This window comes from Chrysemys picta, chromosome 4 (assembly GCF_011386835.1).
Source record: "Chrysemys picta bellii isolate R12L10 chromosome 4, ASM1138683v2, whole genome shotgun sequence".
Taxonomy (NCBI): domain Eukaryota; kingdom Metazoa; phylum Chordata; order Testudines; family Emydidae; genus Chrysemys; species Chrysemys picta.
The window spans coordinates 123944308-124088486 of NC_088794.1; the positions used below are offsets into that span (position 1 = coordinate 123944308).

Sequence of the window (144179 nt, forward strand, 5' to 3'; positions counted from 1 at the left end):
TGCGATAGAAACAGTGACATAGTAGTTCTGAAAAGGTTTTTCCCATTTACCCACTACATGGTTGGCAGCTTAATCTCCAGCAGTCAGTTCCAGTTCATTAAAGCTCCAGTTTGCCATTATGTCTTCCAGGCACAGTTCATCACACAGATGTGGAGCTACGTATTTTAAATCCAAAGCAATGTGGGACATTTATGGTACTGAAAAGAAAGCACTGCATGCTCTAGCTCAATGGTCTCCAAACTTTTTTGATCGCGCACCCCATCAGTAAAAAAATTTTGAGCACGAATCCCTGCCGCGCTGAAGTAAAAAAAAAAACAAAAAACCTCCAACTCCCACCCGAACTGCTGAAGCAAAAAAAAAGCGCCACTCGGACTCCCGCCCAAACTGCCGGGGGGGTGGAGGGGAGGCTTCTGCCGCACACCCCCAAGGATCCTCTTGCGCACCCCACTTTGGAGACCACTGCTCTAGCTCACAAGCACTTTTCTCAGTGAAAGGGCCTATTTGAAGAGGAAAGTACAGTCGTGTTGTGGGACTAAAATTAACTTGACAGTATATCCAATTCCATGGAAGGAAGGTGAAAATTTGGCTCAGGATGAATTTCATACAGTAGGCTGGATTCTCAGCTGGTGTAAATCAGTGTTGCTAATAGAGCTACACCAATTCACACCAGCTGAGAATCTGATCCTGTATCTTCAGGCTTATACCCAATAGAGAGGGGTGGATTTTAAACTGGACTACTGCAATGAATCTTACTAAATTAACTAAATGACCAGTCACAGAATCAGATATCATTTCCCTTCAGTCTTTTCCCCTAAGCAGTCCTCCTCAAACTTCCTCCTGCTCCCTACAGCTCTTGAACTTCTTGCAGTTATCTATCCAGGCTCCTGATTTTCAATGGCTCATAATTTGGGCAGGTTACCAAGACCAGGTTACCCCACCTCCAAGTTCCTCCCCGATAGGGCTGGGGTCAGTACCTGCATGAGGGGTCCAGCCTGCTGCTCCCATTCTTCAGACTGGGAGGTGGGACAAAGGTTTCCTCACCCTGCTCCTGGTTTTTCCAGCTGGGGTCTCCGTCCTGTCAGACTTACTATTACCACTGCTCCCTGTCTGCTGATGGGCTGAGGGAAGATGAGGAATCTGGCTTAATACTCCATTGCTGCTACTCCAGTTCTTCAGCAAGCCTAGGGCATCCTCTGGTACTACAAGGGGAGGAGCAGGGCCTGGCTTACTGATACAGATCAAGACAATGAGGTATGAGAACAATGGGTTCTGCATGGCGAAGGAGCAGGGGCCAATACAAGGGTGATGCCAAACTTTCCTTTTATATGCCTGAGGAGTGACTTGTCTTACAGAGGTCCCTCAAAGGAATTGGTAAACATTGGGCTTGTGCGCTCTCTTGCATGGATAAAGATGGATAAAGATGGAGCTGAAAGATTTAAAAATAAAAAATGGATAAAGATGAGCTGAAAGATTTAAAAATAAAAAATCTGCTTAAAAAAAAAAAAACCTTAGTAATGTCAGGAATATACAGTCCAATTCTCCTGTTTTTGCTGCAGAACTTGTTGGGTGTCTCAGAGATGCTCTAACCCCTTACTCAAAGGGTCAGGGATATGGAAAAAGGACACTTCCAGAAACTGAGTAGACATGTAATATTTCTGTGACCCATACCTTTTCTCCTCCGGCTAGGCTGACACTGATCCCAGGCAAAATCATGGAAAGATTGATACGGGGTGTAATCGGTAACAAATTAAAGGATGGTAGTGTAGTTGATGACAATTAGCATGGTTTTATGGAAAAATAAGTCGTGTGACACAAAGCTGATTTTTCTTGATGAAATTACAAGGCTGAATAATAAAAAGTAATTCTGAACATGGTATGCTTAAGACTTCTGTAAGGTAGTTGACTTAGAACTGCACAACATTCTGATTAAAAAATTAACAATATAAAGAATAGCAATGGAATACCAATGGAACGTAATCCATAAAATGGATTACATATGGACAAATCTCAAAAAGTAAATTGTAAATGGGAAACCATCATCCAAGAGGCTATTTCAAGTGGGATTCTGCAGGAATCTGTTCTTGGCCCAATGCCATCCAATATCTTTATCAGTAATCTCAAAGGAAATATAAAACCATTGCTACTAAAGACAACACTAAAATTGGTGAAATGGTAACGAAGGACAGGGGAGTTTTACAAAGCAATCTGGATCACATAATAAGATGGGCTCACTTGAACATGTGTTTTAATACAGCCAAACTACAAGGGACACAGAACGTAGGTCACACTTACAGAATGGGGAACTGTATCGTGGAAAGCAGTGACTCTGAAATAGATTTAGGGTCATGGTGCCTAACCAACTGAACATGAACTACCAGGTTGAAGCTGGGTTAAGAGGGCTAACTCAGATATATAAGCAGGGGAAATATCATGTATGAATAAGGAATGGCATTACATCTGCATATAGCATCGTACAGAAAGTTCATGGAATTGGGGGCCAGCCAGCCACTACTGCTGCTCTTATTCTTCAGGTGCGGAGAAAAGGGTCTGGGGAAATGGGCCTGCACCCACCACCCTCAACCTGCTTACACTTCTCTGAGGGTGGAGTGGAGTCAATGACTTGCTCTTATGCATGAGAAATGAGACCCATGAAACCACACTAACGTTCTAGCTCTGGTGCTGGGAGAGGAGGGGGCACGGTAAAGTGAGCTAGGAGGAGAGAAAATGGACAAGCGTGAGCAAGAGGATCAATGTAGGGAGAGAGGTGAAGAATAATATAGAGCAGGAGCTCCATGGACTTCCCCATCCCATGGGAGAAAAAGCAAAGCAATGTAGCAAAGCAAAAACAGACCTCCAAGGGTGGGCAGAGCCTAGGCATGCCAGATCCTCTTCTACACCCCTACCATTGGCCACATCTCAAAGGGGAACAGAGAATGAGTGATTCAATTTTTGACCCATCAAAAAAACAAAGAAGTTAAGTCTGACCTCTTTTTCTTCACCTACCACCCAGTAACAAGCTGCTAGCTCTAATTTGAGTGTTCCTGCCATCTCTCAGACTCACATGAAACTGGGGTTTTAGAAGTAATGGGTTTTTTAAAAAGAAAAATATCATTGAATCCATTAATTTTGAAACAAAAAGGTGGCCATACTTACACTTAATCAGAGTGATAATATGAGACTAAATTTACTATGTAAAGCAATTTTAGATCTTCAGTAAAAGCTGCTATAGAAGTATTATAAAATTTAAGAACATGGTCAAACATCTGCAAATGCCCTACTATATTCAAAATAAGTACACAAGATGGATAAATGAATTACAATGCATATTAAAATGGACTTAACAGCCTGTGCTGCAATGCTAACAGATCTCATCAGCTGACCAGGGTTGGGCTGGACAGGAGCCCTCCGTGGTATATCTTATTGCTGCAGAGATAAGTATAAGTGATTGAGTAGCTCGCATTCTTCCTTCAGAGTCAATACAAAACCAATACCCCATATGATATTGAAGGGCTCTACTGTTGGAGGTAGTTTCTTTCACAGATGAAAACTCAGATCCTCATCACTTCCAGTCTTAACAACAAGGATGCCAAATCCAGTGTCTTGTTCATATTTTAGCACTTTCTATATAACTAAATTCCCTATTTATTTTCACCTGAACATAGTAACACTACACATTTGTTTATGGTGGGAAGTGGAAAAAACATGCAATGTACTGTTAAACAGTTGACATATTCCATCTTATATCAGTGGCGAGTAGTCTGTAAAGTATAGAGTTGCTATAAACAGTTTAATATCCTGAGTATTCACCTTAGGAAGGAGCACCTCAAAACAGAATTACCATTTATTTCTCTCATGACAATTACCCAGTGTATGTTGGGAGTACAGGGAAGTTAATTATAATAGCTTGCATATTTAAAACAAAACCTTGCTGCTAGAAAAGATCTAGATATTAAAAATAAAGATGAATACATTTTCCTCACCAAAATTAACATTTAAAAAATAAAAAATCCAAGTTCCACTAGATTAAAATATTTAAGTATGTTTTAATAAATATTTACATTAGAATTGTCATATCATTACACATGCAAAGACAAAACTGATACCTTGTCAAACAAGTTTTGGCATTTAACAGTTTATCAATTGAGCTAACTGTTTGGATATTTTTTCAAGAGTTTTACTTGTCTTCTTGTTTTGTACAGAGAGCAAGATACTGGAACATATGTGGATATTTATAAATTTGTCTTGCTTGGTGTGCATGTATATAGCCTGTTGACAGCAGCAGATTGTAAAGGGTACATTTGGCAGATGTTTACTTCCTGTGCTGCCTAGCAAATTGTAGTAGGCATGTCTTGACATTCCACTGAATTCAAGGGAATGGCTGTATTAAACTGTAGCATACGAGTTGTAGGTGGGGTCCAATAGCCAATTAATTATCGTTAAGTATCATTTTGTGGATTTTGCTGTACTTTCCAGAAAAACAGATGTATTTACATGTGTAAAGCAGCCCACTACAAGATGAGGAACAAATTCTAGGATATTTACAGCTAGTACTGTGGCATAGTAATAGTAAAGTTTTTAACAAATTATTCTTAGTAAGAAAAACATGTGCATAATCCATTGAAGTCCCAGTCAAAGATAATAGTTGAAGACAAACTTTTGGACATCAACATTCCCTTTTTCGCTTGTTTTTTCTTTTTCTTTTTTGTTGATGTTGTTGTTCTTTCACCATCTTCTTTTAATCTTCCAGTAGCAATTCCAGTTCTTCTATAGGTACCCTTACTCTCAATTCTTTTTCAGTCATTAGATCTAGGGTCTCTTGCAGTTGATCTGGAAAATACTCTATTGCATCCATATACAGCACCTACGAATACAATTTAAAAATAAACATTTACTCAGCCATCTTTCTGTTCAAGAAAGAGGGACTAGACAGAAAGGAGTACATACAACTAGCAGATGCAACCAGCATTTCAGCATACATAGAGGAAAGAATCAAGATAGGGTGGCAATCCTGTAGTCAGGGGTATGGACTATAAATGACTAGGTCTCTCCTGTTTCTAAAACTATATTTCTTTTATTCAGCAACCAAATCTGAAATGTGCTGAAGTTCTTGAAGCTCCTTTTAATTTCAATGGGAGTCATAGGTGCTCGCCAATTTATTTATTTTCTGCTATTCTCTGAATTCCTTCTAATTTGTCTTTTACATATTTCTGCTACTGAAGTGCTCAGAATTAAACACGGAACTCAAAACACCATCTCTCCAGGGTCACAGGGAGGGGGATCATCTCCATGCTTTATACAATATGATTCCTCAACTTATGAAACTGAAAACTCCACTGGCCACTTTATTTATTTATTGTTTGCCCTGCAAATTCACCTCTCATTTGTAGTCAATCTTTAGTATCTTTTGACAGTAAGAGTTCCCTCAGTTTTCATTCTTTTTCCACATATGTATCATGGCTAATTACATCCTAAACTTTTCAAATTTATTTCTAAATATAAAAATCTTCATTCCTTGATGACCAACTTAAATTAAAACAAAACAAAACACTTACCTTTGCCCAGGGACAGTTCTGAAGGGCTTTATAAAACAGTCCTTTGCTCCTTTCTTTATTTCCTAGAGAAAACTGTGAGGGGGGAAAAAATCCATATTTCAAATAAATTGTGACTGCTGAAGTGATATTTTATGTCTTCTTAGAAGCAGAGAAACTACCACGCAAAAGTTCAGACAGAGTTTCCCTGGTGAGGAGTCCTTTACAAACAGATTGTATAATAGACATATATGTAATATGGTATATTATATTAATGGACTATGATATGAGCAATGCCTTTATGAGTTGTGAGTTATGAAGGGCCAACTCCTAAGTGGCGGAGTGAAACAGAAACATCAAAGAATGACAGAAAGAACCTGTTTGACTTCATTTGCAGGACAGCACTACTCTAATACCGCAGTCAAATGTTAGCATTAAGCAACTCCTAGCATGGAAGACCAGGGCTCCAAGGCAAGTACATTAGCAACTGAGCTATACTATCTTTTCCTGCTAATCTCTAAATACTCTGTCATCTTAACTTTTCTCTTTCCTTAAAAAAATAGAATATCTAATTGTTCCATTTCCAGAGTTTCCTCAATTCTAAATTTGCTAAGAAGTGCCCTCCATTTGTCCATACAATGTTAGTATACTGCAATTTGTACGCAAGTAATAATATTTACATGCACAACAATATTTGCATTTTATAAAGGGGTTACATGGGCAAATTCTATCACCTGCCTACAAAAGCGATAAGCCCACAAAAAATGTGTGTAGGAATGATAGTGCACATAGTTTCTCTCACACAGCAGGAGAAAGGGTTGAGGTCTTCTTGAAAATGTAGACCCTTTTGTTTGCAAAAATTAACTTTGCATCTGTGATAAATTTGGCAGGTCTAGCTATACAATTTATAAATTCTGTGTGAGATTATGAGCTCTCTATCTTTAGCAGACTACAAACTCCATTTTGAATATCTGGGGGTAGATGTTTCCTCTGTTGTACTTTTGCCTCCATAATGGACAAAAATCCCACGGGGGAGTGATACAGGGCTGACAATAAAGGTTCATTAACTCGGGATGATCCTCTATTCAAATATAAATGTAACTGACAACAGATTGACAAACCACTTCTGGGTGGGCGCCTGAAGAGGGCACCTGGCGACAAAGTCACCCGATAAGGATTTGAGGTGACCTGACAGAGACTAGACAGTGATTAAAAGGACAGGAGTTGAGTGATTTGAGATCTTTAGCCACTTTCACCAAGTATCCACACCTACTGTAAGCGCCAACAAAAAACCTTGCTGGAACTATTAAGAGCGAATTGGCCCAGTTTTATAGCACATTATCTTTACTGAAGAATCTTATCTGCTATTTACAAGAGCCATTTATAAAGCTTTCATCACGTCAATTCCAAGAGGTTATGTCATGTCTACATTCTCTATCTAGATAAGGAGCATGGAGAACTCCTCAATCAGTATGAAGAAAGTCGTGATCCAGACATCACCACACATGTTGAGACAGCTTGAATATTTCTAGAAGAGAGGAGAGCAGGTTAACATAGAACTAAACACCCTGAGATCCAGCCAAAGCCAGGGCATTAATCAGAAAACTTGGTGCTGCTCAGCAACCTCCAGCATAGTGCCAACACCCACTCTCTCCAAACAACATTGCTACCCACCTGATAAATGTTGCAAAGGCAGATAAGGACAAAAAGTTTGAAGGAGAGATGAAGAAATAATGACGGCACTAGAAACAGCATATACCTAAAACTGAAGACTTCAGCCTTTTGCCACAGATGAAACAGAAAGGGCGATCAGAACACTGAAAACACATGAAGCTACGGGCTTGGTAATATCTCAGCTGAATTCCTGAAGAACCTGGGAAAAACTAGCAAACACTGAGTAACCATTTTGCTATCAAGAAGAGACAACTAGAATTAGATGCAAGAGTCATCTAGAAGAATAAAAAGCTTAAGATCTTGCACAGGACCAAAGGTAATAAACAGTCTTGCCAAAACCTGAGAAAGGCAATTGAGTTGCAGCATATTACCACAACCCGATCTCTTTGTTAAGATTTGTGTACAAATTACCTGAAAGGCTTATCATTCAGAGAATTGCTCCCACCCCTTATCCTGAGTATAGATCAAGCAGGTTTCAGACCAAACCACAGTACCTGTGGTCAAGTGCTGGCACTCACTGCCTACATCAATGACTTCCAGACCAGGCAGAAGACAGGTGCAGTATTCCTAGACCTTGCTGCTGCATATAACACGATCTGCCATATAGTCTTAAGGTGCAAAATGTTATTGGCCCTACCATGACGGGCTGTCAGAGGTGTGGAACTGCTGCTGAGAGACCACCAAAACAATGGTATACCTCAGGCTCAGTTCTAGCATTGACACTTTTCAGCCTCTTCACAAATGACCTTCCCTACACCACAGCCAGGCCTTTTATCTACGCAGACAACATCTGTCTGGCAGTGCAGGACCAGGATTTCAGTCACCTAGACAAAGTCTTCCATGCAGATATGAGAAAATTGGCCCACTACTGTAAAAAAATGGAGACTCAAAGTAAGTGTCAAAGACCGTTTCCAGCTGTTTGCATCTAAACCATACATAAGGCCAACGAACAGCTCAACATCTTCCTGAATGGACTCAGACTGGACAACGACTTAATGTCTGTGTATCTAGATGTCACACTGGGCCACACCTGGACATGCAAGGAACACCTTACCAAGACCTCACTGCAAATAAAGACAAGAAACATCCTGATCAGCCAGTTATCTGGTTCAAACAAGGGAGACAATGCGAAATCACTAAAAAGTTCTGGGCTTTCCTTGTGCTATTCTGTAGAAGAATATTGCTACCCAATGTGGCTTAGCCCCTCTCACATAGGACTAGTGGATATGCAGCTGAATTAAACTATGTATGTAACTGGTACCATGAGACCAACCAACCTGGCCTGGCTGCCGGTCCTGCCCCTTCTGACATCAGTTGACAAGTCACCTTACAGAATCTGGGTCCATCACTGTTTACAGAGTGATCCACCAATCTACCATTTTAGCTCAAGGCACCCAATTTGGACAATTCCTTTTAAGGAACCTCGATGTCACCTGCAAGCAGCATACTAGGTGGCAAGAACAAGCTTCCAACATAGCTAGTGCCACACCATCTGTGGACAAAGCTTAATTGCTTCAGATTGAGTGATAAGATATACTTCTAGTGACTATAAGTAGGGCCTTCATGACTCCCCCCATTGGCACTGTGGCCAAGAAGATGTAGATCATATACTTGCAGGCTGCATCCATCAGCAAGGGCTGCCTGGTTTCCTCATGGACTTGCACAATGCCTTTCCCTCAGTTATTAAATGGTTAAGTTGCGTACACTGGAACGTCTATGTAAATGCAATTTCAACAATCACCACCAGCACAAGATATGAAAAGTTCCTGCAGGAACCTGAGTAGGAAGGGGAAGCCCTGCCTATCTGAACACAGATGGGTCCCCAAGAACTCCCAAAGGAAGGATGAACTAAAGTGAGCATTATTTTCAGGTTGTTTGTTGTTTTCTAGATGATCTGTACTTTGTGTATATCTTGTGCTTTAGTAAAGAATGCTTTAGAATTCTGTGCATTTAACAGTTACATCTACCACGAGCCCCTCTGGAAGTAGTAAACCAGAAGGCTCACACTTCTGAGTGGCGTTCTGGGAAAGGGTAGGTTCAAACTACAAGGGGAGATTGATAGCTAAGCACCGGTTCCAATGATGGGGCAGTGGGCTGTGTGATCTCAGTGGGGATGACAGAAGATCTGCACCCTGAGAGCATGCTCAGAGGCTGTAAGACTGTCCCTGTTCACTATGCCTGGGCTCTGTTTTAAGCCTCCGGAGTCTGAACAAACAGGATCTAGCAGCTGAATCCCCTCACAGCAGTCTGATGAGTGGCCAAGAGGGGGCTGCTCATCAGAACCTCTGACGGCACCTAGGTAAAGGAAGGTAAATCCTCTTCCTAGAAATACCAGCTTGGATATCTGATGGGGAAAGTACAGAACACACCAGCAGCACAGAGCTTTAAAACAGTTTTGAGTGCATTAGTTGGCTGGTCTCATTATTTGGTCATCATTTATATGTAAAGATTTTAATAGTTTCTTACAAAGGGATAGTTTGAATTGACCAGGTTTGAAAATAACTTTATGTAAAGGAAACTCTGTGGCAAATCTAGATCTAAACAATGCCTTCCTACACCAACAATTTACAAAGTTCCTTGGGGTCTTCAAGGAGCAAGAGATTTTTCAACTGTAAGTGATTTAACATTTTCACTTGGTTTCAATACATTAATGATTCTATTAAGATCAACAGGTTTCATGGTGAAGTGTAGGATTTCTATTTCACATAGATGAAATATTATTTGTAGATACCGATTGGGTTCTTTTGGGTCACTAAACCTTTTATACTGCACGGTGAGATTTACAAATGCTAGATAGCAACACACTTCATTTAGTTGTCACAACTGAGCACTAAAATTTACAGCTGCTGTTGTTCTGCAAACAGCTCTCAAAATATCATTCTGCCTCTAATTCTTTCTTAAAGAATAAATGGGATTTTAGGGGAAGGGGAATACTGATTCAAAATCCAACTGAATTACTGATTCTGTTAAAGATGGAGAAAGACCTTGTCGAAAATACTTAAGACTGAATGAACTAAACAAATCTCAAGATCTGATAAGATCTACAGGACTTTCTGGTGACACTGGACAGACATAACATTTACTTTTAAGTGGTAATATCTGCAGAGCTGAACATTACTAAATAATTGGTTTTACCCCTCAAGAAGCTTTTTGGTGCCATCAATGTTAGGTGAAGAATTATTATTGCGTCTTATTCTCATCTGACACCAATAACTCTTCCACAAGTGAAAGTGTAAGGATCACATTTTATCATAGGTAGCATTTTTATCATTCAGACACACATGGTACAAATGTCAAACCAATTTTTGTTTAGCGTTGGGGATGTGACACTGGCAGACCAGGTGCCAGCTCATGCCAAAGCCCAGGGCCTCATTGAGCACTGACAAATGTTTAGCTGGAAACCAGTCCAGCTTACCCATGGGTTAAGTTCAGAATAAAAAAGCCCCCCTTTATCTTCCTTTTCTGAAAAGCTTGATCCAAAAAGCTGGGGAATGGAACATTTAGAGCAGCGGTTCTCAAACTTTAGCAACTGTGGACCCTCATTTTGATTTTAAATTTTTCACGGACCCCCAAGCTCCCTGCTCAGCCCCAGGCCCTGCCCCCAATCCATCCTTTCCCCCAAGGCCCAATCCCTGCCCCACCTCTTCCCGTCCCTGTTCCACCCCGCCCCTCTTCCTGCCACCTCCCATGAGCGCGCCCCATCTCCGCTCCTCCCGCTCCCTCCCAGCATCTCCTGCACACCGCTGAACAGCTGTTCTCTGGCGTGCAGGAGGCACTGGGAGGGAGGGGGAGGAATTGACCAGCGTGGCCGGTGGCCCTGGACATGACTCGCAGACCCCTTGGAATACCCTCGTGGAACCCAGTTTGAGATACCCTGATTTAGAGAAATGATACAAGAGGGGCTCAGAGATCAGATCACTTTCAAAATAGAAAACGGGATGAAACTTTTTATAAAGAAGTGCCCAGCCCACAATGGCCACCTCAGCAGACATTTCCATTTTGACTTTACCAACAAAAACAAAATCTAATGGAGACATAACCATAATTATCGCATATAGCTAGTAAAGCAGCTACAGCTTAATCTTCAAGACCTTAAAGATCCTTATCCGCTGTGCTATCTAAAATAAACAGAGTTGACTTCTATAATTTTCCTATTTGTTCTTCCCCTTTCCTTAACTTCTGTCCACCTATCTTTAAACTGCAAGCTCCATAACAGGGACAGTCCATTCCTGAATGTCTGAAAAATGCCTACCACATTGTGGCCACTGCCATAAGCAAACAGTAATACTACTTAGTATCTCTTACTTGCTAAAACTATGTTGCAAGGACATTACAACTCTTCACTAAACCAACACAATTTAAATCAGCAGTTCTCAACTGGGGGGCTGCAAACAGATCTCAGGGGGTCTGCCAAGACCCACTGCCCCACAGGGGCCAGAGTCCCGAGCCCCGCTGCCTGGAGCTGAAGCCCGGAGCCCCACTTTCCCACTGCCTGGGGCTGAAGTTGAAAAACACCAAAGCTGCAGAAAACAACTGTTTTTCTGCATATAAAAGCCTGAGCAACTGAGTTTTGCAGGGGTCTGGGCAATTGCCCTGCTTGCTACAGGCCCCAGCTTTTACATGCAGAAAAACAGTTGTGACACAGGTGGGCAGTGGAGTTTTTATAGCATGTTGGGGTGAGCTTCAGTAAGAAAAAGGTTGAGAATCCCTGCATTTCCTCAAATATTCCCTTCTGTAGGAACTGATATGACTAACATGTGCACCAAACTTCAAAATGATAAATGTAAGCATCTTTCAACCCACCCATACCATATAGTGCCCACTGTTAACCAGAAATTCCAAATATGGTAAATATAATAAAATTAACCCCAAACACTGTTCTAATCTCACCAGAAAGTTCAAATACATTCTCCACAGCAATGGACAATGGGCACCATTTTCACTCTGAATTGCGTGTTCAAATAAAGCTTTTATCCGATTTGTTAACCCAGTTTCAGGAATTGTTGAATGTATTTCTCCAACATCTACTCTGAAACAGAAAAGCAAACAATATATACATGAGGTAAACAACTGTGTCCTTATACAAGAAGGCGAGAGTAATTTCACTGCTTCCATTCCACAGAAAATTGCACAAATGTATTAGGAACTTCATGCTGCTTTCTCTGTTAACATTTAGCGCTCTCAGATTAAACTGAATTGGAATATATGCTGGTCCAACTGGCATTTTAATATATAAATCAACAACAAAAAAACAATGAGGTATTTATTTTTCTTTGTGGAAAGGACGTCTGGCATATCAAAGTAATTATCACTCTAAACTCAGAGTTGAGAAAAATTATCATTTTTTCTAGGTTATAATATCCTAATTCAATGTAACCTGAGGGCACCTATGGATTCTAGTTTTTACCCAGCATGACATATTACTATTCTTCAGACATTTTAGCCTATATGTTAGAAGTAAATAAAACAAAGCTTTTAGCAACATCAACAATTGTAACACTTAAAAAAAAATCAACATATGCTCTCAAGATTATGCAACATATTTAAATTGTCTAATGTGTTCTGCACATTCTGTTCTGCATTCAGAAACATACTGAAGTATGAATAACAATAGTTTAAATAACTAATAAAAATAGTGTAATTAACACAGAATGCTGAAAACAGCACAAAAACATCAATGATCGGAGATTAAATATTTTTGACACCATTTAAGAATATTGTAGTCAGGCTCAATCACTTGTAGGTGCAAGTTTCCATAACGAATCACAAAGGAGTCTGGGGGGGGGGTGAATTAAAAGGCCAAAACAAAAACTTAAATTAAGAATAAGTTTGCATTCAACTAACTAGGCTGGGGGGTGCATTTAGCACATAAACAAACTATAACTAGCCTATAAAAAAAAAAGTTAATGACCTTCAATTTTGCTAGCTCCTTCTCTGTTCTCTAGAAATTTCTCAAAATACATCTTTAGCAAACCTAAAAGAGCAAATAGAGTTTGTAGAGGCTAAAAAGAATCTTTAAAAAGAGCAGAGATTTTATTTATTGAATTCCTCTTATTCCTCATTAGTTGGGGCATTCAACATATTTTATGCATAATTAATCATTTGTATCTTTGTCCTGTAATAGGAATTTATACAAATGGATAATACAATCTGCACAAAGGTGTCTGGGTTAAAGATGACTTCATTCAGGAAAGAATGAAATACTGCAGGGAAAGTAATCTGACCAAAGGCAAACACCAACAGCACAGAGCTGCAATCATCCATTTTTTAAAAGCTTGTAATATTTTGATCTCTTCTCCATTACAGCACCAGGTCTCCTTGATCTCTCTCTGCGCTGCAGTGATACAAATTAAATCACTTAATGCGTTCAGATGCTGTAAAATGAGCATTGTGGGCTTTTCATTTATTAAAACAGTCCAGCTAGCATACTAGGCAATTTTTTGCTCACTATCAAAGACCTGAGAATTGCCCCGTCCTCTTTTAATGTCTGAAGGAAGAAGGCATGGGCTATTCTCAAATTTCCACCAATGAGCAAAGATTAATCTGATATTTATGATAATTAGTCATCTGCTGATTTAAAGAGACTTCTCGTTACAATAGTCAACATACAGTATCCAGACTGCAACCAACAGCAAGTTCTAAATTGCAACATGCTGTCTTCCTTTACATTTTATCACAAACTATTACAATTTATGACTTCATTATACTGACAGCTCAAGAACAAGACTGTCACTTGTGTGGTTTGAGAAATGTTTGAGGGCAGTGTGATCCAGCAGAAAGAATATGGGACAAGAGTCAGGAGATTTACATTTTATTCATGATTCTGCCACTGATTCACTGAGAGATCTTGAACAAATACCCTCTCCACTTTTACAGATGAGGAAACTGAGGTTTGAAGATAATGACAGTACCCACTCTCCTTAGTAAAGTGATTTGATAGCTACAGATGAAGAGTGAAGTGGACAGTATTACTGTCTGGAGTTCTATTACCTCTGAACATTCTCGACAAGCTTCTTTCTCATCTCCTCTGCTTGGATTGCAAACAGCCACGGCTCTAGGGACTTAGTAGACCTTGTGACACTATCAAAAAATCTTCGTGCTTTGCTAGCATTGTGAGACTTGCTTTGGATCTGGATATATGACCTCCAAAGAGACTGGTTGCTAGGATACAGCTTCAAAGCCTCCGTTAGTGCCTCTCGCAGTGGATTTAAAGGGTAAATGCTAACTTTCATATGGTACCTGAGTAAATTTGTGTGCATGAGTGTGACAGCTTCAAGAGCAGTGGGGAAATTATGAATGCCAAGATTTTCTCCAATGCTTTCAAACTTTTGTGAAGTAGAACCTTTAAGCTTTTCAGAAATACGTCTACATATTAATACAGCAGCATCAATCCCAACAGTCAAATACTGGAAAAGTGCATAACAACCAACTAAACTAACCAGTTGGCTAGAACTGCTGGCCTGATCCCAGTTAGAGACTGGACTTTCATTTAAATAATCTTGCAACGCATGCTCATATGCCTTCCGAGCTTTCAAGATATTCACAGATAGCACTTGCCCAGTATAAGGTACATATGGCCCACTTTCAGCCAGTTTGGTCAATATATGTAAAGCACGTGACATAACAGTTTCCTCCAAACTCTCTAGTAGCTCCACTTCCAGTGAAGCATAAAGCAGGCTTAGATTACAGAGTTGGATATTTCTCATTCCTTCAGTGCCTGCCAAGCAAAGAGCTGTATCAAACACTTTTCTAGCATCTTCAGTGTTGCCAAGTAACCATTCCAAGTAAGCATACAGTTTCCAGAGGGAAAGGTTGTTTCGGTTTTCAGATGCCTTAAGGAGATTCTTGGCTAGTTTTTTGCTTTTCTTTCCCTGTGACTTCAGTTTCTTCTTGTTTTTTGCTTGGAGACACTGAACAACCTGCATGTAAAATTGACAGAATAAAATTCGGAGGGGGGGAAAAAAAAAAAAAAACCCAACCCACAGTTGTATTTGGGTTCATTGTTCTATTTCTGTATTCTTCAGCATCACTAGCCCATTAAAGATTACTGCGTCAACAGCATTCCCCATAGGCACAACCACTGGGAGGACGAGAGGAAAAAAATACCCTCACCACCTTAGCTTCGCTCTCATGCCAAAAAAATTAATCTGTTTCCCTCCCCGTGCTGGGCCACCAGCCAGCTCATGTCATATGTCACTTATACTGCAGGGAGTGGTTGTATGGAACAGAGAATCAGCAAAGAGAAACTGAGGCCTTCTCCACACCAGGATTTTTAGCCACCAGTGCAGCTACACTGCTGCAAGCCTCTATCGTAGACTCAGAGTGAGAGTGTAAATCCATTACTTACCAATGTGCTTTACTATGGTTTGAAACTGCGATAAGATATACCAATGCATCCTACCTACAACGAGGGATCTGCAGTAGTACCTTCACTGGTGAAGCTACACCAGAGGCTAAAAACCCCTTTGTAGGCCTAAAAAAGACTGAATCCTTTGCCAAGTGTCAGATCTGTTTACTGCAGGTGAATACCACTCCCTATCAAGCTGCCTTCACATGCATTCCACCCATATTAGTATTTCATGACAGGCAATTTGGGAAGACTTTGTAAAGTGCTGAAAATGTTATTACCATTTAAAGCAAAGAAACTCTTTCCTCTGTCCCAGTATTTGTCAACCTCTCAAAAATATACCCAATTTATATAAAGCAACAAAGAGTCCTGTGGCACCTTAAAGACTAACAGATGTATTGGAGCATAATTTTCGTGGGTGAATGCCCACTTCAATTATATACAGGTTCATCATTCTTATTGATACATTTTTTATTCTTATAATAAATTTAAAGGGGATTGTAAAAAAAAAAAAAATTATTTTTTTTTACTTTGAATAAGGGGTCACCAACCTGAAATGGTTGAGAAAACACTACTCTATACAGTCAGACACAATCATGGCTAGTAGAATTAAAACTGAATTACATGATCAGATTCTACTTTCCAAATGATACTATACTATTTTTTCAACAATGTAATGTGAGTAGCGAGTTTCCTCGTTAAGTACTCAGGTACCATATCATTCAGGCACCCAGCTAAGTATTATACAAAATGCCTTGGTAGATTAGATTTCATAGGAGCTCTTGCCTCACTAACTATGCATCTTGTATAACCATCGCTTATGGACTCTCTCTAGCATACACAAAGTATTACACAGTAATAGACAATGTAATGTATCTAAGAATGTAGAAAAATTATACTGTTTTTCAAAGAATAACATGTTATTGTGTAATTATAGACTATTGTGATATATATGCATAAGTGAACAGAGTTAAAGCTGAGTACACCACCTTAACTATAGCTTTTCCTGACGTTTGAGTGCTCAACCTCCACTTTATCTTAATGTTGCTTATTTTAATGGTATAAAAAATGTACACAATAAAACTATAAGCCACACTGAGAGACAGTGCACAAATACTTAATTACCTTTGAGATTTCATATTGTAGCCAACAGACAGAAAGGTGTGACTTTTCCTTTCCTGAAAACAACGGCAATATTAAATGAAAGACATTCTGTATGAACTCCTCTCCTTCCTTACAGTGTCCCATGCGCTGTCTCCCTCTGGTCATTGTGTCCATATGGCCAATACTATTGACTCCAGAAAGCAGTGAGTCAAAAGAAGTCAGTGGCTTTTCAGACTGCCCAGTGTCAAAAATATTGTTCTCATCCATAGCGATATAGAGATTTGAAGGAAAGAGACTACACCCACATGGGACTCCCACAAATTGCAGAAATGAGTATAGCAGCTGAAACTGAAGATCTGGACTAGAAAGTCTGATTAAAGATGGCCCAAGATCATCAAACAATACCTAGAAAAAGGAATAAAATAGTTAATTTAATTAAAATTCAACCAAATAAGTCTATAATTTATCAAGCAGCTTTCTGAGTTAAATATTTTCAAAAATGAATATGAAATGGTGATGGAACTTGATTCGAATTAAGAAAAACAAGGCAAATTAGACGAGTAATAGCCCCCTTCCAGAGAAGGCTGTGGGCCCAATCTGCAGATAATAGACTTCTATAGTTCTGGATTACTAAAAGGATTGCAGGATCTCCAATGACCTCTTCAAGAAACTTATATACAGAGGTCCAAAAGGAATAATTTAAAAATTATTCCTTATATTGTTTTACTTGTCTTTACCTTGATGCTAATGTCTGATCACTTATTCTAACTATATTTTCTTTGTCTAAAAATCTAACTTTCCTCTCTCTATTTGCATGGGTTTCAGTTTTACTTATTTCTTCTGGTTCTATAATAAAATTATAATTGATTATATGTATCCCAGTAGTGCATAGAGCCCAAGACCCCATTGTGTTAGTCATTGAACAAACAGACTGTCACTGCCCCAAAGAGCTTGCAATCTAAGTGTAAGAATATAGTATCTTATATAAAATAACTAACTACTCCGGGTGATTATTTACTTTTTGTTAGTTTGTTTTTTCCCCCATGTTCTCAAGTCAGATGCTTATTTTATAAGTGGTCAGCTTTCAGGCAGCAAAATGGTCTTTCAGTTTGCTCATTTAATAAGGAAGTCTTTTTTTCTAAATGCAGGTTTTATTAACCACTGTACAGTGCATCTCAGAACGTTTATAAAGATTAAATCTCACAAGACTTCCATTTTACAGATGAGCAAAAAAAAATCAAGGAACAGAGAGGTCAAATGACTTGTCCAAAGTCAGACAAAAGAGCCCACAGGACAGATATGCAAATACAACACAGAACCAGTCCGACACTTGAACTTTACTGAAACATAAGTGATTGAGTTACTGTCTATGTGTCTGTTCCTCTGTAGAAATGCAATGGCAAGCAATGAGGTGGGATGTATGTGGAAGTGGGAGTGGGATGTGGGAGGGGAGAAACAGAGAGCACAAACAGCTTGAGCTCCTTCCCTCACCTGGTACAACTCCAAAGGCAGCCACAAGGCTCCATGCAGCTCTCTTTGAGAACAGGGGCTGACTAGCAATGATAGCAGCTCTACGCTCCTCAACATATGCACATGACCAAGGGGACTGCGGACATGGAGTGTCACTAGTACCAGGAGGCAAGTACCGAGGGAGGTGAGTGCTACACCCTTTAAAGAAAAATGTATGGTATTATGATTGCTACTCCTTCCAGGCAAAGAGCCTCCCAGCCACTATTGCTTAGTGCTTTGTTTCTGCATACCTGCACACCAAGGAGCAGAAGAATGGTATTAACAAGGCAATAGCCAAGTTCACTGTCTATTTAGAACCCTTTGGGCAACAGTAAAATTGCCAAAATCACATCAGTTTCATGCTGCTTGAAAAAGCAATGCATGACAGAGGCAGGTACTCAGCTATTCACAAGGAATGAGAACACAACTGGAAGAATGGTAAAGAGGCTGTGGGAGAGGCAGAGTAACGGACACCCTCCCCATTTCTTACAGCAATTAGGGAGGTCTGGAAAGGAGAGGAGAGACAGAAAGATTACTTACCTGTACAGTAAATGGAGTTCTTCAAGGTGTTTCATCCCTATGGGTGCTACATGTGAGGATTTGCATGTGCCTATGCACTCTTGATCAGAGATTTGTGTCATCAGTCCATGGGTCCACGCTTGCACCCTACACATTCTCATGCTCTTATATAAGGGTACAAGAAGGGGTGGACCCACCACCACTCCAGTTCCTTTTCAACCATAAAGTCCAAAGCAGAGGGGAAGGAGAGTGGGTAGTGGAGCACCCATACTTCCTATCTTTCCTATGTAGTGGGATAGTAATGGCAGTTTTTCAAAGAGACAACTTTCTCTAACTGTTTTTCCTTTAGACTTGCTTCCCAAGGGAACTTACCTACCAACCCCCTGAATTTGCTAAAGTCTGCCTTCTTGAAATACATGGTCTTTATTAAGTATCAGAGGGGTAGCTGTGTTAGTCTGAATCTGTAAACTGGGACTCTCTTTTTGCCCCAGCACCCCCACGAACATGATACAGTTATGCAGTGATCTGGAAGCCTACTTTCGCCGCCTCCGACTCAAAGAATACTTTCAGGATAACACTGAACAGCGCACTGATACACAGATACCCTCCCACCAACAACACAGAAGAAGAACTCCACGTGGACTCCTCCTGAGGGTCGAAATGACAGTCTGGACCTATACATAGAATGCTTCCGCCAATGTGCACAGGCAGAAATTGTGGAAAGACAACATCGCTTGCCTCATAACCTAAGTCGTGCAGAACGCAATGCCATCCACAGCCTCAGAAACCACCCTGACATTATCATCAAAGAGGCTGATAAAGGAGGTGCTGTTGTCATCATGGACAGATCTGACTACCAGAAGGAGGCTGCCAGACAACTCTCCAATACCAAATTCTACAGGCCACTTTCCTCAGATCCCACTGAGGAATACACTAAGAAACTGCACCATCTACTCAGGACACTCCCTACACTAACACAGGAACATGGTCTTTATTGTGCTGTCTTCCCTCCTACCATTCCTTAGAATCATGAACTGTATCATTTCATGATCACTTTCATCCACGCTGCCTTCCACTTCCAAATTCTCAACCAGCTCTTCCCTAGATTTGATTTTGACAAATAGAAGAGCCTCTCCCCTAGTGGCTTTCTCCACCTTCCAGAATAAAAAATGGTCTCCAATACTGTCAAGATTCCTTCCCCACTCTGAAGTTTAGAGTACAGATATGGGGACCTGCATGTGAACCTCCAAACTGAATTACCAGCTTAGATCTAGTTTTGCTGCCACCACTCCCAAGTACTAACTCCCTTCCCTGGGTTGCCTTGAGAGACTTCTCCACCAATTTCCTGGTGAACACCGATCCAAACCCTTGGATCTTAAAACAAGGAGAAATTAACCATTCCCCCTCCTTTCCCCCACCAATTCCTAGTGAGTCCAGATCCAATCCCCCTGGATCTTAAAACAAGGAAAAATCAATCAGGTTCTTAAAAAGAAGGCTTTTAATTAAAGAAAGAAAGGTAAAAAATCATCTTTGTAAAATCAGGAAGGAAAATAACTTTACAGGGTAATTAGATTTAAAGAGCCCAGAGGAACCCCCTCTAACCTTAGGTTCAAAGTTACAGCAAACAGAGGTAAACCCTCTAGCAAAAAGAGGTAAACCCTCTAGCAAAAAGGAACATTTACAAGTTGAGAAAACAAAGATAAACCTAACACGCCTTGCCTGGCTGTTACTTACAAGTTTGAAATATGAGAGACTTGTTCAGAAAGATTTGGAGAGCATGGATTAATGTCCAGTCCCTCTTAGTTCCTAGAGTGAACAACCCCAAAACAAAGAGCACAAACAAAAGACTTCCCCCCACCAAGATTTGAAAGTATCTTGTCCCCTTATTGGTCCTTTGGGTCAGGTGTCAGACAGGTTACCTGAGCTTCTTAACCCTTTACAGGTAAAAGGATTTTGGTGTCTCTGGCCAGGAGGGATTTTATAGTATTGTACACAAGAGGGTTGTTACCCTTCCCTTTATAGTTATGACAAATACATTCCAAGAACTTGTTGGAAATCTGTGCTTTGCTGTGTTATTTTCCCAACAGATGTTTGGCTAGCTGAAGTCCCCCATCACCACCAAGTCCTGTGCTTTGGATGATTTTTTTTTTTTTTAAATAAACTAAGCCTCATTCACCTTCTCTTCCTGGTTAAGTGGTCTGTAGTAGATCCCTACCATGACATGACACTTGTTTTTACTCCTTTTATCTTTACCCAGAAACTTTCAACAAGTCTGTCTCCTATTTTCATCTCAATCTCAGTCCAAGTGCATACATTTTTGATATCAAAAGCAACACCTCCTCCTTGTTTTCCCTGTCTGTCCTTCCTGAGTAAGCTGTACCTTTCTATACCAATATTCCCACCAAGTCTCTGTGATACCAACTATGTCATAGTTGCGTTTATTAACTAGCTTTTCCAGTTCTTCCTGCTTATTCCCCATACTTCTCACATTAGTATATAGACATCTAAGATACTGATCTGATTTTCCCCCTATGTTCTCTCTTGTCTCTCCTTTATCCCTGCTATAATGGTCCATGTTCCCCCCAGTTTCCGACCCTTCTCCCAAGTCTCCAGAGGATCCACAGGTGCCAGTGTTCTTGGTGAGACCTCAAGGTGCACTTCAAGGGAGGAAGGGTGGAAAGAGAAGGTGGTGGAATTCTGGACAAACACATCTGAGTCCAGAAAGTGTCCTTACCCATGTCCAGTGGATGAGCAACAGGTGTCAGTACTTTGAGTCAAGGAAGGACAGGCAACCGCATCAGTAATGACAGCCGAGCCTTCATAGAAGGGTGCGGTGGTATAGTACCAGATGGTAATGTCAATACGCGCGGGAAAATCCTCTCAGTAGCCCTCAGCAGAGGTGATTTGGGTTCTTCCAGGATTCGAAGGTCTTCATGAAAGAGGATCCTGGATGGTACCAGAGAATCTGGGTACTGTGTTTCGGGAGTCATCATATCGAGAGATACCTGGAATGGGAGCGAAGTACGGTCCATGTGCTCTCTCTCATGACCTGAGCACACTGACACCAAGACTCAGGACTCAGTCATCATCCTGAGTCTTCGACGAATCCTTTTGTTTAGAAGCCTCCCATTCTGGTACCAACACTGGTACTGCACAAGGCTTCTCAGTACGCATTATGAAACTGTACTGGGATTTCAGTACCAGAGGAGGGAAAAGCCTTAATGGTACCTATACTGGGACATGAAGTCTCCTTGTTCCCTAGTTAGAGGGTGACTTTCTCCCTTATCTTGGTATCTTTCTCAGGGAAATGGGGTCTCTTCTTTTCAGATGTTCTTGAAGACTCTGAAGGCTCCCCTCCCAGGTCTTTGGTTATCGAGCAGAGGCTTGGGCAGCCACTGGAGCATTCTGAGCAGTTGAGGCAGTTGAACAATAGGAGGGACTCAGACCCTGCAAGTCTCAGGGAATATTCTATAAGAAGTTGTTTCAATCAATTCGCCTTCAGCTTTCTGGATATGCTGCTGATCAGATGCTACACTTGGAGGGGACATGCGCCTCTTCAAGGCAGCTGGAATGCCCCTTGCTGACAGGGAAGGGCCTGTGGCAGGTCTGGCAAGGTTTGAAGCCCAGGATCTTTGGCATAATCTATGAAGAAAGGCCATGGAAGGAGAGGAGCTGAGTGGAACAGGCAAAAGAATACTGAGAGACAAAGACACCCCCCACGCTCCCAAAAAAGCACAAAGCTGTGCTAAATTAAAACAAGAAAATGATGAAATAAAGAAAAAAAAGAGGTCAGCAAACTGGGTCAGCAGGCTAGCAGACACAATGACGCTCCGTCTCAAGCCACAGGTGGTTGAGAAGGAACTGCAGTGGCAGAGCATCCGCCCCTTCCTATATACTCTCATATCAGAGCAAGAGGATATGTAGGGAGCAGGCATGGAACCACAGACACTGCTGACAAAAATCTCCTGACATGAAGAAACAATAGTGAGGATAATTTGAAGAAATTCCTTTTCCCTTAGAGCAGCTACAGCAGTAGAAGTTTAAAATTTGTACGACACCTACTAGCGAGAGGTTACTATAAAGGTGGAAGCCTTCAAGCAGGGGTAGAAGTCTCAGCACCTTCTTCCTTTCAAGCACGTGAAATGACAAGGGTACTGGGCTCATAAGCAGAGTATGGCCTCTAGATCTTGCTGAGAAGCGCGTCCCCCCCTCCCATCCTTGTCTTTTGCAACTTCCTTGGTTAGGAAGTTTTCAGAACCCACAGCAGGGGCACCTTAACTATTTCACCCCAGGCGGTGTCAGGAATAGATCAACAGGAACACAGCAATTCCATCTGATAAGATTAATGAAAGTAAGCGTGCGCTATCTAAAACTGCAGTTTATTAGATTTAAGCACACACAGACATAAGCAATAGGTTTAGCACATCCCAGATATTTACTTATTATCTGGAATAGTATTGAGTAATTAACAGCAGGTTTGCAGTTGCCAGTTGCTCACCCAATGGGGAGAAAAGGTGTCCGGAAAAAAGTCTCTCAAGATGGCTTCAGAGGACTGCTCCAAAGTACACTCTATTATCTAGACTTTTTATAACTAACTTCTATAAAACACATATGTCATGATGACCCCTATTAGATCATTACTTTTCCTAACTTTCAACAAACTTTCTAATATCAGAGGTGTCCAGACTCAAGGTCTTCCTTCCACCAAGGTTTTCAGTCTCAGTTGTTTATTTTCCTCTCCCCTCCTCGCATTCGGATTAGCAAAACTGCCAGTAGTTTTGACCTTGCTTCTGAAAGCCAGTCTACAAACTAACCCTTAACTATGTGGTGTTCTATTTCATTAATTCATGGTGGCTGAATGAACATAATATGGTTGCAATTAGCTTGATCACATTCTGGGGTACACACAACCCTCAAATCCAGGGCAACACCTTGACTATAGAGATTATGGTTTGAGGTCTGGTAAGTTTTTCAAGCCTTGACTTATAAAACTGTAGGGACAGTTCAAGCATGGTCGTGATTTTATGAACAAGAACTTGTCTGCAAAAGGATTGGACTGGGAACACCACCACACTTCTGAAATGCCACCACAGAGCTATCACTCACCACTGACATAGGTTGGATATAAACCAATGACCTACAGGTCAAAGGCTCCCACTACCAATCCCTAGGGCAGAGTTTTTCAAACTGTAGGGCACAATAAAAAAAAAATCCAGCCAAACCTTGCAGTAGCTAGGACCCAGAGACAGTCTGAGGAGAGAAGGAGCAGCACATTCCACCCCCACCCCTAACCCACAGCAGCTCCTCCCTTCTCGATGCCTGCACTATGCTCAGCTCCAGGGGAGGTGAAGCAGTATGTCCGATAGGCTTTGGTGCCAACAAGATAGCTCCAGCTTTGTGAAGTAGCATAGTTCTGGAGCTAAACAATAAAAGGGAGAAGCATCACCTCAACCCCCATGCCGTTTCCTAGTTCCACTAGTCTTCCACTTCCTTCCGGGAACTTCCCTCCCCGCAACATAATATCTGATCTCCATGAGCCCCATCAGCCTACCCTCACCAACCAGTACCTCCTCACTCCCTGGAACAATCTTACCTCAAGCCCATCAGTCGGTTTTGGGAGGGACTTCATGGCTCCCAGCAAGAAACCACTGGTGAATTTTCAGTCCCACCCAAGTAAAAAAAAAAAATTTTTCAGAACCACTGCCCTAGAGATATCCAAGACCTTCCAAAATTATTTGTTGTTTAAAACAATTATGCATGGAGTCCTTGACAGATTAACTTAAATGTAAAGAAATCACACACACGGACACACTCTTATATATCACAATGACCTGTCTCTCTGGGTCTTCACAATCTTCTTCAGTCTGCTTTTTAGTTTTGTCAGGTCGCCAAGGCAGCCAATGCCTTGTTTCACGGGAACATTCAATGTCCAGCCAAATTTGCCATTTAGGTAGAGTTTTATCCTTTATTTCTTGATCTTCATCTACATCTTCCTCATCCTCATCTACAAAATAAACAAACAAAAAACCCAGACACTAAAATTTTAAGTCACCCATCCAAAAACTTACTTCATATGTACAGAAAGTGTTTTAAAAATGAAAAGCACTAGCTGTATGCAAAGTATTACTATGGAATTAAACATTACAAATTAAAATTGGTATCATTGTTTTAAACTAACTGATATTTTCAATGACTGTTTAATTTTACATGCATTAGATCTTGCCAATGCAATTAAATACTTCTCAGATTAAAAATATTCACTGAACCTAAAATCCAAGTATTAGAATCAGACTAGTTTTATAACGTACAGCAGGATTTTAGATGGTTAAAAGCTTTTTTTTTTTTTTAACCTGTGATTTCAATTCCGTTTGGAAAAATGTGTAACCTAACACTAGGATTGCAGGGGAGATTTTTCAAAACCATGGGGTTAGCTGCAGTTTTTAGAGGAAAATTGCCATTCCTCCAGCCCACCCTCACAAAACTACTGTAGCACCAACTCTAAGCTCTTGTTCCTGTCATCTAGCATTGACTGAAACTCAACTCTCTCCCCCACACTTCAGATAAAACAGGTAATGATGAGACCTTCAGTCCCTGTACTCTCTCCTTGAACCTATACTCTCCACTTCAACCAGCTCTTTCATGAGAAACAGCAGCACTCCCTTAAGCCTTGGCTACACTTGAGAGTTACAGCGCACTAAAGTAGGGTTACCATACGTCCGGATTTTCCCGGACATGTCCAGCTTTTTGGGCTCCAAATCCCTGTCCGGGGGGAAATCCCCAAAAGCCGGACATGTCCGGGAAAATCGGGACATGCGGGGCCGGCCGTGCCAGGGGCTGGGGGCGCCAAGCGCCGGCCATGCCGGGGGTGCCGAGCGGGCTGGGGGTGCTCGGCCGGGGGCCGGGCCCGGGGCCAGCACCCCAGGGCCCGAGCCGACCCAGGCTGGAGACGCGGGGGGGGCCAGACTGGGCCGTGCCTCCTCCCCCCACACCCCCCTTACCTGCTTCAGGCTTCCCGCGAATCAAATGTTCGCGGGAAGCAGGGGAGGGGACGGAGACTTTGGGGAAGGGGCGGAATTGGGGCGGGGGCATGGGCGGGGCCCCATGGAGTGTCCTCCTTTTGGAGGCTCAAAATATGGTAACCCTAACTAAAGCCGCCTACAGCGCTGTAACTCACTCCCCATCCACACTGGCAAGGCACTTACAGCGCTGTATCTCCGTGGCTACAGCGCTGCAGGTACTCCATCTCCCCGAGAGGATTAACAGCTGGTGTGGAGTGGCTGAGACGCTGGTGCTCCAGTGTAAACGGGGAGTAACCTTATTACGCAGTGATTGACCTCCGGAAACTCCCCATAATAGTTTTAAGTGAAGGTTCCTCTCCTTGTTTTGTTGTGATGCCTCTCTTTGTTTTGTTGTGAACTCCCGTGGCTCCGGGAGCTGCTTATCGAAAAAACAAACACAGCTACTGTTTGCTGTGAATGAGTAGAGGCAGGCAGGGGGGCTCCCTTTGGAACGCCCACAGCTAACGTTTGCTTGAAGAGAGAGGCGGCGTGGGGGGGAGGGGGGGGAGGTCCGTTTCCGCGAGCGGCTGCTTATCTGGTCTGTGAGGAAACAAAATGAACAGTTGCTGTTTGCTTTCAGTGAGTGAGAGGGGGTGGAGGAGGAAGGGGGTTCGGAACTTGCAAGGCAGGGTGCTGACACAGTGTCGGCACTCCAAAAATCCACTCTCCCCCCCCCCCCCCCACGCTCCCTGTCACACTCCACCCCACCCCCTCCTTTTGAAAAGCACATAGCAGCCACTTGAACGCTGCAAATGCTGCAAATGTGGCCACGACAGTGCGCTGGCAGCTGGCAGTGTGGACAGACTGCAGCGCTTTCCCTACTCAGCTGTACGAAGTCAGGTTTAACTCACAGCGCTGTACAGCTGCAAGCGTAGCCAAGGCCTTAGTCTTCTAAGTCACCATTGTTTCATACCTCGGACAACAGCAAGGTGAAAGGTCTCCAGCAGGCACTGCTGAACAAAGGGGGTGGGGTCGTCCCAGGGCAAAATGATCCAATCTATCTGCCCCACATGAAGAGGGAGGCAAGGCTCTACTATACTGCTGTGTGAGAGATGTTTGACTGTGGAGACAATGCCTCCTTCCAGAAGTAGCATCACAGACAATAACCCCTAGTGAGGCAAGGGGAAGCCAACAGAATCGTAACATTTAAGCTGGAAAGTACTACCAGGATCAGTGCTACTACGATTCTGCTCCAGAAGAAAATTTCGCTCACATATATTCAAAGGGGCTCATAAGGATAGTATCTTTAACCCATGCAGATACAGGTGGGTGTCAGCTGAATATTCACATCCCTCTCCCTTGAACGATGGGCTGGAAAAATGGGGGAGGGGCCGTTTTCAAGGAAAGATGGACAATCATGGAATCCATTTTTCCATGAGCAACATAACAAAAACACATGAGACAAGTGCTTTGGGATTTAAAATCCCTACAGCACTTAACTAAATGAAGGAGGAAGGACACCAAAGCCCTGAGGTAAGTGGGGAAGTGGGATACCGGGAAGAAGCATGAGCAGGAGAGCACAACAGGGGAGGGCTCCTGCCTCATACTGAGAAAGCAGGACTATCAGCGAGTTATCTTAAGTGCCTATACACAAATGCAAGAAGCCTGGAAAACAAGCAGGGAGAACTGGAAGTCCTGGCACAGTCAAGGAAATTATGATGAGATTGGAATAACAGAGACTTGGTGGGATAACTCACATGACTGGAGTACTGTCATGGATGGATATAAACTGTTCAGGAAGGACAGGCAGGACAGAAAGGGGGGAGTTGCATTGTATGTAAGAGAGCAGTATGACTGATTCAGAGCTCCAGTATGAAACTGCAAAAAAACCTCCGAGTCTCTGGATTAAGTTTAGAAGTGCGAGCATCAAGGCTGATGTCGTGGTGGGAGTCTGCTATAGACCACCAGACCAGGGGGCTGAGGTGGACGAGGCTTTCTTCCGGCAACTAACAGAAGTTACTAGATCTGGGAGAGCAATACAGTGGTGCACAGACAATGCAGGAAGTTTTTCTAAAGCGTAGGGGACAGGGAGGATGAAGTGTTTTCCTACAGGTTTTTGTATATTGCCATTCCTGATATCTGACTTGTGTCCATTTATCCTCTTGCGTAGTGACTGTCCAGTTTGGCCAATGTACATAGAGAGGCATTGCTGGCACATGATGGCATATATAACATTGGTGGACGTGCAGGTGAATGAGCCGATGATGTTGTAGCTGATCTGGTTAGGTTCTGTGATGGTGTTGCTGGTGTAGATATGTGGGCAGAGTTGGCATCGAGGTTTGTTGCATGGGTTGGTTCTTGAGTTAGAGTTGTTATGGTGCGGTGCGTGATTGCTGGTGAGAATATGCTTAAGGTTGGGGGGGTTGTCTGTGGGCGAGGACTGGCCTGCCTCCCAAGGTCTGTGAAAGTAAGGGATCATTGTCCAGGATGGGTTGTAGATCACTGATGATGCGTTGGAGAGGTTTAAGCTGAGGACTGTAGGTGATGGCCAGTAGAGTTCTGTTGGTTTCTTTTTTGGGCCTGTCTTGTAGCAGGACAAGATGACAACGGCACGTCCACCAATGTTATATATGCCATCATGTGCCAGCAATGCCCCTCTGCTATGTACAGTGGCCAAACTGGACAGTCACTATGCAAGAGGATAAATGGACACAAGTCAGATATCAGGAATGACAATATACAAAAACCTGTAGGAGAACACTTCAACCTCCCTGGCCACACACTAGCAGATGTAAAGGTAGACATCTTACAGCAAAAAAACTTCAGGACCAGACTCCAAAGAGAAACTGCTGAGCTTCAGTTCATTTGCAAATTTGACACCATCAGATCAGGACTAAACAAAGACTGTGAATGGCTATCCAACTACAGAAGCAATTTCTCCTCCCTTGGTGTTCACACCTCAACTGCTAGCAGAGCACCTCACCCTCCCTGACTGAACTAACCTCGTTATCTCCATACTGATTTATACCTGCCTCTGGAAATTTCCATTACTTGCATCTGAAGAAGTGAGGTTCTTACCCACGAAAGCTTATGCTCCCAATACTTCTGTTAGTCATGAGGGGGAAAGGAGTCCAGGAGAGCGGGCTCTATTTTAAAGAATCCTTATTGAGGTTGCAGGAACAAACCATCCCGATGTGTAGAAAGAATAGTAAATATGGCAGGTGACCAGCTTGGCTAAACAGTGAAATACTTGCTGATCTTAAACACAGAAAAGAAGTTTACAAGAAGTGGAAGACTGGACAAATGACCAGGGAGGAGTACAAAAATATTGCTCAGGCATGCAGGAGTGAAATCAGGAAGGCCAAATCACACTTGGAGTTGCAGCTAGCAAGGGATGTTAAGAGTAACAAGAAGGGTTTCTTCAGGTATGTTAGCAACAAGAAGAAAGTCAAGGAAAGTGTGGGCCCCTTACTGAATGAGGGAGGCAACCCAGTGAGAGGATGTGGAAAAAGCTATGTACTCATTGCTTTTTTTGCCTCTGTCTTCACGAACAAGGTCAGCTCCCAGACTACTGCACTGGGCAGCACAGCATGGGGAGGAGGTGACCAGCCCTCTGTGGAGAAAGAGGTGGTTCAGGACTATTTAGAAAAGCTGGACATGCACAAGTCCATGGGGCCTGCATCCAAGGGTGCTAAAGGAGTTGGCGGATGTGATTGCAGAGCCATTGGCCATAATCTTTGAAAAATCATGGCGATCGGGGGAGGTCCCAGATGACTGGAAAAAGGCTAATGTAGTGCCCATCTTTAAAAAAGGGAAGGAGGAGTATCCGGGGAACTACAGGCCAGTCAGCCTCACCTCAGTCCCTGGAAAAATCATGGAGCAGGTCCTCAAGGAATCAATTCTGAAGCACTTATAGGAGAGGAAAGTGATCAGGAACAGTCAGCATGGATTCACCAAGGGCAAGTCATGCCTGACTAACCTAATTGCCTTCTATGACGAAATAACTGGCTCTGTGGACGAGGGGAAAGCAGTGGATGTGATATTCCTTGACTTTAGCAAAGCTTTTGATACGGTCTCCTACAGTATTCTTGCCAGCAAGTTAAAGAAGTATGGGCTGGATGAATGGACTTTAAGGTAGACAGAAAGCCGGCTAGATCATCGGGCTCAACGGGTAGTGATCACGGCTCCATGTCTAGTTGGCAGCCGGTATCCTGTGGAGTGCCCCAAGGGGTCGATCCTGGGGCTGGTTTTGCTCAATACCATCATTAATGATCTGGAGGATGGCGTGGACTGCATCCTCAGCAAGTTTGTAGATAACACTAAACTGGGAGGAGTGGTAGATATGCTGGAGGGTAGGGATAGGATACAAAGGGACCCAGACAAATTAGAGGACTGGGTCAAAAGAAATCTGATGAGGTTCAACAAGAACAAGTGCATAGTCCTGCACTTAGGACGGAAGAATCCCATGCACTGCTACAGCCTAGGGACCGAATGGCTAGGCAGCAGTTCCGCAGAAAAGGACCTACAGGTTACAGTGGACAAGAAACTGGATCTGAGTCAACAGCGTACCCTTGTTGCCAAGAAAGCTAACGGCATTTTGGGCTGTATAAATTGGGGCATTGCCAGCAGATCGAGGGACGTGATCATTCCCCTTTATTCGACATTGGCGAGGCCTCATCTGGAGTACTGTATCCAGTTTTGGGCCCCACACTACAAGAAGGACGTGGAAAAATTGGAGAGAGTCCAGCGGAGGGCAACAAAAATGTTTAGGGGGCTGGAGCACACGACTTACGAGGAGAGGCTGAGGGAACTGGGATTGTTTCTTCTGCAGAAGAGAAGACTGAGGGGGGATTTGATAGCTGCTTTCAACTACCTGAAAGGGGGTTCCAAAGAGGATATATCTAGACTGTTCTCAGTGGTACCAGAAGACAAAACAAGGAGTAATGGTCTCAAGTTGCAGTGGGGGAGGTTTAGGTTGGATATTAGGAAAAACTTTTTCACTAGGAGGATGGTGAAGTACTAGAATGGGTTACCTAAGGAGGTGGTGGAATCTCCTTCCTTAGAGGTTTTTAAGGTCAGGCTTGACAAAGCCCTGGCTGGGATGATTTAGCTGGGGATTGGTCCTGCTTTGAGCAGGGGTTGGACTAGATGACCTCCTGAGGTCCCTTCCAACCCTGATATTTTATGATTCTATGAAATGGAGGTGGCAGCTACTACAGCAATGAATCATCACAGCCCAAGACAAGGAGATGGTTTCTAATTCAAGGCAGGAGGGACATTGCACGTCTGACTTCCTTGCCTCTGGGCTAGGCCTGCCATATCAAATAAACATATAAAAATGGTCAAGAAATAGTGGGATTTACAACATAGTTAAAATGAACACCAAAGAACCATTTTTCAAATATCAAACACTACCAGGCACCAAATCCACATGCTCAAATTCTAAGGATAAACCTTGCCACTGTCTTCATATCTGAATGAGACCCCTATACCCGATACTGACTGGGATGGGCAATGCAGGTTATGTTACACATATTTAAGGATATGATTTAGTCACAGAGGTTAGGGAAGTCATGGATTCTGTGATTTTACTGGACCTCAATGGCTTTGCTTCAGCTGGCAGCAGCGGGGATGGAGCTGGGTCTGTGCACCCCCGACGGGCAACTCCGGCTGGAGCCGGGGACGTACAACCCTGACCCACAGCTTTGCTAGAACTGAGGCGGTGCTCCACCCTCACAACTGCAGCAGAAGCTGGGGTTGTGCACCCCCCAGACCCGTGGCTTCAGCCAGAGTCAGGGCTTCACACGCGCCTCGCAGCTACAACAGGAGCCTTGGCTGTGCCCCCACCCACGCAGCTGCGGCTGGGGCTGTGCGCCCCACAGCTTCCCATCAGCGCGGGAGCCAGGGCTGTGTACCGCTGACCCTCAGTCCCAGCTCTGTCGGGGCTGGGGCTGGAGCTGTTTCTGTATGCTTCTGCCCCATGGCTTCGGCCTGGGCTCCAGCTGTCATTCCTTCCCCTTCCCATTGCAGCCCTCGCCCCACCCCATTATTTTTAGTAAGAGTCTTGCACAGGTCACAGCTCCTGTGAATTTTTGTTTATTGCCTGCAACCTGTCTGACTTTTACTAAAAAAAACTGACAAAATCTTAACCTTACACATAATATAAGACTGAAGAGCAAATTGTTGGAGTTCATATGTGCACCAAAGTAGACTTAATTTGAGTGCAGTAACTGGTAAGGCTCTCCAACTTATAGGTAGATCATGGAAAGTGTATTAGGATGCAGGAATGACATGGAGGTTGGAAATGGAATATAAACTGGAGTTTCTAGTTTTAGGTTGTTCTAATTTAAAATAAATCTCTATTTTTTTTAAAGGGCAATATATTTTCAACTTTACCTCTATCTTAGTGAAGCTTTTTGTCTGGGAATAGCCTGTAACATGCAAAGGCACATGAAGAAAACTACAGTATATTTCCCTCAGCCCATGTAGCTTAATTAATTTTTGACATATAGATCGTTATGGTAACTCTCAGTGATCTCAGGCTAGGAGTAAAACCAGAAGCCTTTATGAGTTAATAAATAGGAGAAAGCAAAGAAAAAGCTTGTCAAAAACAAATGTATGAAAGGGTACAGTTTTACCAGGTTTATTGATGATAATCCAGCCTCCCTTTTCTTGCTGATGCATCCATGATTTCCAGCCTTTTGCTCCTTTTTCTCCAAACCGAGGCTCTCCACTATCCCAAAACGGTTCAAAGAACTCCACCTATTGTTGTGGCAAGAAACATACTACATATCATTTTCAACATTGTAGCCACATTTAAAAATGACTTAGCAGTCCCATCCTGTCAAGCTATCACTAATAAAAAAAGGAATAACTAAATTAGCACACAGTAGAAAGAAAGTAACACAGACATATAGGTAAGTTTTAAAAAAAGTTTTAAAGAAATACTTTTTACATGGATGAGCAGGCTCGCTGCTGCATACAACATGGGCAATGAGGCTCCTAGAAATCACGTCAATAGTGGAAGCAGGACAGTAGCTACTCATCATCCACCTCTGGCCATACAAGCACCTGTGAGACGTTTGTGTGGGGATAACTACTCTAGAAATAAATACTAAATGGGTCACTGAGCTATTTCAGTACATTGTTGAATGGGATGCTGAAAACTGATCAGAAATAGTGCATCTAATTTCATATAATTCTGCATCACAACTCAACGTTCTTATTGTGGTACCAAATCAATAAGTACAAAAATAGTTATGGGCACCAGAACACCATGTAGCTATACTTAAAGCAGAAATATATAAAAATATACATATTTATACATTATAAATAAATATATAAAAATATAAATAGCAGATCACAAGCCTGATTATGTTCTACAATATATGACGTGGTAAGATGAAGAAGAAATTGAACAAGGTATTAGAATTGACAGTCAGACCTTAATGTACACTAGGAAAAATTTTACAAGAAATTCCCACCATTGCTAACAGACTACTGTAAAGATGCAAATCCAAGTACAGATGAGCCGTTGGTGTTTTAATAAACCATGTCAGCTGACAGGATTAAAGGACAGTGCTTAAAACATGAGTGGCAGTCTGCCTAAACCAGGGCTCCTAAGGTGCTAACACCATATGAGCTAAATTGGTGTTAGCAAAGGTGGGAACTTAAAAAAAAAAAAAAAAAGATGCCCGGTACCAACACAACTTTAGAAATGAGGCAGAGTCTATCCTTTCCCAGATTTTTGTCTGACAGCAGGATGTGAATATACAGTGTTCTATGCAAGTTGTTAGTTTGTTTTGTTTTAGGTCTTCATTGTGTATTTTTGTATTATATACAGAGATGTGTAACTGCCTGCATTTTATAAATTTAAAATAATTAAGTTTATGATTTCACAACTCAATAGATGTTGCTTTTCTTTACTACATGGCACAGAAAGCCATAAATGATTTAGGTAATAGAGATGGAGGAAACTCTGGAGTGAAATTTCATCACCCAAACCAAATAGCTTTTCAATGTGAAAATTGCAAAAGAGCAATAAAATTTTTCACCTGGGAAAACTGCCTCTTGCTGAGGTTTTTTTTTAAATTAATTATTAATTAATTAATTAATTATTAAAATAGAACCAAAAGTGATTTCTTTTTTGTGAACCTCCCAAAAACATGATTTCCTTTCGGTGGCAGTGAATCTATTTCTATACAGCTCCTAACAGTGCATATACTAACTTTGTGAGAGAGTGCTTCTTCTTAAAATAGATATACAATTTGTAATAGTTTGTGCACGTTCTTGATACAACCTGCCAATACATTTGTTAAACAAGAAAAAGTGAGCAGAGATGAGAAAGTTTTACTGTGACAGGGTGGACTAGGTCCAGAGGCCCCCTGCTGGAGGCCTTGCAGCCCGCTACACCCTGCCCCAGAAAAGGGCAGTAGAGAGGTCCTCCAAGCAGCCTAGAGTGGCTGTGTGGGAAGCAGCCAATGAGGACCCAGTAGGCTAGTCTAAGAGGAGCTGCAGGGCCAGAGTGAGATCAGTTCCTTGGTGGAGCTGGTGGAGTGTGGATAGTGTGCCTGGCTGGCTGAGGGAGCTACAGGACCCAGACAGAGCAGTGCTGGCAGAGGCCACGGGGAACACAAGGAGTTCTGGGCTGCTAGCACTCAACCAGGACAAGGCCCTGAGGTAAATGTGAAGAATGTGCTGGAGCCACAGGGAAGTGGCCCAGGGAACTGTAGCTGGCAGATGGTTGCTATCTTTAGGGTCCCTGGGCTGGGACGCGGAGTTGAGGGCAGGCCCGGGTGCCCTTTACCAGCCACTGGGAAAGTGGTCTGGACTTTGATACATCCCAGAAAGGGAACAGAACTCTCTTAGTGGGCCAGCTAAGAGCTGGGGCCAGAAAGGCCTAGAGAGGCAAGACTCTCCAGGAAGGGAGCCCTGGGGGATGTGGCCCCACATCAGGGCCAGGACTGCTTGAAGAGCAGGGACAATTCAAAGGAGCCCAGAAGGGGATGAGACACATTTCAAACCAGGATGCTGCAATAGGACCTAGGGCTGCAGATAAAGGGACCTTACAGAGGGCGCTGCAATAAGCCCCCATTGGACTTGTATCCCTGAAGGGGTTTGATTTTTATCTCACATACAGACTGTGACTTGGCCGGAGGGCTGAGTCACCAAAGACCCACCATAAACTGAGAGTGTGTGTCCAGGCACATGCACTGAGACAGGGGGCACTTGCAAGAGGTGAGTGCACCCCATTACGTTTATGGCCAGATTCTAATATCAATGTAAAGTCACACCTGGGACTCTTTCAAAGATTCTGCCGCTGCACAGATATAGGAGCTCAATCATAGATTTTTGTTTTAAGTTATGTGGCAATACGTGCTGAATATCCAATTAGAATCTAGCCTTTAGTGAAAAAGGCAACAAGGGAATGGTAGGCACAAGAACAGCAAAAAATACGTATCCTTGTGACATTTCCTTTTTAAGCCTCTGTTTCATTGCCATACTTGAAGAAAAATTCAGTCACTACCAATATATTTTAAATTTAGCCCTATAAAAATTCCAACTATAAGGAATAAATCAGTCCTAATGTGCATAAAAAGAACATCTTTGCCCTAAGTTTTATTTGATTTTTGTGCTTATCTTTTTCCTCATCCTCCACTTAACATATATGCACATTTGTATCCCTTGAGATCTTTACCTCTGTCAAAAATCATTACTTACCCTACAGTAACTGTGGTTCTTAGAGATGATGTAGTCAATGTAGATCTCACTGTAGGTGTATGTGTGCCTCATGTGCATGAGACTAGAAATTTCAGTAGCCATGTCCATCGTGGCTGCACATGTACCCTATGCTTCCTCATGCTCCCATATGAGGCCATGAAGGGTGAGATGGCAACAACTCACTCTAAGTTCCCTCAGAAGTTGAAGCCCATGGTAGCTGGGGACTCCAAAAAGCAGGGATGCAGAGTGGGTTGTAGGACCCACACTAATAACATCATCTCAAAGCAGCACAGATTTACTGCAGGATAAGTAACCATTCTCCTCCTCCTTCTTCAAGCAAATGGCAGTGTGGCCCAAACTGTAAATAACTGACAAGCAGCACCCTCCGTGGATGGCGAGAGCGTGGACTAGTGGCTGAATCAAACTGTGACTGGAGTACTGCTCTCCCATGTCAAGGGCACAGTGATTCATGAAAATTAGTGGGTTACTCCAGGTTGTAGTCTCACAAATCTCAGAATGTTTCTGAAGCAGGTGATAGATATAGTCTGGGCTCTGGTTTAGTGTGCCTTAATGTTCAAAGGGGAACCCTCACCAGCCAGCTGATAGCAAGTGAAAAATGCATTACACAATGCACTTGTGATGAGATGGCTTGGCCTTTGGATGAGCCACAAATAGCCACAAAGAGGCAGGAAGACAGCTAAAATGGCTTGATCCTATTAAAGTACTACAGTAAAACTCTGGATACATCCAAGGTATACAGTTTCTTCTCTCCTGGCATCGGGAGCAGCTTTAGGGAAAAAATTGGTAATTTACTGGTTCAGGTTTGAAGTCTGAGAAAATCTTAGGGATGAACTTGAGGTTTGGTCTCACCACCACCTTGTCTTTAATAAAGGAAGTGTAAGGTGATCCATCCATAAGAGTTCAGAGCTCTCTGAGCTCAGGTGATGGCCACCAGAAGGAAAGGGTCTTGATGGTAAGTTGTGGAACATTTTGACAGTAGTACAAAAGGGGGCTCCATGAGCTTAACGAGGATGACACTGAAGTCCCACAAGGGTTTCAGGTCTCTAACTGGAGGATAAGTGTGAAGGAAATTCTTGAGAAACTTCAATATCATTTGGTGTGACAAGATTGAGTGTGACTGTAGTGGTGTGCAACATGCAGATATTGCTGGTACGTGGACCCACCTGTTCCAGGAGTAGTATATAATCTAAGATCTTTGGTACTGGTGCCTTTACTGGGCCCAAATTTTTTGGCTGCCCATATACAAAATCTTTTCCACTTTTAGGATAATTTTTCCATTTTCTGGTGGAGGACTTCCTACTTTGTATAAGAGTTTGTTTAACCTGAAGGGAACAATCTCTGTCAGTAGTGCTCAACCAACCAACATCCAAGCTGTCAGGTGAAACATCTGCAAGTCTGGGTACAAGATCTGACGCTGGTTCTGAGATATGATGTTTGCATGAATGGGAGATCACATGAAACATTTACAGCAGGTCCAATAGCCAAAACCCTCTTGTCCAGCAAGAGGCTATCAGAATAACCTTAGCCTTTTCCCTCCCGATCTTGGACACTACCCTGAGTATCAAGAGAAATCAGTAGGAAGACAGAATGAAGTCTTCAAGACCACTGAAGAAGAAAGGCTTCAGGCAACAAACCTGAGCTTACACCTCCTCTGGAGTAGAATTTCTAGCATCTGATTATGTCCCTCTGTGGCAAACAAGACTATTTCAGGGTCCCCCCATTCGTGAAATATGGTGTCTATGATAGACTTCTGTAGTCATCACTCGTGGTTGGCATAGAGCGCATGCATTACCCCAGTGGACATTGAACAATTTGAGTGGCAATCTAGTCTACATGAGGCACATGCACACACTTCCAGTGAGTTCCACCCTGACATATACTTGAAATTAAAATACACCAAACCCACATTCAGAAATTAGATTTACTAGTAACAATCAGGAGGTGTAACACAGTGATGTGGGAAGAAAACAGAGATTACTTATTAGTAAATGTAGGTCTTGGAAAACTATCTTTGCATATCCATATTCTTGAGAAAAAGCAAAGCTATACCCATGGAGAAATGCACAAGCGCCCTTTCATTGCACCAAACATTTGATGCCTGAGATTATATAAGGAGGTGCAGTCCCCGACCCCTTCCTTTCCTTCACCTGAACATCAGCTTTCAAAGACATACAGAGAATTCCAATGGGAAGGCGAGAAGGGAATGTAAATATTCAGATGTAACACTCAAAGAACTATAAAAACTAGAAAGTAAACTCTTTTCCTTCTTTCAGGTTGCCTCTACATAGTCTTGGGAAATTAACAAGCTGTGCAATACATAAATCAAAAGAGTAGTATTTTGTGAATGGAACACCACATAGCTGCTCTATAGAGCTCAAGTAAAGAAACATTTGAGACAAACCATGGATTTAGTTTTTGCTCTGGTGGAATGAGCTCTATGGCCTAGATGAACTTGCAAAAATGATTTTATCCATTTGGATAGATACAGAGGAAGTGACATTCCTCTTACAACGGTCTTCATAAATCAAAAAACTCTAGAGGATGTCACACTGATTATTTTCCTGCACTATGATAAGTTCAACTGTAATATAGTTTCTAGGAACTCTCAGAACAGTTTGTAATCTTTGGTGGAAATAAAGCAGAAGAGTCAATATGGTCATTTGTGCCATGGATGCTAACACAGCAATCTGTATATCTGATGAAGATTCTTCTACCTTCACACCACCGCCTCCTGACACAGCAAGATCATCACTGATACTTACCACAGAAGTCGTAAAGGATGGAGAGAGCTAATTTTATAGGCTAGGACTGTGTTAATTTAAGAGAAAGAGAAAGAAGGGTCGTGGAGCACCCAAAATCCATTAGAAGTGGGTGGAAAATGACTCCAAGAGGTGGTTTTACGCTCCCTGTGACCCCAACTGTCAGACTCGGCGATCGTGTCATGCACGTTTTCAGGCATTTCCGAATTCCTTGAGCGTCATAAGTTTCACCGGCATAAATAGTAGTGTGCACACCACTATGTTGGCAGGACAGCTGCTCCTGCTGACACAGCTACCACCACTTGTGGAAGTGGTTTTATTATATAGACAGGAGAGCTCTCTCCTGTTGGCATAGAGCAGCTACACAAGCGATCTTACAGTGGCACAGATGCAGTGGTATAGCTGTGCCGCCGTAAGCTTGCTAGTGTAGACATGGCCTTAAAAGGCTGCAGTGGTGCTACTACACAAATGCAGATGCACCGCTATAGTGCTTCAGTGAAGATGCTACCTACGCCGACAGGAGGGCTTCTCCCATCAGCGAAGGTACTCCGCCTGCCTGAGAGGCAGTATCTATGTTGACGGGAGAAGCCCTCCCATGGACATAGCGCTGTCTCCACTGGCAGTTAGGCCTATATAACTGTCACTCAAAGGTGTGGATTCTATGGCCTGAGGACATTCCTCCTCCTGAATGTCAAAGGCCTGCTGCAAACAATGGAAATGTGAGAGCATCTCAAAGAAAAGCTTTCAAGAATCTTTTAGAATGGAAATTGTTAAGTAATCTAAATAATAGGGTCACTACCCGCTCTCCCTAGAATAATAAAAGTACATAATAATATTTACACTACACAATCCTATTTACACGAAAGATAGAAAAGAGATAAGGAAAGTGTTCACTATAAGTTGGGCAAACCAGACATTGGGCACTCAGTTAAAGTTCTTCCACTTGCGATTGGGCAAAAGGAAGAGATGAGGTGACGGGAGGGGGCTGCACCTTCTTTATATAACCCGCAGTACCAATATTCATTGCCATAAGAGTGCACATTCCCTGTTGGGTATGCGTTTCAGAAGGTTCCAGAAGCTCACAGCACTATGGCTGCCTTTCCCAACCAGGGGAGAATGCACGGACCACCCTGAAGAAGTGCCAAATAGTGAATCAATTTTTAATTTTAACTAACATCTTTAAATCAACTAATATTTTTCTGTCAGTGCGAAGTTCCAACGTAAACAGATCATGCAATGAGACAGAGTGAAAAACAGTTCTAAATAGACAATGCTACCTGTCCTCTTGTTGGCAGATCTTTTACGCTGTCAGGTTTAAAGAAGGTGAAATCAACCAGGGCTTGGAACAAAGACACAGCTTTCTCAGAATGGCCCGCCTGTCTAAGAAAATGGCACTGCTGAAGAAAGACAGCTGGAAAGCAAAGGGGACAAAATCATAATACTTTAAAGTAATACTTAGTTCCCAAATATTGGATTGCAACACAAAGATAAAGAGACACATCTCCTCCACTACCCAGTGCTGTGGAGACTCATTATGTTGGAACAATAAAACGACCTTCCAAAAAATAATTAAAATTGTTACTGGCATGCCCAAGATTTATGTCAAGGCCTAAGTTCCCTGTAAGCTGCGCGGCTGCACAGCAGCCTATTTAGCACTGCGCAAGCGCGCAGGGAACCTGCCCAGGGACCTGCCGCAGCCGGGGGAGGGGCACCCCTTCCCCGCCCCCAACCTACCATGGCCGGGGCGGCCCCAGCTATGCAGCAGCCCGGATCTGCCCCCTGGCCCTGTCAGGGGGCACCCCTCTCCGAACCCAGCCCCGGCCTGGACCTGTCACGACCGGGGTGTTCCTCCCTGAACCTAGCCCTGGCCGGACCTGCAGAGGCTGGGAGAGTGGCGCCTACGGCCCCCAGCCCCAGAGCTGCCGCGGCAGGGAGAGGCGCCTCTCCCCCTCATCCCAGGTGCTGCTGCGGGGAAAGCACGCTGTGGGGAGTCCTCACCAATTTAGTCCAGGTGGATGTGGTCCACTCCCAATAACTGATGAGGAGGTGTCAATATCAAGAGAGGGAAAATTGCTTTTGTAGTGAGCCAGCCACTCCCAGTCCCTATTCAAACCCAAACTGATGGTGTTAAGTTTGCAAATGAATTGTAGCTCTGCAGTTTCTCTTTGAAGTCTGTTTCTGAAGTTTTTTTTGTTGAAGAATGGCTACTTTTAAATGTGTTACTGAACGTCCAGGGAGACTGAAATGTTCTCCTACTGGCTTTTATATGTTACCATTCCTGATGTCTGATTTGTGTCCATTTATCCTCTTAAGTAGAGACTGTCAGGTTTGGCCAATGTACATGGCAGAGGGGCATTGACACTTCCTCATCAATTATTGGGAGTGGACCATATCCACCCTGACTAAATGGGCCTTCAACATTGGTTCTCCACTTGTAAGGTAACTCCCTTCTCTTCATGTGCCAATTATATATTTATGCCTATATCTGTAATTTTCACTCCATGCATCTGAAGAAATAGTTTTTACCCAGGAAAGCTCATGCCCAAATAAATCTGTTAGTCTTTAAGGTGCCACCAGACTCCTCATTGTTTTGGTTTATTTTCATGCAGATAGCAATACATTCAATTAAACACTAGATGGCAGAATTCACCAGTTTTTTTAATCCGTTCATGTATCCGTACTTTTCAAAGGCTGAAGATAGGAGACTGGCATACATCTGTACTACCCACTATTTTCAGAACAGGAATATGCCACCTGTAAAAAACCTGGTGCATTTATCATGACTGACAATTTGGTAATTTTCCTAATAAGTAAAGGGACACAGTCAGGTCAAATTTAACCCAAGATTTAGGTTTGGTTAAAAGAAGCATTCACAAAACCTGAAACTCTCAGAAATGTTTCCATTAGTATTATTTTAATTATGACTTCAAAACCACTCTCCTAAAGTGTTTGCAACCCAACTATAACAGCATCATGCTAATGCATGGGAACCAGAAAATGAAAATGTCCAGAAACAAAAGTGAAATTGAGTCTATTTTCATTTCAACCAGAGAGATAAAAATAAACAAAGAAAAAGTTTGTTTCTTCGGGGAAAAAAAAACTGATCATTGTCCATTTAACACAAGGTATTTGCAAACTTTTTTCCCCAAAGGAAGTGGCAAACATGGAGAATAATTTAAAGGTGTTTGGTAAGAAAAAGAATTTACAGATTAAGAAATGAGGATCAATAAGGATATACATACTCAGAGAAACATCCCTTACTGTGATGGCTGTAGGATGTGGTTAAAATGTCAGAAATTGGAGATGTAAGAAGCTATCATGTGGTCCAACATCTATCTGCCAATGCAGGATTTGTTCCTATAGTATATTTCCCAGTGCTGTGTCCAGCCCAGTTTAAATGAACAAGCAATGTAGAAGCACTCTAAACCAATTGGTAATCCAGCACTTTAAGTCTTTAAATCAAGACTGGATATTTTTCTAGAAGCTATACTATAGCTCAACCAGAAGTGAGGGGCTAGATGCAGAAATTATTAGGTGAGAATCTGTGGCCTGTTATGCTGGTCAGACAAGAGGATCATAAATGGTCTCTTCGGGCCTTAAAAGTCCATGAATCAAAAAGAAAAATGGTGTTGGTTGTGATACAAAAGGATCCATATTTTATCTACATGCTGTTTCTCAAGTGTTTATGAATTTGTCACCACAATAAACCTGTGAGGTAGGGAAGTATTACAACCTCAATTTTACAGATGGGGAAGCTGAAAGAATGAGAGTTACATGACTTGGGATACAGCCACAAAGGAAACCTGTGTCAGAGCTGGGAACTGAACCCAACTCTCCTGCCACCAGTCTCTCAGCCACATGACCACCCTTCCTCCCAGTATACATTATTTTATTCATATATTGTCAGTGTTTTGAATTCAAATTCTCTAGAGGGGATTCTCAGGACAAAAAAAATACAGACTTCCCATTATCCTTTCCCCAATCATTAAGAGTAGGGCTATCAACCGATTACAAAAATTATTTGCAATTAATCGTGCTGTTAAACAATAGAATACTATTTATTTAAATATTTTGGGGTGTTATCTACATTGTCTACAATGTCAAACTTTAGAGCCTACAAGTTCAATCAGCCCTACTTCTTATTCAGCCAATCACTCAAACAGGTTTGTTTACATTTGCAGAAGATAATGCTGCCTGCTTCTTGTTTACAATGTCACCTGAAAGTGAGAACAGGCATTCGCATGGCACTGTTGAAGCCGGCACCACAAGATATTTACATGCCAGATGCGCTAAAGATTATGATCTTTGGTGTTTCAACCACCATTCCAGAGAACATGCATCCATGCTGATGATGGATTCTGCTCAATAACGATCCAAAGCAGTGCAGACCGACATGTTCATTTTCATAATCTGAATCAAATGTCACCTGCAGACGGTTGATTTTCTTTTTTGGTGGTTAGGGTTCTGTAGTTTCCAGATCGGAGTGTTGCTCTTTTAAGACTTCTGAAAGCATGCTCCACACCTCATCCCTCTCTAATTTTGAAAGGCACTTCAGATTCTTAAATCTTGGGTCGAGTGCTGTAGCTGTCTTTAGAAATTTCACATTGGTATCTTCTCTGCATATTGTCCAATTTGCAGTGAAAGTGTTCTTAAAACGAACAACATGTGCTGGGTCATCATCCAAGACTGCTAGAATATGAAATATATGGCAGAAGGAGGGTAAAACAGAGCAGGAGACATACAATACTCTCCTAAGGATTCAGTCACAAATTTAATTAACGCATTTTTTTTAAACAAACGTCATCAGCATGGAAGCATGTCCTCTGGAACAATGACCAAAGCATGAAGAGGCATATGAATCTTTAGCACATCTGGCACGTAAATATCTTGCGACGCCAGCTATAACAGTGTCATGTGAATGCCTGTTCTCACTTTCAGGTGACATTGTAAACAAGAAGCGAGCAGCATTACCTCCCGTAAATGTAAACAAACTTGTTTCTCTTAGCCATTGTCTGAACAAGAAGTAGGACTGAGTGGACTTGTAGGCTCTAAAGTTTTGCATTGTTTTGTTTTTGAGTGCAGTTATGTAACAAAAAAAAAATCTACATTTGTAAGTTACACTTTCATGATAAAGAGATTGCACGACAGTACCTGTATGAGGTGAATTGAAAAATACTATTTCTTTTGTTTTTCATTTTTACAGTGCAAATATTTGTAATAAAAATATAAAGTGAGCACTGTACACTTTGTATTCTGTGATGTAACTGAAATTGATATATTTGAAAATGTAGAAAAACATCCAAAAATATTAAATTTAAATTGCTATTCTATTGTTTAGCAGTGCGATTAATCGTGATTAATTTTTTAATCACGATTAATTTTTGAGTTAATCGTGTGAGTGAACTGTGATTGACAGCCCTAATTAAGAGTACTTCAAAAGTTTCATCTGTAACAAATGATATAACTGCTATTTGCTGCGTAAACCAAAGGAATTTATTTTGTGAAGGTAAACAACACATTTATTTGATGTTGGCTACGAATCCCTTGCCTTGAAATTTGTACTTTAAACTCTTCAGAGCATTACTGGATGTGATATTACAAGCTCTCTTGGGGAAGGGAAGCATCTGTTGTATCCATATTGGGCTTGAATATTTACTTTTACTATCACCTAAAGAGGCAAGATGCCAGACATTTTCAGCAGGCTCTTTGCAAAACAAAAAATTAGCACAATACAGAGGAGAATCTCTTCCTAAAATATATTCAGCCGGTGTGAAAATCTTAATGGCCATAAAATGAGATATAAAAAGATAATCTTCTTACCTAACATAGCTTCCTCTGTGCCAGGCAGTACAGGATGTGACACCATGCTGCCATCCTGTACAGCTGCCAAAGTGCTCAAACATTTTCCATATAAACTATGGACTTTTGAAACTGAAAAGGTGCTGAACTGACTTTGACAAAATAAGAGATATTTCTGCCACAAGACTGGATTATTGGGATGCAAAAAAACCAGTTTCTGCCATTCTTTGATCAAAGTTGATGGTTCCCAGAATTCTGTACAAAGCTTCAGCTTGGCAAGTTTCAGATCAACATCATTTGGGTTGCTTTCAATAGCTCTCTCTAAAATGGCCAGTTTCTTTTCTAGGATTAGCTTGAATGATTTTCTCCTTATTTCCTGCTCTCCCTCTTTGATGGCATAAGGGCTGGGTCCTCTCATTATTTCATCCTTAAAAGAAAAGGAAATCAACTCAAAGTTATAAATACAGAAGTGTCTCAGGCTTTGTAGAAGCACTAAGGAGAAGGTTGACATAAGTGTCAGCGAATGACTGCATCTCTTTCTATTACTGCAAGCTTTTTTTTTAAAAAAACATAAATCATACAAAAATATTTCATGTACAATAGCATAAACACACATATATAATTTAACTCAGAAACAAGATGTTAAGCAGAAAATTATTACTCAGATACAAATAAAATAAATATATCACAAAGCATTGCAACGAGAAGTACAAGAATGTGTACCTGAAAAGAAACAAATTCCATCCAAGTGTGAACATCTCTTGGATTTTCTCTGACCGTCCTATTATATTCTTCCACTTTTGCAATTAGAACAGAGTTAACATTCTCACTGGTCTCTTGGGATGCCTGCTGCTTTAAAGTCTCATGCTCTGAGGGACCTTTTCCTTGCAACCAGAGTGTGGTCAATGGATCATAAATCCCAAGAGGATTCACATACGTTGTTGTAGGAGGAGCATCACTATCCAGTTGTGAAAGCGGTATAAAAGTGCTTAGACCAGATGAAGTAGTTTGGCTTTTACTGTAAACAGGAATTCCATCTGTGCTCAATAACTGCACACTATTCTTCTTGAAGTAGCGTTCAGGTCGCTTGTGGGACTGTTTCTTTTCTACCATGGAACTTTCCCAAGTTATACATTGTTTCTTTAGGTCAATACCAAGGCATGAGTCACCTTTCCGCTTGTATCTTAAAGAAAAAATACAATGCATTTTTTTAAAATGTGACCATTAAAATATACATTAGTCAAATATGTATTTTTATCTTCTATAAGACAGAAGTTCACTTTTCAGTATTTCCTAATTGAATTAGACATTTGTACAGAGCTTTAAAAAGGTACAAAGTGCTTATTATTATTTTTTTCCTCTTATTCCAGTTCAACTTTTCTTTCCCGTCAGAACTTCTACTATATGCGTTAGAACTGAAGCAAGCATTAAACTGCCACTTAATTAATACTTCCTAAGCAAGATCTGTAGTACTCCATGAAAGATCAACTTTTCTCTTCCTTCTCGTAGCATGAACCACTCTTCTCATGTGGACAAACTGGGGGCCAATCAAGATATCGCTACATATTTAAGACTCCTAATATAAATTGGATTATTTTTATATAGGAAAAACAGAGTATAAGTAGCCTAGTCCTGTGCTAGTTCTCTGCATCTCTAGGTCTCTGTTCCTTTTTGTATTATTAACAATTTCACAAAAAGGAATAGACCAAATCTACATGGACAAGACCACAGGAATCAGAGCTACATGAAAACATGACAAATACGTATAGAAATTTAAATACAAAGTATACAAAATACATGCAAGGGAAAGGGTATACAAATGTGCTGAGCTTTAAATATTTTTGGCAGCAGAATTGTGTAACAAAATATATACATATTGCTCTAGCTCAGCATACAAAGTACCAGCGCTAGATTTATAACATCATGAAGGAGTGTTTCTAGGGTGCCATACATTGGACTAGGAGTCAGGCATTGAGTTTTATTTCTGCCACTGACTTGCTGTGTGACCTTTTCTGTACCTCAGTTTCCCCACAGACTTTGTGACTTTCAGAATTTGTCTCATGAACCTTAGCTGGAGCTCCACAAAGAGAAGGAACTATAAGAAAAGAAGAGAGATGTCCCAAGTTCTCTCTCCCTTCATCTCTACTCACAGCACTGACAACACCTGAAGAACAAAGGAAGAAGCATTGGACTGGGGGAAAGATCCTGACTGAAAGAGTTTCAGCCAGTAAGACTGTGGTGAGAGACCTTTGCTTTGAATTCACTTAGCTTGTTAAGTTAGGCTTTAGTTGAGTTTTACTTTTATTTTCTTGTAACCAATTCTGACTTTTATGCCTCATTACTTGTAGTCACTTCAAATCTATCTTTCTGTAGTTAACAAACCTGTTTTACCTGTTTTATCTAAATCAATGTGTTTGGCCTGAAGTGTCTGGGAAACACCATTTGAGATAACTGGATTTGTGCATATCATTTTCTAATAAAATGAGGGACTTTATATGAGCTTGTATTGTGCAGGAGAGAGCTGGGCAGTACAAGATGTACATTTCTGGGAGAAAGGGAATTTGCTGGTGTTGCTCTGCAGTGTAATTCAAGAGTGGCTGCCTATAGCACTCATTGTATAACTGGGAGTAAGTTACATGCTGTAGGCTATCTGTGAGCGGACCCGGAGTGGTAGCTCTCATAGCGAAGCAGTGTAAAAGGCGCCCCGGACTGGAGAATTCAAAGGATGCAGCTGTTCATCAATCCAGCTTGTACCCTGCTTAATGTCACATACCCCCATTTAAAACCTTGTGAATTTTTGAAATGCCTTTTCCTGATTGTGCATTTTGGTGAACACAGAGCACAAGGAGGTGAGGGAGGAGGAAGAGGAGAATTGGGAATATGAGTCCGGGGGGGAGGGAGGCTGCTATGCTGTGAACCAGGACCTGTTTGAGACTCCACCACAGTACAGTCAGTCCCAGCAGTCAACCATGGGCAAGCCTGATGCAGGGGAAGGAATCTTGGGTAACTGTCTACATTTGTCAGTACAGTAAAGACGCCCCCAACTTCTCAGGACACAGCTATTGACTTTTCATTAATTTACTTGTACCAGAAGAGGTACAACAAAGATAGAAATATTACCAACTTTTCATTCTCCCTCTAGAGTTAGGCAGGGGGCCATGCAAAGCAGTTTGTTTATGTACACAGGGATGTCCCTTGAATCCTCCTGAGAGATCTCAATGAAATTTTCATGGAGATGCACTGCAATCCTCTCCTGAAGGTTTCTAGGGATGGCAGCCTTATTTCTTCCTCCACAGTAGGACACTTTCCCATGCCAGTCAGTAATAACTTTGGCAGGCACCATTGCAGTAAAAAGGCTAGCAGCATATGGGCCTGAACAACTTTGGGACACCAGCACAGCTATATTCTCTGCGCCTTTATTACCTTCAGGAGTGAGATTCCAGCTAAAATCACCACTGCCTGTGGAAAATGGTGCCAGTATTCAATGTCATTGCCCCATACTCCCACAGAGTTTCATGCAATCAAGCAATTCCCTCCTCATTTCCCTCATCACAGCAGACCATACTCACCATGGTTGGTGCTGTGAGTGGCACTCTGCACAATCACTGCAAAGCAGAAGTGTCAATAACCAAGTCTTGTTTAAAACTTTAGGGGAGCAAGGGAAGGGAATTCTGAATCTTAACTTCTGATTTCCTTTGTGACTATACTGTCTATGGCTCCTCTGTGTTTTATCTGTAGTTGCGCTATAGCAGCTTTGAAGAGTTTCCCCTCCACACATACAGAACACCTGAGCCAGATAAAGAGGAGAAAAAAAGATGACTCAGGATGGACATATTCTGTGAGATCCTGCAAGCCAGTGCTGCATCAGTCTGTGAACAGATGTCTTGGAGGATGAATATCACAGACTATGTGGAGATGGAAAGAACGGATAAGAAAAAGGCCCAGGGGGCCTACCAGGAAAAGAAGGAGATGCACCAGGACATAACGGGGCGTCTCCAAAAGCAAACACAGATGCTGCAGATTCTTGTGGACCTATAGGTTCAACAATCACAGACTCGCCTCCCTTTGCAGTCCATGGTGTACTGCAGCATAATGCCTTTATACACCCTCTATCCTAACATTCCACGTGGCATCAAGAGCCGCATCCCTACCCCTACCAGTCCAGACAAGGGGACAGTAAAAAGACAACCACAGCTTCACATACATCAACCGTGGCTCTCGCAGGTCATAAGAACGGCCATATTGAGTCTGATAGTGGCCAATGCCAGGTGCTTCAGAGGGAATGAACAGAATAGGTAATCATCAAGTGATCCATCCCATCACCCATTCCCTGGCAAACAGAGGCTGGGGACATTACTGAGCATGGTTTTATGTTTTATAAATAAATATTTTTAGTGTCAAACTTTTAATATAATCTCACCACTAACATGTCTTGAGACATTTTAAGATCAAAACAAAACAGCCCATTATACCTTGCTATGTCTCCTCGATACAGTGACTTGTATTCCCAGTTTGCAGGGTCTGGATTCTTGTCTGTTCTGAAGGTTTCTGCTGTCAAAGCCTGAATATCCTCAAGCCAAACAAAGCGACTGGTGGCACCATTTGATGTTATGTCTTCTAGACTGAAGAAGGGGAGGAAGAAGCATTTTCTGAACATCTGAGTTAAACATTAAACATTTACAAAACCAGGAAATTTAACATTTCTAGATCCCATAATAAATTATACACATTCAAAAGGCCATGATACATGTACCATTTAACAAATAAGTCACACGCTGGTGAAAGAGATGGGAAAACGGAAGTGGAAATTTACCACTGGAGCCACCAATACAGTGAACTTTCAAAAGAAAATCATTCACTGCATTTCCAAAATGGACTTCCAAGAGCATGGAAAGTGCTTAACAGGATTTAATAAATGGGTTTCTTACTAAGTCTAAAGCCTGCAAGAAAAAATATTGCTATTTACTGTAACTTCCTCTATAAGAAAAAGTAAATAAAAAAGGGAACAATCTGTTAGTATATTGTGCTGATTTTCTGTAACAATACCAATGCAATTCAGTAAAATGTAAAGATTTTATGAATTAGTTACATAAGTGATTTTTTTTTTTTTAAAGATGCAGCTAAGTTACCTCTCTAAGAACTGCAAGATATGGTGAATTCTGATTTCACATTTGTATTACAGAAAAAAGGAGCTTCAGCGCTCTGAAAAGGTTTCCAACATTCACCTATGACAAGGCGCTCAAGAGGGTTTCAGATGGAAATGCGAACAGGAATAATTCTGTGCGTAAGTCCCATTTTAACATCAGTGAGAGTTTTAAACATAAAATTTAACACAGACTTTATATTTAAAGAGTGTTTTAAGTTTTCTCAGGAAAAAAACTATATAAACAATCCATATGCACAGTACAGGTACGTACAAGAATATCAATCCTTTTGTTTGGGCACCTGAATTACATTTAAGAGATCAAAGACCAATGAGAGTGGTCAGTGCAAAATGGAAGGCCCACTTTTTGAGCCTGGGCACCCAATGCGCCCATGCAAGCTCTTTTTCCTATTTAAATCATCATATTGGTCACTTTAAAACATTTTTCTTGTTACATACAGACTAGTTACTGGTTATTTTAGTGTCTCAAAGCAGCAGCAAGACAACAGGTGAGATAATATAGTGACTCTCAACCTTTCCAGACTACTGTACCCCTTTCAGGAGTCTGATTTGTCTTGCATACCACAAGATTCACCTCACTTAAACTACTTGCTTACAAAATTAGACATAAAATACAAAAGTGTCACAGCACACTATTACTGGAAAATTGCTTACTTTCTCATTTTTACCATATAATTCTAAATAAATCAACTGGAATATAAATAATATATTTATATTTCAGTGTACAATATACAGAGCAGTATAAACAAATCATTGTCTGTATGAAAATTTAGTTTGTACTGACTTTGCTAATGCTTTTTATGTAGCCTGTTGTAAAACTAGGCAAACATCCAGATGAGTGAATGTACTCCCTGGAAGACCTCTGCGTACCCCCAGGAGTATGTGTACCCCTGGTTGAGAACCACTGATATAACAGAACATCATTCATTCAAATCTTGATTCACATATACAAAAAATAAAGTGTATGAAGCATCCTGCATACTAGTGAATGGCTAAAGGCCAGAAATAAAACTAAAAATACTAAATTAATACAAACATCAATATACATCTTATACTGAATGCCCACTGTTGAGAGGGGAAATTATGAATGCATAGTATAATGAAACACTTCCCCTTAGGGAAAAAAAAATTTTGCTTCATTATTCAACAACTTCAATTTTCTGCAGTATCTAAGAACATCGTTTAATACAATTCCTCTCAAAGCACAATAGGTTACTCAAGGATTAATATAAGGAAACAAAGATTTACAATAATTCACAGGGAGCATTAAGATTAAAAAAGCATCACATTTTCATTGCTCTGCTATTCTGTTCAGCTCTGGAGAAAAATACTTCATAAAATATTCGTCATAAATTTTCAGGTGCAACAATGAATTAAAAAAAATGTTTTAGTGTTTCTTGTGCTGTTCTAAGATAGTTACAATGGAAGTTTAAACTTAGAGAATAAGAGTTAGAACTGACCCACTGGTGAGTATTCTCATCTAACCAGTTCAAGCAACACATACTAGAATAGGATTACATTTATATCCAAGCATATTAGTAAAATGCACATACTTCAACGTTGCTGCTTCTCTTTCATGGTTTGTGTCACTTCCTCTAGGTTTATCCTTCATACACTCACTGTCCGAGTCTGACTCACTGTTACTTGATTCCTCTCTGGTTTTCTTCTTTCTTTTCTTGTGGTGGTGATGCTTTTTCTTTTTCCCTTTCCTTTTCTTAGTTGATTTTTTTAGATCTTCATTGGTATCACTTCCTCCTGAGAGCTCTGATCTTGAAGGACTCCTAAGAAACAAATAATTCCTTACATAGTTAGAACAATTTTAAAGAAATCTCATCAGTGAGAAAGTTCACAACCAGTTTTCTCCTCATCCCCCAAATTATAGGAAAGGATAGCTCTTAGACAGTGAATTGCGTCAATGGTTGCCACAACCATTTAAAATTACTGAATTTTTTTTTTTAAATTACTACTTGAGACAGATCTTACAAAGTTGTACTTGCCCATGGTAAGTACACTTTGATAAGTGAATAAATATCAGTAGTCCTTTCTATTATCAGCCCCAGAGTAAAAGCAAATGAGTTGCTTTTGTACCTGGACTGTTAAATTTTCAAGACAATTTTGCAAGGCCACTTTCACGTTAAATCAAGTTAAAATGATTGGAGGGGCCTTTAAGGGGGGAGGGGGAGGAGATGGCTAGTGCTCTTTTTTGCTTTTTATTGATGCATAAGAAATACCTGAAAGATGTGTTGTAATGTAAAATATATATTATATGCTTTTTAGATTAGAAATACATTTCTTGCTGATCTTGGAAGAATCTATGATCACTAGAAAATTAGTAAAATTTTACAGTACAAGCAACTGAAAGCTGAGTAATTAAGAGTATAAAGAAAGCAATTGAGAGGATACTCACTGTTAATTTCAGTACTTAATGAACAGTTGGAAGAAGGGATGTCTTTGTTAAGAAATCAGAACCCTCTCAGCTAAGATACAAGCTGACAAACATCTGATACTTTCAAGACATCTTTCAGTAAAAAGCAAAAGAGACCAGACTTGACCTTGATATTTCGAAGATCAAAAACCATCAGAAAAAGCACTCTTTCAGGGGCAAAAAAAGAAGCTTGGTAAACTGCACTCAACCAAACAGCATTAATTTTAACATGACTAAATATAAATATATACACATCTAGAAACGAAGAATGTAGGCGATATTTATAGAATGGGAGTCTATTCTGGGAAGCAGTGACTCTGAAAAAGACTTAGGGGTCGAGCTTCCAGTGTGATGCTATGGTCAAAAGAGCTAATGCGATTCTAGGATGCATAAGCAGGGGACTCTTGAGTAGGGGTAGAGAAGTTATTTTACCTCAATATTTGGCACTGTTGTGACTACTGCTAGAATACTGTGTCCAGTTCTGTGCCCACAATTCAATGATGTTGATAAATTGGAGAGGGTTCAGAGAAGAGCCATGAGAAGAATTAAAGGCTTAGAAAATATGCCTTATAGTGATAAACTATATAGATTGAGCTCTTTGAGTCTAACAAAAAGAAGATTAAGGGGTGACTTGATTACAATTTCTAAGTATCTACATGGGGAACAAATATTTAATAATGGGCTCTTCAATCTAGTAGAGAAAGGTAAAACATGATCCAATGGCTGGAAGTTGAAGCTAGACAAATTCAGATGAGAAATAAGGTGAGAGTAACTAACCAGGACCAATATGTCCCTAGCCTTTGTTTCCCAGAAGCTGGGAATGGGCGACAGGGGATGAATTCGTAGATGATTACCTGTTCTGTTCATTCCCTCTGAAGCACCTGGCATTGGCCACTGTCAGAAGACGGGATTGGGCTAGATGGACCTTTGGTCTAACCCAATATGGCCAATCTTACTTTCTAGGGATCATGATGGATTCTCCATCACGGACAATTTTTTAAAATTAGATTGGATGTTTTTTCTAAAAGATACACTCTAGGAATCATTTTGGGGAAGTTCTATGGCCTGTGTTATACAGGAGGTCAAACTAGATCATCATAATGGTCCCTTCTGGCCATGGAATCTACAAAAAGCACTTGGCACCCTTCTTCATAAAGATGCCAAAAAAAAAAAAAAAAAAGGTCACAAACCCAGCCTTTTAAAAGTTATTTACAGATTACCTTTCAGGAAAACAAATAGGTGTTAAAAAAATCCAGGAAGGGGCTACTGCCAATCCTTGGGGGAAATCCCTAGAAATATACCAGAAGTTAAGTAGTCAAATTTATAAAATAATTCCTCTGTATATTTTCTCTCGATAGTTTAATTCAAATTATATTTTTATTTAAAATATTGGCTGTTTACATAATGTCATCTGCAAGGTAATTTTCAGAATTCCTTTTGCTTTATCACATTATAAGCCTGTAAAGACTTGAAGAAAAATGACAAATACACAAAGTTTTGGCAAGTTTAGCTGTAGAAGTTATATTGCAATAACCCAAGTCAAACATAAGTTGGTGAATAGAGATGGATTCAACTTTGATTTTTGTAATGAACACATTTTCTGTCAGTACAAAGAGCAGCCAACGCATCAAACAGAGGACTTTGTCCAAAATTAAACATCACCGAAGTTCGGAACTTTCCTGCTTCAACTTGACTCAGACTTTAAGGTAAGAAAGGACCATCATGATCATCTAGTCTGACCTCCTGCACATTGCCGGCCACAGAACCTCACCCACCCACTCCATTAACTACTGCAGAATGCATCCAAGACTTAAATCAATATGTCTAGTATTGCACCCTCTTGGGCAAAGTGTTTAAAATACAACCCTGTATTCTATAGAACTGGATCCATTTTTTTTTTAAATCGAAATGCGCTTTAATCAGCCATTTAAGTGATCTATAAAAATGAATTGCAACTCCACAACTTTACATGGGACAGTATTTCATTAATTCACATCTCTGCACAGTTTATAACTGACAATCTTCTATATTCAACTATGGTAGGGAAAGTGACTATTTGAACTGGTTTTCATAAAGAAGGGGGGGAAAAAACACAAGGATGGTACCTAAGCCTTAGCATTCCTTCTAGGATTACTTAGAATATTTAAAAGCTAATGAAAAATCATGATTAAGGCTGTGAGTTTGTCATGGAGGTCACGGATTCTATGGCTTTCCGTGACTTCTGCAGTGGCCGGGGCGGCTGACCCGGGGGCCACCTGAGCAGCTCAGGCAGCCCCTGGGCCAGCCACCCCAGCTACTGCTGGGGCAGTCTCGAGCCGCTGTGCACCCCTCCCGCAGCAGCAGGAGTTTGGGTGTGGAAGGGGACTGGGCAATGGGGCGCAGGAGGGGGTGAGGGCTCTGGGCAGCGCTTACCTTGGGGGGCTCCCCGGAAGCGGCGACATACCTCAGCTCCTAGGCAGAAGCACAGCCTGGGGGCTCTGCGCACAGCCTCCGCCTGCAGACACTGCCCCCACAGCTCCCATTGGCCGGGAGTCGCGGCCAATGGGAGCTGTGGAGCCAGAGCTCAGGGCAGAGGCAGCGTGCAGAGCTGCCTGGCTGTGCCTCCGCCTAGGAGCTCAGGGAGTGGGATGTCACCGCTTCCGGGAAGGCGCGGAGCCAGATAGGGAGCCTGCCAGCCCCACCAACCCTCACCTCCCAGCACCTGCGGCACCCCCCGGCCACCACCATTACCCCGAGCACCCCCAGCACCCTCTGGCCGCCACCCCAAGATTTAGTATGTAGTACAAGTCATGAACAGGTCACAGGCTGTGAATTTTGCTCATGATCTGTCCATGACTTTTACTAAAAATACCAGTGACTAAAACATAGCCTTAATCATGATCATTCAGCTCCCTCCTATCACCAAAATTAGCAGTGATTTGAATGCATCAGTGAGAAAAAGCTAAAGGAAAAGTAATTTTAAAAGGCTAATTTCTCATTACTTTAAATCAGGGGCGGGCACACTTTTTGGCCTGAGGGCCACATCAGGTTTCCAAAATTGAATGGCGGGCCAGTTAGGGGAGGCTGTGCCTCCCCAAGCAGCCAGACGTGGCCCGACCCACGACCCCTATCCAACCCCCCCTGCTTCTCGCCCCGACAGTCCCCCTGGGACTCCCTACACCATCCAACACACACACACCCATTCCCTGTCCCCTAACAATCCCTCAGGACACCTGTCCCATCCACCACCCCCTGCCCCCATCCGCTCCCAGACCTCCTGCCCCTGACTGCCCCCCGCCACCCCATCCAAACCCCCTCTCCTTCCTGACTGCCCCCGACCACCACCCCAAACTCCCCTGCCCTCTTACCGGGCTGCCTGAAGCACCAGTGGCTGGCGACACTATAGCCGCGCCGCCCAGAGCACCATGCTGCCCGGCCGCCCAGAGCATTGCGCTGCCGGCACAGCGCGCTGAGGCTGCGGGGAAGAGGGAGCAGCAGGGGAGGGGCCGGGGCGAGCCTCCTGGGCCAGGAGCTATGGGGCCGGGCAGGAAGGTCCCGGGGGCTGCATGTGGCCCGCAGGCTATAGTTTGCACACCCCTGCTTTAAATGAAGGGAAATGCAATAATTATTCATAGTTTTACAAATGACACCATTCTGGCTTTCTAACCAGTGAACTGAGCGACAAGGTGGGTGAGGTAATATCTTTCACTGTAACAACTTCTGTTGGTGATATAAACAGTAAACCGTGAAACGAAAAGCTACACTGTAAGCTCCTGAGTTTGGTCACACTTACAACAAAACAGAAGTAGGACATTAGAAAAAGGCTATTTAAAAAGTTGCAAAGAACCTGCTACCTTATAAGTTGTGATCTCTCAGGAGTAAGATCTGCAGCCTTTGCAGTGCGCTGGTGCAGATTCAGTGCATCTTCTGTGCAGAAGCTTGGATTGCTAAGCCAGTCCAATTCTGCAGGTAGAGAAAAATGTGAGATCTACAAAAATTTGCCTGCTGTGCTCTTTAAAGTTGCAGATTTATCTAGTCAGCAGACAACCTAATTAATTCACAGCAAACATCACTAAAGTCATTTATAAGAGGCAAGGACAGTTGAAAGCAATCCATGAAATTTTCACTTAGCAGAGCACTGAGTTTTAGCACATTGTAAAACATTTTTAGGACCTGGAATCCTCCCATGACATCAATCTAAATTTTAAGTAAAATGCTACAAAACAATATTTAAAAGTGTAAACTGAAAAGCAAAGAGTTTCACGTACTCTAGAACTCCCTATATGGTGAATGTCAAAACCAGAGTGACTGTGAGTTTTAATGCCCCAAACAACAGACATGTAGTTACTAAAATAAAATAAAAAAATACCAGAGGACTTCAAAAGGAATGTATTGCTCTCAATGTGAACAATGTTTATTATAATGCATAAATACCTGTATTATTCAGATAGAGCTTTCCCGAGACAATATTTCAATACAAAATTCTCAACCACCATTCCTATACAGAAATTACCTGTTTATGCTCTCTGTATGTGTGTATATATATCTCCTCAATATATGTTCCATTCTATATGCATCCGAAGAAGTGGGCTGTAGTCCACGAAAGCTTATGCTCTAATAAATTTGTTAGTCTCTAAGGTGCCACAAGTACTCCTGTTCTTCTTTTTGCGGATACAGACTAACACGGCTGCTACTCTGAAACCTGTCAGTAAGATTGTGCTACACGTAAATAAATAAATAACACTTCGTATTTATTTCCTTCAAGTATATCAAAGCACTTCATGTATACTAACTAATTATGCCTCATAATACTATCTGTGTGAAAAGTAATTTAAACTCATTTTACAGATATGGACACTCAGCAAGTTTAAGTTATACAAGTTCACATAGCAGAGCCAGAATTAGAACCCCAAATCCTAGACTCACCCTCCTCTAACCACTAACATACCATTACCCCTTTATCAAATGAAAGCAAAGACACTCACATTTAATTCTGATATACTAATATGAATTTTAAGTGATTACTTCTCCAAAATTTTGCTTATGTCACATTTCCTGGATGGTGGTAGGATATGGAAGTGGGTTCACTTCCCAGGCATTTTACTGCTGGAGATCTCTCCATGAATACCATCTCTTTGTGTTTAAAAATTCATCTGTTCAGGCTACTTAATCATTGCCATAATTTTTACTTGTGCCATCAAAATTATCTCCACAACAACAGAATGGTAAAAGAGAGTGGATATTGACTTCTTTTGGAGAATAAAGAGAAGGAATGAACTATTCAGAAACAAAGACCTATTTTCATAAACATTCAGAATAGTAAAAGAGATGAGGAAGAATACAAAAAATATTTATTCCAGCGTTTCAGAATCATGAAAAATAGCTAGTGGAGGCATAAAATCTGTTGCCATGATGTTTGTGGTGGTGGTGGTAGTAACGGAAAAAAAAAAAAAAAAACCTTCCGATTCCTTCCCTCCTCCACTCTCTCCTCCTTCAAAATGCAATTATTCCAGGAGTACTTCCTTACAATTCCACATCAAAACCTTCTCTTCTGTCTCACTTCCCTGAACGGTTATCCTGTACCTTGTCCATCTTAGGGCCTTACATGAACAAGGTTCACTCATTCAAGTAAAACTTGCCAGAAGCGAATAAGGTTTGATTGTAAGTGAAGGTTTCCTTGTTGGCCTGAATCTGCAAGCCTACCATACACAGTTCCTCAGAAGCCCTCAATGTGTGGGACTCAAGGTGGATAAAACTCAATGATTTAAAAAGAAAAAAAAAATCTGATTTTGATAACAATAATTCTTTCTTTAGGATAAACTTGTTTAAAATGAAATTTGATTTTATTACAAAATGTGTTAAAGCCTAAATTTATTATAATCTATTCAAACATTTTAATAAAAAACAGATATGCCGAATCCATGAGCCTTTATCAAAAACTGAGTTAAAAGATACTTTTCTATGTAAAGAAAAAATTAGGAGGAAAACATCTAACTTTTGAGATCAAGCTTTACGAATATGGCACAACAGGTCAGCCTAAGTAATTTAGTAAACTGTCTCATTTTCAACAGCCTTAGGCAAGATTAGGAACTTAAATTCCAGTCACTTTCACACAGGCATATTTGAAAATTTTCCCATGGTGACCTGAAATAATCAGCCTAATTTACTGACTACAGTTAATCCCTCTGTTAATAAATCATTTAGTTATAAATGTGAAACAAGTTTTAGATACATAAACTTCTCTTATTAAAACATTTAAAGATATTTTGTTTAATAATTCATTTTATATGCTGTTGGGTGTGTGTAATTAAATTCCAGTTACAATCCTAACACTTTGACACAAATCATGAGTAAGATTAAGATTTTGTCAGGGTTATTTTTAGTAAAAGTCATGGACAAGTTGCAGGCAATAAACAAAAATTCACAGAAGCCCATGACCTGTCTGTGACTTTTACTAAAAATAATGGAGGGAGGGGCTGACCAAAGCCCAAGTCCTGCGGGGGAGGGGAGGGGGGAGAAGAGAGCCTAAGCCCCACTGCAGGAGGGGGAGGAGCTCCGGATCCCCCCACAGCGGCTTGGAGCTCTGGGTCCCCCCCACCACCCGAGGCTGAAGCAGAAAGCAACAGGGAGGTCTCGGAAAGCCACGAAATCCATGACTTCCATGACCTCTGTGACAATCTTATCCTTAATCATAAGAAAAATGTGAATTATCTAGTCCATAAGCAATACATCATTCACCATTTTCCAACATACTAAAAATGTACAATCAACAAGAACCTGATATACTAAGTTATTTGTAGTAGAAAGAGAGAGCCATGAAGCATGGGTCTGGTGTAAGGCCTGAGGCCTGAACCAAAAATCAGCAAGAGTTATGCTATGAGCAACAGTCAGGCCATATCAAAAGCAGATGCTTGCCTGCAAATCAGTGACCAGTACTCAAACTCGGCACCAGTATTGCTAGCATTACTAAAAAAACACTGAATATGTAAATACATTCCAGCAGGCCAGCACAAGAACATCCTAACCTAGTACATGATAAAATGGTTTGACAAAAGTGATGAATAGAGATATTTTGTCTGAAACATCAGGCGGAAAGTACAAGGAGAGGTAACAAACATGTCATGCAACGCATAAGGTGATATGCAAGTTGTTTATCCCAGATTGTTTGTCTCAGTCTATAAATGTTGGGATAACTTGCTTTAACCCTTCGGCTGGCCTACGGGACAGTGGAAAGTCCCACCACTGACTGAGGTGGTTCATTGTCACGGGCATACACATCTCGGTATCCTCATATAGTCTAGCTATTACCGTGCTTCGTCGACAATAAACCTGGCTGGGCACCTTCGTACCTTAATGATGTTGTGGTCATTGGGTAGTTTGATTAAGGTCTGCTGTGCCAACTATCTGCGCAGAGCTGGGACAGCACACAACGAACACACACACACACACACACACACACACACACACACACACAGTCAAACATCTGACAACATTGGTGACCCCGACTGTTGATCTGGTAAGTAAGTGAGCTGTCCTCTGTAAGAATCGTAATCTAACATGGCAGAAAACTACATGCTAAACCCTTAGCCCCTCCCTAAAAAGCCCCACAAAGTTTGATAAGTTATGGACACACTGGGTTGCCAGCAAAGGAGGTCCATGTGAATTTAAAAAATATGGTGGGGAAAAAAACATGTAATGGAATCTGTAAGGCTAGTGCAGAGACTACAGTATAGCCTTAAAAAATAAAAGTAAAATATTGCAAACTATGGCCATGGCTGTTAAATGGTTAAGACAACATGCCACAAGATTGGCGGGACAAGTAACAGAAACAAAGAAAGAATTAAAAAAAGCAGGAGAAGCCACAGAGTCCTGGAATTCTCCCACTCTCCTAACAGGGTGGCAAACAGTCAAGAGATAGAAAGCACAGGAACAGAATATAACATTGGAAACAGCTGTAAAAAACCTACAAAAAAAAGAGATGTGCCGTCCCTTGCTATAAATATTTGTGGTCAACAGCAGGCTTCAGGTAGCTACCCTGTGCCTGAAGAATGGGAACAGAAATGGGAAAAGGTGGCCCTAGCAAAATTAAAGAATAAAATAGGGGCCACTGCACTGCAACCAGCATCGTATGATAAAAGCCAAGTTCCGGTAAAACTTAAACCAAGACCTAAACTGGTGCCTATCAGAATCAGAAGTAAGTGGCCAGGAGGGAGAAGTAGCAAACAATACTGTCACAGGATTGGTAAATCAGATGAAGGAAAAAATGGAACAGTTCACAGAGCACATTAGGAGATAAACTTGATCGTAGGGGAGCAGGATGGATTTGATTGAAATCAAATTGATTTAAATCATGATTTAAATCACTAGCCAGGAAGACTTGATTTAATCATGGATTTCTACATAAAAGTGCACTCTTGTTGGTTGTTATAACCAGGGCCGGCGCTTCCACTAGGTGACCCTAGGCGGTTGCCTAGGGCGGCAGAATTTGGGGGGCGGCATTTTGCCATCCCTGGTGGCAGAGGTCCTTCCGCTCCGTGTCTTCGGGGCGCTTCGGTGGCAGGTCCTTCACTCGCTCCGGGACCCGCCGCCGAAGCACCCCAAAGACACAGAGCAGAAGGATCCCCGCCTCCGAATGCTCTGAGGAGGAGCGCTGCCACCTAGGGCAGCAAAAACCGTTGCGCCGCTCCTGGTTATAACCTTAATACGTATTCTTCACTACTCAGAGATAGATGTAGGTTTCATTTTTAGAAGGTACACACTATACCAGGGGTAGGGAACCTTTCAGAAGTGGTGTGCCGAGTCTCCATTTATTCACTTTAATTTAAGGTTTCACGTGCCGGTAATACATTTTAACATTTTTTAGAAGGTCTCTCTCTATAAGTCTATATTATATAACTAAACTATTGTTGTATGTAAAGTAAACAAGGTTTTCAAAATGTTTAAACAGCTTCATTTAAAATTAAATTAAAATGCTGATCTTACAGCGCCAGCCTGCTCAGCCCGCTTCCAGCCTGGGGTTCTGTTCACCTAGGCCGGCAGCGGGCTGCATGGGGCCTACGGCTGGGATGCCGGCTGGCAAGGGGCCAGCAGCCAAGACCCAAGACCTGGGGGGGGGGGTTCAGGGGTCAGGGCAGAGGGCTGGGGGGGTGTGGGGGTGCAGGGCAGACAGCTGGGAGTGTGGGGGGGAGTTCAGGGGTCAGGGCAGAGGGCTGGGGTGCTTGGCTCGTGGAGGTGCTCCCAGCCCCCTGCCCTGAGCAGCTCATGGCAGGGGGCTGGAAGGGATATGCCCAGTTCCACCCCCTTCCCCAAAGCCCCGTCCCTATCTCTTCTCTGCCTCCTCTACAGAGCAGCGAGCACACTACCACTCGTCCCCCTCCCCCTCGCAAGGGCCATCAGCTGATCAGCAGAGGGAAGGAGAGGAGGAGGGGCAGGGAAGCACCACGCTGAGGGAAGAAGCGGGGGAGGGGGGAAGCTTGGCTGCCGCAGGACCAAGCTTCTGCCTCCTACCCCCGCAGGGGAGAGCGGTGGGCGGGGTGGCTGAGTGGGGCTGGGGGCCAAGACCGCGGCAGGCAGCAGCGTGCCACTCAAAATCGGCTTGTGTGCCGTGTTTGGCACGCGTGCCATAGGTTGCCGATCCCTGCACTATACATTTTTAAAGTGATTTACTTTGAAAACTTTTCAGGTTAGTTTTACAGCTTTATCAGAAAATGAATGACTGTTTGGTTATTTCGTTTACCAAAGGTAACTGAAGCAGATATTTATGAAGTCATTGGGAGGTGAACTATCATTAATATTTGGAGGATTTTCTTGCCATGCTGCATTATAGGGGCGGCCAACCTGAGCCTGAGAAAAAGCCAAAATTCACAAATGTACATTGCCAAAGAGCCACAGTACTATGCCAGCAGACCCCATCAGCTCCCCCCACTCCAACCCGTAGCGCCTCCCGCCCGCCGGCAGCCCCGGCAATCAGTGACTCCCCCACCCTCCCCACACCTCCCGCCTGCTGCGATCAGCTGTTTCACGGTGCACAGGAAGCTCTGGTGGGCGGTGGGGGGGGGAAGAGTGAGGGCATAGCTGGCTCGGGGGAAGGGGTGGAGTGGGGGTAGGGCCTGGGGCAGCACAGGGGATTGAGCACTGAGCACCCCTCAGCACATTGGAAAGTTAGCATCTGTAGCTCCAGCCCCAGAGTCAGCACCTGTGCAAGGAGCCGCATATTAAACTATGAAAAGCCGCATCCAGCTCCGGAGACACAGGTTGGCCACACTTGCTGTATTAGGAGGAGAACGTCACCAGACAGACATTTAAATTGTTTTATTTAACTAAAACAACAATGTTATGTATTCTGGATTTTTTTCTTCAACAGCAAACATATAATATTTTAACAAAACAAGCATATGAATTTTTGAATTTAGTTAAACATTCAAGTTTCATAAAATCAGGCTGTTTTTAACTAAAATAATCACATGAAATTTAATTCAGTTATCTTCACCTTCATTTTCCTGTTTGTTCATAATCTGGAAAAGAAAAACAAGCTTTCCTGCTTTCTCAGGTCCCAAATGATTTCTCAATTTGGAATGAATTAGTCCAAAGGAAGAAAATAGTCTTTCTAAACCAGCAGAAGAAGCAACTGCTGTTCAAAGTGAGATTATCACTTCAACAGTTTCTGAATCCAAGTACTGAAGTGACTTCCACCAGTTCACCAGTGTGACTTTCTTTAAAACATCATCAGCAAACATATATTTCTTGAATGGTTCTTATTCCCAAACTTGGTCTCTTTTACAGCCCGCTGCCATTATAGGTTTTCCCTTCTAGTGAGAGAATGGTATGGTAGGTCTCAAATCAATGAAGGCTACACTCAGAAAGACTTCAAGACTTCTGGAATATGCTGCTCAAACAGTTTCACTTTTATTTCTACTGCCTGTCCCTCCCTTCTCACATTTATCTCCAGACTTCTTCTCCTTATCCAGATCTATTCCGCCCTCAACAATTTTCTATTCATTGAACTTTTTGAAACTTTGCACTTTTAGAGAGAGGTAAGGGATTGACTTTGTGTACACAAATTTGCTGGGGGACAATAGAGATGAGGTCTGTTATTTCTCACCTCTATATATTATTTATTTATTTTAAAAAATTTTGCTGTTAACAAGCATGTTCTCTCTGGAGACACAAATTCAACAGTTTGAGAACGAAAAACTAATCATCTCTGATGGTATCTTCTAGACTGAGAACTGAGTCCCATTGGGTAGATAGAAAAATTAACCTAAATAATCTATACAGAAGCCTCTGGTACTCCATAAGATTGGGTCCCTAATCCATGACCTATTGGAACTCATTTCATAGAATCATAGAACATCAGAGTTGGAAGGGACCTCAAGAGGTCATCTAGTCCAACCACCTGCTCAAAGCAGGACTAATCCCCAACTAAATCATCCCAGCCAGGGCTTCATCAAGCCTGACCTTAAAAACCTCTAAGGAAGAATTTTCCACCACCTCCCTATGTAACCCATTCCGATGCTTCACCACCCTCCTAGTGAAAAAGTTTTTTTCTAATATCCAACCTAAACCTCCCCCACTGCAACTTGAGACCATTACTCCTTGTTCTGTCATATGTTACCACTGAGAACAGTCTAGATCCATCCTCTTTGGAACCCCTTTTCAGGTAGTTGAAAGCGGCTATCAAATCCCCCCTCAGTCTTCTCTTCTGCAGAAGAAACAATCCCAGTTCCCTCAGCCTCTCCTCGTAAGTCGTGTGCTCCAGCCCCCTAATCATTTTTGTTGCCCTCCGCTGGACTCTTTCCAATTTTGACACATCCTTCTTGTAGTGTGGGGCCCCAAACTGGACACAGTACTCCAGATGAGGCCTCACCAATGTCAAATAGAAAGGAATGAGCACGACCCTCGATCTGCTGGCAATACCCCTACTTATACAGCCCAAAATGCCATTAGCCTTCTTGGCAACAAGGGCACACTGTCAACTCATATGCAGCCTCTTACCCACTGTAACCCCTAGGTCCTTTTCTGCAGAACTGCTGCCTAGCCATTCGGTCCCTAGTCTGTAGCAGTCCATGGGATTCTTCCGTCCCGAGTGCAGGACTCTGCACTTGTCCTTGTTGAACCTCATCAGATTTCTGTTGACCCAATCCTCTAATTTGTCTAGGTCCCTCTGTATCCGATCCCTACCCTCCAGCGTATCTACCATTCCTCCCAGTTTAGTGTCATCTGCAAACTTGCTGAGGGTGCAGTCCACACCATCCTCTAGATCATTAATTTACACAACTTTTCTTAAACATTACATGAATATATTGTCTCATACTATAGAATTAGAATTTATAATCCCTATTCCATGATGAGATATCTTTGAGCTATAATGTATCTTAATTAAAATGATCTTTAGACAGGTTTTTCCCTCAAAAAGTATTTTATCCAAAAAAATCCGATTTAACTCAAAAAAATTTGATTTAAATAAAAAAATCGGATTTTTTTATTTTTTAAAAATCATTTATTTATATCCACCCTGTAGGAGAGCGAATAAAAAAGAATTTCAAAATGAAAAACCGAGATTAAGCGGGTTAACACTTAGATTTGATGCATTAACACACGGGGCTGCCCAAAAAACAGTGAATTGCAGCAAAAAGGGCACTCCTGCAATCCATTTGGCATGCAAACAAAAACAACAGACATTGGAGGAACAAATTAAGGTTTTGCCAGAGCAAGTAATGACCCCCGCTCTCCTCAGAGCTAGGATAAAAACCAGGGGTGCAGGTTCTCAACTGCTTTAACCTACGGAACCACACTCCCCGCTCAAATCTAAAAATATAAACCTTCTTTCTCAAATATTTTTACATATTGGTTAAGTTTTCCTTTATATCCTTTCTCAGTTTGCTAAACTCGCTGCTGCTGTCTGTACCTTAATATATCTTGATAGAGTTAATCTCTCTTGGCTCATGTCTCCCTACTTTCCTAGGTTGCTCCCAACCTTTTCCTCCGCCTCTCCACATTATTACTTTCTCTCTTTATTTTAAAATTAAAGTTTTTAAAGAAACCTGCAAAAGATAAAGCAGCTGAAACCAGAACAAAACGAAGAGAAAACAAGGTAAAAACCTTACTTTAAATTAATCTAGTAAATTAATTATTTTAACCCTTCAGGAATCCAACAGCTGGAATTACTCCTACCTTTCTTGAAGATACGGTTGCAAAGCAACAGAGAAGCAGATTCTGTTTCTAATCCTAACCACTGACTAATATTTGAAACATGGGCATTCCTTATTTCCAAATAGAGTTCTAAAATAAATAATAAATAATAATAATAATAATTAATGGAGATATCCCATCTCCTAGAACTGGAAGGGACCTTGAAAGGTCATCGAGTCCAGCCCCCTGCCTTCACTAGCAGGACCAAGTACTGATTTTTGCCCCAGATCCCCAAGTGGCCCCCTCAAGGATTGAACTCACAACCCTGGGTTTAGCAGGCCAATGCTCAAACCACTGAGCTATCCCTCCCCCCTAAGTTAATATAAAGTAATGAAAAATGCCTTAAGTTACTAAATTAACAACAGAAATTTGGCAAATAATATGAATTATCAATTTTTATTAAAAGTTTTAAATAAAAAGGTTATAACTTGCTTATTTAAATGTTTAACCCTTTTATCTGCTTGGTTTTGTTTTAAATGAATTGTTTTAATAACTAAATTCTTAATGCCTTATTAATGCCTTAATGCCTTAAATAGAATTCCGGCGCCATTTATTTTTAATTGTAAGGTTGTCCTGTATGTCATGCATGTTGTCCTGTGTTGTATGTTGTGTGTCATGTGACTACTTTTTAAATTATTTTTATTTTGCTGCAACAAGTCAAGTTTATAACCTTTTTTTGAAAAATATAAGTGGTACTACACTATTTTAATATTATGATTGGGGTATAACCATTATAATAATATTACCATTTTTTCCAAAGTTCAAAAAGGCCTCAGTTATAAATATATGTCTCAACAAATAATGCAATTGCAAACAAAAAGAATTCTCTTTTATTAACCACAGTTTTGTTTTGTTTTTAGTTTTTATTCAAAGAAAAAATGTAAGGGGAAACCTCAACATTAAGATTAAGGTAATATTAACAAAATGTTAATTTCTTGTTTGGGTTTTTATAAACTTGTTTGCACTTTTAAATACAGTTATAAGAATGTCATAGCAAAAATGTTTTAAAATAACAATTTGTGCATAAAGCTAACCAAACAATTACAACAGGTTTCCACCTTTGGCTCCCAAACACAATAAAGCAGGGGTGGGTAAATCCGGCCCTCAAGCTCTGGCTGGGGAGCAGGATCTGGGGCTTCCCCCCTCCAGCCAGAGAGTAGGGTCGGGGGGGGGGGGGCACTCCACGCGACTCCCGGAAGCAGCGTCATGTCCCTCCTCTGGCACTCCAGCCGGGGCGTAGGGTCGGGGCTTCTCCACACAGCTCCCAGAAGCAGCAGCATGTCCCCCCTCCGGCTCCCACGTGAAGGGGCAGCCAGAGGGCTCCGCTCTGCACGCTGCCCCTGCCCCAGGCGCCGCCCCCGCAGCTCCCATTTGCCGGGAACCGCAGCCAATCGGAGCTGCAGGGGCGGTGACTGCAGACAGGGCAGAGCCGCCTGGTCGCACCTCCGCGTAGGAGCTAGAGAAGGGACATGCTGCTGCACCCAGAGCCTGCACCTGAGCTCACCCTGCCCTCCAAACCTCTCAATCCCAGCGCGGCGCACCCGCCTGCACCCCAAACCACTCATCCTCAGCCCCACTACAGAGCCCACACCCTCGTCCAGAACCCTCAACCCCCCACCCCTTGCCCCAGCCCTGATCTCCCTCCCACCCTCCGAACCCCTCGGTCCCAGCCCAGAGCACCCTCCTACACGCCAAACTCCTATCTCCAGCCCCACCCCAGAGCCCGCACCCCCAGCCAGAGCCCTCACCCCCCCTGCACCCAACCCCGAACCCCCTCCTGCACCCTGAACTCCTCATTTCTGGCCGCACCCCGGAGCCCACACTCCGGAGCCCACACCCCAACCAGAGCCCTCACCCCCTCCCACACCCCAACCCCAATTTTGTGAGCATTCATGGCCCGCCATACAATTTCTATTCCCAGGTGTGGCCCTCGGGCCAAAAAGTTTGCCCTCCCCTGCAATAAAGTATCATAAAAATTTAATACCCTCAAAGTGTTTGCATGAACTTGCATTTAAAATGTATTTTAGTTTAATTGTTATACACTTTTCTTTTATGTTATGTAGTGGTTGTTAAAGTTTGTGATTCTAAATAGTTAAAAGTGGAATTGGTATCACAAGCAAATTAACTCTAAAAAGCTTGGTAAAAATTATGTTACTAACCCTTTTGTAAAACGGAATGCTCAGCAGGGAAATTGTGAGCATCTATTTTAGCAGTTAAGTATTAAATTTAGTATAAAATATTAGTAATGCACCTCAAGTGAAAAATGAATGTCTATATAACAACTGCAGAAGTATAGCTTGTGTTATAAAAGACTTGGTATCTATTACATTGTAAACACACTAAGTTAATAAGAATTAAGAAGTGGAAGATTGGACAAATGACCAGGGAGGAGTATAAAAATATTGCTCAGGCATGCACGAGTGAAATCAGGAAGGCCAAATCACACTTGGAGTTGCAGTTAGCAAGAGATGTTAAGAGTAACAAGAAGGGTTTCTTCAGGTATGTTAGCAACAAGAAGAAAGTCAAGGAAAGTGTGGGCCCCTTACTGAATGAGGGAGGCAACCTAGTGACCGAGGATGTGGAAAAAGCTAGTGTACTCAATGATTCACGAACAAGGTCAGCTCACAGATTGCTGCACTGGCCAGTACAGCATGGGGAGAAGGTGACCAGCCCTCTGTGGAGAAAGAAGTGGTTCGGGACTATTTAGAAAAACTGGACGTGCACAAGTCCATGGGACCGGATGCGCTGCATCCGAGGGTGCTAAAGGAGTTGGCGGGTGAGATTGCAGAGCCATTAGCCATTATTTTTGAAAACTCATGGCGATCGGGGGGAGGTCCTAGATGACTGGAAAAAGGCTAATGTAGTGCCCATCTTTAAAAAAGGGAAGGAGGAGGATCCGGGGAACTACAGGCCAGTCAGCCTCACCTCAGTCCCTGGAAAAATCATGGAGCAGGTCCTCAAGGAATCAATTATGAAACATTTAGAGGAGAGGAAAGTGATCAGGAACAGTCAGCATGGATTCACGAAGGGGAAGTCGTGCCTGACTAACCTAATTGCCTTCTATGATGAGATAACTGGCTCTGTGGATGAGGGGAAAGCAGTGGATGTGTTATTCCTTGACTTTAGCAAAGCTTTTGATACGGTCTCCCACAGTATTCTTGCCGCCAAGTTAAAGAAGTATGGGCTGGATGAATGGACTGTAAGGTGGATAGAAAGCTGGCTAGATCGTCGGGCTCAACGGGTAGTGATCAATGGCTCCATGTCTAGTTGGCAGCGGTTTCAAGTGGAGTGCCCCAACGGTCGGTCCTGGGGCCGGTTTTGTTTAATATCTTTATTAATGATCTGGAAGATGGTGTGGACTGCACTCTCAGCAAGTTTGCAGATGACACTAAACTAGGAGGCGTGGTAGATACACTAGAGGGTAGGGATCGGATACAGAGGGACCTAGACAAATTAGAGGATTAGGCCAAAAAAAAAACTGATGAGGTTCAACAAGGACAAGTGCAGAGTCCTGCACTTAGGACGAAGAATCCCATGCACTGCTACAGACTAGGGACCGAATGGCTAGGTAGCAGTTCTGCAGAAAAGGACCTAGGGGTCACAGTGGACGAGAAGCTGGATATGAGTCAACAGTGTGCTCTTGTTGCCAAGAAGGCTAACAGCATTTTGGGCTGTATAAGTAGGGGTATTGCCAGCAGATCGAGGAACGTGATCGTTCCCCTTTATTCGACATTGGTGAGGCCTCATCTGGAATACTGTGTCCAGTTTTGGGCCCCACACTACAAGAAGGATGTGGAAAAATTGGAAAGAGTCCAACGGAGGGCAACAAAAATGATTAGGGGTCTGGAGCACATGATTATGAGGAGAGGCTGAGGGAACTGGGATTGTTTAGTCTCCAGAAGAGAAGAATGAGGGGGGATTTGATAGCAGCCTTCAACTACCTGAAGGGGGGTTCCAAAGAGGATGGAGCTCGGCTGTTCTCAGTGGTGGCAGATGACAGAACAAGGAGCAATGGTCTCAAGTTGCAGTGGGGGAGGTCCAGGTTGGATATTAGGAAAAACTATTTCACTAGGAGGGTGGTGAAACACTGGAATGCGTTACCTAGGGAGGTGGTGGAGTTTCCTTCCTTGGAGGTTTTTAAGGCCCGGCTTGACAAAGCCCTGGCTGGGATGATTTAGTTGGGAATTGGTCCTGCTTTGAGCAGGGTGTTGGACTAGATGATCTCTTGAGGTCCCTTCCAACCCTGATATTCTATGATTCTATGATTAAATTTGGGTTACTGAAAACAAGAAGAAATGTAAAACAAACAAAAAACTTGTATTATGTTAACTAACTAGCTGTTTAAGGTTGCATCCCACAGACCAAAGACACCAGAAGATATCACACCACAAAAACACCAGAAGATATCAGTATACAGTGAAGGAAGCACCAAGAAAAGAAAAATGAAGTGCTTTATAAATAAGAGACTGGTCAACTACACCTCAGTCTACCATATATGAACAATCACGTTGGCAATCAGCTAGAAACCACTAGCTAGATAGACCAGGTTAAACTGTCATTTAATTTGAATTTGGCTATTGTGTAAAAGCAACTGTATTATTGCTGTATTACTGCTGTACATTTACAATGTGCATAACTTTGCAAAGCTGTTTAACCAACACACTGGTAAAAATTAACAAATGAATGGCAGCAAACAACATGAAGGCAAGGAAAAAACAAATTGATAAAATAATCATTAAGTTATATAGAAACTATAAATTGTGTAAACAAATTCCCAGTTAGTACCAGTCATAATCTGGGTCCTAACTGAGGCAAATGTTATTCAAAACAATCTTGTTCACTGTCTTGAGTACCAATACTAAATCCTGACACAGCAATATTGGATAAATTGGTTACTGTCCATTGAGTAGGTTATCTGGAAGACAGCAGCTATAAGAAACAACTGGACCTATGTCAGCTACTGGTAAATCACATAGGAATGCAACCAATGGAACAGAGAAGCTAGCCGCTCCTGTTTCCTGCCCAGCGAAGCTTATCCTAGAGGGTGACAACCAGCAGTAAGGGTAACCTATAACATGGATGGACAGTACTGTAGCTAATTACAAGAAATTATGTATAATGGCCTCATTTGTAATGCCACTACTCCAAATTTCTGTTTTACTTTTTATATACATAGCACTGTGGGACACACTGTAATAATAACTATCCCAGTATTTCAAATCACTCAGCCTACTACTACTGAGGATATAGGTGGTAATTGTAACTGCCCGAATAGGAATGTGTTGCTATCTGCAGTACCAAAGTAAAAGGATCAGACTACACCACCAGGTTGGAAAAGGATTGTTATGCTTGGTTATGAGGTGGTGTCATATGTACACACACATATATATACACATACACACACCCTATAGGCCCATATACACTACAAATACAAATACCATATCCATATTATCCATAAAAGTTAATTATTTGGGAGTGCCCCCAAAGCTCAATCATAACACTACACTATATAATTGCTTAAATAAATGCACATAGTTATAGCATACCCTCCTAGGCAGCAAAAAATACACCAAACCTAGCGTAAAGGATCTATTTAGTTAAAATCAACGTTTTAATGGTTATATCAACCAATAAGAAAGAATCTCTCTTTGTATTTCAGTTTTTTCTAAATCGAAAGTTGATTTAAGTCAACCTACTCTGGTGGGACTTATGTTTGAAAATTTCCATGTAAGTGACCTTTAAAGATATTTGACTCAGCCATCAACAATGTTATTCAAGCCAGGTAGGAAACAAGGAATTTCACAGGCTAAAGTATTGTCTTACACAGTCCCTGTAACTGAAGTACTTCAGAACTGATATATAGGAAGAACTAATTCTAAAGCGAATGCTTCTTAGGGCATGTCTACGCTGTGATAATAGACACGCAGTGCGGCCACAGCTGGCCCTGGTCAACTGACTCAGACTCACAGGGCTCGAACTGCAGAGCTACAAAACTACAGTCTACATGTTTAGGCTCTGGCTGCAGTCCCTATGTTTTCCAGGAAATATCAAGAGTGGTGGATTCTGGCCTAGTCCTGCAGTCTTTCTACATTCAAGATCCATGGAACTTCAACTTACACTCATCACAATTGCATAATGAGGGCCTAAAGTAGTAATTAAGTCAATGCCACACAGTGTGTTGGAAAAAAAGACAGCCTTATTTCCTAATTTTTATCACTGAAATACATATTCATAAATAGGAATTGCTCTTATCAACTTCTGCCATAACATCAATGTTCTTTCCGGGTGCTTTTTTTTCTGGGCAAGTGTGGGGAGGGAGATAGGAACTACCCTACCAAAAACTACCCAGACAAAAAGTTGTTTGATCCCTTGGTCATACTCTGATCTAATTTATACTTGTGTAATCCAGAATAACTGCACTGACTTCAATGGTATTATTCTGGATTTACAGAATTTTAATTAGATCAGCATTTGGTCCTTTGTGTATATGACATTTTTATTATTTATTTGTTTACACAACACAGCAGAATTTGTAAAGTGCCTATTTTAGCTTGTGCAATATCACCCAGATGAACATAATGAAAGATAAAACTGACTGACTGGCAAAGATTCAAGTTGTGCAGATATGTGGCATAACAGCACAGGACTGGAAATAAGTCAGTTAGCCCTCCTTAAAATCATTACACCTATCTCAGAAGATATATTGAACACATTTATATTTTTGGCCATATGCCTAACAATATACTTGAGAACTGCAGGTATTCTGTATAACCACACAGCTTCCCTTATTAATAAATTATTGCTTACCTACATAATAAAATATGTAATAACTCACTATTGAGTAATTATTTATTTTGGCTGAAATACTTTTCATAAGTTTGTATAAAAAGTAATTACTGCACAGTAAATACTTTTACATTTCATGTTTGATTTTAATTTTAAATATTGACAATAATACTTTGTACTTAGTAGAAAGTGTTCTCACCATTTGCATTATATAAAGAACTAGCTTCATTTTACAGATGGCATAGTGAAGCTAAGTGATTTGTCCAAAGTCACAGAGACTGTTGGTACAATGTTCTGAACCCAGGAGTTCCAATTCCCAATCTGTTAGATAACAGTGCCTCAGAAATTCTTCCTAAACAAATAAGGCATCTTGCACCACTTAAGTGAAGGAAATCTGTGTCACTGACTAGAATAGGCACAGAATCAGGCCCTTAAACAATTAACGTGGATAGGTGCTAAGTTTTAATTGACAATAAAACCATTTGAGATATAAAATGGTAAAAGTACCCCAATAAGGGGGAAAATATTTTTGCATTACCAATCTTATTATTAGAACATAAGAACGGCTATACAGGATCAGACCAAAGGTCCATCTAGCCCAGTATCCTGTCTTCCAACAGTGGCCAATGCCAAGTGCCCCAGAGGAAATGAACACAACAGGTAATCATCAAGTGATCCATCCCCTATCACCCATTCCCAGCTTCTGGCAAACAGAGGCTACAGACACCATCCCTCTATTCTGTTATATGGGGCCTAATTTTTAGGAACCACTGCTCTTTGTGACTTTACTGGGAGTTGTAGGTGCGCTGTACCACTGAAAATCTGAGTCTTAAAACCGTAAAACAAAGGCAATTTGACATTGAGAAATGATTTATATAAACGCATTAATTCCTTGACTATGTCCATAGCCCAATCTTGCCTGCGTAGACAAGCCTGAATTGTGTTTTAAACTTGTAGAATCATGGTAGAAACTCCAACTCCACCCCCAGTACAATCAATGTACTTGCATAGATTCCCCCTAAATGATTTATACCAGCCAGATGTTAAAAATGCTCTTGCTACTCTGTACAAAATGGCAAACCATGCCAACCTAATACTTTGGGGAGAATTAAACAACTATTCCATTACATAACATGTACCTAGTTAAAGCCTACTTGTAAATAATCTCCAGTGAAATACTAAGCTGGGAAGAAATATTTGAATTGCTTTTAATTCCTCATATCTCATCATCATTTACCTAAAATTGTACAGTTTTCAAGGAAGAAACTTCACTTTAATACAACTTTTAAAAACACCTGGCATATTGTTGGTCTATATAATTTGTGTTAAAATTTAATTTTTCCTATTATTTTCCATGGTCATAGGCATAACACCAGAATGATAATGCATGGGACTCTTTCTGCCCTTCCCACCTGAAAAAAAACTCACAGTACCTGACAGCAGAGTCAGTGTCAAGAATCTCAAAACAAGCTTTTTTGCTTTGCAAACTTCTAAAAGTCTGGTTCTAGCACAAATTGTGGGACCTAGTGATACTTTTCATTTTTAAAGCACCTTTCACTGGAGGATCTTAAGGCACATAATAAAATACAGGCCCAATCTTATAAGTACTACAGACTACCATCAAGGGGCTGCTCACATTAGTAAGTACTATGTTTAGTAGTAGCCTTCTGCAGAATTGAGTCCTAATTAAACTTCATAACATCCCTTCACTTCACTCACCGCTAAATTGCAGTGATGTCTAGAGTACAAAATGGCAGAGCAAAAGTTTCAGACAAGAAGTCAAACTATAAAAATCCAAATAAAACGGAGGGGAAAGCATAGGTAGGCAGAATGCAATTACCCAAAATGAAATCTGGCCAGGGCATCAGAGTTAATACCCCAGCTCTTACAAAAAAAAATGCACAGAAATCTTAAATGATCACCAAAGAGCACCTCAGTTTTATGTATCATCTAAAAAAAAAAAATGACACATTCAGCAACACAATGACCCCTACTCCCAGGTAGGACACCAAGGAAAGAGTGTCATCTTTCATCAACACCACATTCTACAGTACCTAGTTCTCAGCCAAGTATTCATTTTATTCTATTTAATTTGTGAAATTTGATGGGATCACAGTTTATGGTAGTATAACAGTTATTTTTGTTTAATATTTAATTTTTATAACTTTACTAAAATATGCTTAATCTGTTAATTAGTGGAAGTTGATCATTTATAGAAGATATTTCCACAAATTCTGGAAAAGTAATTATGTGTTAGTTTGCTAATCACTTTCTATCACTACCTCTCCAATCTCAGGCACAAAAAGTGAACTAGCACTGAGCCTCTGAGGTTGAAATATATCTAAAATATTTGTACTCAGTTTCAGAATTAGGAGGTTAAAAACCAGAACAAAATACAGCAGAAAGTGCAATGTAATTGAATGATCCCCTCTTAAAGTGTCAATATTCCTAAAATGAATGATTTCTTTAAAAAATTACTTGTGGACAAAATGTGGTCTAGAAATAGTGCTAAAAACCAGAACCCAAAACTGAACTTCAGTCTCAAGCTCTTGTTCTATATGCCTTCAAGTCTATAAGATGAAAGATTGTTGTGGGGACATGAGGTCCATACACAGTAAGGTTAAGCTAAGGTCACAATCCTGCAAGTTACAATGTGTGGTCAGAGCCCTGCATCCATGAAAAAAACCTACTGGATCTCCATATAGGCACAGAGGTCTTCCCATTCAATGTAATTTGCAGGATTGGGACTTGAACTAGTACCATCTATCCTGTCCAGTTTTCACTACCCAACAGGGTCCCCTAAAGTGGCTAAAAGGTCCCCTCATTGTGAGGGCAATACCAAAGGTTACAGAGCCATATAGCGGATGCACAGCATGGTGTATAACAGCAGTTCTCAGCCAGAGGTCCAAGGCCCCCTGGGGGGCAGCAAGCACATTTCAGGGGGTCAGACCAAAAAAACCAAAGCGCAGAGCCAGGGTTAGAGTTGCTGGAGCCCCAGGGCAGAAAGCAGAGCCCCACCGCCCAGGGTGAAGCCTGAGCAACTTAGCTTCGCGAAGCCCCCTGCGCCATGGTGCCCGGACAATTACCCTGCTTGCTACCCCAAGGCCAGCTTGGCTTTTAATCTTCTGGATATGCAGAAAAACAGTTGTTGTGACACAAGTGGGACATGGAGTTTTTATAGCATGTTGGGTGGGCTTCAGAAAGAAAAAGGTTGAGAACCGCTGCTGTATAACATAGGAGGGTGGGCTCTTGTGGAAAAAATTGTAGGTGTCACTATTTTAGGTTTTCTCTGCAATCGTCTTACTGTCTCACACAAAAATGATAGATTTACAGAAACCATATTTGTGCTGTGGACCTGGGTAAAAGGAATAAAAACCAACTTTGTCCAAAGTTAGCCCAACCTGGACAAAGAATACATGGGAAAAGAGGTGTACCCCGAGGGGAGGGCCTAAAAATCAGCAAAGTTCATGGTGTTTTTAGATCGCCATACCCCCAGCGCAGTCACAAGTTAGGGGGAGGTGTGCCAGAGGATTGATAGCCTTCCCACACGCCACTGACTTCCCAGCAGTAGCCTCACTGAACCCATGTATTACATCTCAGTAAGTGCGCTCCCGGGTACCAACTGCAGGGCATAAAGCGGGGGCCACCTTGACAGCCGGGCATAACTAACACCCCCACGTGTGGGCAGCAGGCACTTTCGTGTACGTGATGCCGCCGCTTTCCCCGGCCCTCACCTCCACGCACGGAGCAGCAGAAGCGGAGCCACCCCTGGGAGGGAGCGTGTGTGCAGGGGGGGCACCGGGGGGTTGCTGAGAGGGGAGCGGTCTCTATGGGGAGCAGGAGACCCAGCGGGGTTTCTGGATGGCGGTCTTTGGGCGTGAGCAGAGGGACCGGGGCAGGCTCACTACAGAGCACTAGGCCGCTGATGACGACCCCCCTAGGAGGATGTTACCTCTCCTGGAGCCCTCGCTACCACTGGCTGGCGTCTCCCCGGGCTCAACGGCGCCGGCAAAGGCCGGGAAAAGAGCCATGGGCTGAACCACAGCTTCTTCCCCTCTTGCTTCCCAAGGAGACCCCGGCCGCCCAACGAGGCAAGATGGCGCCGCTCGCTGCCCCAGCATGCTGGGAAATGTAGTCCCGCCTGCCCCTGCTCCCAAAATGGCGTCGGGGGGAAGTCACTGGGCAGCTGTACAACTCCAAGGCTGTCTGGACATGCGGATGCTCCCGCTCGTGGGGGGAGCAAAAGGAAGACGCCCCGGCAGCCTCCTCGCGATCATCCAACTTCCCGCGCCAGTTCTCTCACTCATGGAAGAGGGCGGATTTTGCCCAACAGTTTAGGCCTGACACCCTTTGGGGCTCTCTCAGTGTTGGAGAGATACGCTCCCCTCTGCAGCCCTGACTCCCCTCCACACACCGGGGTGTGCTGCTGCTTAGGAAAGCCACTTAAGTGCCTTGATTTCCATGGGTGAAAAGCTCTGTTTTGATATGTGAATGTGCAGCCTCCACACACATAGGCGCTGACTCCAGGGCTGGAGCACCCAAGGGGAAAAATTAGTGGGTGCTCTGCACCCACTGGCAGCTCCCCACCCCAGCTAGCCTCTACCTCCTCCCCTGAGCGCGCCACCGCGTTCTGCTTCTCCCCCCTCCCTCCCAGCGCTTGCACCACGAAACAACTGTTTTGCGTGGCAAGCGCTGGGAGGGAGGGGTGAGGAGGAGGAATGTGGCATGCTCGGGGAAGAGGCTGGGGCGGGGATTTGGGGAGGGGTCCAATAGGGGTAGGGAAGGGGCGGAGTCAGTGGGGGGGGGGGCGCAAGCACTAAGGAAAGTTGGCGCCTGTGTCCACACACAGGCTTCCCATCCTTCCTGAGCAGAAAGGGACACCTCTCCTACAGTTCTTCTTTGGCTCATAGGTGCAGAGGGGGAGCAAACTAGGGTGACCAGGTGTCCAGTTTTTGACCAGAACACCCAGTCAAAAAGGGACCCTGGTGTCTCCGGTCAGCACCGCTGACCGGGCCATTAGAAGTCTGGTCTGCGGGGCTAAGGCAGGCTAGTCCCTACCTGTCCTGGCTGGCACCAAGCTGTGCCCCGGAAGTGGCCAGCAGGTCAAGCTCCTAGTTAGGGGGGCAACGGGGCTCCGTACGCTGCCCTGAGCACCGGCTCCACACTGGCCAATGGGAGCTGGGGTGGGGTGGTGCCTGTGGGCGAGAGCAGCGTGTGGAGCCTCCTGGCCCCCCTGCCTAGGACCCAACCCTCTGCCCCAGCCCTGAGCCCCCCAAACCCAGAGCCCCCTCCTGTACCCCAAACTCTTCATCCCCAGCTCCACCCCAGAGCCCGCACCCCCAGCTGAAGCCCTCACCACGTCCCACACTTCAACCCTCTGCCCCAGCCCAGTGAAAGAGAGTGAGGGTGCGGGAGAGCGAGCCACCAAGGGAGGGGGAATGTAGTGAGAAGGCGGCAGGGCCTTGGGGAAGGGATGGGACGGGGCAGGACTTGGGGAAGGGGGCGGGGCTTGGGTGTTCGGTTTTGTACAACTAGAAAGTTGGCAACCCTAGAGCAAACCCTATTCAACCTGTGGTTCCCCCTCCCAATCGCCTCTTACTTACGGGATAGAGGGAGAATATTCAGTTCTGATGAGATCTGACATCCCATTCCAGTTTTCTTTTCACTTATTTGGTGGGGCAGGAGAAGATGACTCTTTTTCTTCTTCAGCTCTGTCACCACCACCTCTCTGTGGAGTGGACGGAGAAGACTTGCTCATTCACAGATTCCAAGCCCAGAAGGGACCATTGTGATCATCTACTCTGACCTGTATAACACAGGCCATAGACCTTTCCCAAAATAATTCCTAGAGCAGATCTTTCAGAAAATCATCCAGACTTGATTTAAAAATTGTCAGGGATGGAGAATCCATTACAACCCCTTTGTAAATAAACCAGTGGGTAATTACTCTCACTGTTAAAAATGGTACATCTTATTTCCAGTCTGAATTTGTCTAGCTTCAACTTCCAACCATTTAGTTATGATCCACTACAGGTCTCCTCATTCATTGGGAGAGAGACCGGCAAACTCACTGTTTGAGTGAAAGGCACCCCCATTTATGTCTGACCCTCCTTTATGGTGTTTTACTCCTTGGAAGAGGGTAGGGCTTCCTCATCCATACCTGCCATCAAGTGTTTCATTGGGAGAGGAAAAGACTGCCCATTCAGATCTGTCCTGCCCTAGGTCTCTCATTCATAGAGGGGAAATACCTCTAGTCAAGCCTAATTCATCTTTTCCAAATAACTACTTGAGATCCTTACAAATCTAACTGATCCCAATGGCTCTTTTAATTGGTCTCATGAAAAACACATTCCAGCAGCACAGAGATCTTAACAGCACAAATCAAAATGTACATTTTATAATTTAGCTCACACTGAATCCAAATGACAAATGTTTTTGAAAAAGGGATTTTTTGCAATATCAGATATTTTTAAATTATTTTAAAATACTATACTGCAAACATACCTCTGTCTCTCTTTGGATCTGAGTCTCAGTCAATGAGTTATGCAAGGACACCCTCTCCTTGCATCTCAATTTATTTGGTGTTACCAAGATAGGATGACCAGATAGCAAGTGTGAAAAATCGAGAGGGAAGAGGAGGGGACTGATGTGGGGTGGTAATAGGTTGCCTATATATGACAAGCATTTAATATTGGGACATCTGGTCACTCTATACCTAAATCCAATCCTGCACATGTTCCCATTGAATTCAATGGGATTGCTCACATGCTTAAAGTTAGGCATGTGTATAAAGTGTTTGCAGATTAAGGCCTAAACTCCTCATGCACTTACGTGCCACCTGATTACATTCTTGGTATTCAACCCCTTCTTTGAACATAGGCACCCTGCGTGAATAATTCCAACAATACTCTAAAGGGAAAAAATATATAAAAACAACCTCCCAAAAATGTTAAAACAAGACAAACCACAAGAATCAGACTCCTAACAGAGAATCGGGATAATACAGATGGAGGTAAATATGTCACACACCCAGCAAGGTGTAGAAGATTTCTTTTGTGTTATGTTTAAGAAATAACTTATACTCAGGTATTGAGGCTTAGATATCTTTTTGTTAATTTGTATTGATACTGTACAAAAATTCAAAGTAAAACAAAAACAAAACATGGGGAAACCAATCCAAAGCAATCATACAGAAAATGCAATACATATCTGTTAAAATAGGATAAACAAAATAGGAGAAAAGAGTTCTAGACCGATAGGCAAATTACCAATGCATCTAGAGTAACTTGTATTTATTTATATAATAACAAAGAATTATATTTGAAGAGTATTATCTGATCTTCTGTTGTTTTTAAGGTATTATTTTATTTATATTCTAAAGAGAAGTCAAACTATATATAAATTACTAGGATCCATTTTTCCTCAATGAAGGAAAAGCTTTTATACACACGGACTTAAAATGAACCCCCCAAAAGTTATCTTCCCATCTCCTCTTAAGAACTTGATCCAAATCCCATTGAAGTTAATGGAAGGCTTAAATGAGGGACAATGTAGATGCATTTCAGGGCAGGCCCTTCGGGTTACTGAGTTTAAATTTCACTTATTCAGATTATCTTTCAATTGAGGGTAGTAGCCAACAGTCACATCAAAGAAAATACAGGAGGACAAAATGTTGCCATTAAAAGTGAGTTAAATGACCCAAGTAATTAATTTAGAAAAATTCTGGATACTGGTTTCTGTAGTGCCCCCTGGAAATTAACCATTATTCAGGGCATAGGGGTATTTCAGGCATACTAAAGCCTACACAATAGGAATGATGATATACTTAAGTGCTATAAGTTTTTACTATAAATAGAATGGAGAAAGCTGAGGGGAATATAAAAAGATGGAAGACCTTTTAACATTAACTCTGTCTTTGTGCAGGCAAACTTTCTTTAACATAAGTGGGAGTTAAACTTGGGTGAAGACTGATGCAAGATCATTCTTTGTGTTTATTTGCACAAATAGTTCCTATTTCTGATTCCTGGAACATCAGTTTTAGAGTAAAATAATTTTTTTCTTGATTTTCTGGTTGCTCCCACAGCCTTTCTGGACATTCCTCGAGCTGCTTTTTAAAACCATAACTTAGCCATGAACGATATGCATCCCTGGTGCAATTCTGTTGACTTCAATGGAGCAATACCCATTGGATGCATTTAGCCCAAGAGAACATGTATTTCTATAGCTGCGATTTTCCTACAAAACAGATTTCAGTAAAGTTGTATGAATATTGTTTATTAAGCTCTCTGGGACAAAAAATGCCTAATAAATGTAAAATATTACAGAACAGATATTTTACTCTACCGAGTCAACCTTTTTCTCAGCCTTTAGTAAAGCCACTGACAAAAGCATCTCTTGATGTCTGATACCTAATATTGAAAAAAAATCTGAAACTTTAGTGAAGTGGAGCAGCTAATTTTAATAAAGCCTGATTGATTTATAAGGATGATACTAAGCATTATTACTTCAATTCTATCCTAATAATTTTCTTTTGGATTTGAGCATCTACATTCAGTAATGACGTGATCCCATAAGACTCCCAATTAGTGGGGCCTTTTTTAGGTTTCATTAGTTCTGTAAGTAGAGTTGTACAAACAGAGAGAGTGAATATCTCTTTCTTAAGAGGAAAGTTATACATATTTATTAGATAATTTAATTGTTGGGATCCCTCAAGACCCTCTTCCACTCGGTTCCCAAAAACTCAGTTTCTCAATTTGATTCTGGAATTTGTCACTTAGGTACCTTTATTTGGCATACAGCAACACTGCACCCAGGCTGGCCAGACTCAAACACATGGATGATGCAGGGTGCAGCGCAAATTCAAAGTTACACAGCAAAACTTTTCCATATATACATCTTTACTAACATCTGCATTCCCAACTATACATTGCATCATGGGATTCATGATTCACTTGATTACTGTTCAGGAACCAATCTCTGTACTGTATGCTCTGTCCTTGCGCAGTTCATGATCGCTGCATTCCAGATTTATCTTGTCCATTGTCCCTAGTACCAAGGTGTTCCTGCTTATCTTAGCTAGCCTGACTCCAGCCTAATGCTTGTTACGCCCTTATTTACAGCTTAATCTTCCATTCCCTTCTCAGTCATGCCCCCTGAGAAATGAGGTCTTACTTATGTCAAGTTACTTATGTCAGGTTAGGCCTACACTAATAAGAGGGTGTTTGAAAAGACAAAATCAATTTTCTCAGAAAGCCCATCAGGTTCAGCACTCCTCCCAACTACTACAGGAAGAGCCTGAGTAGGATTTTTAATTTCCCCTTTAGTTATATCTGCCCCTAGGAACTGTTGATATACAAACCTTTGAGATTTCAGAGACTCAGGAGTAATATATATTAGCACTGCTTTCACCTTCAGCTTCATAGGAAGGTAAGCTTTTCGTTATGGTTTCATTTTTAGCAAGTCATCAAATCCCTCATGACACCTATGTATAGAGTGAATGTATTTCTGTCTGCCTCTTGTTAATCAAATAAGCTATGTAGCCTCTTACTTAAAATTTCTGTGGAATGAACTTGTTAACATTACATCTGTCTGACAATAATGGAAGATGGCAACCATTTTTATTAAAGGCAATATTTAACAGTTTAGAAGCCAGAAATCAGATAATCATGTGACTCCCTACTGATATGTATGTATTGTAAGAATCTACAAAATCACAAGAGTTGGGAGCTGTATCAGGGAGAATAAAATTACTCCATTTCTTCAATGGAGTAATTTTACCCACATAGCTGGGGGGATAGTTGGGTGTATTTATATACACTCCCTTGCATGAGATCTGCAAAACCCACAATAACACAAGTTCCTCTCTCTTTTCTTCTCTCCATCTCTCCAATAACATTACTCCCAGCCACTTCTCCTTCGGGGAAGTTTAGCAGGCTTCCATCCTGTTCTCCTTCTGATGCCTTGTCGACACCCCAAAGTTCAATCATCCTAGTGTGATTGCAGTTATACCTGCAAAAAATGCTTATATTGATATAGCTTATTCCAGCATGGGAAGGGGAATAAGATTGACCAATATAAGGCACCTTTATAATGTTATTACTATGTCCACACTAGGGGTTGTAATAGTCTAAATATTTCCATAAAAAATCATAGCCCCTAATTGATATAATTATTTAGCACAAAGTCTGTGTGTACACCAGCCCTTAGAAATATTCTTCAGACATGCCAAGTTTCCACTCTCCCTCTACATTTCCCCCTGTCTCTTTTCAGGCTTCTCTCACTGTGAAATTCCTCAGTTTCTTCTATGTCCCAGCATACCCTTTCCTCTTGGAGTTCTTCCTTCTACCAACTCTGCCTGTTGTCCAGGAGCGCTCACAGCTCCCCGTGCCTCCCCACCCAGTGTGTTTCCCTTTCAACCAAAGCTCCTCCTATTCCCTTCCAAAGCTCCTCTTGTCACTCCCTTTCTTCCAGGCTTCTCTATATCCCCTTCTCCTTTCCCCAAGGCCCTTAATCATTATGGGGAAGAGGTGAAGCAGTGCTCAGTGGCTGCTGCTCTGGACTGGTAGTCAAATCTCTTCTCTGATGGCTCACCTCTCAGCCTACTTTTCCTAGCTGTTCTCTCTATTCATGCAAACAAGTATCATGTATGCAAACACCAAATGCCGTAATAGTTGCTGAAAGGCTTCATGGAACAAGTGCCTTTGGGGAAAACCTTGCAGGCAAAGTCTTACCTTGTACTTTTCAATGTCTTTTATGGACTTTGCCTGCAAGGTTTTCCCCAAAGGCACTTGTTCCATGAAGCCTTTCAGCTACTATCAGAGCACATGTGAATCTTGTATTTTCAAATTATTGGCAAAAACAACCCCAGAAGACATCTTCCTAGAGAAAGGAGCAGTACTGTGCTTTTACTTCCCCAAAAGACTATTTTGATAAATCAGAACTGCACATAGTTTGATGAAAAGATTAATAGCTTTAAATCCATCATTTAAAGAGATTATCCATAGATTTGAATATAACTGAAGCAACTACATTTCGTAATCTTTTTGCCTGAGACAAACCAGATTCTGACTAGTTGTGGTCATGAAAGCATCCTCAGTATTTTTAGTATTTGTTAAGAGTAGGGTGATAGCCCATGTAATAACCAAATTCCGGTTATTCTCCTTGGACAATGTGGTTATATACTGTATTATGTACACATTTACCATCCTAGATTATTGTCCCCTATCCAGCTATGAGATTAAACAGTTACCATGTTTCACCCCAGAAGTAGCTGCATTCCAGGGTAGATGAATTATTATGTATATAATTTCTTAAACATTTTGAAAGGCGCTGTATAAAAGTAATATATTATTGCTTATTGAAGACTTTCATTTTGTCTAAATAGCCCTTTTATACTACTTATTTCTCAAGGTTGCATGTTTAATATTTTTCTTACTTTATAAACATTATAAAAAAATCAGTGGCTTAATAAACAAATTAGTAAAACAAACACATTAAAGCATATGTCATGGGAATGCAAAACATTTTTCCCTAAGCAGCTGAAAATAAATAGAAAAAATATTAATCTTTCCCTTCCTACCCCAGTTCTAATATTATTTTATATAGGCTGTTAGAGCATTCAATAAATTATCGTTCAGTTATTTGAATGAACAGTTCCTGTGATTTATTTACTGCCCTGGATGCTATCCATTAAATTTTCAATTATATTAAAACTGCATTCAGTACTGCATTAGACACTTGCCAGTTAGATGACCTGTAGCAGATATTTTTATGGTGGAAACGTAATAAAGACAAAGGACTCAATTCAGTTACACTAATGCACACTATTCTGAATCTTAAGAGATCTGTAAGTGAGTGATTGCATACATGAAGAATACTGGAATTTTCAAGCTACATGGCAGTGCTGGCCTTGAACAGTCAGGTTCACTGTGCATGTGTGAAATTTGTGTACATGTTTAAAGATAAAAACCAGAAATAGTGGACAAATTAACACTAAAATCCTTCTTTCAGAAGCCCATACCCTGGATAGGCCTGTTAGGCTGAAGATCTCATGGAAAGGTATATAAATCTCAGATCTACAAACATAGTCATGTCAACAAACCATATTTATTTATACTGTATACATAAAGATGGAGGGCTTGGGGCTGCTCCCATAGAAGTTCATGGGAATTCTGCTGTTGACTTTAGAGGGAGCAAGATCAGGCACAGAATGAAAAGTAGATGGATTCAATCCTCCAGTATTCTTTCTGATACAACTCCCATTAATTTTCCATGGGAGTTTTGCTGAATGAAGACTTCAGGACTGGGCCTGATTTTTAGAAGTGCTGAGCAGCCATAACTCCCCTTAAAGTTAATGGGAGCTAGGATCTACTATTGTATCCACTTCTAATTGTATCTAGAAGTGGATACAATTCCCATCCAACGGACTGATGTAAAGGGACATCAGTCTCTGGAAAAATCATGGAGCAGGTCCTCAAGGAATCCATTTTGAAGCACTTGGAGGAGAGGAAGGTGAACAGGAACAGTCAACATGGATTCACCGAGGGCAAGTCATGCCTAACCAACCTGATTGCCTTCTATCATGAGATAACTGGTTCTGGGGATATGGGGAAAGCTGTGGACGTGATATACCTTGACTTTAGCAAAGCTTTTGATACGGTTTCCCACAGTATTTTTGCCACCAAGTTAAAAAAGTATGAATTGGATGAATGGACTATAAGGTGGATAGAAAGCTGGCTAGATCGTTGTGCTCAACGGGTAGTGATCAATGGCTCGATGTCTAGTTGGCAGCCAGTAACAAGCGGAGTGCCCCAGGGGTCTGTCCTGGGGCTGGTTTTGTTCAACATCTTCATTAATGATCTGGATGATGGGATGGATTACACCCTCAGCAAGTTTGCAGATGACACTAAGCTGGGGGGAGAGGTAGATACGTTGGAAGGTAGGGATAGGGTCCAGAGTGACCTTGACAAATTGGAGGATTGGGCCAAAAGAAATCTGAGGAGGTTCAACAAGGACAAGTGCAGAGTCCTGCACTTAGGATGGAAGAATCCCATGCACTGCTACAGGCTGGGGACCGACTGACTAAGCGGCAGTTCTGCAGAATAGGACCTGGGGATTACAGTGGATGAGAAGCTGGCGATGAGTCAACAGTGTGCCCTTGTTGCCAAGAAGGCTAACGGCATAATGGGCTGCATTAGTATGAGCATTGCCAGCAGATCGAGAAAAGAGATTACTCCCCTCTATTCAGCACTAGTGAGGCCACATCTGTAGTATTGTGTCCAGTTTTGGGCCCCCCCAGTTTGGGATGTGGACAATTTGGAGAGAGTCCAGCGAAGGGCAATAAAAATTATTAGGGGGCTGGAGCACATGACTTATGAGGAGAGGCTGAGGGAACTGGGCTTATTTAGTCTGCAGAAGAGAAGAGTGGGGGGGGGGGATTTGATAGCAGCCTTCAACTACCTGAAGGGGGGTTCCAAAGAGGATGGAACTAGGCTGTTCTCAGTGGTGGCAGATGACAGAACAAGGAGCAATGGTCTCAAGTTGCAGTGGGGGAGGTCTCGGTTGGATATTAGGAAAACTTATTTCACTAGGAGTGAGGTGAAGCACTGAAATGGGTTACCTAGGGAGGGGGTGGAATCTCCATCCTTAGAGGTTTTTAAGGCTTGGCTTGACAAAGCCCTGGCTGGAATGATTTAGTTGGGGTTGGTCCTGCTTTGTGCAGGGGGTTGGACTAGATGACTTCCTGAGGTCTCTTCCAACCCTAATCTTCTATGATTCTATGACAGAGCCTGGCACTTTACCTGGTTTCCTGCAGGAAAGTAGGACCATTCCTTCTTTCTGACTTATTCTTCTGTCTTATTCTTCTGTCTGTATGTTTGGTGTCTCCCTTTACCCATTCTCTATAAAATAATAAGCAATAATTCTTCCTTTAGGAAAAAAAAGTGTTTGGCTTATTTCAGAGGATGTTTTTATTACTATAAATGGAATGGCATATGGCTTAGCCGGAAATGGTGGGTATACATTCAAAAGATTGCACAGGGACTTAAGAATCACATTGATTTGTGGCTTCATCCTGCAGTCACTGTCCAGGGTAAACTTCCATTCCTTACAATGGGAGTGAGTGTTCCCTGGGCAGGGATTGTAGGATCAGACCATTTAATTGAAGGTGGATGACTACATCCCTATGCAACCTTTGAAAATTTAGACTGTCAAATAAATTTAATCACTCTAAATAACGAAAATGTAAATCATAAAATAAAATAAAAACATAGTACACATAAATAGACAGTGCCCCAATGACAGGTAGGATGTTCTGTTATCCCATGGTCTGAAAACCTTTAACATTACTTGTCCCCAGGGGTTTCATGATTTCTCTTGTAGTTCCATACCTTATCAACATGCTCTCCTTAAATACTACTTAAGCAAAATATATCCAGCCACCAGCTCTTGGCTCCTAGCCCTTTGTATACCCATTCACCACCGGAGTGCCTCTGCCTGCAACAGTCAGAATATCCATCATAATGTAAGAAGGAGAATCACACTACCACCTTTTTTTGGCCTGCCAAACTTCTGATAATTTAGGTACAAACAAGCCACAGTGCTAGAGAAGCCAACTTCCATAAAGAATATCCCATACGTATCCTTTACTGGTACAGAGTTTATGACACTGGACAAGTGGTAAAATGATCAAGTTATATGCAGTATCATCACTCTGGCAGAAAGCTGTTTGCTGTTGCTAAACAATATGACAGAGGGAAGCCAGTCAATACATATGCAGTAGAGATCCTCTGCAATGCACTGAACTGGAATAGTACAATACTGAAATATTGGATGGTCCTGTTAAAGGATGATCATCATGTGTAAATATTAATTTTAAACTTACCTAAAGATAATATATTTGTTAATATTCATTAATATTTTATATTTATATGAACTCTTTTATCTGAAAGGCAGCTGAAGTGCTTTAAAAACAATACTTATGCATCAGCATGGAAATGCAACTGCTTCTGGGATGAAGAGGAGCAGTAAAATGGCACAAAATACACTGCAAAACATTAAGAATAGAGAAATGTGTGACCAAGGACAGTGAACAAACCCCAACTTATAAAAAGTACTATGGGGAATTTAATATGCAGAGAAGACTGGACTTTTTTTTTTAAGATATTGCCTCAAAGATTCCACCATCACGTCCTTCCCTTACCCCCTCACAGTAAACTGCATGAACTCAACTCATCCGGCTCAGAGGCTCGATGAAATGGTAACCTATGCATTCAAACCATTACACAGGGACATAAGCATTTGTACTTCACACCTAATGCTTAGCCGTGTCAGATAGCCAGGCAAAATTATTTGAATGGCCATATAGATAATCACGAAAAGTCAGACGTGAGAGCATGACTCCATCACTCTTGCAAAATTTCCTAGAAATATCTACTAGACAACTATTACTGTATACCATACATATGGTTTATACACCAATATGCACAAATCCACTACTGCCCATTCAACAGTATTCCTTCACACACTTTCTCTGTGTCATCCCTGAACACCTTCTCACACAGCCAGACCTTCTATTCACCCACCCACACATGGACACTCACACATCCTTGGAATTGTTATTTATTTATTATTTGTATTGTGATGGCATCTAGGAGCTCCAATAGTAGACCAGGAACCCATTGTGCTAGGTAGAACAAAAAAACAGTCCCTGCTTTCCACAGACCTTACAATCTAAATATCTCTCCTATGCATACTTCTTGCTTGTTTTGCAAATCATTTTCTCCCCTGCCCCACCAAATCTATTAATTCTGAACAGTGGATTTTCAAACCTGCTACAGCTGTCTCAGGCCCTCTCCCAGGATCTGTCTTCCTCTCAGATGCAGCAGCCATCACAGACTCTTCTCCCCAATGAGGCCTTAAATCCTCTTCTATCAGCAGGCACCTCATTACTTCACTTCACTGCTCCATTTACAGCACCAATTCTTCAGTACCTCAAGAGGAGTTCATGGGTTCTGCCCTTCTCCATTCCTTGTGTAGGATCAACCACAGAACTGTGAGTCTCAGTCAAATCCATTTGAACAGAACTCAGGCCCTACTGGAGACATAAGACAATAGCCACAATCACTCCACACCCAGGGCAGGCCTCAACTGTTTTAATTTCCTCAACTACCTCTTGGAACTTCCTGTCCCACTTCCCAAAAGGTGACCCAGAGTGTTTCTTACTTTCTACCCCAGTGGTTCCCAAACTTGTTCCGCCGCTTGTGCAGGGAAAGCCCCTGGTGGGCCGGGCCACTTTGTTTACCTGCCGCGTCCGCAGGTTTGGCCGATTGTGGCTCTCACTGGCCGCGGTTCGCTGCTCCAGGCCAATGGGAGCTGCTGGAAGCGGCGGCCAGTACGTCCCTCGGCCCATGCCACTTCCAGCAGCTCCCATTGGCCTGGAGCAGCGAACCACGGCCACTGGGAGCCGCGATCGCCGAACCTGCGGACACAGCAGGTAAACAAACCGATCTGGCCCGCCAGGGGCTTTCCCTGCACAAGCGGCGGAACAAGTTTGGGAAACACTGTTCTACCCTCTTCCCACTTAGACATCTCTCTGGCTTTGAGTGAGACAATAGTAACAGAAAACCAAAAAATATGAACAATCCTTCTTCTGCAGTACATAGTCGTCAATGTAGTACAGTCTACTATATAGTTCTAGCAATCTATTTTCTAGTACATATTCCACATTGCACTGAGAACAAGGAAGGCACTAATTGGTTAGCAGAAAAAGGGGGTTATGATATTCGGGAATCGGTCTAGGCCCAAGGTGTTTGAAAGAGATACTGGTTATTCCCTGACCAATTCCAACTGCCTCTGCATGATAGAACGTGGGCTTCTGCAGCACCCCTCCTCAGATTCCTTGTTTCCAAAGCTAAGCCACTTAAAGGTACAGTTCCCAATACCACAGAGATGATGGAGTATCATATACTGGCCCCACCTTCCGTGGCAACTGGCCAGAAGTTGGAGACATATTCTAAGGAGGTCAGGTATCAGACCAGGTAAACCAGAGTCTCCAACCAAAAGCAAGAAATTAGGCAGTCTGGCCCAAAGTACAGAGAATCCAGAGAGGATTCAATAGGGATATTGTAGCTGCCCCTCCAGAGCTCCCCCTACAACCGAAAAGGGTAATAATGGCATCTACTTTCAGACCAGCCAGTGGCTGCAGTATGTGTTCACATTTTTAAAGATTTCTTTTCAATACTGGCTAGAAGCTTTTATTTTTAAGCCTAGATTCTGCAGAATATTAAGGAATTGGTCACATTTGCCTGGGAAGCTTCCTGTTTGCATTTAGTGAGTAAGATTTTCCAAGTATGCAATATATATTACATTATTATTATCCCTCAGTATTACATCAGGGGAATTTTTTTAAACAGCGTTAACAGCATACAAGGTCTTTAAGCATAAAAAGGGGGAAGCTACTGTCTAAAGTTTATCCGCATGAGTCACCAATAAATCCTGACCACAAGTCAACGCCTTAGTTTTGGGTAGTCAGGGGTTTTGTTAAACCCTCTGCAGAATTCTTGCATTTTAGGTGCTCATGTGCATTCATTCTCCTTTGAATTTCCTTAAAATTCTCACAATGCCTAGGATGGTATCTTCTGGAGGTCACTAATCATGATGCCTTGCACTCCTAACATATTCTTCAGCTGCTCATTCAGACCCTTAAGATCATTCGAAGTATGTAATTTAATAATCATTGGGATCATCTTTGTTCTAGTTTTCCATAATTGTTCCATCTCGTGGTAGAGGTCTTCATACATTGCTATCTTCTCTTCTTTTTTTGTTTTGTTTCTGTCTGTTAATATGGCAATATCAATTAACATGGTCTTGTCTGTCTTTTTTTCTACAACCACAATGTCCAGCCAGTTTGTGTGCACCATTCAGTCTGTGACAGTTTCCAGATTCCATATAATCTTAGCCTTTTCATTTTCTACAGAGCTCTTAATTTGGTGGTCATAATACCACACTTGCCACAGAGGCTCCAATGCAGACACACATTTTGTCTGTTCACATATTCTCTCCCAGCCAGACTCCTGCTGGAGCTCAACACATGTTCCACAGTCTCTTCCTTTTCTGAAAACATTCTGCATTTGGGTAGCAGTCCCATTGGTCAGTTTTGTTTTAAACGTAATTAAGCCTTAAGGACTGTTCTTGTGCACTCATGATGAGGCTCTCTGTCTCTCTTTTGAGATATCCTCCAGGCATGAGGATTGTTAATCTTTGATCACTAATAGGTTCGATCTCTCCCCACCACTGTCTGTGCATTGACATCTGTGTAAATCTTTCAAATCTTTCTTTGGCAATTTGCTTTTTCCTTTCTTTTATGCTTTCTTGTGCTGGGATGCATTTCATCCATCACTAGTTATCGTGACCAGATAATCTTTTACTCTGGCTTACTTCTTATATATATTGATATTATAGTCTTCATTGTCAATAGCGCTGTCCACAGATAGCAGACCTTTTTCTCCATCATACCATCAGATGTATGGCCTGTCCATGTCTTGATTGATATTCATTCTTCTATCATTGCTTAGAGCCTTCTTGTTTGGGTGTCGATTTTTTTCTTTGCCTCTTGATTCCACTTGATCTCTCTGGTAGTGTACCCATATTGCTGGTATTGCCCATGTATTAATGGCTTGGATCAAATTTTTTGAGGTTTATCCTTAGAGTAGTTCTTATTCATCTGTAATATTCTTTCTTCACTCAGTCTTTGATTTACCTTAAGTTGTAACTCCAACAGTTCCCTGAATCCAAGGTACATGTAGGGGCCAACCTGAGAGATGCCTTAGATAGTACCTTCGTTAACTTGTATGCGATCTGAGTGTACCAATGTGCCCCTCTTTACAGACATCCAATGCACATTTAGCCAACCCAACCTATAGCTTTATATCTTCACCAAACTTTTCTAATATCATCAATCTCTGATTTTTATGATCATCCATATAGTTTCAGATCATCCATACATAACAAATGGTTGACTGGTTGTTGCTCTTTGCTGATATGATAACCACAGTTTATCTCAAGGAGTATCCAGGGCAGCAGCAGCATCACTACCATGAACAGCAAAAAAATTCCTCTTTTAATTTGGACCTCATCCATGAGAGTCCCTTCTAGAGAGAGTTGAGTGTTCCAGTTAACCATAAATTGCTACGGAAAGGAAATTATCTCTGGATGAACCTTGTGCATTTTCAGTGTCTCAATTATCCACAAATGTAGGACTCTATCATATGCTTTTTGGTAGTTTATCCACATCACCTCTAAGTTTTTCTTTCTTTGTTTTTCACCTCCTGTGATCTTCCTATTCAGCCTGAGATGGTCTTTTGTCTCTTTCATATTTACTTTGCAACATTTATGCTCAGGAGGCAGCATTCCATTGCGAGCTAGCACTATCCAGATCTTCTTTGCCAGAATTACTGTTAGAAGTTTCCACATACTTGGTAAACACGTGATCGGTCTATAATTCCTAGGATCATTGCAGCCTTCTTTCTTTTTTTGTCTGAGGATGGTTCTCCCTGTCACCATCCACTTTGGACAGCAATTCTTCAAACAGTTACTGCTCTGCCCTGGCCCCACGCTGCTCCCAGAAGCAGCCAGCACCACATCCCAGCAGCCTCTGGGCGTGGGGGGGGATGACAGATGGATCCGTGCACTGCCCTTGCCTACAGGCACCACCCCCCACAGCTCTCAATGGCCGGGAATGGGGAACTGCGGCCAATCGGAGCTTTGGGGGAGGTACCCGCAGGTGAGGGCAGCGCGTGGAGCCCTCTGCTCTCCCCTCCCCCAGGGGCCACAGGGACAAATCCCTCCTGCACCCCAAACCCCTCCTGCACCCTGCACCCCAACCTCCTGCCCCGAGCCCCCTGCTGCACCCCACACCCTTCCTGCACCCCAACCCCCTGCTATGAGCCCCCTCCTGCAGCCTGCACCCCTCCTGCATCCAAACCCTCTGCCCTGAACCCCCTCCCACACTCCGCACTCCCTCCTGCACCCCAACCCCCTGCCCTAGCCCTACATTCATGGCCCTGCATGCAATTTCCCCACCCAGATGTGGCCCTCGGGCCAAAACATTTGCCCACCCCTGTCTTCGGGTCTCTCCTGACAAATCTGTTCTCTTAATACTGACAGCTTTGTGCTGAATATCTATCTTTTCAAGCCTATGACTCAGTGAGATCAGCTTCTGCTTACATTGTTCCTTCACGACTCTCACATCTATTTCATTCATCTGATATTTCATCTTCAGGGTTGTTCATTTCTGTTTTCTCTTAAAAAGATTTTTCTCAATAGCCTGGTATCTTGATGTCAAAACGTAATCTTCTGGTTTAACCTTCGTTTCCACTGAGGTTCTATAATATAGGGAGTATTCCAGTGGTTCTCATCCTCATGTAAATATGGTCAAGGGGCTTGACCCTGTATGGGGTTATATAATTTACGGTGTGTTCAGGGTGAACTCACTGTCAATGATCTATGGAGAGGAGGTAGCCCCTCCCCCCATGAGAGAGAGACTGAGAGAAACAGAAAGTCTGTGAGTAAATGGAGAGAAACAGGGCGATGGGAGAGGGCAGCCAGAGCAGAGGCGCTGACTCCATGGGTGCTCCAGGGCTGGAGCACACACAGAAAAAAATTAGTGGATGCTTAGCACGCACTAGCAGCCAGCTCCCCCCCAACCCCGCAGCGCTTCCTATCCGCCAGCAGCCCCAGCAATCAGCACCTCCCCCACCCTCCCAGCGCCTTCCACCTGCTGTGATCAGCTGTCCCGTGGTGTGCAGGAGGCACTGGGGGGAGGGGGAAGGAACGGGGACAGGGCACACTTGGGGGAGGGTGGTGGAACTGGGCTGAAAGAGACAAGGGGGTCAGAGCGGGGGTGGCAGGGCTGGGGTGCGGGTTTGGGGGAAGGGGTCGGGTGGGGCCTGGGGCAGAGCAGGGGGTTGAGTATCCCATGGGCCCCGAGGAAGCAGGTGCCTGTGAACCAGAAGACAGAGGGAAACCAGAGCTAAGAGAAACCAAAAGTAAGTGGAGAGGCTGAGGGTGAGCAGGACAGCCAGATGTGCAGATGACAGTCATGTCAGTTTAAAACTGGCTGGTCAAGTCAATCCATGTCTGATGGCATGTTCCTGATCATCTGTTCCTGTATGTTCCTGAGCATTGGACCTGGTCATCTTCTATCATTGATTCATGCTATCCCAGAGATCCAGAACAGGAGAACCAAAAGTCCTTCAGATCCAGTAGTCTGGTCTAATGTGTATCCCCACAAGCAAGCATCACTGGAGTCAAGTCCATCTCTTCAGGATGTCACTAGAGGTGCTTGAGGCTCAAAGACTGACTTGGGCATTAGATAATACCCAGTGAGATATTTGGGGAAAGATGAACCTTGAACTAAAAATAAATAATAATAAATAATAAAATAATAATAATTATAACCTTTAAAATAATAGCTAGTGCATACAGAGATAAATATAGCTTTTTTTTTATTTAGAGGATTATATGTAGTTAAGTACATTTAGTAGTAAATAGTAGTGTTTATTCAAATTGTTATTTTTTATTATATATGTTCTTCACATATTTAATGTTATTGTAGATAGGCAGAATCCAGTTCCAGTTTAAATAAAATCCCTGTTATGTTTTTGGTTTTTGACAACCAATTGTATTATCTTGTCTACCATTAAATAACCTTTTATAATGGTGTAACATTCCCACCCCAACCTCTCACCTGCGGAAATTGTACCACCACTGTGACGGACCATTACTAAATCTTGGTCAGTGGTTTTGGGACAGGGTGACCCTCGGATTTATTTCAAATTATAACACAATAAGTCTACTCTGAGAGGTCAGTTTACACTCAGATGGCTTGATGTTAAACCAATGATTTATTGTTGTAGCATAGATTTTATCATTCAACTGGACAACGTTCATTAGTCTTACAGCTTCCTTGAGTGCTTCATTCAATGCTTGCATGATATCATCCAGTCTTTGCTGATCTATAGATTTCATACTTGGTAGCACTGGTTGGTGCTCAATGTCTCTTAAACTCTGCATGATCTCAATCAACAAACCTCCTTCCATTGTTGAAACGTTTGTTTCCTCCAGCCTCTCTCTTCCGTTTTTTCTAAAATCCAACATCACATCACTTCTTAGTTTGCACGAGTCCATTTTGCTCTTTTGTCAATAATGAGCTCTGGTTTTCTTTGGTTGTTTGGTCAGTTGTGACGAGATAGCAACCTGGGATTGCCTGCTTCCACACAATACATCCTGCTGGGTGAGGAGCCTACAGTCCAGTTAAGCGCTTCTGAAGCCCCCTGTATGCCGTTCATAATAATTATCAATTTGCCTGTATTCTCCATATTGGATTTGGTTGGTAGGCTACAACCCTTTGGGTGCCAAACCAGTATTTTTAGGTCTTGGGTTTATTAATTATTAATAATAATTATTACATTTTTCACTGGTGCAGGTTCTTCCATCAAAAAATCTCAAAATACTTTACAAATATTAGATTATTAAGATTCACAGCACCCCAATAAGGTAGGTAAGCATTACTGTTATCTATGAGAAAGATAATAGATCATTATTGGTTGACTATAGAGCGTATGTTTTTGTAGTTTATTTCCTCAGAGGTCAATAACAGTTAGGCCTGCAGCAATGTCAATGTGAGTGCATCTTGAACACCTGGGCTGTACAACTCCTTTAGAATATTAATTTCAAAGGGAAATCTGCTACTTTTTGTCATGTATGGTGCTAATTTCTATATATTTAATATGAAAATACTTACAATATAAGTTACAATACTTATATTGATTTCTTGTTTTGCTGAGCATCAAGATTTCCACTTAAAGGCAATATTTACTATTCAGAATAAATCTTGAAATTTGGTTGATTAGAAGTTCATATTTGCTTATCCATTTTATAGATCAGAAAACAACACACAGGTTCTGGTTATGTCGAAGGTCATATAGAAAATTCCCCATCCTGCTCCTATTGAAGTCAATGGGAGTTTTGCCACTGTCTCCAGTGGGAGCAGAACCAAGTCCTAGGTTGGTAGCAGAGTAGGGAATAGAATCCAAGTGTCCTTTGTTCCCATAGCTTGAGAAACAAACTTTCTTCCATTGTTTTAAAAATGAAATAATTAACAGAAGGAAAGGAACCAAGCAAATAAGCCATTGTTGCTTTTGACTAAACAAGTTCTTTCATTCAAAAAGTAGAGGCTGTCAAATTTTATCTCTATTTTTCATAGAATCTCTTGCTTTGAACCACAAGTAGTGATTTTTAACTCAGTTTGTTTTCTGAAACAGCAAACAATAATGATGACAAATTAACCTTTGATATCTATGAGCACGTCCTGAAACATGCTAAATGTCCTAAAATCCCATAGGTTTCAAGAGTGCCCAGAATTTTACAGGACTGAGCCTATGATTAGGGTGTTAGTTCTCAGATTAAGTAACTAACCCAAGGGGGAAAAAACACAACTTCTATTTAATGTTGAGTCTCCTTCCTTTCCAAGCAGGGTGAGACATTTTACTTTACTGAAAGAAAAGAAACAGTACCCAACAAATCCTCAGTGCCCCAAACATATTGTTTATTCTTAATCAAAAGCCACTAGATAAAGACCTGAGTCATGAAGAACAGACTAATTTATGTATCACTTAGTTCTCTTTGTCAGAATAACTGTGAGGCTAAATAAAAAAAATTAAATAACCCATGAAAAAGGTGAAAGGGTTAGGAAAAGATAAAAATCTCCCGAACTAATTTGTATGTCTTAGCTTTTTTTTTTGTCCAAGCATTTCTCTATAAAAGTGGAACAGTGTAACTTAAATATGAAAAATACCCATTAGTGCTTCTATCAAAGTTTATTATTTCAACTATTTCACTTTGGTAAAGAGTCTGACTTGGTACATTAATTTCCATTTGCTGTTTTTAATATAGCCTATATTAAGTATGGAGCCTTTTTCTTTATAATTTAACTGTTCATTTACATTTGAATAAACATGTTATTCCTAAGTAGAAATCAACTTTTTTTTTAAATAAATTCATACAACAGAAAATGGAAATGTAACTGTCAGAGAAAAGCTTAATAGGTAGCAATTTAATAATTGATTAGTGGCACAGCTGAGAAATGAAAGTATGTGTTCACAGTTACATGCAGAACAATCCTATTGATCTATAAAGAATAATCATAGTTGACCATCCTATATTGAATGTGATAAATGACTGCAGCTGAACCTCCTGACAGTTACAAATGTTAGTTTTCCCCCATCTCAGGTTTGGCCAAAGTATAACCCATTGGCCACCTACTCCAATAATGCTGCCTCCTGTCACCATCATCTTTAATACATTTAATACCTCCACTCTGGAACCTTCTGTCTTTGATTTCAGCTAAAGGCCATCCTGATCAATATGGAGCACTGCAGGTTCCAGCCAGTCATCTCCTTGGGTTACACCTCTACATTAAAAATGCATTCCATTCCATATTATGCAGTGGAGTTCTCCCATTGACTCTCTGGGAGCAGTATTAGGACCTATGTGTGGCTCCTGAAAAGTTACCAATGCAGCCTACCAGTGGACAAACTTTGAAGCCCTGTGTTTTTGCACCTTCTTCCAATTAAAACTGGAAGAAAACTCTATTGCCTGAATCTGAGTTAGTAGCCCAGATTTGTTAGCAAACTTGTCAGAAACAATGGATTGTAGGACAAATTTCTATTTAGACTATAGTAGCATTTGAGTGGTCTCAATCATGGATAAGGGCCGCATTGTGCTAGCCACAATACAAACATGATAAAGAGACATTTCCTAGCCTAAATTGCTTAAAATCAGGCTAGAAATTATCCTGTTCATTTAGATGCTAGGATCAATTATTTTTTGGCTGCTAATAGTAATTACTTTTTACTGTTACCAAGAAGTAACTGTTCCAGAATGTAAATTAATAGGGTTAGCAGTACAGACTAGCCTGCAGACAAGCAATTTTCAGATAATCAGCACAATATGTTCAGTGAACTTCAACTATTGCCAAGGGCAAAGACAACTTTTTTTATTTGGGGGGTGGAGAGACTTAGATTTAAAATAATAAAATAATAGCTGTTGAGTATTGTTTTTACACTATATAATTATTTCAGCAGGAACAGTCCCCTGACAACTCAGTTTGTTCTCTTCAGCTTGGTAGGGGTACAGTCCTCTGATGGTCTTGGCTGCTTGAAGTCCCACTTTCTTCCCTGGGATACTTGCTGACTCTTGGTAGCCAGGGCTGGGATCTCTCCTGCAGCAGCTGGCTCTCATTCCTTTCTATTGTGGTTGGAAATGGCTCAGCAAGCAGGGTCTCTTCTTCCTGGAAGGGCAATTCTGTGTGCCTCACTTGTGAGTATTTGGAGTTTTGTTTGGAGGTTTTTGTTGTTGTTTAAGTAAGATGTCTGTACATACGCAGAACCAGGACTCAGAAATACATGAAAATCCCATACTATACAGAATCAAATAAAATAGAACTAAGGGGAGAGAAGAAAAAGCAGAAGTGAAATGTGACAGAGAGGAAACCATGGAAGGAGAAGTGGAAGTGTGATTAATGGCCAAAAAGACATAGCTGATACCTCATAGTCAGTTTCAAGAAAGACATTTACACTGTAAAGTAATATCCTGCAAGAGAGCCCAGAAAACAGAAAAATTGGGAGTAGGATTTTCAAAAGCAATTAGCACTATCCTAAAGGTCAGGTCACTATTATCTCTTTTGTTAATTCAGAGTTTACAAGTACTGTACTGTGGTCAAGGACTTCACCACTGCCTACACATGCCCTGCACCCTGCTATATCTGATGCCTCTGCATTCTGAGACACACCCTTTACTGCAACAATGTCCAGAATGGGTCCTTTTCTCCACAGCCTATGTACCACAGGGCAACAAAGAGAACAGTGGACACTGGGAGGTCTCCTTAACTGCCTCACCTGCAAGGGACAAGGTCTTCCACTGCCATCCCATACCACAAGATGCAGAGAATGTTTTTGACCAACACATGTTGCCAGGGTAGCTAGGACCAGCTGCTGGCCTGCTGCCTGACTAACTGTGCTGCTAGGCAACCAATGAGTTGAGCTGCATTGCCTTGGAACTGACAGAGTGGCCAAAGCCCCGACTAGCTCCAACAGCAGATCAGTGACTGCTCAATATGTAGCACACCAACAGATGTGCTTGCCCATGTTCCAGTCCCTGATTCAGCCTGCTTCCAGTCCCTGTTCCTGCTTTGTTCCAGTCCCTGCTCCTGGCTTGTTCCAGCCTTGCTTCAGCCTGCTTCCTGTTCCTGCTCTACTCCAGCCCCTGCTCCCCTCCATCAGACTTCTGGCTTCCATTCCTGGCTCTGCCTCTAGCATACAACTCTGGTAGACCCTCTGGTTCTGGCATTCAGCTTGTCTCTACTGTACTGATTCCCAGATCTGCCTCTGGCTTATGACTCCAGTTTATCCCCCGGCCTCTGACATTTGGATTCTGTCCCTCCAATACTGACTCTCTGCATATTTCCTAGACTCTCCCCACCTTGGACCCAGCTCTAACAGGTAGGCTGAACTCTTACTTCCACCAATAGTCCTGACTTCCCACAGCCCAGTTGGCTATACACATACACAAATTTGTGACCCTGAAAGCATAAATTTGGTTGCACACAACACTTTGTTTTTTAGGTTTTTAATGGGTTTTAACTTTGTACAGCATTATGTATGGTCAATATTTTTTTCTGTTCACAATGTTTAACATAGTGTATTCATTAATACAATGTATTTATTTATTTTTACATTAATTGTTTTGAGTCTTGAACAATTCATTAAAATGTCCACCTTCACGGTCATAAAATCCGCATATACACTATATTGCTATGAGCTGGATGAAACCTGAGTTGAGTTAAAACTTCATTGAGATTAATAGGTGTGAATGCACCCTTCAATTAACATAACTGTAGGATAAGCCCCCACCTAAGACAAAAAGGGATATGTGAGCCTGCCCAGGAGCTTTTTCTGAGGATTATTTTGGGTAGGAGTGTGTTTGATAGGGACGGCAGAACACAGAGGAGGAGAGAGTGACACAGACAGCCTGAAGGAGCTGCTGAAAATGTGTGGCTGTCCCAGTACCAGGTTTATAATGGCGCCAAAGGTGCCATGGCACCGGGCCCATGCATAGCAGGGGCCTCCTCGGGCCTGGCGCTCCACTTCTGCTGCAGCCCAGCGGCCGCAGTGCCGGCTCTGCTTTCCAGCCCTTCCCTTATGACCTGGACCCTGGGCTTCTCCTCCCTATCCCACCCCCACCCACTCGCTCCTCCTCTCAGCTGGCCAGCTGAGGGCTCCTCTCATCTCCACCCCCTCTGCCCTCAGTCACTGGCAAGCAGCCAGCCAGTGATGGGAGGGGAGGGCAGAGAGGAGCCCTCAACCATAGGTGCCGACTCCGTGGGTGCTCCAGGGCTGGAGCATGCACGGGGAAAAATTGGTGAGTGCTCTGCACCCACCAGCAGCTCCCTGACCTGCCCCCTCGCCCCAGCTCACCTCCACCTCCGCTCCGCCTCCACCTCCACCTCCTCCCCTGAGCGCGCCGCCGCATCCTGCTTCTCCCCCTCCCTCCAGCAAGCGCTGGGAGGGAGGGGGGAGGAGAAGGAACGTGGCGCACTCGGGGAAGAGGCAAGACCGGGGTCGGGAATTGGGGAGGGATCCAATAGGGGCAGCGAGGGGGCGGAGTCAGGGCAGGGCCAGGGGGGCATGAGCACCCACCAGCACCAAGGAAAGTTGGCGCCTGTGCCCTCAACCACTGCCCTGCCGCTCCTCCAGGTTGCCGACAACTGACGGTCTGTCGCTTCGAGCTCCCCTGGGGTCGGGAAACCCGAAGCCATGGACTGTCAACCAGCCACCCAGAGTGGAGTGGAGCGGACGGAGTCCCTGCCTGCCGCTCAGCTTGCTCTGCAGCAGAGAAGGGGGGGGCGAGCTGTGGTGCGCCCAAGCTCCCCAAACCCAGCGACCCACTTCCATGTTGTTGGTGGGTCAGGTGTGGTGGGGGGACACAAATTTTGGGGGTCCCCCCAGGCGCAATGTGCTGGGAATAGGGATCCCTATGCTGTCACATCACCTGGGCTGAGGATACTGTGTCAGCTGATCCCCATAATCTCCAACCTACCTGGCAGTACAGCAGACATGGCCCTGCCCACTAGCTCCTCTCCACTCCCTAGCCCACCCAACCACCCACTCACCACTTGCTTCCCCCTCTCCTCCTCCCCTCCCCCCCCCCGCTTAAGGCTTAGCCCTCCCACTTTTAAAAATGATTGCTTGCCCCTCCCCCCCTCAGGCTTTTCTGGCACCCCTGCTGCCAGGTATTCAGTTTTAGACTGGAAACTCCAGTAGAAAACAGAACCTGAGTGTCCGGTTAGCAGTGCTGACTAGAAACTAAAAGTCCAGTTATAGGAGTAACCTAATTAGCCTCCGCTCCTCCCACTCCCAACACCCACCCCAGAGGGCGGGAAGAGACCCTGTCCTGCTGCTGCTGGAGGAGGGACAGCTCAGTGCAGAGAGAGATGAAGAGAATGGGTTAGAATCAGGGAGAAGGTAGGTACCCACTCTGTGTGGGCAGGGATCCTGTTTATCCCTTCCCCAGCCCTACTGTGCTTGCAGTTTACCCCCAGCCCCTCCCTTGCTCCAGGGACCAAACCAAGCTCCCGCCCCACTGTGCTTTTGCCCCCAGCCCCTGCCTTGCTCCAGTCAGCAAGGACTAATCCTCCCCCAATTCCCCACTGTGCTCATCTTGCCCCTGGCCCCTGCCTCACTCCAGCTGGGGACCAATCCTCCCCCGGCCCACGTCCTGCTGTTCTCTTGCCCCTGGCCCCTGCCTCACTCCTGTGGCCGGCTGGGAACCAATCCTTGCCACCACGCCCCGCTGTGCTCTTGCCCCCAGCCCCTGCCTCGCTCTGGGGAACAACCTGGGCAGCCTCCTACAGGCCAAGCCCTGGACTCCTCCCCACATGCTGCCAATGCCCCTCACTCCTGATCTGCAGCCCTGAGCCCTCTGCCCACCCAACCCTTTCATTTTATTTTCCTCCCCTGCAGTCATTTATGGAAAGGCACATGGTGTCAGTGGCATATGTACGCACTGTAATCTGCAGGTGCAGGTGAGGTGCAGAGCAGGATTCTATAAACATAGGAGAACTAACAAATCCAAGTGAGAAAGAAAATAATGATGAAAAAACATTTAAGTGGTGCTCAAAAACGGAGGCGTAAAGCAGAAGTTGAAGATAAGAATGCAAAAATGTGTCGTATAAGCAGTTACTTCATTAATAATCGTACAGAGACTCCCGCTGATGATACTAATACTACTAGTAATGATGATGAGTGTGTAATTAATTAAACTAGTATAGCGGCAGGTCCAGCCAACATTGATCATGGCTGAATAACTGCTTCTTGAATTTTGTTCCAGTTATATCGCATATAGGTCTTCATCTGTTTAATGTTATCAATGAAACCCTAAGTAATGAACTAAATCAATCAATCTAAAGGACTGCAGAGGTCAAATATATGACAATGCTAGTAAATGTATACAGCTAACTTTCAGGTAAAGCGGCAATGTCATCCAAAGCGTATGGCTGATGATAGTGAATAACCTGCTGTTGTGCTGACAGGGGAAGAGAATTTCAAAGTTGAATCATTCTACACCATAATTGATTCACTTGTCAGCCATCGCAACAGAAGAATTCATGTATATTCAGAAATAAACAACCATTTCTGTTTTTTTAACAGGTGACCTTAACAGTACTGCTGTTAAAGAGTCTCAAAGGGCACGTCTTCACTACCCGCCGGATCGGCGGGTAGCAATCGATCTATTGGGGATCAACTTATCGCTTCTAGTGAAGAGGCGATAAAATCAATCCCCGATGGCTCTGCCGTCGACTCCAGAAATCCACCGCGGCAAGAGGCGGAAGCGGAGTTGACGGCGGCGCGGCAGCGGTCGACTCGCCGCCGTCCTCACAGCCAGGTAAGTCGACCTAAAATACGCAACTTCAGCTACGCTATTCACGTAGCTGAAGTTAAGTATCAGAGGGGTAGCCGTGTTAGTCTGAATCTGTAAAAAGCAACAGAGGGTCCTGTGGCACCTTTGAGACTAACAGAAGTATTGGGACTATAAGCTTTCGTGGGTAAGAACCTCACTTCTTCAGATGCAAGTAATGGAAATCTCCAGAGGCAGGTATAAATCAGTGTGGAGATAACGAGGTTAGTTCAATCAGGGAGGGTGAGGTGCTCTGCTAGCAGTTGAGGTGTGAACACCAAGGGAGGAGAAACTGCTTCTGTAGTTGGATAGCCATTCACAGTCTTTGTTTAATCCTGATCTGATGGTGTCAAATTTGCAAATGAACTGAAGCTCAGCAGTTTCTCTTTGGAGTCGGGTCCTGAAGTTGTTTTGCTGTAAGATGGCTACCTTTACATCTGCTATTGTGTGGCCAGGGAGGTTGAAGTGTTCTCCTACAGGTTTTTGTATATTGCCATTCCTGATATCTGACTTGTGTCCATTTATCCTCTTGCGTAGTGACTGTCCAGTTTGGCCAATGTACATAGCAGAGGGGCATTGCTGGCATATGATGGCATATATAACATTGGTGGACGTGCAGGTGAATGAGCCAGTGATGTTGTAGCTGATCTGGTTAGGTCCTGTGATGGTGTTGCTGGTGTAGATATGTGGGCAGAGTTGGCATCGAGGTTTGTTGCATGGGTTGGTTCCTGAGTTAGAGTTGTTATGGTGCGGTGCGTGGTTGCTGGTGAGAATATGCTTAAGGTTGGCAGGTTGTCTGTGGGCGAGGACTGGCCTGCCTTCCAAGGTCTGTGAAAGTGAGGGATCATTGTCCAGGATGGGTTGTAGATCACTGATGATGCGTTGGAGAGGTTTAAGCTGAGGACTGTAGGTGATGGCCAGTGGAGTTCTGTTGGTTTCTCTTCTGGGCCTGTCTTGTAGCAGGAGGCTTCTGGGTACACGTCTGGCTCTGTTGATTTGTTTCTTTATTTCCTTGTGTGGGTATCGTAGTTTTGAGAATGCTTGGTGAAGATCTTGTAGGTGTTGGTCTCTGTCTGAGGGGTTGGAACAGATGCGATTGTACCTCAGTGCTTGGCTGTAGACGATGGCTCGTGTGGTGTGACCGGGGTGGAAGCTGGAGGCATGAAGGTAGGCGTAGCGGTCGGTGGGTTTTCGGTATAGGGTGGTGTTAATGTGGCCATCGCTTATTTGTATGGTGGTGTCTAGGAAGTGGACCTCCCGTGTAGATTGGTCCAGGCTGAGGTTGATGGTGGGGTGGAAGCTGTTGAAATCATGGTGGAATTCTTCCAGGGTCTCCTTCCCATGGGTCCAGATGATGAAGATGTCATCAATATAGCGTAGGTAGAGAAGGGGCATGAGTGGACGAGAGCTGAGGAAGCGTTGTTCCAGGTCAGCCATAAAAATGTTGGCATATTGTGGGGCCATGCGGGTGCCCATAGCGGTGCCACTGGTCTGGAGGTATATATTGTCACCAAATTTGAAATAATTGTGCATGAGGATAAAGTCACAGAGCTCAGCAATAAGTTGTGCTGTGTCATCATCAGGGATACTGTTCCTGACAGCTTGTATTCCATCTGTATGTGGGATGTTTGTGTAGAGAGCCTCTACATCCATGGTGGCTAGGATGGTGTTTTCTGGGAGGTCACCAGTGCATTGTAGTTTTCTCAGGAAATCTGTGGTGTCACGGAGATAGCTGGGAGTGCTGGTGGCGTAGGGTCTGAGTAGGGAGTCCACATATCCAGACAGTCCTTCAGTGAGAGTGCCAATGCCCGAGATGATGGGGCATCCAGGATTTCCAGGTTTGTGGATCTTAGGTAGTAGACAGAATAACCCCAGTCGGGGCTCTAAGGGTATGTTGATTTGTTCCTGTGTTAGTGTGGGGAGTGTCCTGAGCAGATGGTGCAGTTTCTTAGTGTATTCCTCAGTGGGATCTGAGGAAAGTGGCCTGTAGAATTTGGTATTGGAGAGTTGTCTGGCAGCCTCCTTCTGGTAGTCAGACCTGTTCATGATGACAACAGCACCTCCTTTGTGAGCCTCTTTGATGATAATGTCAGGGTGGTTTCTGAGGCTGTGGATGGCATTGCGTTCTGCACGACTTAGGTTATGAGGCAAGCGATGTTGTTTTTCCACAATTTCTGCCTGTGCACGTCGGCGGAAGCATTCTACATATAGGTCCAGACTGTCATTTCGACCCTCAGGAGGAATCCATGTGGAGTTCTTCTTCCTGTGTTGTTGGTGGGAGGGTATCTGTGTATCAGTGCGCTGTTCAGTGTTATCTTGAAAGTATTCTTTGAGTCGGAGGCGGCGAAAGTAGGCTTCCAGATCACCACAGAACTGTATCATGTTCGTGGGGGTGCTGGGGCAAAAGGAGAGTCCCCGAGATAGGACAGACTCTTCTGCTGGGTTGAGTGTGTAGCTGGATAAATTGACGATATTGCTGGGTGAGTTAGGGGTACCCCTGTTGTGGCCCCACGTTGCAGGTAGGATTTTAGACAGCTTACGGTCCTTTTTCCTTTGTAGAGAGGTAAAATGTGCTACAAGACAGGCCCAGAAGAGAAACCAACAGAACTCCACTGGCCATCACCTACAGTCCTCAGCTTAAACCTCTCCAACGCATCATCAGTGATCTACAACCCATCCTGGACAATGATCCCTCACTTTCACAGACCTTGGGAGGCAGGCCAGTCCTCGCCCACAGACAACCTGCCAACCTTAAGCATATTCTCACCAGCAACCACGCACCGCACCATAACAACTCTAACTCAGGAACCAACCCATGCAACAAACCTCGATGCCAACTCTGCCCACATATCTACACCAGCAACACCATCACAGAACCTAACCAGATCAGCTACAACATCACCGGCTCATTCACCTGCACGTCCACCAATGTTATATATGCCATCATATGCCAGCAATGCCCCTCTGCTATGTACATTGGCCAAACTGGACAGTCACTACGCAAGAGGATAAATGGACACAAGTCAGATATCAGGAATGGCAATATACAAAAACCTGTAGGAGAACACTTCAACCTCCCTGGCCACACAATAGCAGATGTAAAGGTAGCCATCTTACAGCAAAACAACTTCAGGACCCGACTCCAAAGAGAAACTGCTGAGCTTCAGTTCATTTGCAAATTTGACACCATCAGATCAGGATTAAACAAAGACTGTGAATGGCTATCCAACTACAGAAGCAGTTTCTCCTCCCTTGGTGTTCACACCTCAACTGCTAGCAGAGCACCTCACCCTCCCTGATTGAACTAACCTCGTTATCTCCACACTGATTTATACCTGCCTCTGGAGATTTCCATTACTTGCATCTGAAGAAGTGAGGTTCTTACCCACGAAAGCTTATAGTCCCAATATTTCTGTTAGTCTCAAAAGTGCCACAGGACCCTCTGTAGCTGAAGTTGCGTATCTTAGGTTGACACCCCCCCCCCCCCCCCCCCCGTAGTGTAGACCTAGCCTCAGAAGATTAATTGAATTCTATTCAGGTGACCTCAATGAAGAGATCTTTGAAGAATGGGTACAGTGGTGCTCACTTGTCAAGCAGCTTGCCTCCAAGCCATTATCACAAGCTCTGCCTACACCACTGCAAATGCTGACCATAATGAACATGCATAATTTGCAAACAGCCTTTCCAAATGTCTTTGTTGCACTACACATTTACCTGACACTACCAGTCTCAAACTACAGTGGTGAAAGGTCTTTTTCACATTTAAAAAGGATTAAAAGTGCTTTACATGCTACAATGGTTCAAGAAAGACTTAACAGTCTTACTCTGTTATCCATTGAATCTGAGATGGTAAACTCTATAGACTTCTCTAGTTTAATTGAAACGTTTGCTGCAGCAAAGGCATGTCGAAAAATCTGAAGAAAACTTTCATACATTTTACTTACAACATCATTCTTCATACTAGTCTTACTTCAGATAAGTAAAATTTGTAATTACATAGCAAGTATTAATGTGAGTAACTTACTAAACCTAACCACTTTGTGTAGCTATTGTTAATTAAACCTGTGCAGCTATGTGCTGTGTCAAAGTCAATTTCTGTGTCGATCTCCTGTCTTTTAAAATCATTCCCCGGGGGGGGCCACAAAAAGGTAATCCCGCCCTGTCCCTGTAAGAAACTTGGGGAGAGGTTTTTGGGTCAGGTATGCAGACTGAAAAGAGTGCTCTTGGTGCTGTAAGCAAAAGAATCTGTTACCTGCTCTTAGTTTCCTTCTGCATTCAGAGACACAGTACTCTGAACATTCTTTGTAAACAAATTTTGATCACAGAAATACCTGACTACCACCAATTTCTGTTCCTAACTGGAACACCCACAAGACCCCAAACTTTGACTAGTGTAGTATCCCTGGCACTAGCACCTGCTGCAGCTATAGAAGGCTGTCCTGGGGAGAGAGAAAGCCCAAGAAATAGGACTGAATGGACTTGTAGGCTCTGAAGTTTTACATTGTTTTATTTTTGAATGCAGCTATATTTTTGTACATAATTCTACATTGGTAAGTTCAACTTTCACAATAAAGAGATTGCACTACAGTACTCGTATTAGGTTAACTGAAAAATACTATATCTTTTGTTTTTTACAGTGCAAATATATGCAATCAAAAATAAAGTGAGCACTGTACTCTTTGTATTGTTATAATTGAAATCAATGTATTTAAAATGTAGAAACCATCCAAAAATATTTAAAATAAATGTTATTCTATTATTGTTTAACATTGCAATTAATCACAATTAATTTTTTTAATTGCGATTAATTTTTTTAATCGCTTGGCAGCCCTATTTACAACTAAAATCAACAGTAAACACAAACATATTCAGTCCATTAAATGTTCAGTTATTTCTGTTTATGTTTTTGAATTAAAGTTAAGCACTGTTTGTCAGTTCACTTGTTCCTCTTTCATGAATTGCCTCTGTACAGTCTAAACCTACCCATATGCTGAAATGCTTTGCTTGGCATGCAGATTTGGGGACAACAGACAAATATCGGTTGGCCAGTTTTGCAATGTTGGGAAAGCGTGGTTCTGCAGACCTCCAAAAAGCAGTCATCAAAAGGTCACTGGTGCTTTCCGTTGCATAAAACCAGTACCCTTCTAATTCAATTTTGCAGCTCTTGTTGAAACCAGGTATGGAATCCAGTGGGAGGGCATTCAAGTTTAATATACAAACTTGAATGTAATCAAACACCCTTACCACTTTAAGGAACTGGTGTGCTATCTGGGTAAAATAGGGTTTTCTTTCATCGTGATCAGGGAGACAGTTTCTACACTGGTGTTGAATCCCTATTGCTCAACTTTAAGTGCGCAATAGGTGTTAATTAAGTCAACAACTTTATGGTACACTTGATGAACATAAATTTCATGGCTTTCTAACCATCTGATTAAATCAACAAGCTACTTGCCAGACCCTGCAATTAAGTCAAGTTGTTTCTGTAACATTTCTGAATGTCCAGCAGACATTTTAGCTCCTTTAATACTGGGTGTAATTTTAATTTCTCCCTCCAAAAAACTTGAGTAAAAGTAATGTCTTATGCATGGTATGCAATAGTAGTGTAGCAGCTTCCCCATCTCATTTACTTAGTTTCAGGGACACTTTTTCAGGACGATTCAAATCCACAGCCTGTGCTTTACAGATGCTCTTTAAAATGCAATGTTCTGCTTAGGCAATATTTACAAACCTTTTTGACAGTGGCTGTTAGCCTGTCTATATCTCAGACATTGGTCCTCCAGCTGTCAATAGCAAGGGCTACTAAGTGAGCACTGCAAGTAAAATGAACTGAGTTAAGCAGTAATCCCTCAAGCATTTGACTGTAAGCTTTGAGTAGGACTGTCAAGGCACTCACTGCATGACTTCATTCATCCTGGACAGAAAGTTTGCATTCTGGTGGTTTTTGGTAGGCCAATGCTCTATACAAAACCAAAATGGCTGTAAGGTGAGGTACGAATGGCTAACCCAGGCATGTGAATCTTTCATTGTCTGGAGCTGTTGGAGCGCTGCGTAGTTGGTGATAAGAAAAAAGGGAGTCCCAAACAAATAAGAGTGTAGGGCTTTCCCTGCCCAGTGCGTTGCTACACACTCTTTATTGAGGACCAGATACTGGGTTTCACAGTCCAGGAGTGTCCTACTCCTATATACAGAATAAGATGTTCCTGACTGTGGAGCATCTAGCACAACATTGCTCCCAGTGCCCGCTGTGAGGCATCCATGTGTAAAATAAATTCTTGTGAAAAATCAGGACTACGCAGTACTGGGCTGTTAGAAAATCTTTTTAGTTTCTAGGAATGTCTGATTACATTGGGGAGACCAAGTGACCTGGCAAAGAGCTGCTTTTTTAATGGACATAAATTTTCTATAAAACTCCACCCATGGCCGTCCTTAGGTATACGCAGCATATGCAGCTGCATAGGGCACCCAAAAATTTGGGGCACCACCGGGACCATAGGTTCCCACTTCTCATCTTGCTGGGGGGTACTCAACTCCCCCCTCCACTGTAGGCCCCACCCCCACTCCACCCCTTCCCCCAAGTCCCCGCCCTGCCTCTTCCCACCCCGCTTCACCCCCACCCCACCTCCTCTCCCTCCCTACCAGAGCTTGAACACCGTCAATCAGTTGTTCGCGGCACTCCAGAAGTGCTGGGAGGGAGTGGGAGGAGTTGGTAAGTGCAGGGCCGCTGGCGCACGAGAGGCGCAGGGGGAAGGGGACAGGGGGAGCTTGGCATCGGTGGGTGCTCTGCACCCACTAAATTTTCCCCGTGGGTGCTCCAGCCCCAAAACACCCACCCACGTAGTCTGCGCCTATGACCGGGACAGCAGGTAAGAGCAGGTTGACTCCCGCACACCCAGCACGCGCTACAGACTCCTTATGAGGCAAAAGGCAGGGGCCATATTCACAGAGCCAAATGCACTGGCATAGGGGCACCAGTATAAGCACACCAATATACAGATACACTGGTATCATCACTTGCGCCAGCATAGGGGCACTAGTTTAATAATACTGCGTAGGGCCCCCATAAATCCTAAGGACGGCCCTGACCCTATCAGACCAAGAAATGCCCAAACTTGCTTTTTTGATTTCAGAATGGGAGTGTTGGTTATGGCTTCCACTTTATCAATCAAGAGTTCCACTTTACTGTTCCCCACCAGGTACCCTAAGTATGTGGTCTGCCACTTCCCTAATGTGCATTTCTTTCAGTTTGTGGTTAAATTGGCATCCCATAGGACCTGCAGAACTGTGGCTAAGTCCTGACTGTAGACTACCACATCATCCAAGTAGGCTGTTGCTCAGGGTTGATGGGGCCACAACACCTGGTCCAAGAGTCTTTGAAAGGTGGCCAGGCTGATGTGTAAATCAAATGGCATATTAACAAATTGAAAAAGGCCTACAGGAGTTGAGAAGGTTGTCTCAGCATGGGAATTGGGGGAAAGCAGGATCTGCCTATGCCATTAGTTAAGTCTAATGTAGAGATGTATCAGGTCTGGCTGAGCCAATTAAACAGGACATTAACTCCAGGTTCTGGCTAGGCAACGAAGTCAAAGTTCACATTGATTTGGTAGAAGTCTTTGCAGAATCAAACAAGGAGTACCAGACTGCACCAGGGACCTCTCAGTTCCTCAATCACACCTAGTTAATCTCCTGGACCTCTTGTACTAAATGGGACTTCAACCCCTCTGGGATGGGATACTGACTTTTGACTGGGTTGGGGCCCGGGTTTTATATGGATCGGTGGGCCACTACAGAGATTCATCCTGGAAATGGGGAAAATATGTCCTTGTACGTCTGCAACAGGTCTCTAATTGTTCTCTCCGACCAGTGAACAACCCGTCCCCGAGCAGGACCCCCTTAATCCCTACCTCAGTTGGTTCTGTGCGCTGGGGTCCTAAATTCTCAGCTCCTTCTTCTGTATGGATGAAGAGGTTTTCCTGAGACCTCCAAGGCTTAAGCAGTTTACATGGTAGATCTGCTTTGGTCATCACTGGTCCAGAGAGTAAACCTCATGATTGACCAGACCTAACCTCCAAAGGACCTCATAGGGGTCCTGTCATTTGGCTAGGAGTTTGCACTCTGTTCCAATGAACTTTCTCAGCAGGGATGTAGGAGTTTGCACATGCTCAGTAGAGACTGAGCTTCACAGCATGAAAACTCTTCCTTTATATACATTTACACATTACATTGCATTTACTATAGATAGCATCACACATTTTGGGATTAGCTTGGTCACTTTGTAAAAACCAACCTATGTAGAGCATACTCTGTCCAGGCACGACTTACTCTTTGCCTCATCTTGCATTCCAGGCTTATTCCATTCCATCTTGCATTCCAGTTATTGTGTCCATTGTAAATAGCTTCCTGGCTGTTCTTTCTGATCTTAACTAGTACAGACTTCTGTTTCCAGCCTGCTGATCCATTTACCTCCCTAATTCTGTTTCCCAAAATATAAGGCCTCACTCATGTCCAATTACTCATGGCAGACTAGGCATACATGAGGAAAGGGGCTTAGGTATCTATCTGGCTAACCTGGTGCACCTGGCTGATGAGCCGGAGATAGGCACCTCCCTCAGAGCATGTCTATGGGATCAGGCTCCATTGGTAGACAGACATTCCCTTGCCTCATTTGAGAATCCTGCTTTGGGGCCTCCAGTTTAAGCGAGGGCTCTGTGTAGTTCGTTAGCAGTGCGGTGGCAGGAGTGCTGAGGTTGCTTTGAAAATGCTGACCAGAGGAAAGTTACGTGCCTAGAGAGGTTAAGCTGTACCTGAGCTATGACTTTTTAAATGTCAGAGGTGCCTACATAGTAGATTTAGGCACCTAAATCCCTTTAAAAATCTGGAGCAGAATTCCTCTATGATGCTACTCAAGTCACGTAAACCACATTTTTTCACAGGTGGTCATTGTGTGTTCCTAATTTTCTGGGAGCGAACAGGATACCCTGGGGTCTGATTTGCAGACGTTCTGAGCACTCACAGCTGCAACTGACATCAATGAAAGCAGTGCTTTGAACACAGAAAGTGTTACATAATGCGAAGTACTCTGAAAAAATCAGGTTCTAGGTGTCTCAAGTTGGTCAACCAAAATTAGTGGAAACGTTTTAGATTCACCTATCTGTAAAATGGGAATAATACCCCCCACTCACCTCACAGGGGTGTCAAGAAGATAGATAAATTAATTAATGTTTGTAAAGCACTCTGTCTACTGAAGAAAAGCACTATAGAAAAGTCCATGAGAAAATTAATAATTCTGTCTTCAGAACAGGGTTTGAATAGAGTGCAGTAAATAAGGCATGGGCCCACATATTGAACAATAAGGAGAAAACAAAACACGGAATAACTGCTCATTACATGTTTCAGAGTAGCAGCCGTGTTAGTCTGTAGCTGCAAAAAGAACAGGAGTACTTGTGGCACCTTAGAGACTAACAAATACATTTATTATTTGTTCTTTTTGCTCATTACATGGGCACTGTCCATCCTGTGCAATGAATGAGACAGGGATCCTGTGGGAAAAAAATGGTCTGTGAGCATGTAATTAAAGTCTCTCTCATAACACACAAGCACAAGGGGACCAAATTAAGGTTGCACAGGCACTCTTAATTCTAGCATTTCCTAACTTTTGAGTGCTTGTCTTCAACTTTAATAATGTTTTTATGTAGTGAGTTTGTGTGTGAGGGGGTTGTGCAAAAATATCATAGTTATTATATATAGATATGTACAATCACTGTGAAAAAGCAGATAAAAATAATTGGTCAAAATGCTAGGGCATCTTCCAATGGAAAGAACACATCTGAAAGGGTAAAAACTGTAAACAAAGTATTCTCCTGATCCTAATAAAATAATGCTGTACCCTGTGTTTTGGTAGTACCTTTCATGGTCCAGAAGATGGCAGACCTGTATATATTAGTTTTCAGTGTGATAACCATTACAGTGAATATACATTGGTTGCTTTAAAACAGATGCTACATGTTATATGCAGTGGCTAATAGTATCACCTTACTTAGGAAAAACTTTCCTTCAAATCAGAATATTTTTACGATGACACACTTGGAAATATAGAAACATGCAAATAAGAGTCCATTAATTACTATCCATGGTGTTTTCTACGGTTACTAATGCTTTTGGAGCAGAATCACAGAGTATATTATTATTTGATAAAACCACCAGTGTTAATTATATAGCTCAGTTTGGGATTATCTTAACTAAATCAGTGACCTATTTTTAATAAAGGAATAATTTACAATTATTTGTACTTATTCATCTTCAACAACCAAGTAAACTAGCTCTTGCTTTATATATATTATCACAAAACAACACCCATCATTTTTTTCCCCATCTTCAGAGCATTAGTGTTTTCCGTTCAAACAAATATTTTTACTTCTATTTGTTATGTAAAATTGATATAGATGTATTCAAGAGACTGCAGCTACAAATAATTCATTTTAACCTCTAAAATGTACATGCTTATTTCCTCAATAAAATGTTATTTTATAAATACCTTTTCAGATTCAGCCTGACATTCATATACTTTGGTCATTGTATTGAATTCAGCATAATTACATTTTTATTAAAATGAATAATTTCTAGTACACAAATCATTACTAGTACACAGTTGTTCTCGAAGAAAGACATCACTTAGAAACAAGTTTCCCTATTATTTTATACCCTTAGATTCCTTTGCTGAAAACCCTGTAGTTGTTTTAGACACAAGTTTTTCAGATGTGATATTGCCAAGTGATGCTGTCATATTCCAAAAGGCCAAGTGAGAAAAGGAATGAGCTCATAATCTTGCTTTTATATTTTATTTTAGCAAACCTTGCTTCACCTATAAATGTTATAATTATAATTACACAGGCATATCATTTTCCAATAAAGGTTTCATTCTATTTGTTCCACTTGGCTGGGAGCTACAATGTGCTTAGATTCTTGCAAAATATTAGACAATTCTTCTGGGGGAAAAATACAGTCAAAAGTGTTCATACCAGCAAAGCTGTGAAAAGGAAATCATGACAATTTAAAAATAAAAATGCACTCTTATTTCATAGTGAGCAAAAGGAATTAAAAAATTCCAAATTATTTAACCTTAAAATGCTTACAGTAGAACACAATGAGCCTTGCATTCTGTACTTAGGAAAACTCCCACTAAGTCAAGGAACTGGGCGGTCAGGACCCATGTTCCTATTCTGCGTCAATTGGAACATTGGAGGATTTTTCATATGCAAACATGCTTTTAATAATGTATTAGTAGTGAAGCCTCATTTAAAATACAACTTCCTACCTTGTGTTCACAGACTTGTTGCTGACTCACCTTTCAACAACAGGATTCTGAAAGGGCAATAAAAAAGCCTCAAATAACAAAAATTACTTAAGTCTTTCAATAAAATAATAAGCCTCCTTAAACTACTCCCATGTTTAGATTCTTTCCTGTAGCTAGCTTTTGCAGACATGCCAACAAATTGTTGCTTATTTGAAGAAACTCCCATCATTTTGGATCAATTTTAAGGCAGTTTTTAAAGCATCTTCCTCTAATAATAAAGAATATTTTGCAGCATGTGTGTTTCAATTAAACATTTGTATTAGACTATGACTATAAAAACCAGTTCATCTTTCTTTACTGAACATTTTTTAACCTCAAACGGTCACCGGTTGGCAGCCTTATTTTATAGCTTATTATGCAATATACAGCTATGCTCTCTAGCCAGGGCCAACGAGTTTGAGATTTTTGGATGCTGTTGGGTGTCTTAAATGACCATGTCAAGTTCTCGTTTGTTTGCAGAGAGTTTCAATTTGGATCTAATTTTGCAAAAGCTTCTCCTTGCGATGAAGGTTTTTGCAGTGTTTCAATACGATAGTCACAAGATTGTACATCTTTTGACTTCAGTGTACAGATCCTCCCCTAACTGTCGTTCCCATTGCCACGGGCTGAAAACCACTCCAGCAAATGCTTGTTGCACCCACAGCAGCAGGGGAGTGAGAGAGATTTTAATGCCCCGTGTGCAGCTCTTGGAGCTCTCTGTGTTTGGGCAGGGCCGCGGTTAGACGAGAGGCTGTTCCTGTCTTTTGACTGATTTCTCATTCAGAAGCTGAGGTGTTTTTTTTTTTTTAAGGGGGGGGAAGGACTGGGTCTGGAAGGAGAAAAACTCCCTCCGGCCACACCTGATGATTCGCCTGAGCCCAGTCCCCGCCACCGCTGCAAGTATCAGACCAGGAAGCGGCAGCTCCAACACAGGCTACTACGGCTGCTTGCTGGATCTGCACGCGCATCCTCCCAATAAAAGCGCGCACCGAGCCTCTGCCCCCCGCGCGCGCCACTCTGCAGCCAGCTTCCGCGTGCGAAGGGCACTACTCCCCCGCCGCTGCGCGGCAGCCATTCACAGGAAAGCCAAGCCCCAGCACATTTACTTTCGGGCATCATTACTTGACGCATTGCAGGTGCAACGCAACCAATCAGGAGGCTCGGCTCTTCCCGACAAACCATTGCAGGGTCCCTTCGGCCAATCGGAGAGCCCTTGACAAAATGCTCCCCTCAGACGCATCAGCAGCTTTCAGTTACGTTATGCGTTGTGGCAGAGCGCGAGAGGCTGGTAACCCTCCGCCGGAGGATATAATCCCTGCTTTCAATTAATTCACGTGCGAGCGGATCGCTTCTTCCCGCTGCCAGACTCGTTGTCGGTTCTGGCTTTCAGACCACTGCACCTGAGCGTGCATTTGCTTCCCTCCCCTCGGCTCTGTGGGAGCTATGGAGTTGGCTGCATTTAAAACAGCTGCAGGCAATGATCAGCACGCACCGAGCATGTTTCAGTGCTTGGGAGCAGCGTCTCTCTATACAGCTCTTTTCTGCCGCTCCAACAACAGCCATAAAGAAACCCCCTTGCAAAAACAGAAATCCCTTTCTGATGTCAACTCACCCCTACCCACACCCCCATGTAAATCCACTTCCAACAGTTTCAAGCCTTTTTATTTGCTGATTGGACACCGAGTTTCTGTTTCCTTACAAAGATGCTTCCCTTTTAATCTCATACAGAAGCTTTGCCAGGTTTAAATGCAGTTTTGGGTAAGAAAGAGAAATGTCCTTCTTGAGCTCACCTCAGGACACTATAAAGGAATGGGTGCCCCACCATGGAGGCAAAAGAGTTTGAGATTTGCCCCTGAAAATCTTGATTCAAGCAGAGTTTAAAGGGGTGTTAGAGAAGTTCCATCTCTAGTACTGCCCAGCCATACAATTCTATTTGTTTGTAACAAAATTTGGGGCTGTTGGTTGTCCAGTGCATTTCTAATGTTAACTGTGCCTCCTTGGGGATGGCAGGAAGTATACATAATATTACTAGTTAGTGGTGGGTCTTAGCTTCTTGAGCAACTTAAGGGAAGGATCAGCCTAAGTCATGCCCACTTTGATTGTATTTCTAAAAGCTATTTTTTAGCTCCAGCAGAAATTATGGGATTGATGTGAGACTCCCATGATACAGTTCTACAGCCTGTGTTATGCAGGAGGTCAGACTAGGTTATCATAATGAACCCTTTAGAGAGCGTAATGCAAAACCCCACTTTTAGCTAAAGCCTGTGTATCTGTATTACTATGAAGATGAGAGAGCGCAAGAAGAGACAAACTGAAGAAAAAGAGGAGAGGGGAAGTATCCATGTTTAAAAGGCTAAACCCCATGATAAAAACAAAAGAGTGCATTTCAAGTCCTTTACATTTTTGCTTATTCAGTGTTGAATTTTTGTTAACTTGTGTTTCCATTAAGGAGATTGGTGCCCTAACTGCACCTAAAATAGCTTATAGAGAAGGCAAGAGAGCAAAAGCAGAGTGGATGCCAAAGTGAAATGATCTGAAGTACTGAGTTCTGACCCAAGGATAGGCCCAGAGCAGTGAAGAAAAGAGTGTGACCTGATTCTCCCTGACTGGAAAATCTATCTCAGTACAGGCAAACCCAAGACTAAACCAGAAGACTAACCAAACTAAACTAATCAGATTTATCTCTAATGCATACAAATCCCAGTCTTGATGCAATGCACCTTTGTGTTATGCTTGCACCCTGCAATACCATCACTGCTAACCTCAAGTCCAGAAACTAGCAGTAAATTTACTGAAAATAAGTGCCTCCTAAGCATATTTCCCACTTGTGCCACAACAGAAATAACAAGAAAATAGCCTTGTGGAGGGGATGGTACCACTGTTTGCCATAGTGGTACCATCCCCTATGGTACCACTATGGATCATAGGTTGAATTTTAGGCATTTCCTCAGTCCAGAGAGGTTGAGACTTTGTCAGTCTCAGAATAAGGATAGCATGATAGAAATTTAGATGGAGATACAATAGCTATTGACAGCAACACCCACACAAAGAATTTGGGAAAATCAGCCAAACTGGCCTAGCTCTGTTTTTGCTGTTCCCAGAAAGGACAGGAGTTTCTCTTTCTTTATGCAACCTCGGAGCTTCAGCAGTGATCTAAGATCCACAAGTATGGGAAGGACCAAAAGTCCTGAGTGTCACAATTATTATAGGAGATTAGACAGTGTACAAACTACAGTTTTCAAGGACGAGTACTTTTGGTTCCAAGCAATTAGAAAACCAGCTACTGGACTCTGAGGTGGACAAAGGAACTATTTAAATAGGGAGTTTAAAACTAGATTTTAGGAGACTTCAGGGGTTTCTGTCACATCCAGTTTAGTCCTTTCTATTAAAGAGCCTCAAGTCTCAGAAGATTAAAGTGCTATGATTGCTAGATGCTGCCATCTCAGATAGGCAGGGGAGAGACAGGCTGGTGAAACTGAGGGAGATCTGGGTATTTTTTGACAGTTTCCCAATCTGATAATAGAGTTCGCTGTTTCTCTGGCAGGTTGTTAGAAAATTTAGGGTTTGGTCAGTGGGCAGACCTGGAGACTTTTCCTGCATGACTTGCTTGTAACTTTTTGTGGGGTCAGATACCAAATATGGCTGCCCAGAGAAGTGGTTACATAACTTTCTTCATGCACTTAGTACAACAGAATAAGGGAGGTACAGTAGATCAGTTGTCTAGAACAGTGGTTTTAAAACTGCGGCTTGCGACCGAGTACTGGGTCACAGAATGTAAGGCACAGAATGGGTTGCGGCGGCTCTGGTCAGCACTGCTGACCGGGCTGTTAAAAGTCCTGTTGGCGATGCTGCCAGGCTAAGGCAGGCTAGTCCCTACCTGTTCTGACACCATGCTGCACCCCGGAAGCGGCCAGCAGCAGGTCCAGCTCCTAGGCAGTGGGGGGGGGAGGGTCAGCACAGGGTTCCACCCACTGCCCCCACCCTAAGCACCAGCTCCACACTCCCATTGGCTGGTTCCCAGCCAATGAGAGCTGGGGGGCAGTGCCTGCAGGCAAGAGTTGGACCTACTGCTGGCTACTTCTGGGGCAGGAAGCGTTAGTACTCCTGTTGTGCTGCTGACCGGGAGCTGCCTGAGGTAAGCCTGTGCCTCAACCCTGCACCCCAATCCCCTGCCCTGAACCCCAAACCCCTCATCCCTGGCCCCACCCCTGAGCCTGCACCCCCAGCCCTGACCCCTCCCAACCCCCTGCCCCAGCCCTGAGCCCCTCCCACACCCAAACCCTTCATCCCCAGCTCGGTTGGGTCACAGGCATCAACAATTTTCTTCAACTGGGTCGCTAGAAAAAAAGTTTTGAAACCACTGGTCTAGATGAAAGAGTTTAACTTCCAGCATCACTAATTTAGAAAACACACGCGCGCACACACACACATATAAATGTAGTTCATCTCAAGCCTGTACAACAGTATGGCAGATTGGGGCATCTGCCTCATGGTTTTTTATCCCAAGAACTATTGATGTGGTTTTGTGCAAATTGTGATAGAAACACCTTATTTGTTAGAGGTAGGGGGACAGATCCTCAGCTGGTGTGAATTGTCATAGCTCTATTGATTTCAATGAAGGAAGCTGTGACAATTCACACTATCTGAGGATTTGATGCCCTAGAGATTACACTTCTAATTTAAAATTGGTATTCACTGAAATGTATATGCCATGTTGTTAGATGTTTTCTTATGTTTCTTAGCTTCTATGTTTATGTTAGCCCTTCCTCTCTACTTTTCAGAAAAGAATGGAACTCAGAGTTACTATAGAATCGGGACACAAGTTGAGGAGAGCAACAGGTCTGGCCACTCGGATCAATATCTGTGGATTTCTGATGCCTGTGTTGTTCACCTCCATGTCATTCCTATTCATTGAGTTCTGAATTGCTATCCAAGCATCACAAACAAGCACAATATGAAAAGGCTTTTTCATTTATGTTTGTATGATATTGGGGCCTTTCACTCATGTGCCTATTACTTACACCTGCCATTATCCTCACTAAAGTCAGTGAGAGCTATAGCATCTATTTTTTCAGCAGAACTTATCATTAAATTCAGCTGGGACTATATCTCCCAATTTGGCCAGATGGGAATACTCAGGTGAATAAGGATCACTTATGTGAGAAGTGGGTTGCAAAAAAATGCTTTAAAAAAAAAAAAAAAAAAAAAAACTTTTAAGGATTTCCATGGTTAAAAAAATAATCTCAGTTAACTTTGAAGTTTTTTCTTATTTCAGTGTTGATTAATGGAAACAGAAATGAGTAAGAAATAACAGGGTAGAACTAACTAATTACTCTTGCTCTGCAGCTTGGTTTTGGAACTTTAAATTCTGAAACATTTATTTGTCATTATGTATTAGGTTATTTTAAATTAGCAAGACATTTTAAACAGTTTGTAACAGCTACAATTGTTCAGCTTTTATAAATTGGTTACAGCACAGAAATTTGAAAGTACAAAGTAAACCAGTTTGCTGGCTCACTAAAGTTTCTGATGTCATCTTGAGAGACGAGATGACACAAAACCATCCTCAAAACGTAATTTGACAAAAAAAATTTTGGTTGTTATATGGTATCCATATGCTATAATTTTGTGTGGTTCATAGCTACAAAAGTTAAAAACTAAAATTTTCAGTAGTTGGAGTGAATGTTGTCTTATGCATCTTTTTATGTAAAATATTTTTAAATAGTCTGTAATAAAACACTTAATTTTCTTTGATAGTTTTATTACTTATAATGATTCTCAGGGAATCTGATTTGAATGAATTTAAGCCAACAGTAAAGTAGCCTGCCCTCTGAAATACCAAGTGTGTTTAACAGTATTACCTTATGGAAATGTGAGATACATAGTTAATAACAAGATACAAATTCTGCCCTCCTGTGTTTGGTTTCTGAATTATAATTAATACTATTTGGTGTCCAGTCTCACCACCAAGAAGAAAAATGTAAATCAGCATTTAAAGAAATATGATTCAATAGCAGGTTCGTGTGTTTGTAGCATTAATTAGTTTTTGTTGGTTGTGAAGGCTGACTCTTGCATTATAAGCCCTTGTTTTCCATGCTCATAACTTTCTGGAAAAGTCTTCATTTCATCTGGAATTTTCCATACATGATCCCAGACATAAAGTGTTTTGTTTTTGTTTTTGTTTTTCAAATTAGAGCAAAATCTGTTCACCCAATTTAAGTGTCGAAGAGTGAAAAAATATTTCTGTTCAAAAAGACTGTAACACTAAACCTGTGAAAACATATACACACAGCTAAGTACATGTATGTGAATATTTCCATAACTGCCACATGCATATCTTTGTTGGATTAGGGCCTTTCAGCCCAATTAGCATAAACAGTAAATCAGACATGCCTGAGATTTACAAGATGAAACTTTCTAAGTAGTTAGTCCTCAATGAGGTCAATTTACACAGCAATACATGCAAACATACAATAATTTAAATTAAAAAATAATATAGTTTCAAGCAATTGACTAATCAGTTTTACACATGTGCACTCACTTTAGAATTTCTTATGGGACTAAATAACTGCATAATAATCTTCATCAGTTTCTATTTACAAAGCTTTGTGCTGTTATTTCCTTGTGAAGATCTATAATTGCACATACTTTTTCCTATGCAACAGTGGGGATATACAGGGAAATAATCAGAGATATGAGAGTGTTAGGTTTACTTTTTTTTTTTTTTTTTAACTTAACTTTAATGGGAATTGGGTGCCCAGATCTCTTAGCTTTGAAACTCTGAGCTGTATTCAATATTAAGAATGTAGTGATCCCAGCTATGCTATCAGATATGTCCATGCAACTCCAGTTGACTTTAAAGGATGCTGAATGGTTTTCTCTTGAATAAATTCAAACCTAGTGTGCAAAAGTACAACTTGATATTAGTGAATTTACATTAGTGAATACAGGAGTGAATTTGAATGCATGGCCCCAATCCCATAAACATTAATGCACATGGTTATCTTTGAGTATGTAAGTAATTCCATTGATTTCAGTAGGACAATTCATATGGTTAAAGTTCTATTCTATATAGGTTCTTATGCCATGCACATTGCCATAGTATCTGAGTGCCTTTCAGTAGTGAATTAAGCAACATGACTAACATCTGTCACATATTTGTTCCCTCATCCTCTCCCCAGGGGAAGTAGTGTGCGCAGTGGAATGTTTTGGTTTAGATTTTTAAAAATAATATATACTACGTTTTGCTAGATGCTTATGTTGGAGAAGGCAACATCAAAGAAAGGAGCCTCGCGCTTAGAGCGGAGGGTGCTGAGGTTAGTGATGGTCCTTAGTTCCTGTGGGAGTCCATTCCACAGTCTTGGCCCAGTCCCTGAGAAAGTAGGCATGCCAATCTTCACAGGAGCAGACCTCAAATTGTAATTTTACTGTAATAGTAAATCAATTTTAAATAATATTATAGGAAATAGTATAGATTCAGAATTGTCTGTTACAATGACTAGTATAGCTACAGTAATGGTTTGCTAATATTACAGATTAAACATTTTTAATCAGCAAAAGTGTTAAATAATTAAATCATGTAGTAATAATAATTTAAAACAGCAAACATTGCCCAGTCATAAATAGTTTATTCATTATAACAGTCATAGCCCTACCTTACTGTCCAGAGCAAAAAAACTAATAGCTGTGGGGTACCAAGTTCTATAGTTCTAGCACAAACATTGCCTGACTTACTGACTCAATCCAGCTCCCACTGCGGGTAATGGAAAGACTCCCTTTGGCTTCAGCTGGAGTTGGATCAGTTTATATGTAAGATCTTGGGCAAGTCATTTGACCTTCTTGTATTTTAGTCAAACTAGGGAATAATCCTGAATTCCTTGCATGCCCAAACTCTCAGAGTAAGTTTTAGATGCACAAGGAATACAGGATCAAGATTTAGTTGAACAATAGCTGTACAATCGGCTGAAAGCAAATTTGCAAGGACTAGATAGATGATAGGGCTTAGAGTAGTTTTTCCTACACTAAATAAGTGTCATCTCCCACCCCAAAAAATATAACATATAATATAGCATGGAAAATTCTAATAATATCAAAGTAACAAAATATTAATATTCTGCATTTTTTACATTTATCATTATTTTGAGGCATTAACATTGCAAGATTTTCAAATACAGAATCATGCAATTTTGCAGAAACTATTACAGATCAGAACTGACTCTCAATTATCAAAATTGATAGCCGTTCTATCCTAAAGTAAAATGAGACACCTGTATTAAAACTACACAAATGGAACTTTATTTTTAATTTTAAAATTTTTAAATTTGTTAGTCTCTAAGGTGCCACAAGTACTCCTGTTCTTCTTTTTGCGGATACAGACTAACACGGCTGCTACTCTGAAACCTATTTTTAAAATGCTATTTTATTATAAACTGGTATATATAAACATACATATTTAGTATAAGCAGCCATGAACAAGGTAAAGATTAAAAAAAGTAAATTTGTGAAATGAATTATGCATAAATATACAATAATCCTTCCTCTCCAAGTCTTTTTAATCTTTGGCAAGTGAGTATTTCTTTTAGTAGTAGTTTACTATAGCGTTTCTGAATTTCTTCACAGAAGTACTAAACATTACAATATTAATATTCTTTGAGATTTTCATTTTGTCTAATTCCATATATTCCACACACATTTCCCTGATCGATATGTACACCTCACTCCCATCACTTTTAATGGGACTAAGTTTTTACGTCAATGGAGAATATATGTGCACATAAAGGGAAACTTTCAGATATGGGACTAAAGTTAGGCATCTACATTTATATTTAGGCAAATACACACGTAGCCGGACTTTCAGAGATCCTAAGCATATCCTGCAGCTATTAATTTCAAGCTCCCACATTTCAAAATTTTTGCCAAAACTGCAGGCTTGGACTTAATATTTGACGTCAGAGGATAATCATGCAAATCCCTTAATCCAATATTTGAGTATGATTCTTGATCCAATAAATGAGAACTTTACCTGAGTAAGGACAGTATTTGTACATTAACATTCTTCTTTCAGACATCCTACAAAACTCATATATCCAAGACTCACTTATCTAAGCAAAATATTTTCCAGCAGCCCAGGCCAATTGAAGATTCTGCTATGTATCATAGGAAGAATAAGGAAATAATAGCTTAAAATTGTTGCTCTAGATTTGTAAACAAAAGATCAGTGTTCATGTTTTTCCTCTGCAAGAAATAAAACTTTAATGATTAATAGTAAAAACATATTCTGCAGCTTAAGTGAAACCACCCACTTGCATCTGAAGAAGTGAGGTTCTTACCCACGAAAGCTTATGCTCCCAATACTTCTGTTAGTCTTAAAGGTGCCACAGGACCCTCTGTTGCTTTTTACAGATTCAGACTAACACGGCTACCCCTCTGATACTTGACACCCACTATTTGTGGACTCTTTAGTTGTGAATGACTTTTGACACTATTTCATATACTGCACCTTACAGGAATGTTACTAAAGTTTTGGGACCAAAATGTGACCTATTAAATAGCTACTGTTGAATCTGTTGGGGAAAGTCTTCCAGCTCGTAAATATCTAAAGGTTGTGTGTGCAAATCTACTGTTCCATTCCATAGAAACTAACAAATTAATAGTTGTGTAACAAAAATGTGTTGTTAAACAGCCTGTTTTTTGTCTTTATTTAAAACATTAGAAGTAAATGAGGTTTTTCAAAAAGAAAAGCAAAAATCACTAGGAAAAAATATATTTTAAGGCTTTTAAGAAGATATTACAAACAAATCAGAATTGAGACACTTATTGGAGTATCTGACAGCCTCCTTTTAAAAGATGGGCCCAAACCCAAACCTCAGATATAAAATCTTGAGCTATGAGAATGAGCTCAAATCCAGAAGGTACCTTTTAATGAATGGAACCTACATCCTAATTTAGACCCATCTCTACTCTTAAGTCTCCATACAGGTACAGAATACATAGTGTGAATGCATATAAAATATGCATTCTACCATATATTCTACGATTCTGTGATATTAGGAAACAAATCACAAGAAATAGATGTAGGGCTAGTGCAGAGAAGCCATGCACTTTGGAATCAGGACATGGATAGAATGGTGATGCCTCTCATCTGTAGTACATTGGACCTTTCTGGGGCAGGGATCCTAGTGCTAAATCATTAGTAGACAATCCAGTTCTGGGTCAGGACTTTATTGTGATCTAGTTGGTTCTTGACAAAAAAAAAATCTTGTTTTGAAATAGGGTGACCAGATAGCAAGTGTGAAAAATCGGGACACAGAGTGAGGGGTAATAAGCACCTATATAAGAAAAAGCCCCAAATATTGAGACTATCCCTATAAAATCGGGATATCTGGCTACCCTATTTTGAAAAGAGGCAATCATAAACATGCCCACTCCCTGCACCCCGGTTTTACCTTCCACTTCAAACTCCAGTTACATCTGACCCCTTTTCATCAAATATTCCTAAAAAGTTTGCTTGAGAAATGTAAATTCCTGTCTGGACAGTCAGCCCTCTCCCAAGTTCCCTTTTCCTGCACATTGGACAGAGGGGAGGGGAGTAGTGGCAGACAGCAGTAATGCTGTTTGTTTCTTGTTTTTCTAAATCCTATAATCCTCTCCAAGTGTTAATTTTGGAGAGAAGGAGAGGGGGTAAAGTCTGTGAAGGAGGATCTTGAAGGTATGGTCTCAAGGGGGAAATCATTTTTCCCCCTTATATACCACTTTGTGCTATTTAGTGCATTTCAAAGGTGACACAATTTTGCAGCTCTTTCCCAACCTGCTACACTTTGACTCAGTAGAGCACAGGTGAACAGATGGAAATGGTTAAAATCTAGGCATTGGCAAGTGTGTGCTCCCTGTCCCTCCTCCTCTCCACTAAACTATTGCAGTGGAGACTGGTGAGATTGGAAACTGGGATTAATAAAACAGCAGAGCGCTAATTTACAGTATGGCACAAAGAAAGGGTTGAATGGGTGTCATATGAGCCCCTATGAGCATCAAATAGGGGACTTCACAGTCTTCCTAGGATTGTGAAAACACTTTCACCTTCCTGACCATTCATTCTTTGCTGCCACCTGTATAATATGTCAAGTATGTGGCTCTTACCGCTGCTTCCATTGTGGGGCTTCTGAGTGAGGGTTTAGGTAGCAAGGCACCTGCCATCCCCCAGGGTCCTCAGAGGCCCGGGGCCCATCCTGGTGAAAGATCATTCTATATCTGAGTTAAAACAGGGCAATCCAGGCCTAACCGCTGGTGAGCGTGTGCTGCACCCCTGGCAGGCAGCGTGCACTGCTGTCCCTGCACGGCGCCTGCTGCGGAGAGGGAAAGCCTGCCCCGCTTGCCAGCTGGGCTGGCAGAGGGGAGTGAGCCTGACGGGGAGGGGCTGAGCATGGGGGCAGGGCTGCCCGCTGCAGTCACTCTCACACAGGCAGAGGCTGGGAGGAGAGAGAGACGCTGCTCCGGCGGAGGGATACAGCCCTACATATATAGCAGGGAGGTGCAAGCTCACACCTACAGCATTTGTCAGGGGGGAGCCGCTCGGAGGAGGTAGCAGCCGCAGCAGCTCCTGCTCCTTTGCTTGAGCAGCCCGTGTAGCAGCAGCAGCCGCCTAACCCAACCCAACCACCCCCACGCAATGGTAGGTAGCTGGCGTGCAGCGGCTGGTGGGGCTGACTTTGCAGCTGGCCTGGCCGGGGGGCCCGGGCGCATCTGGATTTGCCATCGCAGTGGAGATGGCTGGCTTGTAACGAGCTGCTGCTGAGCTTCCTTGCCGTTGCGAGGGGCTGGGTCAGCCGCGTGGCGTTGGGTTTGGAGCCTGTCTCCCTCTGCTTGCCACCCGCGGTGGGGAATCGGGTGGGAGTTAGGCTGCCTCAGCGGCTGCAGCCCCTCTTCCTCCTCCCGGGCCCTAGCGGCGGGGTGAGTGAGCGGCGGGGGCTGCCGATCTCCTCGCCCCCTCCCCCCCGTGTGAGGCGAGACTGGGCAGCCGGGCTGAAGCCCGCAGACCCCCCCCCCCCCCCGGCTCTTTCCCTGCGCCGCGTGGCCGCTGTCCCTTGCATCGCACAGCGATGGGACCTGCTGCCACTCGCTCTCCGCGCCCGGGCTGCTCGCTGGGCTGGGAGGTCGCCTCTCCAGCGGGGCGGCGATGGGCTGGGGGCTGAGGGACGGGGCTGGCTAGGAAGCTGTCGCTCCCGTGGCTGCTGGCAATGCCCGCTCCTTCCCCTTGCCAAGGCCTGGAACCGGTCCCGCTGGGCGCCTGGGCGGGCTGGCTGGGATGCTGCCCCCGAGCCCGGAGCGGGCGGTCTGCGCTGCGCTGCGGGGTGAGAAGAATGGCTGAGCCGCCGCTAGGGCAGGAGGTGCGGGGCGCCTTGTGCCGCCGGCTGCAGCGGCTGCTCTAGGGCTCTGCCCAGCGCCCCTGGATGGGAAGGGGTGGGTGCCGGACGTGGGTGCCCTCCTCCTTAGCAGGGTGGGGGACAGGAACCAGCGGGGCTTGGCCCCCATCCCTCCATGATTGGGGTGGGCGATGGCATCCCCGAGGCTCCCTGCTCCCCTCCCCGCTCGGGTTGGGAATAGGACTCCCGCGGGGCCGGGAGCTGGGCGGGGCGGGGGGCACTGGGGATGAAGATGACAATCCCAGTTTCAGCACCAGCTGCACTGCGCAAGGTGACTGGGGTGGGGGAGGCCAGGGCTCTGCGGCTGCTGCGCTCTTACCCCCCAATCCTTAAACGCAGTAACGCCAAAATCCTTCGCAGGCTGCATTACATCATGTCTCCTCCTCTTCCTCGCCGGCCCCAGGAGGGTGAGACAGGGCCGCAGTGTGCGTCGTTTCCATTAGAAACTTTCCAGTTTCTGCCTGGGGTTAGTGGGAGGAGAGCAGCAGCTACAACACTGGAGCCTTTATCTTTCCGGAAGGGGCCTGGCTTCCTCACTGGAGACAGGACTCTGGATGCGCATGGGAACGGGTGGCTCCTGAGGAGTAGCTGCTTGGCTCCCTGAATGAGGAGTTTCAGGGGGAACTGGGAGCTGAAGAGGATGGGCAGGCGTCTGGAGCTGGCAGAGAGATTCCGCAGCTGAATCACGCTCCTAACGAAAGGATGAAGAGGGGATGTGGACAATAGCGAGAGCAGCAGCTGCTTCTGCTTGGGGGGCGGGGGGCACATTGCAGCAGTTGGTGGCTGCTGATCCCGGGCTTTGTGGGGAGAGGTGCCTGTTGGCTCTAGAAGAGATGCTCACCACCTTACTTGGGTTTTCTTTCACACAGACCTGGATTTTTAACATCTGCGCTATCCATGTTCACTTTAAAAGTGCATCACTTGTGCATAGACTAGGCTATGGGGTCTGCCTCTGGTCGGTCTGCTCTGAACATTGGGTTGCTGGACTGCTACCCTGGACTCTTAATAACAGTGGGTTGAGAGATTCTCCCCTCCCTTCAGCTTTGGCTTCCCATAGGAGCAGTGAAAGTTGGGGTGCAGATTGCCAAATGTGATTGTGGGCCATGCTGGGTGTTCCCCACCACACCCCCTCTACTTCCCCCTTCCTGTTGGGGGAAGGCTGAGGTCACTGGGACAGGATTTTATGACTTGGCTGGGTGGGGTGATTTCTCTGGTGTTAGGTACCTTTGCCCTGGTAACTAGGGTGATCAGACCGTGTTTGTGCCTGTTGCTTAGGAGGGTGAACTGGATGCCATGCAAGGTCAGCTTTTTAAAAATAAACATAAATGCTGCTTGAAGACCAGAATATTGTCAGTTTCAAATTGGAGGGGCTTCAAACTGGTGCTGTGGATCTGAGTTTCTCTCTACTGAGGTGTGGCTCTATTTCCTGTTCTGCAGAGCATTGCTCTGATATGTCATGCTATGTAAATGACTTTTTCCGTTTCACTTAAAAGAGAATCTCTTTACTGGGACTATAATGAGGAGGGTGGGAGTAATACAAAGTGGGCTCTGGCCCACAAACCCTTTACAGTTATGTTTTAATATTCTTAAACACACATAAACTACAGCTTTGTCCATATGAGGCTCCAATTAAATAATTCAGTAGAAATAATTTCTTCAATCACTATCCTTTTGTAATATATCCATAAAAGTAGTCTAACTACAGATGGAAGTGCTGTGTGTGTATATATATATATATTTGTGTGTGTATATATATACATATACACACACACACACATATATACATAAATAAATGTTTAATGCATACAACAACCTTTCAACCCTATCGTCCAGAGACCAATAAAGAGTGTAACAAATACACAGCTTATTTCACACTAGCATTTGATACAATTTCTTCATAAAAAGAGCTACTTTACTGTAGCTAACTGCTCCTGACTTAAAATTATTGCTGTTTCCCAGGAGAAATTATGAGCATCTTGGTATCCTTCCTAACTGATCAGTTAAACTTTGTTATAGCTTTGTTTCTGAATTTGGTGTAAAAATGATTTTATTAAAACAATAGCGTTAAAAGCACAAGGTGCTAGGAAACCAAATATGATTAACCTGGTACCACACCATCTTCTAAAAATACTGAAACCAATTAAGTGGGTTTTTTCCTTTCTCTAAAGGAAGATAATACAGGTCTTCACAGTTGTTAGAACATAAGAACGGCCATACTGGTTCAGACCAAGGGTCCATCTAGCCCAGTATCCTGTCTTCCAACAGCGGCCAATGCTAGGTGGGAATGAACAGAACAGGTAATCACCATGTGATCCATCCCCTGTTGCCCATTCCCAGCTTCTGGCAAACTGAGGCTAGGACACCATCCCTGTCCATCCTGGCTAATAGCCATTGATGGACCTATCCTCCATGAACTTATCTAGTTCCCTTTTAAAACCTGTTATATATTGTTCTCTGAACCTGTGGGATGGAGAAAGCTTCAAAGTGTTTAAGGTTTTTTTTAATCCTCCTCCCCATGCCCCCCAAAAAGCTAAAGATAAAATGTCTTGTGTTAAAGGAATGTGTTTGGTTCCGTTGTGGGCTCAACAAAACACAAATGCAGTTATCTGCTGATTTCAGATGTATTGGTGGTCTCACAACACGGTATTTAAGTATTGTAAATGGCATGAACCTAACAAATTGTAGCTTAATGAAGACCTTTCATTGCATGGTAACATTCCTACCTAATGGAGCTGTTACTTTAGCTAAATGGCATAACAAATGAGATGTTGACAGAAAAGCGTGTAATTCTAAGAACATGGCGGAAGTCCAGATCTTGCAATCATGGTACTATCCTATCACAAGCTAAAAAACTGTGCTAGGTCAATATTGTGATGGATTATCTCCAGGAAACACTTGGGTCATGTTGAATCACTAGGGGATTTCTGCTTTGTGCCTTAAACTTGGCCATATTGGATTTCTCCATAAACTTGATCTGGCTATGGATTTCTTAACTAGTCCTAGAATGTGTAGTGTCTCTTTGCAGCATTAGCTATTACACTGAGTCTTAGATGTTGCTGCACCCCATTGGTGGGTGAAATCATTCTTCTGTGTATTGAGTACTCTTGGATTTCTGGGGTTGAAAGGTGCTGTATAAATGTAAACTTCCTTACAAAGTCTGTATTGCATCTCATGGCTTGACAGAGCTATAGGAAAACAGTTGTCTAAAATAACTTTCTACTCTTCATGTAGGCTGATCAGCTGACTGAAGAACAGATTGCTGGTAAGTATTCCAATTAAGAAACTAGGTGAGCCAAAAGAGAAGAAAGAATTGGTGAGCCAAAAGAGAGCCAACATCTCCTTTGAATGTTGGAACATATCTCTAAAACACTGCTGCATATTCTCTCCTGAGCTTGAATATCAGTCGACAAGCAATATAGGCAATCTGCATTAAATCTCTAAAAGTTCTGGCACATAATTGCTCTTCCCTCTTATTTCATTTGAGAAATTTGTGTTTAAAGAAGCTGAAGGAATGCTTCTTTGGATAATTGAGTCCCAGCACCTAGGTCTGGTGTGACTTTTTAAATCTTATAGAAATATTAAAAATCCAGTTAATTCAAAACAGAGCTAAATAATCACTTCCAAAGCTTGAAGTCCAAACATTGCAACAGTAGACTCTTTCCTGAGATTGAAAGTGAAACTGACCCATGCGCACCCCACTTTACTTGCCACCATTTGCTTTCACAAGCCAAATCAACAGAATCTTTAAAACTTTGAGTTCTCTCTTGTATTGGCAACATATGTAAGAAAACTTGTTTTCTCTTAAATCATCTCTAATCTAACACTGCCTTTCTAAATTAGAGGAAATGGTTAAGAGGGTAAAGCATTGGGTCTAAACTTTTGGGAGCCTATTTAATTTATTGGTTGCTCACTATTATCGTTTTAGTAATTCAAAAATAACTGATAAATGACAAAGTTCTCTCCGTCAGGCATGTTTGGCTAACTCCCTTGTTTCTCTAATCTTTGCTCAGAGTATTGTCCACTAACTATTTGAAACACTGGGTTCTTCATTACTCACTCCCCCACAAATAACTGCTATTGATGAGAAATGGACTTGGCCCAACTGGGTAACTCGTAAACAGGGTAGCCTATGCTTATCCAAAACTTGCACAGCCTGATGTAACATACAGGCTAGTGAGTATGGTTAGAGGGCAGTGGCTTGCACATGTGATACATTTGTCAGAAAATACAAGTCTAAAGTATTAAAACACTAGTCTTCTAGTACAGACTGCAGACAAAGTGCATTTTTAAATCCTATGGCATGGACATTGGGATCAGTCTTCTGTCACTAAAAGTATTATTTTGGTACTGTTTGGTAGTGGTCATAGTACTTAATGATGGGGCTATTTCTGTCTTCAGAGTTCAAGGAAGCTTTCTCCCTATTTGACAAAGATGGTGATGGCACCATCACAACAAAAGAGCTTGGGACTGTCATGAGGTCATTGGGTCAAAACCCAACAGAAGCAGAATTACAGGATATGATCAACGAGGTAGATGCTGATGGTAAGTGTGGGGAAGATGCAGTTGGCAGTGTTTTACTCATGGTGAGTGTGTACACCCTACAAGCTTGGGTTTGAGCTGGGTAATGCAGCCTCTCAAGTCCTCCACTTTCCTTTTGACAGTAATCCATTAAAATCTGGTCAAAAGCAGTATAAGGATTTTTTTTGTTTTTTTGTTTTTACACTGTTCTCTACATAAAGCAACCATTTGATTTCATATTAAGTTTAATATGAACATAGTCATTGCCATTAACTATACGAGTAGATATGTAAATATGGGATAGTCAGAGTCAAAATATAATACTGATAAGGGCTTCTGCATCTGTGTCCCGCTCACTGCTTCTATTCAGGATTCAGTTTTCTTCCGCATCACTTGTTTTTTTTACCTCCTGAATTGCTGCAAACTACAGTTCACTGGAGTACCAAGTAGCTTTCCCATATCTATTCAGTTACCCATCCCATATTGGTCTCGGTGACTAACTTAATATTTATTTTATATATTTTAATCCATTGTATTGGCCATGTAGTAAAAACTGACTTTTCTTTTTTCTCTTAAACTGGGTTAGGAGTTAAGAATAAAACCTGGAGATAGGCTTTGTTTAGTAGACTGATAAGAAGTTCTCACAAAAGTGGGGAAGCCGCCTCTTAGAGATTGACTTGGGTAAATGGATGCCAGAAAGGGTAACACCAGAATTGTGTTCAAAACTTGCTTCAGATTCATGGATATGCAAAGGGGGAAGGTGCTTCATACTGGCTCTGTCATGGGAGGAAAATTTTAACTACAATGGTATTAACAGTATAATAGCCAATTCTTAGTGCCTCTGATAAGGGTATAAAGTGTATTGAAAGAGGAAGTGACTATTTGACCTTTGTGAAGAGACTCAAAATCAAAACCAAAACTACTTGTGAAGTGCAACCGCCCTCCATTTTTGGTTGCTGAGGCCATACTCTTGTAGTGTAATTATTAGTGACTTGTCTAATTCTTCTATTAAGTGTCATGAAATCTAGCCTGAAAATTGAATGAGTCTGAATCTCAGGGCTCCAATATAGTGAGCATATACTATCCTTTTTATTAAATGTAACTTGTGCTACTAAGTATAGTAGGATGATGTGCTATAACCCCCTGCATTGGACACTTCTTTAAAGTAAATTCCAAGCTTTTATCTCTTTTTGGGGTGGCAGTCAAATTAATTGACAGATTGTGCCAAGTATTAAGAATCTTCCAAGAATTGAAAATAGGTAACTTTTCTTCTGTGACTTAAAAGTAAGCTTCAAAATCAATATAGTTGTGTACACACTATTGGCCCTCTAAAGGAATTATCGAACATTTTAAAATAAACTAGATTGGAAACTGTTAAAACAGCAACAAGGCTAATAAAACATGAGTGCAAACCTTGATCTAATAGATATGCCACAGTAGGATGGCTTGACACAAGACTGTGGGTACCAACATCGGGACAGACTGTGAGGAAATGGGGCACAAACCCCAAATTGGTTGTGAGTTCTATATGTAGATTTCACAGTTACCAAGTGTAAACTTCTCAGGCATTAGAACAGCCTTCACATGTAGTCACAGATAGTTGCCTTGGGTACTTCGATCTGCCTGGCCACCAAGGTAAGCTTACCTTTGTGATAGATGATTCTTTACACCAAAGATCACAGCAATATTCAGGTTACTCCCAGTCCCAAATGACCAGTCATTTACCTCAGGTCAGTTGCACCTTAGATCTCACACCAAAGACAATGCTTGTAGCCAGTCCTATAATAAACTATCCTAAAGACTTATTAATAAGGAAATGAGTTATTTACAAGGTTAAGGCTTGCATGCACACACAAATAAATGAGTTCCAATTTTATTTCAAAAAATAAAAAGCTGTAATAAGCAAGCTCTATATGTCCTTAAGAGCTAACCCAGGCTAAACACTGGGGATCTTTTGCTTATGCTTAGTAATCCTTGTCCCTCAGAGTCCAAACAACATAGAGATACAGTTCCTCCTTGTTAGGGATTTTTTATTCCCTTTCCTCTTGTGCTTTGAGCTGCAAACTTATCTGATGGAAGAAATTCTCCCTGCAGCTCCTCATGATCAACAAAAGTTGTGCAAGTGAGCAATCAACAAAGTCTCTTGTCCTCTTTGACACCAGATGAACTATTGTAGAATATATCAATGGTCCTTCCTTCTCGGGCATGATAAACACTTTTGCATTGCACAGTAGTTAATGTTTCTCTCCTGTCTGGGGACTTGTGCAGTTAGATGCTCACAATGCAAATGCTCAAATATTGCCTTATAATATGGAATACAGATGGTATAAGATAGATTAGACTTCATTGAATGCTTTTAAGTTGCTGCATGCATTAGAAAAATTTGCCTTTTGTTTAACTCTAATACCTATTTTAACAATACTTACACACATGTGAACCAGACTGATCCCAGCTAGCCATTTGTCAATATTCCAGTGAGGCATGGGGACCTTAGCATGAGCTAGCACCTGTTTTGCCAGCATCATAAGGCATGTTTCTGGTCACATTAAACCACTTTTAACAGTAAATGAACATAGTCTGTTTGCTCTTTACTGCACACCTTCTCAATTACCTTTAATTGATAGCATTCCCTAGTATTCTGAGGTGTTAGGGATTTCCTGTCAATGGGAAAAGATGCCTGTAATATGGGAAAAGATGGGGTGGGGTGATGACTCTGCAGTGGCAGAGGAATACTTATTAGGCCACCTAGGTCTGGATTTTTGAGAGGTGCTGAAAAATTGCAGCTTACCCAGATGCTCTTCACCTCTCAAAATCGGGTCCCTAATCTCCAGTTTCCAGAAGATTGATTGTAAGCTTGTTTCTAATTATAAGTAAGCATATATTATAATACTTTAATTGTTTGGTTCACGTTGTTTAAAGTCTTAGTATCGATTGATGCTGCTAAACATCCACTCTGGAATCCTTTTTTTTCCCTTCTGGAGATCCAGATGAAATCTACCCCAGCAGATTAGGGTTTTAGCTCAATTGTCACTCTTATTCACTTCTTGGTCTTGAAAGTGAATATAAATGCATACACTATCTGCAACTCAAAGTATCAGACTGAGTCTCACTAACACAATCCTCATCTAACATGGCACAGTAGGAGCAGACTCTTAATCACCTAGGATGGTGAACTGATGAATTCTGGGGTGTAGGTCTGGAGGGGAAGTAGCAGTCCATTCAATAGTCCTCATTACTGCCATATTTTTAGTGGTTGCTTGAGCATTCTAGAGCTAAAATTGCTATATTAACAATTTAGGGGAAGAGGCTGACAACTTACAAAGTTCTTGGAAGCCTCTATGGTTTTAGTATAAAAATGGAAGGTAGCTTTTAAATACTTGATCAGTAATATGAGACTTGTCCCTTCCTAACTCTAAAGCTAGCTTTGGTATCAAGGAAATGATGGGACTCTAAAGTACAGATCGATTTCTGTGTTTTTTAAGGCAATGGCACTATCGATTTCCCTGAGTTCTTGACCATGATGGCCAGAAAAATGAAGGACACTGACAGCGAGGAAGAAATCCGTGAGGCATTCCGAGTCTTTGACAAGGTACTGCTAGAATCCAAAGCTGCAGACAGACTTTTTGAACAGTTTTTAATGACTAGCATCTTTCTCCCAGCATTGTCCTGTGCTTGTCTGGAAGGTGGGTATAAGCCCTTCTACCAGCAGCAGGAGGAAAACTTATTTTGGATATTCTAGAGTAGGCTTGCTGAAACTGCTCTCCCAGGATGGGGGGGGGGGGGGGGGTCAGGCTCTTTCATGCTGGAATCCCTGGTAGGCCTTCTCTCAGTAAATTGGAGTGATTAGACTTGTTACCTATTTCAGTATCAAAGGTGTCTCCACTTCTCCCGGTCTCATGACATAAGCAAAGTACCTGAACCTAGGTGCAGAGGGCTTTGCACACCTGTATGAAGAGTTTTCATAAAGTTGAGATCACCTGTTCAACTTGTAATATGTATGAGGAGGTGAAGCTTAATAGCCTCTGTGTTCAGGTTGTTGGGTTTGAGGCTGCTTATGGGAAGCTTGTTACCAGAAGCAGAGCCTCTCCATTTTTCTCAAAGGACAGACATGAGCACAAAGAACATCCTCTTCCCTCTACTTGACAGAGGGCATGTTTTCCCCCTCTTTGATTGTGTAAGATAACTATCTTAACATCTTTACAGATATCTTCACATCACTAGACTTAACAGGACAGCCTTAAAGTGGCCATAGCTATTAAACTAGATAATTACCCAAATCCAGAACAGATCTAGAACATTACTAGAACAGTTTTTCTCCACTAGTGCAAGTAATGTGGACACTGGAGAAGGCCAGCTTCAAATCTTCTGCCATTCTAGGTTCTGTACTGCGGCTTGTGGGTGGAATTGGGATCATTTCTCACTGTGCTTTGTGTACTCTAGATCTTATTTCCCAGGAAGCCTCTCTAGGCAAACCAGCAGTTGGTTGAGGATGTGATGCTGCAAGAAGTCAACTTGCTGTTCTTTCTTTCTGTTGGCAGGAGGAATTAAGTTATTGAACACACTGGGCTGATATACTGAAATTAAAGAAACCCAAATTGAAAGATAAATTACCATTCTGTTCTCCAGGGTACTGGAGACTTTCAGAAAGTGTCTGGTAGCATTCAGAACTTCTAAGAACCACAACTCCAAACTAATACATATGATTCAAATGTAGGTGTGTGCTTACCTGGGTGAAAGAGTCAAAGAAGTGTATTGAGGCATACAAAGACCTAATCAAGTAAGGCTACTTACCTGGTCCAAATAAGTATAGCAGACTTCACTTTTGTTCTGGAACACGCAGTCCTCCTTGTGTAATGCCTCCATCCTCTATGCTTTAGAAGGCATTCTCTGTGGTTGGATAAGATGTACAGTGCACCAGGCCTCCAGGCTGGGTACTAGGTCACTGATGCCTCAGGGCACCTGGGAGAATAAGTTCAAAGCCAATTACTGGAGACCTGAATTTAATATAGAACAATCTCAGCTAGGCTTATGTTCCAGTCTTCTAAATTGTCATTTTCAACCCTATGCAATTATCTTCCTCACAGGATGGCAATGGTTATATCAGTGCAGCAGAACTACGTCATGTTATGACAAACTTAGGAGAAAAGCTAACAGATGAAGAAGTAGATGAAATGATCAGAGAAGCAGATATCGATGGAGATGGACAAGTGAACTATGAAGGTAGAAAAAGATGCTCTTGTTCTGTTTGTGAAATCACTTATAAACTTAAGTAAAGCTTGCTGGGTGCTGCATAAACTTGATAATTTTGGAGTTTGAATTACTCTAACAATTCACTAAACTGTCTATATTATTGAGTGAAAAGACTTGATCAGAGCACTCTGTTTAGATTTTAGATGCACTGAAGGTTTATGCCAAGTCCAGTTACGAGACTTCCTTGTGAAGTTAAAATTACTTTGAAGATACAAAAAGTCATGGTGGTTTTTATCTTTTCAGAATTCGTACAGATGATGACCGCAAAATGAAGACCTCCTTTCACCTTTTTTTTCCCCTCTAGAAGAATCAAATTGAATCTTTTACTTACCTCTTGCAAAAAATGTTCATTTATTCATTCTGTTTCTGTATAGCAAAACTGAATGTCAAAATACCTTCTGTCCACAAACTGCATGTAATGGTTGGTGGTCCTGTCCCCAAAAGATCAAGTTAAACATCAGTTTTACAATATAAGTAACTGTACTACCTTTTAAAAAAAAAAATAAAAAATAAGGAAGCACTTAGTGAACTCCTCAAAAGTTCCATTTGCTAATGACTATTACACTGTTTGGGCTGGCCAGTTTTTCATGCATGCAGCTTGACAATTGAGCACAGTCAAACATTTGTATTTAATTTAAAAAAAAAAAAAACCTAAAAAATCCACTATTTTGTCCAACTGTGGATTCTAATTCAATTTGTAGTGTAAATTGTCATAGCTGGTTTACTTTAAAATTGGTTTATACCTCAGGATGGTATGCAGCAAAAATGGTCAAAGGATGCAAAATTTAGAGGAAAATGCCCTAAAGGTTGAATGGTTCTCCTGTATGTAGCATTGTGCTCCAAAAAAAGATGATCTTAACTATGGGTGGCATGTCTGTTATAATATTGGTTTAACATTGTCTGCATTGCACTATAGTGAAACGGGTGTCAGGCTGTTACCGTTCACAAAATTTTTAAAAGAAACCTTCACCAAGGGAGCATCTTTGGACTCTCTCCTATTTTTAAAACCTTCTGTACCATGACTTGGAGCTGGCAGAGTAGCCTGTGGACTTCAGCACAACTATCAACGTCGCTGTTCAAGCTATTACAGTTTGTCCATTCCAAGTTGTAAATGCTAGTCTTTTTTTTCCAATAAAAGACCATTAACTTAAAGGTGTTGGTAAATGCTTTGTAAAGCTGACTTGTATATAAATTGAGACACTAAACCAAAAAAGCAGTAGGAAGGAAATGTTTTTATGAATGACTTGCTGCTAAATTATAATGCACATGTATGCAATAACTTATCCCATATCTCTTCTTCAAGATGGCAAGGACTGACCTCTTGTAACCCAAGACCTTTGCTATAAATAAATGAACTTGTGCTTGCCTTTCATATCATGACAATGTTAATTTAGTTGGTGTCAAACTAGCGTAATGCTGATTCTACAACTATCAGTGTAGACACAACACTTCATTTCGCTAAAATGGAGTGCTGTCAGCCTAAGTGCTAGCAATAGGAACGACATGCAGGTGTTGTCTTGTATACACCTTATTGAAATCTAGTTTGAAAGCTTGGACTGCTCCATGGAGTCTAGGCTGTCTGACACTCAATACCAAAACAAAACTGGGTGGACAGGGAGGAATTCAAGACTTAAGCTCCACAGAGGGGAAAGGGCAAAAGAACACTTGGGTGCACTCCAGTAAGCAAAGTGGGGCCAAAGGAACTAGTACGATCTTTTTTTGGAAGCTGGAACTGCTGACTTCTCAGATATTGCCACATCAATTTCACATGTCAAAAACAAGCTGGCACTACCCCTGCTCTGCATGTAGCAACAGTTCTTAGTCATTTCAGTTCTGCAAAGTGACGTTCTCTATTCCTCAACTCTGTTGTGAACAACTGCACAGCAGCCATATCTGCACTGTACCGTGCTTTCTGTCTGAGCTCAAAGAATGCTTTTAATATGACTACCTCCACTTCGGATGTTTTTTGTGTTGAGGGGGGATATGGAGTCCTTGGATCCTTAATTGTAACTTAGTGTTTCCTCAGGTACATAGCTGGACTCGTAAATGTTAACTACAAATTCAAGGCATAGTAGGGTAGCAATGCCATTCCTGGGAGAGACATGGGTTAGTATGTAGCTTTAGTTTTCCCCTATATTGAGCTAATACAGCCTTTCCAGAAATGTAGAACCAGGTGCCTGTTTCAGAGTACCAATCACTTATAATGTGTAAAGCCCCTGTGGGCTGAGAACTTGAGTAGTATCTCCCAACCACTAACTTGGAGTGGGTGGGGTACTTTATGAAAGAATGCATCTCTTCTGCTGTACTCTTAAACACATTAGGTGAGTTAACTTAAATGCTTGCTAGTAAAGAGACTTTAGCTCTGAGTAGTATTTAACTTGATTAGAAACAAGTTTGGCAATGCTGACATTCCCTGTATCGTGTTTGAGTGCAGCAGCATGTGTACACTGCAGCTGGGCATAAGCCTCCAACCCTGGGTAGACAGGCTTGTGCTAGCAGGGCTCCAGCTCGCACACTAAAACTAGAAGTGCGCATATTGCGGCTTAGGCAGTAACTTGGGCTGTCAAGGCCACCTGACCCCTGCTAGGTCTGAGCTCAGGTGGTAGCCTGAGTCTTTGCTGGAGCTGCAACACTTGTGCTTATTTTTAGTATGCTAGCTTGAGCCTGGCTAGTGCAAATGTGTCTGCCTGGGCTGGGAGTGACAGACTTCAATGCACATCAACTTAGAATAAATTTCCTCTTTCTACAGCAAGCTGGATTTTAGCATTGCTGTCCTATATGGTAGGAATCTTGGAGAAACAAAGTCCGTGTCCTCTTCACACATCTCACCAAGTGCCTGTTCTCTTTTCAAAGCTGGCATAAAGTGGGGTGGCCAAACTTACTGGCTGATTTTTTTTTTAAATAAATAATCCATCATTAAACCATCTCTAATTGTTGCTTTAACTATGAAAGGCTGTGGAGAAAAACAGAGGCCCTTTTGATGGTCATTAGTCACAGGACCCATTTGCTTCTCAGCAGTTGTTCCTTACAGTACTTCCTGCTAAGTGTTGCATTTTTACACCAATCCACAGAAAATGCACCCTTAATTTTCACTAAGCAGGCATAAGAACGGCCATACTGGGTCAGACCAAAGGTCCATCTAGCCCAGTATCCTGTCTTCCAACGGTGGCCAGTGCCAGGTGCCCCAGAGGGAATGAACAGAACAGGTAATCATCAAGTGATCCATCCCCTGTCACTCATTCCCAGCTTCTGGCAAACAGAGATTCAGGACACCAATCCTGACCATCCTGGGTAATAGCCATTGATGGACCTATTCTCCATGAACTAACTTAGTTCCTTTTTGAAGTTCCTTTTTGAACCCTATTACAGTCTTAGCCTTCACAACATTATCAGGCAAGGAGTTCCACAGGTTGATAGTGCATTTTGTGAAGAAATACTTTTGTTTGTTTTAAACCTGCTGCCTATTAATTTTATTTGGTGACCCTTCCTTCTTGTGTTATCAGAAGGAGTAAATAACACTTCCTTATTTACTTTCTCCACATCAGTCACGATTTTATAGACCTTTATTATAGCCCCCCTTAGTCATCTCTTTTCCAAGCTGAAAAGTCAGTCTTATTAATCTCTCCTCATATGGAAGCTGTTCCATACCCCTAACCATTTTTGTTACCCTGCTTCTGTACCTCTTCCAATTCCAAAATATCTTTTTTGAGATGGGGTGACCAGATCTGCACAGTGAAAGTATTCAAGATGTGGGCATACCTTGGATTCATATAGAGGCAATATGATATTTTCTGTCTTATCTATCCCTTACCTAATGATTCCCAACATTCTGTTAGCTATGTGTTAAGGCTGTGTGTACTTAAATGTCCAACTTCACAATTTAAAAAGATTAACTCCAAATATTTATTTCTAAAATAGTTTTAAGCATAAGTCAAAATGTACAAGATGCTGAGCCTAATATTTAACTTTTATGAGCCAAAATACATTTTTAATGACACAGTTGAGCCAAACCTGCTCTTAAAAAAAATCCTGTAAAATTAGATTTTGCTATGCAATTAAAATCTACAAAATTAAAACAGAGTCCCTGTTAGTGATTCACACTCCTCTGCTTATGGTTTTAAAAATAGTGAGCAAAGTCCAAACTGCTATTTAGAGTCAGACAATGTAATGGGCCACAAATTAGGCCTCTGGCAATATGAAAACAAAATTGTTGTCTAGGTAACAAAACTATCTACACAGGGATTTAGGTTGGCTTAACACTGCCTGGATTTTTCACACCCCTGAGGAATGGAGTTAAACTGACCTAATTTTCTAGTGTAGACCAGGCCTACAAAAGAAAATTCTTCTCACAACATAAAGCCACTTTTTGCCCCTGCAAGTCTGAGTGGTTTAAGGTAAATACAAGAAAACTTGTATTTAAGATTAAGCAAGAAGCAGAAGGAGGTGTTGGACCTGGAATGAGCTAATCCCCAGAACAGCCAGAAGGAGGCGCCCCAGCACTGAGTGGACCCCATGATACTACCTTATAACTTTTAGCCCAGTGGTGAGAACACTTGCCTGGATGTGGGAGAACCTGGGTTCAATTGCTCCCCACCCCAGGGGGAAAAAGGAAACACCTGTTCAAATCCTATCTCTATTTCTGAACTATTGGATAGTCTGATGTGGGATTGTCTCAGTGTCTCCTGTTAAAGCTATTCCACTTTGCATAAGTAAAGAGTCATTGGAGCTGGGTACGGACCTTGGGACTTTCATTGTCTAGGCAGGTGCAGTTACTCACTCTTTTACTGGCCTAGTGACAAGTATTTATCAATATTTGAATAGCTTCAACTGGAGACATTGAGGTAGGTCCTCCGTTAGATTAGCCCATAGCTCAGTGGTTAGAGTGCCCTCTTGAGCGGGGTGGGGAGATCCCTCCTTAAATCTTTTCTCATCCTCAGGTTGAAGTGGGAATTGAACCTGGTTCTCCCGCATCCCAGATAAGCACTCTAACCACTGGGCAAAAAGAAGGTGGGTATCACTGCCATGTGTGGAGTGAGATAGGTGAGGCATTTTCCATAATAAATGACGTAGGTGCCAAAGCCACCTGACTCCAAGCCAGGTGTTCCTGGCTGTGGAACAATAATAGAGAAAGGCATCTCCCTGCAGTCTGGACGTAAGGTGCCGAACTTCCTAAGAGGTGTGTGGTTTAGGACCCACCACTCTCAACAATATCTCCCATTAGCTAGTTTAGGCAGTTCCCCGCCTAGCATACTGGCTTTTGTGAATTGCTTTCTTAGGCATCATCTCATCTTATGCATTGTACAGGGAGACTAGGCACTTAACTCAGGCTTTGTTGAGCACAAAGTTATTCCAGGGATTTTCTAATACCTAAGCCCCTTTGGGGAACTGATACTTCAAGGAGACCTGCATAAATTTTTGCCCAGTGAAGTCATTGGATCTATACATATGTACTGGAAGTAGGAGTACTGAGGGTGCGGCAGCACCCCTTGCTTTGAAGTAATTTCTATCATTTACAGGGTTTACAGTTTGGTTCAATGGCTTTCAGCACCCACACATTGTTCCAGCACCTATCTATGTGTAGCCCCAAGGATCAGTCCACACAGTAATTCTTACAGGTTCAGGGAATATGTTCTGTTTATGGAATCTTTATTGCTGGGAATATGTAGGGATCAAGAAAATGAACACAGGTGATTTTCAGATTCCAGGTGGAGCTTGCAGGGCAGACAGTTAGGAAAACCATAGTTGTTTTTGTAAATTGAGCAGAGTTGACCCAGAAGTCATTGGGAAATAATAAACAGGGAACCTTTTAAAACACTTCTAGATTTTTACTTTTCAGAGTAGAGGTACACTTCTAAAATTTTTAACTTCAACATTCTATAAAGTTCAAAGGAGGGAAAGAGTCAATTAATAAAAACAAGTAATAAAGACAAAATATTCAGGAAGAGCAAAAACGCTTGCTTAAAGGGGTGAAGAATACGGTCACGAACAGCGTTTAAACCTCTCTCAGGATCCTTTGGAGTGGGTGAAGATGGATGGTGCTGCATTATAATGGCAGAAAAGAGTTTTAAAACATCTCTCCCAGCATCTCTTGGTGTAGACAGGGCCAGATAACACACAATGGAGAGACAGTGACAGCAGAGAGGATTTTAGTCTCTTTCTCCTAGCATCCTGTGGGGGTAGGTGTGGTTTCCTGATGCTGGTTGGCAACAGCTGCTGCTGCCTTGGTCTTGCTATTCTGTTATGCTTTTTTCATATAAACAGTTCAGCAATATAGCTGGGAAATCTTTTATACATCTCTCTAGAATATCACTTCATCTCACTTTAATTTGAATTGCCTCATAAATCAGCATTTGCTCAGCTACTAAAGGAGTTACTGACTGCACAACTTTTGCAGGCAATAAGGTAGATATTCTGAAAATCCTTGGTTCAGGATATCAAGAAGTTTCTGGATTTCACTTTTGAAATGAGTAAAAAAAATTTCCCCATAGAACTCTTTCCTATACACGTTTTGTAGTTGCCATAACACTTAATTAGAAAAATACACCCAGCAGCTGTTTAAAAAACAAACATTCAAAAAGGAACAAATTAACTCAATTCAGCCAGCCACAAAAATGCTGCTTTTGATCCTCCATCCTTCCATACTTAATTGTTTTACAGAGAGTTATGCAGTACATACTAACTCATTAAAGAATTGTTACATTTGTATAGTGAATGTGTATGGGGAGGAGAGAGATTTCAGCATGAGACTGTCTCATTTCTTAAGCATTTTGTTGTAAACAAAGCTACAGATTTTGAATGGGAGCTGGCTGGGGAGTGATTTTCTCTAGCAGCAGTGCTGTCATTCAGTTTGTCACATTTTCATTAAAATATACCTTTCTCCCATCCAGCTTTATATACATATATACATGTACACACACACAGACACATTTATGAAAACTGTCTTAGCTGTCAGCCTGCTTCAGGCTAAAACTTGTCAAACAGGTGCTCTGCCCATGCTGAGCTTTTTTTTCTGGTAGATGGCAAAACACAACAGTGATTTCAGATGGGTTTTTATTGAACTACTGCCAGGTTTTGTTGTTGCTGTGTGTATATGTGTGTGCAGCATAGTGTAATAAAATATAAATCTCCCCAAGCATTCAGAGTTTAACTTAGATAGGTTTCTTTTAATAACTGTGTTTAATAGATTTAACTACATCAGACATGCCTACACACAAGCTCCAGGTGTCCTTATGATTAATTAAACTCATAATCACATGGTGATAGCCATCCAGCAGCATAAGAATAGTTGTATGGAAAGAAAATAACTTTTGTTGATTTACTGACTGAATTAATTTATCTCTTCCATTGCCAAGTAAGATGTTTTACGGAAGCATAATTAACGTGAAAATAAGCTATTATGCAGAATATTTTCCAAACAAATGAGTTTCTAGTGAAAGACCCTGCCATTTCACCCCCAATTTAGGGTGTAATTCTTTTGATTTACGCTACACACATATATAAAAAGCATACATTAAAAGAACATCATTAAGATTGAAAAGTGAAGCTCTCAAAAGTTAGGAAATGCCAGAATTAAGGTTGTCTGTGCAACCTTAATTTGGCCCCCTTGGGCATTGTGATGAATCATCCCTGAGTTGCCTCTGAGCCTGCCTAAGCCTGAGATACCTGTGAGCCTGAATCTACCTAAACCTGATGGTTCATCCCTGAGTCAGTGAGTGTGATGAGTCAGCAGAAGCAATTTCCTTCAGGTCTGTTGACAGGCCCCATGCCATTCAACCAGGGTTCAGCCAATCCAGAGACAAGGACCCACCCAGGTGATCCCAAGGCAGGTATATAGGCTCCTGGGGGAAGTATTTTCTCTTGTCTGCTCAATATCATTAGCTGGATGGGAATACTCCCATTATCAGTAGCTTCAAGAGCGTGACCATGCTCCTGTTCCACTCCCTGCCCCTTGCTTCTTCTCCAGCTCTAGTCACCCTTGCTCCTGTGCCTGTTTCCATGCTAGCCAATACCTGTTCCAGCCTGCATCTACTCCTGTCTCAGCTGGTTGTCCAGCAATTCTGATGTGTATATAGGTTACTCTTTAATTACATGATCACATACTATTTTTCCCTCATGTGGCATCATAATGACACCCACATGGGGCACCAGTAAGGTTGGAACCTTTAGGTTCAGACCTCTTCTACTTGAGCGAATGGCGTAACTGATAGCAGCAGTAGTAGCACCACTGGGGGAGATGGGACAGTTTGCCAATGTGTTTCATAGTTATTTGCTGACAGCAGAGAATGCTGAGACTCGCAAATCCGGAGTTCCGTTTCAGGCTCTGGAGGTGAATGTGGTCTAGCTGACACAAACTCTTCTGACCATTCCCCCAATGTGTGACTCTCTTCTACTCTATCCCCTACAATCTGCCCTTGTTCTGTCTCTTTCTCACACTGGCTCCTCATCCCAGCACCAGTCTCCATACCTCAGGCTTTCCATCCCACTTTCTGCCTCATTGCCCAGTAAGTCCTAATCTTACCCTTTTGGACTCCATCACCGTCACAGTTTCCCAGTCCCAGTCCCAGTCTCGTTGCCCTCCCAGTTCCCCAACCCCCCACATCTCCTCATCCAATCTGTCTCTCACTCTGACCCAGACCTCCAGTTTCCACACCCCCTACATAACCCATACCCACTGGCTCCCAGTCCCAATCTACCTCCATATGCTCATCCAATCACAATGTCCCTGGCTCCCTGGCTTCTTGTCCCAGTCTCTTCGCCTAACCAGTCTTGGTTCTTCCCCTGCACACTGGCTCCTTCAGATCTGTTTCTTCTTTCCCCTCATCACCTTCTCCCTGTCCTATGCATTCTCAGTCCCAGTCTCCTTTCCCAGGCGGTCTCAGTCTTCTGTCCTTTCCCTGCCCCTGGGTTTCTCATGTGATCTCAGTCTTCCTTGCCATCGACTGGCTCTCTTTTCCTCCTGCCTTGTGGCCATCCCTGGCTCCCAGTCCCAGTCCATTGCACAGCAAATCACAGTCTTCTCCCCTCCCTTTACCCCACCACTCCCTGTTCTAGTCTTCTGCCTCTGGCTTCCAGCCTCAATTCTAGTTTCCTTGATCAGCAAGTTTCTGCTTCTTCCCAGGCTCCTTGTT

At 42.3% G+C, this 144179-nt stretch overlaps 2 protein-coding genes and 1 long non-coding RNA gene across 13 annotated transcripts; 1 reads left to right on the plus strand and 2 right to left on the minus strand.

Annotated features, from left to right (window-relative positions):
• Positions 1 to 3825: 3825 nt before the first annotated feature.
• Positions 3826 to 75659, minus strand: NRDE2 (NRDE-2, necessary for RNA interference, domain containing). Of its 11 annotated transcripts, none has more exons than XM_005285386.5 (14): positions 75476 to 75659; positions 55401 to 55509; positions 50696 to 50923; positions 48451 to 48600; positions 44702 to 45161; positions 44000 to 44405; positions 39457 to 39590; positions 32318 to 32441; positions 24513 to 24685; positions 16675 to 17058; positions 14193 to 15121; positions 12093 to 12231; positions 5553 to 5624; positions 3826 to 4861 (listed from the first exon to the last, which is right to left on the minus strand). In XM_005285386.5, exons 1-14 carry the CDS (start codon positions 75642 to 75644, stop codon positions 4736 to 4738), a joined length of 3603 nt encoding a protein of 1200 aa, XP_005285443.3. In that variant the 5' UTR covers positions 75645 to 75659; the 3' UTR covers positions 3826 to 4735. The 11 variants fall into 11 exon arrangements, 5 of the variants coding, with proteins under 5 accessions (XP_005285443.3, XP_065451661.1, XP_042714530.2 ...); XM_065595589.1 differs by lacking the exon at positions 75476 to 75659 and adding an exon at positions 75258 to 75284; XR_010601131.1 differs by having other exon boundaries at positions 4024 to 4861; positions 14642 to 15121; positions 75476 to 75655.
• An 11821-nt stretch (positions 75660 to 87480) lies between these two features.
• Positions 87481 to 113861, minus strand: LOC103305920 (uncharacterized). Its single transcript, XR_508449.3, has 3 exons — positions 113725 to 113861; positions 112847 to 112893; positions 87481 to 87616 (listed from the first exon to the last, which is right to left on the minus strand). It is a non-coding gene; the product is annotated as an uncharacterized LOC103305920 (long non-coding RNA).
• A 10385-nt stretch (positions 113862 to 124246) lies between these two features.
• Positions 124247 to 136203, plus strand: CALM1 (calmodulin 1). The gene is made up of 6 exons (XM_008165721.4): positions 124247 to 124532; positions 128515 to 128545; positions 129682 to 129825; positions 133284 to 133390; positions 134886 to 135021; positions 135295 to 136203. Exons 1-6 carry the CDS (start codon positions 124530 to 124532, stop codon positions 135321 to 135323), a joined length of 450 nt encoding a protein of 149 aa, XP_008163943.1. The 5' UTR covers positions 124247 to 124529; the 3' UTR covers positions 135324 to 136203.
• The last annotated feature ends 7976 nt before the right edge of the window (positions 136204 to 144179 follow it).

Excerpts from the sequence above, each read along its gene's own strand:
- NRDE2 (XM_005285386.5), bottom strand. The coding sequence starts at position 75,644 with ATGCTGGGGCAGCGAGCGGCGCCATCTTGCCTCGTTGGGCGGCCGGGG. Across the intron at positions 50,924-55,400 it reads GAGAGATCACAACTTATAAG|GAGTCCTTCAAGATCAGAGC; the intron begins GTAGCAGGTTCT and ends TTTGTTTCTTAG. Across the intron at positions 24,686-32,317 it reads GATTATCATCAATAAACCTG|ATGAGGATGAGGAAGATGTA; the intron begins GTAAAACTGTAC and ends TTTATTTTGTAG.
- CALM1 (XM_008165721.4), top strand. Across the intron at positions 128,546-129,681 it reads GACTGAAGAACAGATTGCTG|AGTTCAAGGAAGCTTTCTCC; the intron begins GTAAGTATTCCA and ends TTCTGTCTTCAG. Across the intron at positions 129,826-133,283 it reads CAACGAGGTAGATGCTGATG|GCAATGGCACTATCGATTTC; the intron begins GTAAGTGTGGGG and ends GTGTTTTTTAAG.